The sequence below is a fragment of the Bos javanicus genome, chromosome 17 (assembly GCF_032452875.1).
Source record: "Bos javanicus breed banteng chromosome 17, ARS-OSU_banteng_1.0, whole genome shotgun sequence".
Classification (NCBI taxonomy): domain Eukaryota; kingdom Metazoa; phylum Chordata; class Mammalia; order Artiodactyla; family Bovidae; genus Bos; species Bos javanicus.
In genome coordinates, this window is record NC_083884.1 from 72,374,405 (window position 1) to 72,480,967 (window position 106,563).

A 106,563-nucleotide genomic window follows, 5' to 3' on the forward strand; every position below is an offset into this window, starting at 1 on the left:
GGCAGAATCCTGCTGCTGCTAAGTCGCTTTAGTCGTGTCCAACTCTGTGCGACCCCATAGACGGCAGCCCACCAGGTTCCCCCGTCCCTGGGATTCTCCAGGCAAGAACACTGGAGTGGGTTGCCATTTCCTTCTCCAATGCATGAAAGTGAAAAGTGAAAGGGAAGTCGCTCAGTCGTGTCGGACTCTTTGCAACCCCATGGACTGCAGCCTGCCAGGCTCCTCCGTCCATGGGATTTTCCAGGCGATCCTACAAGGGAGCTAAAAGCCACCATGGGTTTAGACCAGTCCTGCTTTCCGTCTGGGGCAGGGGAAGGACAGCCTGGAACCCTGAAGAACAAGACCCTGGGAAAGGGGCTCAAGGATGGGCTTGTGCAGGCAAGAAGGAGCGGGAGGAGGAACTTTTTAGAGAAATGGTACTGTGGTTGACTTACAGTGTTGTTTCTCTCTGCTGTACAGCAAAGTGACTCTGTCACACATGTCTATACAATCTTTTTCATATTCTTTTCCATGATGGTGTATAAGGATAGTGAATATAGGTCCCTGTGCCATACGGTAGGACCTCGTTGTTCATCCATCCTGTAACAGCTTACCTCTGCTAACCTCAAACCCCCAATCCCTCCCTCCCCCACTCGTCGCCCTTGGCAACTACAGGTGTGTTCCGTGAAGGTGCTTCATGAGAGGTTCATTTGCGTCACTTCCTAGATTGCACCTGTGACAGCATATGGCATTTGTCTTTCTCTGGCTTTCCCAGGAGGGGATCACTGAGTCCAGAGACAGGAAACTTGTTTACGGAACCCATCTTTCCCACCAGAGGCTGCCCGGGCCACAGTGCCCCCGGCAGCGGGCGGGAACGTGCCGGCCTCACCCTCCGCTTCAGACGCGAGCATCCGGCGGTGCGCGCGGTTCCAAAGCGCTCCGCGCTCGGCCCATTGTGACGCGGGCCCGGCGGCGGCCGCGGGCAGAGCCAGGCCATGGCCGAGGCGCAGGAGCTGCTGCTGCAGCTGCAGAAGGACAACCGCGACGGGCGGCTGCGGAAGCAGGAGCTGGAGGAGCTGGTGCGCGGGCTGGAGGCCGAGAGCGAGAGCCTCACCGCGCGCCTGCTGGACCTGAGCGAGCGCGAGCGCGGGTGCGGGCAGCTCCTCCCCCCGCCCGGCGTGTGGGCACCGCGAGGGGGCGGGCGGCGTGTGTACGCGGCCTCGGCCGCGGAGCCTCAGTTTCCCCTCCGCAGCCTGCAGCGTCGGCGGAGCCAGGCGGCGCGGGCCCTGCGTGGGGAGGCGCGCGAGGCGGCGCGGGAGCGCGCGGAGCGGGCGCGCGGGCTGCTGGAGGCCGCGGAGCAGCGCCAGCGGGACTTGGTGGGGCGGGGCCCTGGCGGGGCGGGGCCCGCGAGGGGCGGGACCTCTAGATGGACGGGGCAGTGGAAAGGGAGGGGCCTGGGCGGGGTGGGGCCTTGGACGGGGCGGGGCCGCGAGAAGGCGGGACCTAGGCTAGGCGAGATCTCCGGGTGGGCGGGGCAGTGGAGGCGAGGGACACAGAATGGGGCGGAGCCCTGGTGGGGCGGGGCCTGTTGCGGGGCGGAGCCTGCGAGTGGGTAGGCGGTGGCGGGACCTCGGTGGGTGGGGGCAGTGGAGAGGGAGGGACCTGAGATGGGGCGGAGCCGGCAGCGGGGGCGGGGCCTGCGCTGGGGCGGGGACCTCGGAGAGGCCTGGATCTTCCCCTCGACCCCGTCCAGGAGCAGCAGAACCGACAGCTGCAGGAGCAGTGGGAGGAGCTGTCAAGCCAGGTACCTTCCGGAGACGGCCTCTGTCTCCCGCTTCCCCCGGGGCTGCCTCGCCCCAGTCCCCGCCCTCGCCCTACCCCGCCCCTCCCTGCCCCGCCTCCCAGGATAGTCCCCGCCCCTAGCATCCCCTCCCGCCCGGCCCTCACAAGCCCCACCCCCAGCTCTTCTACTACGGAGGAGAGCAACTGAGCCAGCAGCGGGCGGAGCAGCAGCTCGGGACCCAACTGGCCGCCCTGCAGGTGCTCGGGCGTGGGCGGGGCCTTGGGCGAGGGTGGGCGGGGCGGTAGGGCGGGGTCAAGCGCGGCGCGTTCGCGGAGCGCCTGGCGCCTGACTCCCTGGATTCTCTGGAAGAAACAACTGGAGCTGGTGGAGGCCAAGCACACCATGCAGGCGGAGGCCCTGCGGCAGGTGCGGTAGAGCCGGGGTCTCGGGAGGGCCGGTTTGGGGTGTGCGTGAGGCTGGGCAGGTGCAGGACGGTGGGGAGGGCCGAGTCCCCCCTACGCCGTCTAACCAGGGCTCCCCTCGTGTCAGAGCGCACGGCGGATGGAGGAGGCCTGGGCCAGCTTCCAGGAACAGAGCGGAGTCTTGCAGGTGCCGCCCCTCTCCGCCTCCGACCCCGCCGCGGCCTCCGCTCCGCTCTTCCCCGGAGCCGCGGCGGCCTGTCCCCGCCCTACCCAAGTCTTCCCGCGTGTGAGGCCTCACTCCCACCACCCGCTCCAGGAGTTGCAGGGGAAGGTGATGGAGGCGGCGGCTGCACTCGACAGCTCGCGGGGCGGCCCGGAGCCGTAAGGGGGTTAAGACTGTCGGGTGTCGGGAGTTGGGGGGAGCGCGACTGCGGGCCAGGCGAAGGGCCCATCCTCCTGCCTTTCCCGGCAGGTGCGACTCACAGCCCCGCCGGGGGCAGGACTGCGCGGGCTCGCTCATGGAAGAGGTGGCCAAGGCGGACTGTGTGAGCCCTGGCGGGGGCGGGCTGGAGTCGAGACCTGCCCCGCGGGGCCGCCCCCCGCACACGGGGGGCCACCCCATCAGGGACCCCCTGACCCCACCAGGGACCCACCTCGCCATACCAACCCCACTGGGGACCACAAGCATCATGGGGCTGCCCACTCAAGAACCGCGCCCGCGTGGGAGCCCACCCCGTGGTGCCACGCCCCCATGAGCCTCGCACCCCAGGGTCCCGCCCCGTCCGCGGCGTCCGGCAGGAAGGTGTTCTCTTGTCTCCGTAGGAGAAGCGGCTGTTCGGCGCGGGTGCGGCGGGCTTCAGGTGAGCGGGCGGCTGGAGCGGGCTCGGGGCTGGGGCCTGGGGCGCGCCCCGCGCCGCCAGCGCCCATCTGCCGGTGCGTGGTCGGTCCGCAGGCTGTGGGCGCTGGGCGCGCTGCAGACGCTGCTGCTGCTGCCGCTGGGCGTCATGGCGCTGCCGCTGCTCTACCTGGCACTGGTGAAGCCCTCGGCCCTGCGCCGCGGCCTTGCGCGCCCGGGCTCGGACGCCGCCCTGCGCCGCCTGCGCTACACGCTGGCCCCGCTGCTGCAGCTGCGTGCGCGCGGACTGCTGCCCGCCTAGCGCATCACGCCGGCCGCGGCCGCCCGCACCCGAGTTTCCGGAGTGGTTTCTGGGCGCCGGACTGGGGGGGTGTGGGGCGGGGGGAGACGGGAGGGTGATGGAAGAGGGAAAGGGGAGCGGAGGGGGCTTGGGGGTGGCGGCGAGAAACCCGGGGACGCGGGGCAGGGATGTCCTGTGTCCTCCCGCCAGGAGGCGCCGCCCCCCCCCCCCCCCGCCTCCGGGTGGACCTTGGTCCCTCCGCCCTGCCCTCGGTTCCGTCCGACCCCTCCGTTCCCCCAGCCCGTCCGCCCACTCCGGAGGGGTCGGAATCATGACTCAACCCGCTCTCGCCGCCGGCAAATCCAGCCTGCGGCGCTGGCCGGCGGGTCCCCGCGGAGCTCCGTGTCCCGCGTCCGCGCGCTGGTTACTCAGTCCCAAGGCGACCCTCGTCCCCGGTGGGTCCCTTGTTGGGGGCGCGGGCGTCCTCCCCCTGGTCCGCGGCCTCTCCGGCGTCCGGGCGGCGGAGGCCCGGAGCGTTCCTCACTGCGCTCTTGTTTAGCCTTGTCTATTTCTGTGAAATATCCTGCTTAATGGAGGGGGAACTCGAGTTTCACTTCGTCTGAGGCAAACACTTGCTCTGTTTTACTTTTTTTTGTAGTGAAACTTTTGTCCGTCCTGTGCACACATGCGTGTGTTTTTGCTCTGGTCTTCAAACAATCCTTTTCTCATTGATTGAATTGCACATGTAGTGTTCTGGGGATAAACTTGTGTTTGTACTTCTGTGCACAATTTAAGAATCGCGGGTTGAGTCCTAGAAGTTGCTCTCTCGTCTGGAGGCGGTGCTGTTCTAACTCCTCCTCCTTCTGTGACTGTTCGTGTACGGTCACCCCCAGATGGCCCTGTGTGCCGTCCCACCCTGGTTACAGCGAGTAATTCTGCAACGAGGGACTTCCTCAGCGGTGCCCGGTGGTTACGGCTCTTGGATTTCACTGCTGGGGCTGGCTTTCGCTTCTTTGCTTCTTTCGGGTATTTACCTAGGAGTGGACTTGCTGGGTCAAAGGGTGCTTGTTTAGTTGTTTGAGGAACTGCTGAACAGTGTCCCGGCAGCAGAGCAGGCGGGGGCTGGCTTCCCCACATCCTCTAGTTTCGTTTGCTGGGTTCTTTGCTTCTTTTTTAGGAACAGCCTTCCTAATGGGGGTGGTTTTTCTGCTTTGTTTTCAGGCATTGCATTCTCTACTTTCTGTAATTACAAAGTCACATCTGTAAGACAAGGGAACTCGAGCTTTTACCCCCGTGCCCTCCACCCTGTCTCCCCCACTTCTGTGGAAGACACTTGATTTTTAAGATGGACTCTTCTTCCCCGTAGTAAGTGGACTGCGTGGAACCCCTCCCCCTTCCTGGTGAGCGCAGCGGCCCCCAGGCCCTCTCTCTTCACTTACGCTGCAGCCACCATGGTGACGGGGGTGGGTCCCCACGTGTCCTCGGCGGGCAGCTTTCTGCAAACGTCTTTTGTATTTTGCCAGAGAATCTGTGAGATCAGTTCCTCAGAGTGGGGTTGTGAGCCAGGGGGTAACCACATGCCTGCTATTTTAAGACGCCCTGGCTCACTGGCGCCGGGGGTTGGGGGGTTGAATGGCTGTTAGAGGCCCCCCTCCACGGGGATAGGACCCCCTTGCGGCCTCGTGCACAGTGGGTCTGATGGGTGAGCAAGGGCACTTCAGGGTGGCTCTAATTTGCATTTACCTTATAATCAAGGCGGAGGGGGGCGTTTCCTGCAAACTACTCATGTCATTCGCTTCTTCTTTTTCTGGCTGTACCTCAGTGTTGGGGATGCAACTGTAAATGAAACTGCTCTGATTCCTTTTGTTGCTGTGAGCACATTCACAGTTGACTTTTGTGTATTAACCTGTGTCCTGAACCTCGGCTGTAGAATAGACCCAGGTTGTTTTGGATTTTTGTGTGCACAGGCCATTTCTGAGTCGCTTCTCTTTCCGATTCTTGCAGTTTCCTTCCCTGACTTGCCTGGCGAGGGCCCAGGGCCCAGCGCTGAGCAGAGGTGGTGACCACAGAGCGGTCCAGGAGGGCAGCTGTCAGTGCGACATCTTTGGGGACGACGGGTTTTTTTGCACTCGCGTCAGGCAAGTGCTGCTCTGAGCACACCCGTCCTGAGCGTGGAGCCCCTCCCTGAGGCGTGGGGCTCTCAGGTTGGTCTTTTGTTAACTGCGTTATTGGAAGAGGAACTTGATTGCCCTTAACACTTTAAATTTCATTTTCATTCTCTAAAGATATCTATTTGCTTGTCAGCTCTTTGGTTTAGACTTTCTACCCACCATTTTTAAAAGCATTTATTTCTGACTTTTAAAAATATACAGTTTGCCGTATTGCCACCATCTTGTTCATGGCATTCAGCTGACTTTCATTTTAAAGCCAATGTGACAGGCTTCCTTTCCACGTGATGTGGACATCGGTTCTGCAGCGAGTGAATCTGTTTTACGGAGTGTTCATCCTCTACCTCCTGTCTCCCCCTGTCCACCGCTCCCAGTCTCCCATTGGCTGCTTCTGGAAGTCACACCCTGTATTCTGGTTTGCTTCTTATTTGAACGGACTCCTCTCTACCCACCTCCCCAGACAGAGCCTGAAAGCCTCTGCCTCAGGTCATCTCAGCTTTTACATGTATTTTGTCTGGTGTACCAGCTCCACCGTCCAACTTATAAACGTGGAGGGCTCCTCCAGCTCTCTCGTTGCTTCCTCACCACTGCACAGAACCAGCCTGGGGTGGTGAGCGGGGCGTGCTGCCTGCTGCCAGGCGGGTGCGTGCCGCTGTCCTCTGCCCACTGGCTTTCTTGCCTGCCCGTTACTTGTGCAGAGAAGGGTGTTGCGAGTCTCCAGCTCTGTTAGTCTATTTCTCCCCTGAATTCTGTCAAGTTTTCCTTCAGAAGCACACGTGCGCGTGCTGATGGGGAATCTCTCCTCCCCTCCTTTCGCATCAGGTCTGTGACTATTTAAAGAGCATCTCTTGTCGATGTAATCGGGTCTCACGTTTCATCCACGTTTAGAACTCCTGCCTCCTAGTGGGCGGGCTCAGCCCGTGGACACGTGCCTGGTCCGTGTGGCTGCTCCGCCCGTGATGGCCTCCCTTCCTGGTTAGCCCCGCGCCTGGCAGAGCCCCTGCCTCCCCACCGGCTGCCTCTGTCTTCCTGCAGCTGAGCGCATCCTGTGCCAGCTCTGGGGTCCCAGCCCGCTCCCCGTTTCTTTATGCCTCTCCAGGTGCATGTCCTCTCCTCCACGCGCCTTCCCTTCACCTCTGTCTCACATGCTATGTACCAGCCTTTCGGGCGACTCATTTCTAGGTGTTTTATCGTTTCTTTAGTTTCAGGTCTTTGGAGGGTCGTGGGGGTGGGATGGGAGCCATGGGGGCAGGGGGTCAGTGTGGGAGGACAGTGTGGTTGCGGAGCAGAGCGACCCGAAGATGCTGGAGACGGACACGGCGGAGGCAAGGCCAGGAAGGGACAGCCGCTGGCCCCACGCCGGCAGGGAGAGCCCAGGTGCTTTGGCTCCGCGGGCGCCGTGCTGCCGTCTCTGTGCACTCACAGTCGGGATGCTGGGGGCGCCCTGAGCCCCTTGCTGCTCACCCCCAGCTAAACGTGCACTTAGGATCCAGAGTAAACCAGGTTCCAGCGCAGCGGTGCTTTTGTTTTTATTTTGCTCACGTTGGTTAAATACCACTGTTCTGATTTTTGTGCCTAAGAACATGCTCCCTGTACCTCTGAGACAGGACGGGGGGGGAAATGTGTCCAGTGCAGAAGAGCCCGTGCCCACACAGAGACCGGCTCTGATTGTCCTTCTGGCCACGCGGGCGGCACCCGGGACCGTGCGTCTCCGGCTTGGCAGGGGCACCTCCGGCCCATTTGTCCTCGGATGAAGCGGCGGCCTGCTCGCCTGCGGAGCTTGATTGCGGCCACCCCGCCCTCAGTAGGGGATGTCGTTCTGATAGTACTGGATCATGTCGTAGGTCCGGCTCCTGTGGGCACAGGGCAAGGGGTGCTGTGAGGGGCCGACCCCTCTGAGCTGCCCTGGAGGCTCAGGGCCCAACCGCGGACCTCTGCCCCACCAGCGCCTCGCCCGCTGGGACCCGTGCTCCCTCCCTGGCAGCTCTGGGCTCTCCCCCATCTCCTCGCTCGTGGGTGCCTAACGTGGGCTTGGGTAGACGCCTTTCCTCAGCTGGCTGCCTCCTGTCCTAGGAGCTGAGCCCAGGCTGGGGGTCTGTGCGCCCCCGCCCCGCACAGAGCAGAGCCATAACACCCCGTGCTGCCTGCCAGACCCCTCCCACTGGGCCGAGCGCTCCCTCTCTCTGCTCCCAGCCACCAGGAGCGCGTGGCGCCCCCAGGCCGCACGCCCTGAATCTTGGGGCACTAATGCCGGTTCTCCGACCCCCTTGGGCCACCCCGTCATTCAACCTGGAAACCTCCAGGCCACCTCCGACTGTCACCGCCCCGGGAACCTGTCCCCCAGAGTGTCACTGAGGCCGGGCCCCTCCGGTCGCAGCCCCCGAAGCTCCTCACCCACCCCGCCGGGCCGGGCGTCTCAGGGCAGTGCGTCCGGTCACCTGGCCCAGGCGTGGCCCTACTCAGCGCCCCCTGAACACCGGGTGGGGGACACGGGAGGCGAGGGCAGGGCCGGGGGCTTGCCTGTTGCTGAGGAAGCAGTTCTGAATGACCTTCAGGATGAAGTTCGCGGCCTCTCGCTCCGTCATGTTGGGGCTGAACCTGTGCCTGTGGGGGAAAGGCCACGTCAGGGCTGCCGCCCTCCTCGCGTGGATGTAGTCTGGCGTCCTGTGGGGCACGGTTCCCAGCTGGCCTCAAGGGTTTGGGCCCCCTTCCAGCAGCTCCCGACCATGGGACCGGCAGCTGGGGTAGGATGGGCAGGGGGTTTGGCCTCAATGTCCCCTAAGAAACAGGGGGTGGCAGGCACATCCCCTCCATGGCCGCAGAAACCAGGGCGCCTCGTACACAGGCGGTCTGGGCGTCCCAGGGCAGCACCTGGCCTGGGTGACAGGCCCTGTCTCAGGGGACAGCCACCCCAGTGTCTGCCCAGGACCTACTTGAGGAGCTTGATTGTCTGGCCACGGAAGCAGGGCAGGCCCGTGTCCAGCATGAGGGTGACCAGAGAGACCACAGCGTCCATGTAGGGCCTGGGGAGAGGCAGGGAGGGAGGTGAGCAGAGTCCAGCCTGGGCATGGGCCCTGCCCGGGTGTCACCACACTGCTCTGTGGCCTTAGCCACGTGGTGTCGGAAACCACGGGCTCTGGCTCAGGAAGAAAGGCAGGGAGGGCACTTGGACTGATTGGAGGCAAGGCTGAGCCTGGCAGGTGCAGACGTTGGGGCACCAACACCCAGAGTGAGGCGCTCCGGCAGAGGTGGCAGATGTGACTGGAGCCAGGCCTCACGGACCTCCTGCACAGGCCCCTCCAAACCCCAAACCCGACCCCCCACCCCCCAAGGTCTGAGATGACCTGAGGGGAGGGGAGCCTAGATGCGTGGGCCCAGCAGGGGACCCACCCTCCCTCATCTGGACCGCGAGGCTCACCGCACAGCCAGGTAGCCACGGACACACATCTCCATGAACCACTTGAAGGGCGTGGCCTCCATCTTGCCCCCCATGATCATCACCATCTCGTCCGTCAGCTTGATGTCCGGCTCCCAGCCGAGGTTGCCGCCCGGGGAGCTTTCGAACATGAAGCCGAAATCTGCAAAGCGCCGAAAAGTCACGGTGCTGGGGTCAGCTGCGGGCTGGGAGAGCCCCGCCCCCTGCCGCCCCGCCCTCCCGCGTGGAGGACGCGGAAGGACCGCCCCCGCGCCCGCCCCGCCCACCGATGTGGATGAGGTGGCCCTTCTTATCCAGCATGATGTTGCCGTTGTGCCGGTCCTTGATCTGCAGCAGGAACAGGAGGAGGCTGTAGGCGGCCATGCTGCGGATGAAGTTGTAGCGCGCCTGCGGAGGACAGCGGCTCAGGGCCCGCGCACCAGCTCGGGGGCGGGGCGGACCCCCACTCCAGAAGTCGGCCTTCTGGGGCCCACCCTGGGCTTTGCCGGTCCCAAGGAAGGTCATGGCCGCCCGGGCGGACCCAGACGGAGGACCCAGGACGCCGGGTGCCCACCTGCTGGAAGGCCAGTGTGGACTCGTCCCCGTACTGGCGCGTGAAGTAGTCGTACATGCCAAAGTCGGTCTGGCGGCCCAGCTGGTCCCGGGAGGTGCAGTCGGGGATGCACTCGATGACGCCGCACTAGGGAGGAAGGGCCAGGCTGCAGGCCGAGGGGCGGGCCGAGGGGCCGCCGGGCTTCTGCTCGGGACACTTACCCCGGGGGCGGTGGCCACCACCCGGTACGGGAAGACGAAGAGGTCCAGGCCGACCAGCTGGAAGATGTTTTTGAAGAGGTCGATGATCTGCAGGGCCAGCATGTCCTGTGAGGTGGAGACGAGGGTGGTGGTGGGCAGCCACGGGGAAGCAGAGGCGCGCGTTTCTGTGAGGCTGGGAGGCCCGGGAGCCGTGGAGGGGCCCGGCCAGCCCGCACCGCCCTCCTGCCCGGCGGGGCACTACCTGCCGGCAGTCGTCCCCCACTTTGAAGATGGCCGCCTGCCAGGAGATCTTCTGGCCGTCGGCCTCCTGCATGCTGCCCTCCTCCTCGGGGTCTGAGCGGCACCGCAGGCCTGTGGGGAGAGGCCCTGTGGGAGTCCAGGGGCAGCGGCCCTGTGGGGGTCTGGGGGCGCCCTGGTCACGTGCCTGAAGGAACCCCAAGAACCTTAGGGATCACGCCTGCAAAGCCCAAGGGGGGCTAATGGGGGCCTGGCAGACACCCGGGTCAGCGGGTGGGGCCACAGGGCCGTGTTTCTTCCTGAGAACAGCTGAAGACAGAGCCCCCTCTCGCCGGAGCGAGGACTGGGGGGCCCTGTCAGGGCTGGGCCCCGTAAGGGGGTGCCCAGCAGGAGCCGGGGCCACACCCTGGCTGGTGTCCTCTCAAGCCCACACCACTGGGACTGCAGAGTGTGACTACGCACACTTGGTGGAGTCAGCGTGGCCCTGACCAGTGGTCGTGCCTTCCCAGAGACGGAAGAGCAGGGACTCGGGCTGAGGCAGAGGCCGCACTGACAGTCCACGGCCGAGGACCAACCAGGCCCCGTGCTGGGAGGAGGCGCAGGACCCTGCCAGGAGGGAGCGGAGCCTCCCGACACTCCAGGCTCAGCATCAGGAGACGATCGACTCCTGCCATGGAAGCCGGCCTGCCTGTGGGCGCTCACACTGAGGCCAAGCAGACCCGCCCTCCCGGGCCCGTTACTGCATGTGTGCCCACTGACCCCGGCCGAGGGGCCACACTGATCCACCAGTGTTCACAGGGACCCCAGACTACAGGGGACAAGGCACTGACCTTCCTTCTCAAGCTCACTAACCCCGCAACGTTTCACCTTGAACTTCGCCAGATACGGGGCCTTGGCGGCACTAGAAGACAAGAGAGGGGGCGCAGGTGATGGGGGAGGGGACGCGGGTGACGGGGGAGGGGGCGTGAGGGACGGGGGAGGGGGCCTGCGAGGGGGCAGCTGGGGGTCGCACCTCTGCATGGGCGTCCCGGACTTGTAGTCGATGTCCAGCACGATGGCCTCGGGGTTGCTGGGCAGGTAGCAGCCTGCAAGGGACGGAGGGACGTCACGGGCGTGGGAGGGACGTCACGGGCGTGGGCGGGACGCAGGAGGACATGCCGCCGTCCAGCACGCAGGCCGGCCCCGGGCAGACAGGGTGGTGCTGGGGCCTGGAGGCCCGCCCTCCCTGGCTGCTATTTCTCTGGGCCACCCCCAGAGACACATCTCCAAGGGAACACCTGAACCCCAGCTTCCTGGCTGCCCCACTACAGGACACACGGGAGCCCCGGCCCCGCCCGCCTGGCCCCAGCTCAGCCTGTCTGCACAGGTCAAGACGAGAGCACACCCCAGCCTGGTCTGGGGCTGCAGTTCCAGAGCCCCCCAGGTGGGGTCCTGACGGAGGCGCTGGCCCCAGGACTACGTGGTCCCCTGCCTCCTCCCTCACCGGCCCAGCCTCGCTCACACAGCCCAGCTCTGCTCTGCCCTGCAGCCAGCTGGCTCCCCAGGGCCTCTGGGATGTGTCCCAGCAGCAGGAGTCCTCTCCGAGGCTGGGCGGGGCTCAGCGTGGGCGGGAGAGGCCCCCTGGGGCTGGAGCCCCCACCGTGGAGCAGGCCTGCGCACGCGGGCAGGGCCAGAGTGTGAAGAGAGAGCATGTGCGGCAGTGAAGAATGGAGAGCTGTGCGGCGACATCTGGGCTCCGTCCTGCCAACCAGCAGCACCAGGGCGGGGCACGGGCCCTTGTCCCATGGGCCCCAGCACACTGCGGACGCCCCTTCCCACGCCCACTACCTCTGCTACCTTGGAGCTTGGGAACCTTCTAGAACCACAGCTGCTGGGGACAGGGCTTGGCCTTCAGAAAACCACTGCAGCCAGCAGGCCCACAAGTGACCGCCGGCCGGGGCAGGTTCTGGAGGATGCCAGGCACCCAGGGCCCGCACACCCCCTACCCACTGGGCTCCACCCTGCTCACCAGGCTGCACCTTCACTTCAGACAAGGCCGACAGGCAGGCCTTCTTCCTCTCGTCGCCTTTGGGGTAGGGCCTGGGGACCAGGACACAGATGCTGACCTTCACACTTCTGGGGGCAGGCCCTGCTCTCTGAGGGCCGCTGCCCTGCGTGGCCTCCGGCGGCCTCCAGACCTCTATGCCCCAAGAGGAGGGGCTGACGTGGAACTGCGCCCTCACGTGCAGAGGGCGGCCCAGGGAGCCCACCCCGACAGCCAGGCGAGGACGGGGTGACTGGGCAGGAGCCGGAGCTCGGGGCAGAGGGGGCCAGGCTCCTCAACCCCAGGGCCCGTCCTGTACAAACGTGGGGCCAGAGCATCTGAGGTCGGCGTCTGCCCCGCGTGAAGGTGCGCCAGGGAGGTGATCGAGACAGGCCCCAGGGCGGCCGCGGGGTCTGGCTGCTTAACACTGCTGGGCCCCTCCGAGCCTCCAGAGCAGTGGCCTCAGGCCCAACGCCAAACACACACGTGCCTCCTGTGCACCTGCGGCCCCACGGGAGCCCGGGACGGGCAGGCAGACTCCCAGCTGGCTGCTCTGCAGCACTGGCCACGGGGCAGGGGATGGGGGCCGTGTGCACACCGCCTCCGGGGCAGCTCGCCCGCGTGCGGCCTGGAGGAGGTGTGCTTACTTGATGATGGCCGACACGTTGGTGATCTTGTTGAAAAAGTCGAACTCCCGCTGGTAGAAGTCCTTGGCCGGGCCGGAGAGGGAGCCTGTGATCTCCTCCACCAGCTGCTCCAGGAGGTCACCGATGTCGGCTGCAGAGACGCTGCGGCTGAGCCCAGGCCTGGGGCCGTCTCTGTGGACCCCACCCAGAGGACGTGCAGGGTGGCCACCCAGGGAGCTGTGGGACGGAGCCGCAGGGCCAGGGACCCAGGCGGAGCGGAGGGGATGAGCTGGGCGGGGGCCCTCGCGGGGCCAGCACTCACGGTCCTTCTGGTGGCCTTCTTCGTCCACGTAGATGTTGGTCTTCATGTTCCAGATGAACTGGTGTGCCAGTAGCTGGGACTGGGAGGCGGCCCACAGGATGTACTCCCGCACGTAGCCCATCTACAGGGCGAGGCTGCGGTCAGCCTGGCCCAGCCCCCTGCGAGGCCCCACGCTGGCTGTGAGCAGCTGTCCCAGGCCGCGGGGCCGGCATGTCAGCCTGCCGGCCAGCCACCACATCCCAACTCGTGCAGGCACGTGCAGCCTCACCCCCGCTTCCCCGGACTCTAGCCCAGCTTTGCTGCTGTCGAGCGTGAGGTGTGGGCAGGCGGGCTTCCACCGCCACCCTGCGAGCTGCCCAGGGGCGGCCAGTCCCAGAAAACCCTACAAGCTGGTCATTGCGCACCGTGGCCCCTGCCCACCCGTGACCTCTCCTCCCCCATCATGCCCAGCTCAGGGTGAGTCTCCAGTCTAGGTTACAAAGGCGCTGGCCTTTCTGGAAGACTCCTGGGGGGCAGCCTCTGTCCCCGCATCTGTCTCTGCCCCCATCTGGTGCCCCTCCCCCACGGTCTGGTAAAGCATTCCCTGGTCGGATGTCCTTGACTTAGTGGGTGGGCTTCCCAAAGAGGTCAAACCTCAAAAAACCCAATTCTAACTCAGCAAACAGATCGGAAGTTGAACCGTGAACACACGACCTCCAGTGCAGGGCTGGGGCTTGGCCGGGACGGGGTGGTCTGAGGGCCCTGGGCCGGGGCCAGAGGGCACTTGATGGTGCCCGCAGGCGCAGGCTTGGGGAGGCCCCGGGCACGGCAGGGGCAGTGGGGCTCCGGGCCGCGGTCACCCCGTGGGTGCCATCTGCCCAGGCCCCTCCAGGGCGTGCCCATGCTCGTGGCTGAACCGCCCTGTCCCTGTGCGCATGCTGAAGCCCTGTGCTTGCTGAAGGCCCTCACTGTTTGGAGGTGGCTGGAGATGGCCCTTTGAAGAGCTGTTAAAGTTATGTGAGATCAGTGGGGGCCTCATCCAAGCGGACTCATGTCCTCAGAAGAGATCGAGACACAGACATGGAAAGACACAGGGCAGTGACCCCATCTCATGGCAAGGAGAGGGGCCTTGGGGAGCCAGCCCGCCCCACTTGGACCCCAGACATCCAGCTTCCAGGCCTGTGGAGGTTCTGAGCCCGTGGACGCCAGGGTGGCCGCAGCTCACTGGCACACCCGGCCTCTCCTCCCAGGAGACGGAGAGCTGGGCATGGGAGTCAGGGCCTGCCGAGACCCCCTTCCAGAAGACAGGTCCTGGGCCAGGCTGCCCACCCTGCACAGCAGGCCTGGGCCTCAGGTGCTGGATGAGCATGCAGTGGGGTGAGAGTTCGGGCTCAGGTCCTAGCTCTGTGCCCCTGCCCGCCTGGCCCTCGGGGCTGGCGCAGACTTACCTTGTCATACCTGAGCGCCTGCACAATCTGGGGAATGTAGAACAGGATGGCGTCCTGTGGGGGGCGGGGTGCAGCTGTGACTCCAGGGCGGGGTTCCCAGGAGCCCAACTGCCTGGACCAGCCTCATCCTCTACCAGGCTGCCCCCATGGTGTGTCCCTGAGTGCCCCCCGCCCCACCGCAGTGGGGCAGCCCCGAGGCCCACCCGGCAGCGGGGCTCACCGGCGGAAAGGACCTCAGGACCTTGACCCCGTACTGCGCCGTGAGGGGGTGCGGCGGGTACATGCTGGAGAAGTAGGACAGGCCCGTGGGTGGGTCCGCGGGCGCCCAGCACAGCACGTGGCTGAGCTCGGGGGCGTCGGCGTCGATGGTGTGCCAGGTGACCAGGAACTGGAGGGAGGAGGGAGTCGAGGGGGGGTCCTGAGAAGCGTTCCTAACGATAGTTGACATGTTCTGTCCACCAGCACAACCTCAACCTGGGCGAAGCACCTCGGCCGTTTTCTACAGTAAACGCCTCGTCCGGAGGGCGGGAAGCGCGGGAAAGCGACACTCAGGCCCCACAGAGCTCAGGGCTTCGGCCACGCTCCTCCAGGTGCCCCGGAGGCGGTTCAGAGTCTGCGTTCCTGCCCTGGCCCACCGCCTGCCCCCTACCTTGATGGCTTCCGGGACGTCACTGACGGCTCCTGGGTCCAAGCGCACCAGACGCGTCACCTCGTTGCCGATAGTCTCCGTGTTCTTGAACCTACGGGTGCAGAGGGTGTGGGGCAGACGCTGAGGACAGGGCCGGGGAGCCCGGGGCTGAGGGACACGGCCCGCGCCTAGCAGCGTCTGAGTACCCTGGCTTCTGGCGGGTTCGGTGTGACCAGCGGTGACCCGGGACAGAGGGCCCTGGGGCAGGACGGGTCTGCCCGTCCCCTTTCAAGGATCGCACCTCCCTTGGCCAGGCCCCAAGCAGCCCGGGGGCCAGAGGGCACCACAGCAGGTGGGAGCACGCGGGTGAGCAGTCAGGCCGTGGTCCTGCCCCGCGTGGACATGGAGCCTGTGAGAGGAAGCACTGAGCAGGCAGCGTGGGCTCAGGGGAAGACAGGCACCCCGAACACAGGCACATGGGGCGGGGTCTGCAAGGACTCAGCCCCCTCCGCTCCCGCCGGCCAGAGCCACGGGGAGAGCTCACAACACAGACGCTGCTGCCCAAGGCCGCCCCTGGGAGTCACCGCAGCTGTTCCCTTTCCTGGTTGAACAAGACGGGCCTGGGGCTGTGGGGTGCTGGCCTCGGGCGGGTGCTGGAGCGCACCTGGCTGGCAGCTGCACGGCCAGGTGGGGCGAGATGCTCCAGGCGAGGTTCACGTTGTCCTTCCACTGCTTCTCGCTCAGGCTGATGTACTTCGACCTCCAGTTGGCCACGCTGCTCTCCCCTGCCTGGTCCAGCTCCAGCTCCGGGGCGGACAGCGGGTTGTACCAGGTGATGAGGCGCTCGATCTCGGTGGCCTGGGGGACGAACAAGGACAGGGCTGTGCCTCTGCACCCCCGCCGCCCACTCCTCTCGGGCCTGGCGGGGCCTCACCAGCAGCGGGACAGACGGGGACACGGCTGTGCCCCTGCGCCCCTGCGCCCACCCCACTCGGGCCCGCAGGGCCTCACCAGCAGTGACAGCAGCAGCGTCCGGCGCTTCATGTAATACTTGTGCAGCTGGGAGCCCCGGTTGGTCTTCTTGGACATGCCTGGGGCGGGGGGGACACAGGGCTCCCTCAGAGGCGCTCCACGACCCCGAGGACCCAAGGGACCCAGGGGAAAAGCCCCACCGACCCGATTTCTTGGAGATGGTGGACATGCCGCTGGACAGCGGGTACGTATTGATCCAGCCCTGCGTGGCCTGCTGGCGAGAGCCGACCGCGATGTCCAGGTTGCTCCGGGTGTCCTGGTTGTCTGCAGGCAGACACAGCATTCCAGAACAAGGCACCTGGACCTTCCGCATGGACGAGGCAGCCACGGGGGTGCAGACGGGGGAGACGGCTTCAGAGAGCCAGGCACCTGGGAACTCGGGTGGACGGCTGCAGCACACGCTTCCTACAGTGCGCGGTGCTCCCCGAGCCCAAAGCACAGCAGCGCGAGCTCCGCCCGCAGCAGCCATGGGGCACCTGCCCCCAGGTGTGCTCCCACACGGGGGCCCTGCTCTGAGAGGAGTCAGAAGCCACTGGGACACTCGCTGTGACTGCCGTCCCTGTCCTGTGGCAGGCCGCCTGCGTGGGTCTGCCTCGGAGACCCCGGGGCCCCAGCTGCTGCAGGCAAGGGCCTGACCCCGGGGTCGCTCCCACAATTGTGTTAGAGTCACTCCCAACAGGACTGCCCCGCCAGGCGACAATGGACCATGCCTTGAGCCTCGTGGCCCACCGGCCTCAGCCCAGGCTGGACTGATGGGTGTGCGGGGCGCCCATGGACAGCCTGGTGCTGGGAAGCTAGGCCAAAGGCATCCCCTTGGCCCGAGGGTCCTGCCCGCACTCTTGGCCCGGAGCGCAGCAGGGGAGGGGCGAGCAGGCCGGCGTACCTGGGGGAACGAGCTGGCTGGCGGTCAGGTACTTCTTGTCTGAGAACATTGCGGTCCAGAACTTGATCATCACGCTGATGTCCTCACGCAGCCTCTTCTCCCCCTGGGTCGGGAACCTCGGCGGGCAGCTGCAGATGGGTGGGGACCGGGGTGAGAGCAGGCGCAGGGCGGGGGGACCCAGCCCGGGGCGGGGGCGGAGGGCACCTGAAGTAGTCAAAGGCAGTGGAGTAGATCTTCTCGCGGAGCACATTGCGGATGGTGGCGTTGGGCAGCACGTCCGCGTGCAGCAGGGACAGGCCGAGGGTCAGCAGCCTACAACGGGGGCAGGTCAGTGCTCCGTCTCCCCTGCCCTAGCTCAGGGCCTGCCTGCGGGCCCCCCGGGAGCCCCGGCCCTCACTTGAAGCGGGGCCCGATGGCCGCCACATGCCGGTTCATGCTGCCCGCGGTGCCCCCGATGCTCAGGGACAGGGAGCGCTGCAGGAGGCTGCAGAAGATCTCCACCTGGTCGGAGCTGCAGTACTTGGCAATCTCAAACCGCTGTACCAGGAACTGGGCGGGGTGGGGGGGAACACGCTGCCTGTGGGGCCTGCTGGACGGCAGGTGGGGTCTGCGAGGCAGGGGGTGGGGGTCTGGGGGAGAGGGGGGCCAGCACCGCCCCCTCCCGGAGGGGCATCTTCAACCTGGAGCCCCGGGGTGGCCCCCAAGCCCGGGGAAGAGTGGGAGGAGCCTGGGGGGCACATACGTCGATCCAGATGTAGTGAGGGGTCACCTCGGGGGCACACGGTTTGGGCTGACTGGCTTCTGATGCGGCCAAGGGGTCTGCTTCCTTCATCTCCGCAGAAAACAGGCCGAACTTCTGCTCCACGGTCATCTGCCAGGCCCCCGCCATCTCCCGCATGAACTGCAAGAGCCCGGCCGTCAGCACCTCTGTGAGGCACAGTAAGGCGCCTGCTGTGTTTTCTTGTTGGTTTTTAATTATAAAAGGAGTATACGCTCGCTGGAAACTAAGAAAACTGAGGTAGTATGAAGAAAAATGAAACCACCACGGTCCCGTGATGACCCCACCTCGGGCCGCCTTTCACCACACGCCCCTCCAGGACCACAGGTGGACACCCACATGTGACCGCACCACCTGCTCAGGGCCTCCAGAACCCAGTGCCACCTCCACCCCACGGACCCACGACGACACCTTCATGCCCCAAACCAGACCTGGGAAGAGCTGTGGGGGCCAAGTGGAGCCTGAGTCCCCACCACCAAGGTGTGGTTTGGAGGGCAGCAACTCTTTCCAAATGCAAAGAGATAGAGAAAAATAATAGAATGGGAAAGACTAGAGATCTCTTCAGGAAAATCAGAGATACCAAGGGAACATTTCATGCAAAGATGGACAAAATAAAGGACAGAAATGCTATGGACCTAACAGAAGCAGAAGGTATTAAGAAGAGGTGGCAATACACAGACGAACTGTACAAAAAAGATCTTCACGACCAAGATAATCACGATGGTGTGATGACTCACCTAGAGCCAAACATCATAGAGTGTGAAGTCATGTGGGCCTTAGGAAGTAGCACTAGGAACAAAGCTAGCGGAGGTAAGGAATTCCAGTGGAGCGATTTCAAATCCTGAAAGACGATGCTGTGAAAGTGCTGCACTCAATATGCCAGCTAATTTGGAAAACTCAACAGTGGCCACAGGACTGGAAAAGGTCAGTTTTCATTCCAATCCTGAAGAAGGGCAATGCCAAAGAATGCTCAAACTACTGCACAATTGCACTCATCTCACACGCTAATAAAGTAATGCTCAAAATTCTCCAAGCCAGGCTTCAACAGCACATGAACTGAGAACTCCCAGATGTTCAAATTGGATTTAGAAAAGGCAGAGGAACCAGAGATCAAATCGCCAACATCCGCTGGATCATCGAGAAAGCAAGAGAATTCCAGAAAAACATCTGCTTCACTGACTATGCCAAAGCCTTTGTGTGGATCACAACGAACTGGAAAATTCTTAAAGAGATGGGAATACCAGACCATCTTACCTGCCTCCTGAGAAACCCGTATGCAGGTCAAGAAGCAACAGTTAGAACCGGACATGGAACAATGGAGTGGTTCCAAAATTGGTAAAGGAGTATGTCAAGGATGTATACTGGCATAGTTGACTTATATGCAGAGTACATCATATGAAATGCCAGGCTAGATGAAGCACAAGCTGGAATCAAGATTGCCGGGAGAAACATCAATAACCTCAGATATGCAGATGACACCACCCTTATGATAGAAATTGAAGAACTAAAGAGCCTCCTGATGAAAGTGAAAGAGGAGAGTGAAAAAGCTGGCTTAAAATTCAACATTCAAAAAACTAAGATCATGGCATCTGGTCCCATCACTTCATGGCAAATAGATGGGGAAACCATGGAAACAGTGACAGACATTCTTTGCTTGGGCTCCCAAATCACTGCAGATGGTGACTGCAGCCATGAAATTAAAAGACGCTTACTCCTTGGAAGAAAAGCTATGACCAATCTAGACAGTATATTCAAAAGCAGAGACGTTACTTTGCCAACAAAGGTCGCCTAGTCAAAGCGATGGTTCCCAGGGGTCACGTACGGACGCCAGAGTTGGACCATAAAGAAAGCTGAGTGCCGAAGAATCGATGCTTTTGAACTGCGGTGTTGGAGAAGACTCTAGAGAGTCCCTTGGACTGCAAGGAGATCCAACAAGTCCATCCTAAAGGAGATCAGTCCTAAAAATTCATTGGAAGAACTGATGCTGAAGCTGAAGCTCCAATACTTTGGCCACTGGATGCGAAGAGCTGACTCATGGGAAAAGACCCTGATGCTGGGAAAGACCAAGGGCAGGAGGAGAGGGGACGACAGGGGATGAGATGGCTGGATGGCATCACCAACCGGATGGACCCGAGTTCGAGCAAGCTCTGGGAGTTGTTGATGGACAGGGAAGCCTGGTGTGCTGCAGTCCATGGGGTCGCAAAGAGCTGGACGTGACGGAACGAGTGAACTGAACTGACTCCTTTCAGGGCAGGGAGGTGGTCAGATTCTGAAGATGCCTTAGAGGTAAAACGTCGACCTGACAGCATCTGCTAAGGCTTGCCGTGCAGTGAGGCTTCTTTCTGGGCATTTACAGCCAGGGGGCGGCGGGGCCAGGCTGGGCCCGTGCACTTGAACCAGGGGCCAGAATTCCCTCCCACCTCAGTGGCACTAAGGCCCAGATCCCTGTGCTGCACGAGGTCAACAAGGCTGCTCGCGTTTTATCTTCCCATGAACCCAAAAAAGACGGCAGGAAGCCGGCAGGGCTCGCCTCCGAGTTAGGGCTGCAGCTGATCTGTCTGCCCACCTTCATGCCCTCTGTAACAGCACACGCTGCCTGGTAACAGCAAAGTCCAGAAACTGAAAACACAGCAATACAGGGTGCGGCCCCTCTCTGCTGAGGCGTGGCCGGGTCCGGCCCTCAGCTCCCTGTGGAGGCGCGGCAGGTGACAGCCGGCCGGCAGCCCTGAGCCCGCAGCAAGGGCCAGAGGACAGGAACCAGCGTGGAACCGGGGGGCCGTCGAGGGCGGTGGGCAGAGAGCGTGCCAGGAGGGGCTCTCCACAGGTGGTATTTCCCTGGCACACCCGGGGCCAGCGTGAAGGCTGCCATAAGTGGCGGACGGTCCTACCAAGGCTGAGACCTCCAGCCAGCCTAGTGACCGGTGACGGCAGGAGGCAGGCTGGAGTCTCACAGACCCCAAATGAAAAGCAAAGCGCTGGGCAGAAAAACCCTTCCCTAAGCCCTCTCCTAGTTTTGGTGAAAAAATAAGAAAGTGAGGGCGAAAAGTGAGGGCGGGTGTAACCCAGGAAGCGCCACCCTTCTCTGCCAAGCCTCCGCCCTCAGGGCGTGGCCTTCACTGCAGCCACCAGACACCAGGCGGAGCCCCCGCCCCCCAGGCCCTGTGGGCGAGCGGGCCCACAGGCACCACCTTTAGCACAGATGGCCCTGATGCTAGTTAACCCTGCAGGCGAGAATCATCAAGTAATGGTTACAAATATATTCAAAGGTAGAAGAGGTGAACAGAGATTTGTCAGCAAAGAAATACAAAGCGTAAGAAAGAAACAGGAACCCTAGGTCTGAGAATGATAATACCTGAAATAAAACTTAATACTAAAAGTGGATTACCAACAGCACGCGTAAGGCAGGAGAGCGTCCGGGGACACCGCACGGATCCCCCTGAAGTGGGCCAGAGTGCGAGACGGGGAGAGCGGCTCACGGGAATGCCGGTGTCCGCGGGCACGGCCACTGTCTCGAGGTCCGAGACGAGCCCAAGTGAGAAGACGGGGAAAATGGGGTAAAAAATATACTCCATGAAACACTGGCCTGAAATTTTCCAAGTGTGATGAAAAGTCTGAAATCTCTAAATTTAGTAAGTTCAACAAGTCCCAACATAAAATACACAGGGAATCATACACAGGCACATAAGACTCAAGTTACTAAAAAATCAAAGATCCGAAACAACACAAGTGTCAATTCAGGACCGCAGATCTGGGAAAACCTGCCACTGTGCAGGATGAAGGTGCGTGTTCCCGCCGCCTGCAGCCCAGAGTGTGGAAGAGAACCGCAGACCTGGGCTCCCAGGAGCATGTGAGGAGCAGACATGGTTTGGACAGACCTGCCAGCTTAGGAAAAGCCCAACAACACACACAGCCCTACAAGGTGCGTGTCACGCACAGCAGCCACACAGATGCAGACGAGTCACGCACAAGCTCTGATGGGACGGCACGCAGCGTGACCACAGAGCCCCCTCCCCATAGAGGTAAGAGCCGCGTGAGGTGGCCAGGTGGGCACAGGGTGCAGGGCCCATGCCATCACCCTGGGCATGCGGTCAGAACCTGCCACGGGCCCTGAAGACAGCCCAGCCCCGGCCAACCTCCCTCTGTGTGGGCAGGGCCAGTGACCCCTCACCTCAGCCGCGAGTGTGCCCCTGCCTGGAACACCCCAGTTGCATCCTTGGAAGTTATCCAGCTAACCCCCTCAGGGGCAAGAACACAGAACCCACTTCTGACCATGCATCTCAGCTTAATAAAAGCAGGAAAAACTCGGCATGTCCATGTTACCATGGAAGTTAATGGGACTCTTGGACACACAGATCTGTTTTCAGGTGTTTCAGACGACCTTCCTCTCCTTGGCCTCCAGCAGGAAGTCCAGAAACATGGACAGGGGGCTGCCTCCTGGGCAGCTGGGACCTGGTTGCTGTGGCTGAGCACAGGCACCCTGGTGGCTCAGACGGTTGCGTCTGCCTGCAGTGTGGGAGACCCGGGTTAGGTCCCCGGGTCGGAAAAATCTCCTGGAGAAGGAAATGGCAACCCACTCCAGTACTCTTGCCTGGAGAATCCCATGGACAGAGGAGCCTGGCGGGCTACAGTCCAAGAGTTGGACACAACAGGGATGGAAACCACCAGCAGAGCAAGGGCTCCCCCTGCCGAGCGCTGGGGGAACAACAGTGTCAGGCAGCACCGGTCCCTGAACCCAAGAACCCTCTAACCTGGGAGACGTTCCTGGGGTCAGAGTTTCATAACACCGTCTTGCTGACATGTGAGGCCCCGGGAGGACAAGGGGGCTTGCCCGGGGTCTCCATGCTCCACAGCCAGGGGGCCAAGGCTGGTTCTCCACCCCTCGGGCCCCATGGCCAGCGTCTTACCGGCACTTCCACCCCGTTCTTGCCGGCCAGCAGCCACTCCCAGCAGGCCAGGGCGGTCTCCATGCCGTGCTCGTTGAACATCTGCAGGGGGCCCCAGCACAGGTGGTGGAGGAGCTGCGGGTCACAGTCTGCAACCAGGGGGTGCCGTTCAGAGGCCCCGACAGGCAGGCCCGCGGCCCCCACCCCCACGCACGGCTGGCCGCGGCCCCTGGGCCAGCACCTCTGCTGCTGATGAGCATGGCCGTCAGCTTGAACATGGCCTGCGTGTACTGCTGAGCGTCGCCGGCGCCCAGCGCAGCCTTCAGCTCCTGGACCATCATCTTGTTCAGGTCCGATGTGTGGCCTGTGGCGTCTGAGAACCGGATCATCCCGTACACCTGCAGGCAGCGGAGGTGCACGTAGCCCGGCCGCCCTGCCCAAGGCTCTGTGCCCGCGCCGAGTGCCAGGCTGTCCCCGCAGCCCACCCCTGCCCCCAGAGCTCCTCTCCAGAAGCACCTGCTGCTCCCAGCGTTCTGGATGGACCCCCAGGGCAGGGGGCTTCTTGAGTCAGATGTTTTTTTCTTTCACAAGACTTGAGAAGAGCTCCCACCCCTTTCAAAGACTGGACCTTCCACAGAGATGGACCTCCCGCCACCCCCAGGCGGGGAGGAGGCGGGCGGGCGGGCAGGGGAGGTACCTCGCCCGCATAGCGGTTGCGCAGGTTCAGGGAAGCCATGAAGTTGGAGTAGTCCTTCTTGACACAGGCTGGCCGTTCTGTGAGCTGTGTCGCCTGCAAACACACCTCAGTGGCCGTGCCGTCCAGCAGGACCCCATCTACTGCGTGGACCGGATCCCGCAGAGGACTGGCCGCCACTCTCCGTCAGAAGCACAGGCTGTAGCTCCTGAGCCTGGGGCCTGCCGCGAGCTCCCCAGGCGGGGGCCGGCCCCCAACACCCGCACACGTACCCCGAGGCTCGTGCTCTGCTTGTTGTAGCCGGCGTAGTGCAGGACGCTCTCGGTGGCCATGGCCAGCCCGGTGTGCTGCGACAGCCCCGATACCCAGTTCTGGTGCTTGCTCAGGTACTCCTGTCACGGGACCCGGTCACCTTGGAGGCGAGGCACGCCTCTGCGTGGCAGGGGGGCTCCAGCCGAGCCTCCAAGCTGGCACCACCCCGCCGGTGCCACACTCCCCGGTCAGCTGCCCTGAGCCCCTCCGCAGTCCCACTGCACGCCCCAGCCCGGACTGGCACATCTGCCCCAGGTGCCCCCATGTCCTTGGCCCGTCACACCAGAGCCGTGTGTGGTTTGAGCACACCATCTGGGTAAAGCTCCCGACAGGTGCAGGGAGCTCACCGAGGCCTCTCCCCGCTGACCTCACGGAAGTACCTGCAGGTGGGACTTGGTGACCGTGGGCGCCCACTTCATGGCCTCCTGAAGGATCATCCCGCAGCGCGCAGCGAAGTCTTTGACGATGCTCTGGCAGAGGGGGTGAGGGCAGGCAGCACTCAGCGCCCCAGGACTGGACTGTGGCCCCGGGCCCCGCCCGGCCCCACCCGCCTACCTCTCGGGCCTCGTAGGTGTCCGGGACGGTGATGCGGTAGGGCACGTCGGGAATGTCGTAGTATGGCTGGTCCTTGTGGATGTCCTGGAAGCACAGGGCCCGCCTCACACCACATCCCCACGGGCGCCTCCCTCCCTGCCCCTGCCCATCTGTGACGCGCGACCCCTGCCCCCCACTTGGGGCGTGAGGCAGGCTCGGCGGGGCGGGCGGGGCACTCACAGCGCTCAGCGACAGGGACAGGGTCTGCAGGATGTCCAGCATGGTCTTCAGCACCGTCCCGCTCCAGAGCAAGTGGGGGAACCTGCACCCAGAGCCCCCTGATCAAGGCCCAGAGCCCCCCGCCCGGAGCTGTGCTCCTGAGACCACCCAACCCCATTGTCCTGGCCGCCCTGCTCCCCACGGGGCCCTCTCTGTTTCCATCCACAGCCCCCTGCTCCCACACCGAACAGGGCAAGACAGGACCCTTGAACAACAGGGGCTGGGGCACTGCCTGCATACGCAGGAAGTCCAAGTGTAACTAGCAGCCGTGTGTGTGTGGCACCTTGGGGTACACAGGAGGAGCTGCCGGGAGCCAGGGGCTCACGGAGCAGGCTACAGGTGTGGAGGCCGGCTCAGACACGCCCTCCGGCCCCGCCTGGACGGCAACTGCTCCGGCGACCACGGAGGCCCGTTTGCTGTCTGAAGCCGTCACGGGGCCGTGGGGGCAGGCCCGGGCCGCCCTCAGCACCCTCCCGCGGCAGTCATTCCCACGAGGCTCCCGGCACGGCAGGGACAGCGTGGGGTGCAGGGGGCTCAGGGTGGGCCTGGTCCTCCTGTGGGCCAGGGGGACACCCGGGGCCTGGGGGGACCACGGCTGGGGGGCGGCACGCGGCGCAGCAGGGAGTGGAGCTCACTTGTCCACCAGCCCAGACAGGTACTTGTCGGCGACCCTGCGGATGCGCTTGTGGACGTGGTTGAAGCTGACCAGCAGGAACTGCGCGTGCCGCTCCAGCTCCTCCTCGTTCTCCTTGGTCTTGGCCTGGGTTTGGAGCACACACGCTGCAGGCCCTGCACGTGCATTCTGGCGGGCACGCAGGCGCCCCCCCGAGGCTTACTTTCTCCGCCATCATGTTCAGGAAGGCGTCGAACACCTTGTCGGCGACGGCGATCACACACTGCATCATCCCTGTGACACAGGGGCGTCAGCGGGGGCCGCCTGCCCCCCCGGCTGCTCCACCAGCCCCTTACAAGCACCCCTGTGACACAGGGGCGTCAGCGGGGCCGCCCGCGCCCCCGGCTGCACCGGGATGCTCCCCCAGCCCCTTACAGGCGCTCCAAGTCAGCACACGGCCCACGCAGCGACGCAGCAGCCTGCCTCTGCTCTCTCACTAACACTGGCAAATAGCGCCTAGGCCGTGCGTCTCTTCTCTCTGCTGCCTCAATTTCAGTATCTCTACGTGGTTTCACCCCTTTCCTTACGTTAGGTTCGCTTCACTAGGGCTTCGGTGACGGGCACGCTTTGACGGCACAGAGAGGTTCGAGTGTGGTCCTGCTGGGACGGTGAGCCTCGGTCTGTGCACAGCACCCGGGGGCCTGCGAGTCCTCATGTCTCACAGACTCATGTCCCGAAAGCTCCCCAGGAAAGGAGGACGCGGCCTTAAACCAGGCGTGGCCCGCAGGTCCTGCTGCTGAGGCCTGTGGGAGCCGCTGGTTCTGCTCAGGAGCAGCAGGCCTGCTGCGGCACGCAGGGTGCCGCAGGAGGAGCAGGTACCCCATGGCGAGCTGTCTGCTCTTGGCTGACCAGCCCCTCTAACCGCTGCTCGTGGGACATCTCTGCCCATCAGCTGCGGGGCACCCTTCCTACCTGGTCACTGACACCAGGGGTGGCCCTACACAGCTGCCCGACCTCTGCCTGGACCCCGTGGCTCTTTCCTGGTCTCCCTCTTTCCTGATCACATGAGAGGAACAACTACAGTCGCTAATTTACAAACACTTGGTGGAAGAAATGGGCTTCCCTGGGGGCTCAGTTGGTTAAGAATCTGCCTGCAATGCAGGAGACCTGGGTTTGATCCCTGGGTCGAGAAGATCCTCTAGAGAAGAAAATGGCACCCCACTCCAGTACTCTTGCCTGGAGAATCCCCATGGACAGAGGAGCCTGGCAGGCCGCAGTCCGTGGGGTCATAACTTAGTGACTTGTCACTGAACCATAACGACTTAGTGACTAAAGCACCAGCAGTGGAAGAAATAAAGTTAGACACTGCACACACACACACACGCACACAGGGACACGTGCACACCACCTCCCCAAGTCCTTCAAGATACACGTCCTAATGTATTTTCCCTTCTTTTAAGCAAAACAACAGAAACGGATCCACGTTTGGGTTCTGCACCCTGGCCTTGGTCCTCGCAGCAGCAGTGTCCAGGAGCAAGACTGCTCCTCAGCCATGAGCTGCCCAGAACAGCCCCGCTCCCAGGGGCCCGGGCAGGCGCTACACTCGTGTTTCTGAGGCGGCATGCGGCGCCGCGGAGCTGCCTTCTCCACGTACACAGGGAGCACTCTCCGCTTACACCGCTGAACCCCAGCGCACGTCAGAGGCCCCCGCTGCCACCTACCGGACTTGTCCTTCTGGATGGCCTTGTCCTCGAAGTAGCAGAACATCACCTGGAAGCGGGCGGGGTCGCTGGAGCGCAGGACCCTGCAGGGTGGCCTGGGTGAGCGCGCAGCTCGGGCCCGCAACGCTGCCCAGTGGGCGAGGCCTCGAGTGTGGCTGCCCCCTCCCAGGGCCCCCAGGGCCATGTGCAGGGCTGGCGGCTGCTCTGGTGACAGTTCAGCGGCCTGGCCCCAAGCGCAGGCGGCCGCAGCACTGGAGCCCGGGGGCATCGGGGGCTCAGGAAGGAGGTGCACACGGGAGAGTGGGAGCCCGGGCTGGCACTTCTAAGGACGCTGATGAGCCAGGAGGAGCGGCACAGCCCGAGCCGGGACAGTGCACACAGGGCCAACCCGCGCACCTCATGTGCTCCAGCCGGTAGACGGACAGCAGGTAGGTGGACATGGCGAAGTCCAGCTTGCCGATGAGGGCGGACACCTCGGGGGCCGGGTCCAGAAGGTTGACGATGGTGCTGCGCAGCTCACTCAGCTCGGCCTGTAGGTGGCGGGGCTGCGTGAGTGCAGGCGACCCCACCCCGAAACCGGCCCCATAGCCACGGACACGCAGGACCAGCCCTCTCATCCCCAGGAGCTTCCCCAAACCCCGCCTGGAGCGCCGTGCTTGGCAGGGAGGCATCCTTACAGGCGTAACCGTGTCGTTCTTCATGGCCGAGTTGTACTGGAGGACGGACCGCAGAGGCTCTTTGCTGGGAAAGGTGAGCAGCGGGGACTTGGTGGCGATCTCACAGACCCCCTCGTACCACTCCTCGGGCCAGAGTCCTGCGAGACAGGGAGGGCTGACGTGCCACCTGGCTCGGGAGGCGCCCCACTGGGGCCCTGCTGAGAGCACTCTAGCCATGGGCCCCGTGCCTGTCCCCAGGATGGGGACAGAAACAAGTCCGTTTCCTAAGTGGGGCAGGGTCCCGAAGGCACATGGTGTTCCCAGAACCCTAAACCACGTCCTCACGGTGGAGGCAGCAGCCACACTGGCCGTCCTGCACGTGCGCACACGCCCTGTCAGGACCCTGGGCCTCGCTCTGCACTGCCCCCGGGGGGGCCCCTACCTGAGCCCTCCACGGCGAACCCCATCAGCACTGAGTACAGCCAGAAGTCCCGGAAGAGCTTCTGCAGCCTCGGCTTCGGCTCCTTGATGGGTGGCAGCCGCCGGGTGAGCTGGTGGAGCAGAGGCAGAGAAGGGGGCTGTCTGCACACGGAACTGAGCCCTACGGACGCGAGCCCATGACCCGCCCTCCAGGCCTCCTCTCAGAGGAGCGGTCACCTGGCCTGGGAGGGAAGGCCGGACTAGCGGCCCCCAGCAGGCTCCCTGAAAACCCTCCCGCGCCCTCGAGTGCAGGTGGGCTTCGCGCTGGGAGGGACCAGCTCTGCTTCACTACCAGGAAGCAGGCGGCAGCTGCCCCAGGACCTCGGCCAGGTGTTTACAGGTGGGCAGGAGAAGGCAATGGCACCCCACTCCAGTACTCTTGCCCGGAAAATCCCAATGGAGAAGCCTGGTGGGCTGCAGTCCATGGGGTTGCTAAGAGTCGGACGCGACTGAGCGACTTCAGTTTCGCTTTTCACTTTCGTGCATTGGAGAAGGAAATGGCAACCCACTCCAGTGTTCTTGCCTGGAGGATCCCAGGGACGGGGGAGCCTGGTGGGCTGCTGTCTATGGGGTGGCACAGAGTCGGACACGACTGAAGCGACTTAGCAGCAGCAGCAGCATGCAGCCACCAGGCTGCAGGAGCACCAGGCCCGAGGCGGGGGAGCGGGGGGTGGGGGGCAGGGAGGCGCGGGGACCATGGGCAGAGCCCAGCGCGTGAAGCAGGTAACAAGTGAGCTGCTTGAGACTGGACTCCCTGCACCCCCAACCTGACAGTGTCCGCCTGCACGCGTGCGTGCATGCGTGTGCGTGCACGTCTGTGTGCATGTCTGTGTACGTGCGTGTGTGTGCATGCGCGTGCGTACATGCATGTCTGTGTGTAGTGCACGTCTGTGTACGTGCGTGTCTGCATGCGTGTGCATGTGTGCGTGCATGTGCGTGCTTGCGTGTGCGTGTGCATGTGTGCGTGCATGCATGTGCGTATGTGCATGTCTGTGTGCACGTGCGCGTCTGTGTGCGTGCATGTGTGTGCCTGCATGTGTGCGTGCATGTGTGTGCATGTGTGTGTGTGTGCATGGGTGTGTGGGGGGCTCAGGTATGGAGAATGGTGACAAGCGCCCACAGCTCCTGGCGGACGTGTGGATCCTCCAGAGCCTCTGGCAGAGGTCCAGCCCTCACACAGTGCTAACCACCACTGCAAGCGGGGCTCCTCGGTCCAAATGTGTACTACGATCTCTAAGCACCAAGTACGTGCCAGGTGGTGGCCAGGAACAGGGTGATGCCCACTGCTGTGGGGGGATGGCAAGATGGGCCCCTTCACCCACTGTGGGTAGGATGATAATCAATACGACACTTCTTGGAAAGTGAGTTCAAAACACGCATCATAAACGAGATACCCCGGGGCTTCCTAGCGGTCCATGGTTACTACTGGACTCGCACTGCCAGGGCCAGAGTTCAACCCCTGTCCGGGGACAGAGATCCTGCATGCTGTGCAGCACAACCCAAACAAACGGAACCCCACAAACTAAACACAGAGGCGACCAGGGCCAACGGCTCCTGCGAACGCCCTGAGAACCTCTGGAGATCCTGCATGCTGTGCAGCACGACCCAAACAAACAGAACCCCACCAACTAGACACAGCGGCGACCAGGCCCCGGAGCCTCGGCGTGGCCCTGCTTCCCCGTGACACGGGAGTGGGGCTGGGTGTCCTGCAGGGACCAGGCACGGCACGCAGGCCTGGGCCAGGGTCTCCTCGTGGCGCCCCCAGCCGAGAACTGAGGTCGGCATGCATGGTGGTGGAGGGCTACCCACGGCTGTCATGTCCAGGGTAGCATCCGAGCCACCCCCATGACACAACTCAGCCCTGGCCGCAGAGTCCTGACGGCTCGTCCACATGGAGATAGACGGGCCTGCACATGTGGAGTCGCGGCTGCTGGGCGGTGACCAGGCACACAGCGGGGCTTTGTGCTGACGAGGCTGGGGGGCGGTGTTCCATCTGCGACCTGTGTACTTTGGAAGACCGCGACTGCAGCCCAGCACCAAAGGTCACAGAAGAGCGCGGCCGACCTTGGCCGATTCCACCCCTGCAGAGCCACTTCGCACCAGCGGCACAGAGGTGAGTAGGTCTCCAACCCTTCTGCGGGGTGAGAGGGGGGTGACAGGCTTCTTTCTCTTTCTGGCGACACCTTCCAACAGTCCCTACCACTCTTTTCAGAAGGGGAAGGCCTTCTGTCCATTTTACCCGCCCATTAGGAGGGTCTGAGCGAGCTTAAGGACCTGAACTGGGCCCGGGGCTGGGGGTGGGCATCCTGGTTCCGGGGCGTCGCAACTGGTTCAGAAAAACGTGTCTGTGTGTGTGTCACATGTGTGCACACATGTGCAGACAGACCTGGTGAGCCTGGGGACAGGGGCCCTGGGGTGGCGAGCCTGGGGACAGGGCCTGGGGGTGTTCTGTGCTGAGTGAAGTCCCGTCCACTTTAAGAGCGTCCTCGGCTCCGTCAGCCGCGCTCGTCCTGGCCCGGGAGACAGCAGCCAGGAGGGGCAAGGATCACCAAGTCCGGGCCCTGCTCCGTGTAACCAGCTGAGGCGGTGCCACAGAACATGCCCAGAAAAGCAGGCTTTTGCATGATTTACCTTGAGAAAGCACTGCTTCTCTTCAAACATAGTACCCTGGACTTAAATACAACCGAGCGATAATTCTGAGGCATCTTAACTCCTGCAATGCTGAATGCCAAGACTACAGGGAAATGTACCTTCCAGGTCCCTAGCTTTAATCCACAGAAAGTGAGGTCTCAGAAGATACACCCTGCTCCCTCTGACGAGAGCGTAATGAACGTGACAGGCTTGTCAGCATGGAACACACAACAGGACACGAAACGCTCCCACGTGTGCTGCCTGAACACGGGCAGACACGGACGTCTTTGCCTCCGCCTCCCTGTCGGCTCTCACTTCCTCCTCCTGAACCCTTGATTACTCAAGCTGGGGCTGTCTAAGCCTTTTTTTTTTTTAACTTGAGAAGAATACTTTCAAGCACAGCCTCAACAGGAGACCTTCGGCAAACAGCTTCCTTTCTCCCCCTCCCTTTTTAAGTGTCCTGCCATCAGTATCCACATTCAGTTCTGCCCAGAACCCTGGCCCGATCCTGCTGGCACCGCGCACCTTAGACCTGTGTCCTGAGCGCAGGCGATGTAGGGGCAGCGTCTGCGACAGGCTGGCGGGAGGGGAGGGGCCGGGAAAGACAACAGAGGGGTCAAAGTCAGGAGCCACGCGCATGTCCCTCTCCAAACCGTGGTGCTCCAGGCGTGTGGCTGACCACACTCAAGGGGCTGAGGGCTGAGCCCTAGACACTGCGGAGGCGCCATGACCCTGGGTCCGGTAGAGCCTCCAGCCCAGCGCAGGCGGGACCCGCATGCTGACACCCAGGGCAAAGCTCCTGGCCTGGCCCCACGCACGGGCAGAGGCTCGGGCAGGACTCACTGAGCTCCAGGGGGCATCGTGCACTGAGCCCATCCTGAGGCCCAATCAGCCCAGCTTCACCTCACGGGAGCCCGCAGCGCTCTCCCTGCCTGGGTGGGAAACAGGTCCTGGTCCCCAGAGGCCCAGCAGGAGACGGCCGCACACACGCACACTGAACAAGACGCGGCCCCTGGGGAACTGAAGGGACGCTGGGTGCAAGAAGGCAGATGCGCAGGGGAGGGGCGGCAGGCAGACGCCCCCTGGGGCGCCCCGCTCACGAGGAGGAAGCCCCTCAGGCCTCTGGCGGTAGCTTCTAACAGCACCCCCCGACACCCTAACCCAGAGCGCTAACCCAAGAGTGCTCTTGGTGGAGATGGGGCCCTCCCTCCCACAGCAGTGGGCAGTGACTGGCAGATGGGAGAACGCGCACACCTCACCCCCCGGGCTGTGAGCAGCCCGGGTGACCCCTACACTGCAGACACGGCTCAGGTCATGCAGATTAGACCCCCACGGACTCCCAGGACAGGAGGTGGCCCCCCAGGCCCCTGCCAGCAGCGTCCTCGCGAGCCCTCCTCACTGCACGTGGGCCCCTGACCGACTGGGAGACACTGCTGTGCCTCCAGGGCCCTGGGTGTCACTCGGAAAACTGACCCAAAATTCAGTACCCGAGTGAAAAGGAAACTCCCTGGGTCTCCAGGCCCCACGGTTTTGCCCACTTTCCACCAGGGGTTCTGAGTGGCGCTCACAAGACCCCACAGAACGTCAGGCGTGTCTGTCTGTCACCAGATCCTAAAGCGTCTGGGGATGGGCGCCCGGGGCCCCACTGGTGTGTGTGGGGGGTCCCTAGGCCGTCCTCACATGTCTGCTCTCCCCCCGCTCCAGCTCCTCCAGGATGTGGTGCCCGCTGCGCCCGCTCCTGCTGGCCCTCCTTCTGGCATCTGCGTGCAGGACCCTCGGCCCGTGGGGGCAGCGTGATGATGGCGGGGGCGAGCCTGAGTCCATGGAGCCCCGGTGGGGGCGGCTGAAGGGCAGCAACGCGAGCGGGCCCCTGCCGCCCGCCGCCTTCCACGAGGAGAACACCGTCACCGGCGAGTGGGCCGCGGACGGGGAGGAGGAGGAGGACTACCTGGACCTGGAGAAGATCTTCGGGGAGGACGACAACTACAGCGACGTCGTGGACGCGGCCCCCCCCACGCGCCCCGGGGCGGGCGCCGGCAGCGTGCTCCCGCTCTTCCCCGGCAAGAGCCGCGTGCAGCGGCTCAACCTCGTCAACGCGCAGTTCGCCTTCGACCTGTACCGGGCGCTGGCGGCGCGGGGCGGCGCGGCCGACAACGTCCTCCTGGCGCCCGTGGGCGTGTCGGCGGCCATGGCCATGCTCTCCCTGGGCCTGGCGGGCGACACCCACCAGGAGGTGCACACGGCCCTGCGCTTTGCTGAGTTCGTCAACGCCAGCGCCGCCTACGAGCTGGGCACCGTCCACAACCTGTTCCGGAAGCTGACCCACCGCCTCTTCCGCAGGAACTTCGGGTACACGCTGCGCTCCGTCAGCGACCTCTACGTGCAGAAGCAGCTCCCGGTCCGGGACGACTTCCAGGCCCAGGTCCGAGAGTACTACTTCGCCGAGGTCCGGGCGGCCGACTTCTCCGACCCCGCCTTCCTCGCCCACACCAACCGGCACGTGGCCCGGCTCACCAAGGGCCTCATACGAGACGCGCTGCAGGACGTGGACCCCGCGACGCAGATGCTGCTCCTCAACTGCCTCTACTTCAAAGGTAGGAGGCGGCACGGCCCCGGGGCAGACACACGGGCAGGGCGGCGGGGCCTGCAGCCTCCACCCTCACTCCCCCTGCAGAGCCAGGCTTAGAGTGGCTCGCAGGGCCGGGGAAGGTCCCAGCGAGGAAGCCTGTGCTTTACGCCTCGCTGCAGCCGTGACGGGCCACTGCTGTCAGCGTCTCCGTCTCATGGACGCAGAACTGCACTGCTGCTCTAAGGAGCAGCGTTGCTCAGCGTCCCCTCCAGCCCATGTTACACCTGAGTTCGCGCCTTTCTCTGCAGCAGGCCCACCTGGACCTCAGCTTTTTTATTCTCTTTCGGGATGGACCAAAGGCTGGAGACAGGCTGGGCTTAAGGAGCTCACGTTCACACCCCCCTCCTTCCCAGACAGCCGGGGCGGGGAAATCAAGCCTGTATCTAGAGCTACTGCTCTGGGCCAGCAGCGATTTACCCCCAAACCCCACACCCGTGCACACAGGCTCCTGGGACCCCAGAGATAAGGCCGCGCGGGTCTGTAAAGCCTAGGCCCTGCTTGCAATGCCCTGTGGGCACCCCAGCCAGGAGACCTCAGCGCCCCCCACCGCCCAGGGAGCCGGCAGGCAGCCAGGAGCAGCAGGGTTGCGGTGCAGCCGTGTGCGCCTGCGGCCAGGTCAGCCTCTGAGCAGCGGTTCTCAGGTGTGGTCCCCGCACCAGCAGCGTCGGTGCCACCCGGGTCTGGCCCAAACCAGACGTGCGGGTCAGACCACGGGGTGGGCCTCGCAGCCCGTCTGAGCGATGACGCTGTCACAGAGGCCCTGCTCCGCTGACCTCACAGGGTCCTGGGTGAACAAATTCCCGGTGGAAATGACGCACAACCACAACTTCCGGCTGAACGAGCGGGAGGTGGTCAAGGTCCCCATGATGCAGACCAAGGGCGCGTTCCTGGCGGCCAGCGACCAGGAGCTGGACTGCGACGTGCTGCGGCTGGAGTACGTGGGGGGCATCAGCATGCTGGTGGTGGTCCCACACAAGCTGTCCGGGATGAAGACCCTGGAGAGCCAGCTGACACCCCAGGCGGTGGAGCGGTGGCAGAGGAGCATGACCAACAGGTGCCACGGGGGCGGGGGCGCCGGGCCACGGGCGCCTTAGGGGAAGGGGTGCGGTCCCCCAGGCTGCTGTGAACTCAGCCCAGAGCTCTTCTCGGCCAGAGGCGATCAGAGCGCAGCGGCGAGAAAAGGCGCGGGACAGGAGCGGCGCAGCTCTGCCACACGCCCGCCCCACCCCCAGGGTCCCTGTCAGGACAGGCTCTGTGGCTGGTCAGGGCGGGAGGGACGCATCCGTCACCTCTCCGTCTTCCTGGGCCCGTGTGAAGACGTGACCCTGGTCCGGGCCTCCCTGCAGGACCAGAGCACACAGACGGAACCGGAACTGGGGGAAAGGCAGGCCTGCCCAGGAGCCAGGCCGCGTCACGCCCCTTATGTTTGCTTTAAGGACCGTCCCTACTGGGCTTCCTTCCTAGTCTGACTGCCCGCCACCTCTGCCCTGAGCTGGTGATTGGGCCGGACCACTCTGCTGTCCCCTGCTCGGTCCATCTGGCACCAACCGCCAGTCAGCATCCCCGTAGCCCCTCAAACCTGTGGGCCCCACCTGCACGACGCAGGCCGGCCGCCTGGCCCGCCCACGGCCCTGCTCCTGCCCCAGCCAGAGGAGCCTGTCGCTGCCTCCAGCAGGCCCCGTTCAGGCCCCAGGTCTTGTCCCCACTCCTCTGGGATGGCCCGGCAGAGGACACGGCCTTGTCCCTCGGACGCTAACAGACTGCTGTGCGCTGTGGCGTCGCACGCGGGGTCCCAGCCCCAAGGGGGCAGCGGGTGCATGCCGCGCGCATGCCGTGGAGCACGGAGGGCGGCAGGCCAGGTGGAAAGGCAGGTGCTGTCCCTCGAGCGCGCTGAGCTGCACCTCAGCCCCTTACACGTTGAAGTGACAGGCGCCCACTGGCACACGTCGTCAGGTGCCTCTGGGCCCCGAGCCAGGAAGAGCTCTGCCATCAGGACAGGGACTCACAGGGCCGAGGGCCCCGGCGCACGGCAGCAAGCGCTTCTGAGGAATGGGGTTAGAGGGGTGGTCTCCCCATCCTCGCCGGGCAGGGCTGGACGTGCAGCACACAGGCCGCAGGCTTGCGTGGCTGTGACGTCTCAGGGAACGGGGCTCCTCTGAGACGCGCTGTGGGTAAAAACGCACTCTCTTCCCGACCAGGACGCGGGAAGTGCTCCTGCCGAAGTTCAAGCTGGAGAAGGACTACGACCTGGTGGGCGCCCTGCGGGCCCTGGGGGTCACGGCGCTCTTCGACAAGCACAGCAACACCACGGGGATCACGGGCCAGAGGATCGTCATTGACCTGGTAACACCCGCCCTCGCCCGTCCCGTCTGGGGAGGGCCCCCCGAGCCCCTGCCCCGCCTGTGGACCCTGGGCCTGCCCCACGGGCGCCCCGCGGACTCCCACGTGGCCGCGGTGCGCACCACAGAGGTGACACCGTTCACCCCCTTACACAACACGACCCCAGCTTAGCTGACGGGTGGGCACTGAGTCCCGAGAGCTGTCCCGACCCACTGAGCCTGGGCCTCCCTCACCACCCCGCCCCTTCCCGGGAGGACACACAGCTCTGCGCCCTGCCCCGAGTGTGACTACTGCCCCTGATGCGCCCTTGTGCCCGACGCAGTTCAAACACCAGGGCACCATCACGGTGAACGAGGAGGGCACACAGGCCGCAGCCGTGACCGCCGTGGGGTTCATGCCGCTGTCCACCCAGGTCCGCTTCAGCGTCGACCGGCCCTTCCTGTTCCTCATCTACGAGCACCGCACCAGCTGCCTGCTCTTCCTGGGCCGGGTCGCCAACCCCACCAGGCCTTAGTGGCGGGGCTGGGCGTCTCGAGTGCTTCGGGGCATCCGCAATTCCGTTTCCCTTCTGACAACCACCAAGAGCTGCTGGCGCCGGGACCACATGGCCCGGCCCCCTTTCAGGAGACGTGGGCGAGGAGGCAACGCGTGCGCCACCAGACTGGCAGGACGGCTGTCGCTGAAGGCGCTGGCGCAGACACCCGGCCCCTCCTCACAGTCACCCCAGGCCAGCAGCGCCCCTCTGCCACCCAAAGCTGCCCCCACTGTGGAGCACGAGGGAGCCCAAGGTGCCGACAGCCAGCCCCTCCTTGAGCAAGGCACGGCCGCTCAGAGCACAGCGTGGGGTTAATAAACGTGCCGCTTTTACCGGGCGTAGTCTCCTTTCATAAGATGAGTAACTGAGAGAAGCCGAGCTCACACTGCCCGATGCCCCAGAGCGCTGGAGGCTGAGAGCGACCTGAGGGCCCCGCAGGGACCCAGGGCAGGGCACGCCCTTGGGGCGGAAACGGCGGTGCAGATAGGACCGGGGGCCGCATGCCCAGCGTGGCCTTAGACCCACTCCCACACCGGCGCTCTGAGGTGAGCTCTGTGCTTCAGGCTCCCCGTCTGTGAAATGGGGGTGGCAGCCCCGCCTCGCAGGACTGCGGTGAGAATAAAGTGGGTCACGGCTTGAAGGCGTTCAGGTCAGTCCTGGGCCAACCACCCAGCCTGGGGGTCCTAACGGGGGCCTCGCTGGGCCCCTGCCCTCCTCCGCCTGAGGTGAAGTACAGACTCTCCTGTGGACAGATGCCACTCCCACGAGAACAGGCACAGTTTTCAAAGGGGCCCACGAGCTGAGAGTGTTAGTCCACAACCTCGTGTTACGACACCGGGAGAATAAGTAACCTGTCCAAGGCCCCGGAGCTGCAAGGGGCCGCCAGCCGAGCAGCCTGGGAGCACATTTTCCATGGCCTGTCACGTGGCCGCGCTCCAGCTGCAGGTTCCAGCTATGGAACCTGGGACATTCTGAGGAGCGTTCACAGAGTCGCAGGACACAGCCCACGACCCTCAGGCAGGAAGGAGCCTCGGAGGCCGGGGAACCGGCTCCCTGACCCCAGGCTCCAAGGTCACCCAGGAGGGAATGGCTGCCTTAGGGAAGGAACCCCCGCTTCCCGCCCAGACCCACTGGCTCGTGCCCTCGACAGAGTAACTCAGGACAGTGTGCCACAGAAAGAGTATAGAATGTCAGAGCAAACAAACATCGAAGGAAGTCAGTGTCTCCCTGCACGTCCGGGTTGACCCGGGAGCAGAGGCCGGAACCACGCTCTCCAGGCTCTGTGTTAAGCAACAGAACCAATATTTGTCCCCCCACCCCCAGCATAACCATTAACTTGCTGACTCCACAGAGCCCAGTCCGTTCATGTGACGGTCACAGCAGTGACACAGATGGCTTCAGGTGAGCGAGCACTGGCCTGTCACTGCTAACAAGTCTGCCCGCCCTGACCACCAGCCCCCGGACGGTCACCCCGCCTTTCGGAGCAGCTCTGCTGACAGAGTGTGCATTAGGGGGCTGGGACAACCACTAGGACCCCACATGTGGGGCCAGGACTCCAACCCCTGCCCCGGTGACCCTAAAACCTGTGTGCTAAATCACAGCTGCACACGTGTGCTGAGTCACTTCAGTCCTGTCCAACTCTCTGCGACCCCATGGACTGCAGCCCGCCAGGCTCCTCTGTCCATAGGATTCTCCAGGCAAGAAGACCGGAGTGGGTTGCCATGCCCTCCTCCAGGGGCTTCTCCTGACCTGGGGATCGAACCTGGGCCAGAGGCAGCATGCTCCCTCTACACAGCCCGTGACGCCTCACCAACAGAGCTGAGAACTACATATACGCTAGTTGGCTGTGGGCTCCTGTCCACCTCAGCCAGCAAACACCGCAGCCCCAGCAGCCCCCAGACTCAGATGACGAATGCCCCCAGAGCAGGCCCCGAGACCCCTTTCCTGAGACACGGATGGACTCTCCACCCACCCACCTGGCCTCCACTTCCAGGGTTGCCCTGCAGCTGGGGGTCAGCCCCTGCGGAGCCCCCGCTGTGGGGACACATGCGTTCATGCTCGAGATTCGAGCGACGAGGGAGCTGGAGGCGGAAGCAGGGGCTCCACCCCAGGGCGTGCTGAGGGGGCGCTCAGGAATCACCTGTGTAAACAGAGCCGGACGTGGGCCTGGCTCAGGACTGGCAGCTGTAATGCTGGCTGGGAACTGCCTGGTATAAGGGCCACTTGGGAAGAAGTAGGGCAACCCAAGACAGGACAAGCAGACATGAGCCCTCGGCACAGCAGCACACAGCAGGGACAGGCTCTCACTCCCGGGCAGGGCCCCGAGGGCTGCACCCCTGGCCCAGGGACCCTGAGGGCCCAGGCCCACCAGAGGGGAGCAGGCGGGCGGGGCATGGGGGCGGCGCGGGCCTGGCCGCGGCAGGGCACCAGGGAGGGCAGGACACAGGGAGGGCCCGGTCAGAACCCACACCCGGGGACACGCCGTCCGGTCTGCTCAGCTGGTCAGGGGGCACGGAGGAAGCGAGCCTGGCCACATGGCCACACACCCGAGGCAGCCCCTGCGGAAGCACCGCAGCCAAGCTGGAGACACGGACGGGCAGGTACTCACCACTGCGATCACAGGGATGAGCACGCCCAGGTTCCCCGCACTGCTGGAGGCCTGTTGGGGGACAGAGCCAGGTCACTGACCAGCACCACTTGTTTCATTAAACAGAAAGATAGAAGGGCCCCACACGCATCGTGAGAAATGAAACTCCTTCAAAACGAAATGATGAAAGACGTACAGGGAGACAGGTGAAGACGCTTAACCCGACAATCAAGAGGACACACTCAAAGCCACACAGGGCGGGACGTGTCCACCGTGGCGGCTCCGCACAAAGACCTCACACCGTCACAGGCGCGACGCCTGGAGAGCGCCTGGTCCCCCTGCAAGGTGCCCGCCTCAGACGCCGCCCCCCAGAGGGCGTGCGGCCACCTGCCACCCGCTTTGTTCCCACCACCTCTCCGTCCCACTCAGCCCGGAGGGTGGCCCCCACCAGCCCCCACTCCCACAGGGCCTGGCGGTGCCAACCTTGAGGGCGGGCCCCTTCTCGCTGGCCCGCTCACTGGCCCGCTTGCCCTCCAGCCCCAGCTGCACAAACAGCTCCAGCAGGTTCATGAGCAGCTCGTCCACGAGGTGCTCATCCTGGATGTTGGCCGCGATGTTGGCCAGGGCGTTGATCACCGCCAGCGAGCAGTGCCTGTGGGAGCCAAGGGACAGACGGATGGCAGGAGGTGAGCGAGCGCAGCCAGGCCAGCCCTGGGGTCCAGGGGCCAGGCTCCCGAGGAGGTGGCAGCGAGCCCGCGGACGAGCAGCCCCAGAGCCAAGGGCTGTCGTGAGGACACACGCGGCGCCACGCACACACACGGCTGGTGAGCGAGCTGAGGTCACGGCCACCCAGCTGCCCGCTCCCCCGGGGGGGCAGGAGGAGCGAGGAGGACCTCCGCCCCTCCCTGTGCCCTGCCTGGGCCTGGCCAAGCCGAAGGAGGTCCTGTAAACACAGCAGGAGTGTCTGTCCTCGGGCGTTGCATCCGAGGCTGCAGTGCCCGCACTCAGGACCCCAAGGATGGCATGGGAGCCCTCGCCGGTGCGCCGCCCTGACCACAGAGGGGCGTGAGAGCTCCCTGACGTGCAGGCTCGGGCTGGCCAGACTGCGGCGCCGCTGCCCAATGGGCAGGCTGACCACGGGCAGGCCAGGCAGGGTGCCATGCCCACCGGGCATCGGGCAGGCTGGGTGTGAGCAAGGAGGTGCTTGCTGACGGCAGCGAGGGGCAGGCCATCCCCCCCGGGACGCATGGATCTCTAGCACACGGTGCTTTTGTGAGAAGCAGCACTGATTCACGGGACAAGGCCCGGGCGGCCCGCTTTCCCAGGACGGACGGCGACAGGGAGGCAGGAAGCTCACCTGTAGCCGTGGTCCTTGTAGTCCTTGGTGGCCGAGTACACGACCGAGCTGGCCTTCACGCTGATCTGCTGAAAGAGGTTCCATACCTCCTGGTAAATATATTGCTGGAAAAGGAGGAGGGACCTGTGACCACATCTTGCCAGGAGCGCCCTCCACGGACACCCAGAGGGAACACGCCATGGGCCAGGGCCGTGGGGCCTGCAACTGCGCCAGGCCGCCCCCTGCAGCTTTACGCAAACCTCCACGCACACAGCTTCCACTTCCACTCCAGTCTAGTCACGTCAGCAAGAACTCAGTTCAAGCCGCTTTACCTGGCCATCTAGGAACCACTACTCTGAGCTCCCTTACTTGGGAAAAGCCTTGGCACCCGGTGTTCAGGAAGTTGGGAGCACGTGACCCTGGGAGAGCGAGTCTAGTCTGCACTCTCATGCTCCTGCGAGTCAGCGGAGCTTCCCACGTGGGCCTGTGGCTCCCTTACGTTTCCGGTGATGACCAGGCAGCCCAGCTGGTCGATGATGAGCACGTCAAGCGGGGAGGGGGGCTGGCAGAATTTCTGCTGCAGGATCTGCAGAATGGGCTCCATGACCTTTGGGGTGTCCCTCAGGGCCACCGCGATGTGTCCCAAGGCTCGGATGGTGTGGTCAGGAATCAGGTGTGCATCCCTACAGAAGGAAGGACACGTGACCTGGGAACGGAGCTCCAACACAGGGTGGGAGATGGAGCCGGGGGCCTGGAGCCCAGGGTCGTCAGCCTCTCAGAGGAAGCGCACATCTGACAGTGATTGCCTGGGCCCTGCCAACGCCAGCACCAGGCAGGAAGACAGGGCTGTCTAGCCCAAACAGCGTCCGGGGGGACACTCCAAGGTGGACCTCAGCGGACACAGTGGGACAGACCCAGCACCCGATTCCGTGCTGGACTAGAAAGAAGCAGAGGCGCGTGAGCAACAGCCAGCCCGAGCCTCGGGGTCCGCGTGCTCCAGGGACGGGGCGTACTTATCGCTCTCCTGGGAGATGTACAGCCGGTTGGAGAGGCTGGCCAGGAAGGCCTCCACGATCACTGGGTCCACGGTCAGGCCCGCCTTCAGGCACCTGAGCAGGGTGAGGCAGCACAAGAATCAGGTGAGTGCTTGCGTCTGGTTTGGGTTTAGATTTTCTGTCTCGGGTTTGTAGGGTTTAAAGAACAGCCCTGGATGCACTTCCCCCAGAAATCTGAATGAACACCGAGACACAATGAATTCAAACAACAGCTTAATGTCACACCACTGATAAACGTCTCAGTCGGAGATGATAACTTCACTGTTTTGCCCCAAATTGCTTCCTTCAAAATGCCATACTCATCCCAACTCCAATCAAACTCCCTGAGGACTTCCTGGGTCCACTGGCCTGCCAGCCAATGCAGGGGCTGCAGGTTCGATCCCTGGTCCGGGAAGATCCCACAGGCCGTGGGGCAAGTAAGCCCATGAACCCCAGCTACTGAAGCCGTGTTCCGCAGGAAGAGAAGCCACCGCAGTGAGGAGCCCGTGCACCCCAAAGACAGAGCAGCCTGCTCGCTGCCACCAGAGAGAGTGCAGCAACAAAGAACCAGCACAGCCAAAAACAAATAATAAACAAATAAAGGTGAACAAACAGACCTCCCTGTTTCTTAACAAAAGTCACAGTAAGCAGGTGGTTCAGAGAATGTTACAGCTACATGTCGGGCTTTGAACTGCATGGAGAAATGCTGTTCTAGAAGGAACTCTCGCAGCCCCAGGAGCGTGGGGCCTTCAGGCATCTCTTGCTCCCCACGTCTGGGTCCCGGGCCATGGGGTCTGAGGTGAGTCTGACAGAGTGGCCAGGCTCTCCGCCGCCCACCTGCAGACATTGTCGATGGCAATGTCCCGAAGCTGCTCATACATGGACGGCTGGCTCTTCTTCCCTGATGCCACATTTAGGGTCGACTCGGCATGCTCATTGGTTACGCTGATTTTTATGTCATTGCCGGCAACTGAAATTGAAAATTCAAATGTGTGTCTGGTTGAGCCCGTCACGTTTCATGCTTTTGTCTGAAACTCAAAGCTGAAACTATATGTGGATTGCTTTTAATCATAAAAGTAATCACTCTAAAAGATTTCTCCTAGCATTTCAGAACCCAGTGTCAGACAACAGAAAGGATGATGGGAATGTTTACAACGATGGACACTATAAGTTACAAGGTGATGAATATGTACAACAGTCACATCTTAAGTAAGGAATGAGGCAGGGCCATGTGCCCTCTCGCGGCCAGGGATCACAGGCAAGAAGCCGGGAAGGTGGTGAGGGTGAGAGCAAGGCCCTCAGTCTCTGACTGAAGGGAGAGGACACGCCCACCGAGCGGCACTTAATTAACCTCACTCACTGCAGGTCAGATGTGGTCTGGGCCCACATTCTCAGGGCACTCACTCTGCAGGTTGCCTGGAGAGCAGGTGCCAGAGAGAGATGGTCTGAAGGGAGGGGCCTTGGAGGGCGGGGCCTGGAGGGACATGCATAGGAGGGCGGGGCCTGGGGGTGGGCAGGGCCTGAAGGGGGATGTCTGGGAGGGCGGGGCCTTGGGGGAGATGTCTGGGAGGGAGGGGCCTAGACAGAGATGCCTGGGAGGGAGGGGCCGGGGGGGAGGAGCCCTGGAGGGCGGGGCCTGGAGGGAGATGCCTGGGAGGGCGGGGCCTGGTGGGAGGAGCCCAGGAGGGAGGGGCCTGGAGAGAGATGTCTGGGAGGGACAGGCCTGGAGAGAGGGGCCTGGGGGGAGATGCCTGGGAGGGCGGGGCCTGGAGGGAGATTTCCGGTAGGGAGGACCCTGCAGAGAAGCTGGGCACCTCCCCCCACGCAGGTGGGGCCCTTACCTGTGTGGTACTGGCTGTGGCACTTGTACAGCTTCACCAGCACGGGGGATGGGACCACCAGGAAGTCCCGCAGGGAGGGTGTCACCGAGTGCACCACCACCGGGAACCGCTCGCACAGGCGGCCCAGGCCCTGCAACGCACAGGGACTGTCAGGGGCCACAGGGGAGGCGCTCACCACCTCAGACACCACATGACCGGAGTCGTCCCACGTCCACGTGCCACCAGGCATAATGACAGGACAGGGTGGTGGGGACTCCACCCAAAGGTGAGATTCACTGGTAACCTGTCCTTCACCTCCAAAAGCTACTTAGGGGAGATGGGGCTCACTGGGAACGTTACTTCTACACAGGCAGATGGGAATCATGGGGACTGGGATGGGTCAGAGCCTCGACAGGGTAGGTTCACGTCTGCCGCCTTGGAAATGCCCAGCACAAGCTGGGAAGCCTCTGCAACGTGGGACCTGGCTGCGCCTGGACCCTGCTCACACAAAGCCTGCTAGCCGTTAGCAGCGGCCTTCCAGCAGTGACCCTGTCCGTGGCAGGCTCGAGCTCAAGTTCCCAGACACAGAAGCTCAGACCCGGCTGCTGTGCTGGCCTCGGTCTGCACACTGTGAGGTCTTGCAGACGGGAGTCCACCCCTCCCCGGGGCCAGCGACGGACCTGCAGACAGCAGATGAGCAGCGGCAGGTGCGCGATGATGACCTTGCTGGACGTCTTGGACTGCAGCTTCTCAGATAGCTTGACGCACAGATTCTCTGCACCTGAGTTTATGACACAGGCGAGTGTGGACCCTCAGCAGATGCCACCGGCCACAGGAGCCTTCACCAAGGGCCGCACCCAGGCCGTGACAGAACCCGAACCCAGGACTCTGGGCGGCTCCACCTCAGGGTCTGGGCGGCTCCCTGCTCCTGTCCTGCCTCCGGGGCCACTTCATCCCACGTGCCCACTCTGCCCCCTGACTCAGGCCCGGCCACACCTCCTGGGCCAGGCCCCGCCCAACTCAGGCCCCACCCTCCAGGGGTTAGACCCCACCCCCTGACTCAGGCCACGCCCCCTCCATCCTCGTGGAAGGGAGGCAGCGGTGGGGGAACCCACCCTGCTCGTCCTTCACTGCCCAGACCATGAGGTCCACGCAGGCGGCACTGGCCTGGCAGCGCAGCTTGAGGGGGCTCAGCTCGCTGTGGGCCCGGTCGGCATCGTGCAGGATCTTCTGGAGCTCCCCCTGGCTGCTGTTGAACTGCTCCAGCACGAAGTCGTGCACCTCCTTCACAAAGGAGGTGGGCAGGTCTGCGGGCGGAGGGTGCACACAGTCAGGCCCGCCCCTCAGACAGTCACCTGGTTAAGAGCGCTGCTGCGGGCCCCCTGCTTCTAGGGAGGCCCAATGAGCGAACCTGGACGGGCACGCGCGCCCGCCTTTCACGCGGGCCACCCGACACTCAGGAAACAGTCGCTCCCAGAGGAGAGCGCCATGCTGGGTCCCAAGCAGTCAACATAGGCGATGCTGAACACACGGGACACAAACGGGCCCGCCATCTCCAGAACCGGCTCATTAACAGGAAGTACTCCAGTGATACAAGTTAGCTTATATGCAGAGTACATCATGAGAAACGCTGGGCTGGAGGAAGCACAAGCTGGAATCAAGATTGCCAGAAGAAATATCAATAACCTGAAATATGCAGATGACACCACCTTTATGGCAGAAAGAAAGTGAGAAAGAATTAAAGAGCCTCCTGATGAAAGTGAAAGAGGAGAGTGAAAAAGTTCGCCGAAAGTGCAACATTCAAAAGACTAAGATCACAGCATCCAGTCCCATCACTTCATGGCAAATAGACTGGGAAACAGTGGAAACAGTGGCTGACTTTATTTTGGGGGGCTCGAAAATCACTGCAGATGGTGACTGCAGCCATGAAATTCAAAGACGCTTACTCCTTGGAAGGAAAGTTATGACCAACCTAGACAGCACACTGAAAACCAGAGACATTACTTTGCCAAAAAAGTCCATCTAGTCAAGGCTATGGTTTTTCCCGTGGTCATGTATGGATGTGAGAGTCAGACTATAAAGAAAGCTGAGCACCAAAGAATTGATGCTTTCGAACTGTGGTGTTAGAGAAGACTCTTGAGAGTCCCTCGGACTGCAAGGAGATCCAACCAGTCCATCCTAAAAGAGATAAGTCCTGGGTGTTCATTGGAAGGACTGATGTTGAAGCCAAAACTCCAATACTTTGGCCACCTGATGCTGGGAAAGATTGAGGGTGGGAGAAGGGGACGACAGAGGATGAAACAGTCAGATAGCATCAGTGACTCAATGGACATGGGTTTAGGTGAACTCTGGGAGCTGGTGATGGACAAGGAGGCCTGGAGTGCTGTGGTTCACGGGGTCACAAAGAGTTGGACACGACTGAGCAACTGAACTGAACTGAACTCCAGTGATACTTCCTGAAAAGGAGTCCTTTATCATATGTAGGAACGTCCCTGGTGGCTCAGACAGTAAAATGTCTGTCTACAATGCGGGAGACCCAGGTTTGAGCCCTGGGTTTGGAAGATCCCCTGGAGAAGGAAATGGCAATCCACTCCAGTACTATTGCCTGGAAAATCCCATGGACAGAGGAGCCTGGTAGGCTACGGTCTATGGGGTCGCAAAGAGTCGGACACGACTGAGCGACTTCACTTCCTTTTATCATATGTGGGAACCTGGACGCGGCTGAGGAAGGACCCTTGCACAGCAGGCACCTGGAGCCCGCGGCCTGACCCAGCGCACGTCCTCGGGGCCTGGACAGCAAGGAGGCCCCAGAGGCAGCACAGACACGAGCAGACCGGCCATGGCGGTCGGCAGCAGCCTGGGTGGGGAGGCCGCGGGCTCCGGGTCAGCCCAGCTGCCAGTGCCCGTTGCCCTCCACAGCCTAAGCCTTGCTGTGGCCCCGACGAGGCTCGGCTCCCAGGAGCGCTGGGGGTCAGATGGGGAAATGGCTAAGGAGAGCAGAGACGCCCGCTGGACACCACATGGTCGTCAAGACTGTTGTCACGGAGCGCATTCAGCACTGAGAAGACCCGAGGAGGCCGTGTTTGAAGCAAGGCCGGCGAGGCCGTGCTCCCAGCGGCCGCCCTGGGGCGGGGCGCGCGACACGGCCCTCACCTCTCATGTAGTACAGGGTGTCCCGCAGCATCCTGAGCACAGCCACGTACAGGGGGTCGCTGAAGGCGCCGTAGCAGAGGTCGGCACTGGGGCTGGCCTGCAGGCAGGGGCACGGGTGTGACCCACACAGCCTGTCGCTGGGGTCACCTTCTGCTCCTTCCTTCCCTGACGCCGCCCAGAGATGCAAGAGTGGACTGGCCCAGCACTGCCAGAGCTCTTGGCAGTGGCACTTCCTGACTGTGCAAGCTCGCCGTGGTCCCGCCCAGGCTAAGATGGAGGGGGCCGGGCACACCACACGCTCACAAGCGAGGCCTCAGTGCCTGCACCCATGAGGGGTGTGCCCCAGTGTGGGCGGCGGCCCAGCAAGCACCTGGGCCAAGGACCACACGAGCAGTCGAGCCCAGGCCGGAACTCAGCTCCCACCCGACCGTCAGTCCCCCCGAGCCTGTCCCGCACCCGCGCGGCAGGCACACTGACCACCGCTCAGCAGTCAGGACAGGCACTGCCAGGGGACCTGGGCAGGAGGCCCTCAGAACACGCACCTCGATCACACCCGTGACCACTGCGTCCAGAGACTTGAGAACAGGCTCCTCCACGATCTTCTTCACCTGCAAGGGAAATGAGGCCTGGTGAGCCCCGGCAGACACAGTGGGAGATGGAGGGGCAGAGCCTGCCAACGACGAAGCCATGTCACCACCTCCCGCTGAAAAACGGGGCAGAGACGTGAGGCCAGCAGCGCCCCCTCCCCCAACAAATGCCCTGAGCCCTGCCAGCACCGGGGCCTCTCCTGCCCTGGACGGGGCAGAGAGCAGACAGAGAAGGAGCCGGCTCCCTCAGAACCAGGGACGCGAGGCTTCCATGCCCAGAGGTGAAAGCGCCCAGGCTCCAGCCCAGACTGACCTTCGCCTAAAGCCCCCTCTCGTGTGGGGGCTCGTGGCCGTCTCCCCATATGGCTGCTGCAGGGGTGAGACGGGAACGTGGCACACGGACCCTGAGGACATGCGCCTGTGGCCCCTACAGCCTCCCTGGTGTCTGCCCGCGGGCTGCCCGCCCCTCGCTCCGCTCACCAGGTTTAAGAGTTCCCGGAGCATCTCGAGGGGAATGCTGAACTCTTTGTAGGTGACGCCATTGAAGAGAGGAGAGACGGAGAAGCTGGAGCTGACGGCAGAGAAGTAGTAGTCGGATTCCGAGGTGCTCCCATTGGGTGAGTAAGAGGCTGACGGGGCAGAAGCAACAGTGGGTCTCGGAGCACGCGGCCCGGACACGCTCGCAACACGCACCAAAGGCATCGGCTGTGCTTACGCTGACACTCCAATTCCACCCTTCCCTTAAGAAACACAGGCTGACACGATCCAGCGATCTCACTCCTGGGCGTACATCTGAATTATGAACTGAAATGATGCGCGCGCCCCTGGGTCCACAGGAGCACTGTTCGCAACAGCCAGGACACAGAGCAACCTAAGTGTGCGACGGCACACAGAGAAGGATGTGCCGCAAGCGCTCAGGGGAGCGCTGCTCAGCCGCCCAAAGCACGGAATAGCGCCCCTCGCAGCGACGGGCATGGGCCCAGGGATTCTCAGATGAAGTGAACTCACTCAAAGACGCACTCATACGCGGAAGTTTACAAAGGTGAAGATGCGGGAGCAGAGGGTGGCAGCTCCACGGGCTGCGTGCGGGGGCCCCGCGGCGCTCCGTGCTGCAGAGGCGCTGAGGGGGCTCTGTGCTCCCGCATGCAGAGACCCCCAGCTCACAGCTCGACCAGGGCCGTGGCCTCAGCACGCTCACAGGCGGCAGATACCAGGTCCTCCCTTGAAGGACACCAGCTCACTGTGAAAACTAGTGCCAGCCACCTGTGACCAGAGGGCGCCCCCCGGACACGCGGCACAACGCGAGGGTGAAGCCCCGCGCGGCAGAGGCAGCGAGCGGGCAGACACGGAAACAGGAGGCGGGAGCTCCAGGCACCAAGGGGCTAGGATGCGACATGCATGCGGTGAGGTCACTGAACGCTCTTTAGCAGTAAGAGAAATGATCAGACGTGTGCTTTTAAGAAATACTTCTTAAAGATAACTTCTTGTGGTGCCGGGACTGTCAGTGAGCGGGGAGCGTGTGAGCAAGGGCAGGAGTGGCGCTCTCGCTCGGGCCTGGCGCCAGCCGCGATGCGGATGGCCCTGCACTCAGGCTCCCAGGCCGAGGGCCTCAGGGGTGTGTGACGTCGGGGGCGGGGGCGGGTAGGCTGTGGACGGGGCTCCCTCCAGCGGGATTACGCGCGGTGAGCCTGGCCTTCAGGTGTGCACACGCGTCCACACAGCGCAGAGGCAGTGCGCCCGCGCTGTCCACACTTCTCTGCGTTCAGTCACGCCTCTGCCTTTCTAAAGACGCTCCCCAGGCGTCTCAGATGCCCTTGAGAAAGGCTCTCGGGCGAGTGCCACCTGGCAGAGGAGCGCGGGGCTCCAGGGCGTGCGCCCCCGCGGCCCACCCGACCCTGTCTCAGGCCCCGGAGGTGACGCCGCAGGCTGCCTAACACAGGTCTGATGGTGCAGGTTGGCAGACGACCACATTCGGTAAATGCCCCGAGGGTCCTCTGTGGACAGCAAGCTCCACAGAAAGCGTCACTAGAGGTAAGCTTCCACTCAGTCTCCTTACTACGTGCCTTAATGTCACCCTGGTCCTTAACGCCGTTAAATGAAAAGAAACGAGAAGGACCAGCCGCTATCACCGCCACCTGAAAACCGGCACTTCCACAGGCTAACACACTGAACTCAGACGGCCGGCACCCGGGGTCCTGCGTGTCCCTTCCGACACCTGGCTCCAAGTCTGAAATACTTTCAGATTCAAGTGTAGGAAGTTTAATTGGGAACAGAAAACAGGTGCCCTGTCAGCCTGGCACTGAGCTGCATGCCACCCACACACCGCAGGGGGCCTGGACCCTGCCCTGGCTTGGCCAGTGCTCTGAACAAGGGCGAAGCCCACCTTCGAGGCAGTGAAAGGCAGATCCTCCAGGGGGGCTGGGAGGGGGTGCCCCACGCTCAGGGCTGACCTGAAACACAGACCAGAAAGGCAGTCAGACCTCGGGCAGACGAGCTTCCGACTGCCGCCTCGCTCATCCCCCTCCTCCCTGAAGGCCCCGCAGCTACGGCTCTCTGCTGCGATTCTGCAAGCGCTGGGTCTTGCCACATACTCTGTGCCAACTGACTGAGCCAGGTTCCTGTTATTCCCTGGCTTTCTCCACGCGCCAGTCACATGTTTCCTAGGGGCGCCATCTCCTGCTCAGAACAGAGCTGTATACCCAACGGCTAGGAAACAAGAGCTTTGCGCCCGGAGATGACTCACATGTAGATCTCAGAAAGGATGTGGCAGCCTCGGCCCTCCAGAGAACTCCAGCGAGAGCCTCTGAGTCCCCTAAAACCACAGCAGGACCCTCGAAAGTCCCGGGCCCCGGCTGTCCGGGAGCACGGCCCACCTGCGCGACGCTGGACGCGCTGCTGGCCTTCCTCTTCAGGCTGCCCTCCTGGCACACAGTGAGCAGGCTGCTGGGGAGGATGGAGCGGAAGTCGTTGAAGGACCGTCTGCGCACACCTTCCAGCTCCTCGGGGACGCGAGGGGAGTGCGCAGGAGCTCTGGGGAACAGCCTGGACAGGAGCGAGTCCTCCGAGCTGCTGTGCCGCCCAAAGGCGCGCACGATTCCCAGCAGGCACGGGACCACGTGCTTGCAGAGGTACTCTGGAAGACAAGGGAGACCGTGGTGGCACCCCAGGGGACCCGGGCCCCCGCCTCACCACCCCTTGACCGCAAGTTCAGGGGCCCGAACAGCCTGGCAGCAGCGCCCAGCCCGGCGCTGACCTTTTCAACCCGCCCACAGCCCAGCGGCAGGCGTGGCCCACGGCAGGGTGTCTGAGCACCCTCAGCTCTCGTCAGCCCTCAGCCACGCCACCCACGGGCTTTCACCCAGGCCTGCGCCAGTGCAGCCAGTTCTGCTGGGAGCAGGTAGACAGCTTCCCACCACAGGGAAAAGGACCTCCAAATAGGCTACAGGGGAGGAAACTGAGCCCCCGGAGGCTGAGGGAGGGGCCCGGCACTCAGGCAGGACAGCTGTGCTCACGACCCGCCCCCAGTGCCCCCCAAGCAACCGAGGTCATGTCCACAGGCACACTGGTCTCAAAGAAGAGGAACTCTGAAGACTGGGAAATGCCAGGGGAAGGATAATCGCAACACCATTAAAGAAAGAAACGTACCTTTCTCTTGAATCTCCAGGGCCTGGCACATCCCCAGGAGCACGTGCAAGACCTGCAGCAGCGCCTCTAGGATCTGGAAGAGCCGAGGACACGGGGCACACAAGCTCACCCAGAGTCGGGGCAGTGCCACACAGCTAACTCGGGCCTAGAGGCAGCCTGGGGCGGCCCCGCGTCCCACCTCGCACACGACCGAGCCCGCCCCCCCACAGTAGCTCTGCCGAGGCGGGCAGCGCCTCTGGGAACACGGCCCGCTTCTCGGCCAGTCCGGAGGCCCCGCGGCTCCCCTCACGGCTCAGCACCCTTGGTTCCTTCAGTGCATTCCTACGATTCACGGCCTTCCGGATGGCCAGCCTGACCTCACTGGAGTCCAGAGCATCGGCAATGGCCTCCCGCTGCCACGCCGGGGAGCCGGGACTGCCCCGGGTTATCGCCAGGCTCAGCCGGGCTCCAGATGTCTGGGGACGGGACGCTGGCTCTCCAGTCCCTTCATGCTGCTGGCCAGACAGGCTCACAGAGGTGAACTCTGTCAGCCTCTCCCATACCTGCTGCCCTAGGCTGTGTCCCTCCCCCGAGGGGTCAGTCTTTTCGGCCTGTCACGGAGCCCCACAAAAGTCCAGGCCGTAGGTTCAGCCCGTCGGGCGGGTGCTCAGTCCCCAGCTGGGCACTGCCTACATCGTGTGGCCCAGGTCTCCACCCTGCTGGTCCTCAAGCCCTGCCCTCGGCCACACTGCTGACCCAGGGTGTCAGCAGCGGTCAGTCCAGGCTCTGAAACGAGCACCAGACGGAGCCCCTCATCTCCCTCACTACCCGTCGCTGCAGGGAATCCAGACAGAGGATGAAGCTGGTCTGAGGTGACTGGGTTGTAGCTCCCGTTTCGTCAAATGACACGGAAACCGTGAGGATGCGAAAAGCAGTGCTTTGTCCATTTCATGTATTAAAGTTACATCACCATCTTCTGTGGTGGCTTCGCTATTTCAGTGGGTGTTACTGACAGAAAAGCCCTGTTAGCATGTTAAATAACAACATTGACGATACTCTATTTCATTACCTGTTCAGCCAATCCACCATAAAGAACCTCAACTAAGAAAGAACGGTGGAGACCAACGTAGCAGCAGAAATAGGGACTAACGAAGTCACAGTGCAACAGTACGGAAAGAGATTTTAAAAATTAAAAGACACAGAGACACAGGGACTGAAGAGCAGCAGCCAGCTGGGAACACGGCACACGCGAAACTGGTTCCCCCGGCAGGGACTGAGGCCAGCCGCTCGGGGAGACCGACTCTGCGACTAACAGATCTGGTTAAGACAAGCCTGTCACCATCCTGTTCCTCTTTACAAGGAGAGAGTATGGAATACACTGAAGCAGCATTTCCACCAAAATAAACTAAAAGGAGAAAAACTGGGGCACTTAAAGGAACCAACGGCTCCCACTCCTACAAGGAAGTGCTTCTCTTGGATGAGCCCCTTTGGCCCCCAGCGTGGAGGCAGCGGGACACAGGACCTCTCACTGCACAGGGCAGGCGGGAGAGCAGGCCGAACCGGACCCGGGGGTCAGCAGGGACAGCCCTGCAAGCAGAACTTCATGTTTCTCAGCCGTGTTGTCAATCACATGCCGTAAGTCAGCATGAGCAGCCCAATGACCTCGCTTCCCGTCCCGTCATCACACAGGGCTCCGCGCACACGGAAGCACCAGGTCGCTGCGCACTCACCTCACCCCTCAGGGAAGGGTCCCTGTAAGCCACGTCAGACAGCAGAGTAACCAAGCAGAAGCTGAAGCTCTCGGCCACCGGGAGGGTACCTGCAGGCAGAGACAGGAGTTGGACCATCACCCTGCCCGGCTGCTCCCCTCACACGCTGTCAAGGACCCACTCCCTGCGGAGGCTGCTCTCAACGGGGTATGGGCCCAGCATGTTTCCTGAGAAACACCCCACCTTCCTCGTAACAAAATGATTCAGTTCAAGAAACTTAGATGCTTCCTGAGCCCATTTATAGTCTGAGATCACAGTGCCTTTTACCACAACAGCCTCCATGCTTTACTTCCAACCTACATGCAACTGGGAACTCAGTCTTCAGTGTGTGGGAGATATCTCATGGAGGCTGAATTTCAAACACCAATCACTATCACCTGAAACTGAGTTAACGTTTATTTCTCTCTTCTTCTGACGGATGGAGAAAGTCTAAGATGCTAAGAGGAGCTACCAGAGACACGCTCTGCAGGGAGCTTCTCAGGAGCAGGGCCTCAGGCCAGAAAGGGAGCTCTGCACCCAGAGGCTCGAAAGAGAAGCAGCGGTTCTGTCAAGGGCACTGAGGGAAGGCCAGGCCTGCCGCCGGGGAGGCCGGGTCCCTACTGAACACGTAACCCGTCCTGGACGCTGAGCACCGAGTCAAGGGCACACACACACACAGAGGGCAGCCACCCGCCACGTGTCTACTTCTCCACATGTGATCCAGAGACACAACTCTAGGTCCTTCTCAAGCATGAGTGTGGCCAGAACCCCCGGGGGGGCTTGTTGAAGCAGTCTGTCTGCTCCCTGGCCCGAGTCCTAACTCGGCAGCTCCAACGCAGGGCCTGAGACTCTGCCTTCTGAGAAGCCCCCGGAGCTGAAGCTGCTGCTCTGGATGCATCAGAGCTGAGCGACACTGCCAGAACAGAAACTGAGAGGCTGAGGTGTCACCCAGCAATCGGGTACTTATACAACTCCAACGATCTTTCAGTGATGCTCAAAACTTCGTGAGAGCGAGTCCATGTGTACAGAAGTGGTACTTGTTTTGAAATAAACTAGGATCAATGTTTTCTAGGACTCTGCTTCTCCCCAGATCAGACAGCAACGGTGCACACAGGTGTCTCACTTTTTACAGTGCTCTATTTCACCTGTCGTCTTCCCGATTCCAGGGTATCTGCGTAACCTAGAGTCTGTCAGCTCTACGCTGACACCAGCCACCAGCGATGGTGAAGATCCAGAGGGCAGGAGGAGCCCGGGCAGACACACACAGGTACAGCACGGGCTCCTGCAGATGAGCCCACCTAACAAATGCAGGCCATGCCACCGAGAGGGAGGACGGGGCCTTTTTGCAGGCATCAAGCCCCAGTGAGATCTGAAGGTGGGGGCCTCAGGCCTCAGAGACAGATTACAAGGAAACTTCAGTCTGAAGGGTCATGAACTCTGAAATGCTGGAGATCTTCCAAGCTGACTTTAGAGTCTTAGAAAATCTGTTCATAAGACCATGGGCGTTATAAGCATTTAGCACAATGCCTGGCATGTCGTGGGCCTATGTAAATATTTCAGGAAGGACAGGAGGAAGGAGGCAAGCAGGGAGGAAGGGAGGGGAGTGCAGTGGAAGGAAGAGGGGAGGTTATCTCACTTTCTCTTTGTCTTTGAAAAAATTTCAAAATCAAATACCAGCTAGACAGAAACACATGAATTTAGTCCGTTTCTAATGATGGAAAAGTCAATGGAAATGCAGCAATATCGATGAAGTGATGAGACTACCAAGAGAGGACCCTGCGGCCCAGCCCTTTTTTCTGAGCAGCCGCCAGGCCTCTGGAAAACGGATCTGACTGCAGGGTGACAAACCAGCTCGGGGACAGCCGAGGACCCACTGCTGGATGGGGGACGTGACCAGAGGTTCCTGAGGGTCCCGTGGTCCCACTCAGCCCGCCCTGTGTGGGGCTCTGCGTGGGGCTGCAGGCGGGCCGCTGTCCCCCAGCGGGAGCAGAACTGGCTGCAGGCACCACGCTGCCGCGCCAGGGACTGCACCCTGGATCTCAGACGGGAGCACACGGACGCCTCCTGTACTCCGGGCAACGCTGAGCCAAGTTACCTCTGCCCTTCCGAGCTGTGCTCTCTTCTACCCAACACACTTTCGGAAGACCTTTAAGAAGTCGAAGAAGGTAAGGAACCACAGAGTCTTTGTGCTTGAAGAAAAAAACAAAGAAGATTACATTTAATTAAACACATGGCTTTTGAGTACACACTGAGCCCAGATCCAAGCACGCCCACACCCTCTTCATCTCAGAGCAGGGCGTGTGCACGGCAGCCCACAGGCGGGCCGACGCCTGCCCCCTGCTGCCCTGGGTCCAGCTGGCTCTGGTGCCTGGCAGAAGGCTCGTGTGCACTCGCCTGGAGCGGCTCCCTGACGGGTGCTCAGAGCCCCCAGCCCCACAGCCAGGCCTCAGGACCAGACCCTCCGGGAGAGAGAGGCTTCCGGACGCGGGGCTGCCACAGCTGCTCTTGGCCTCCCTCCTCCCCTAAACGTGCTCCCGCACGCTTCCTTCTGCTCCTCTCCAACGGGGCATGAGACTTGACAGCCAGCAGTAGCCAGCGGAAAAATCACTTGCAGGGAGTCAGATCATAACCTCCCCCTACGGGCTCGCTCGGTGGTCTGCTGCTGAAGGACCAGACAAGCATAATTCCCAAGAAGGGGACACCATCAGACGTCCTGAGATGCTGAGAAAACGGTAATTTCGAAAACATGCAAATTCTGCCACAGGTTTTTATTTTTTTATTTTTTAAATGTCAGATTATACTTTTAATGCTATGTCAGTCAAAACATACCTGTGAAGCAAAGCAGTCTACAGGCTACCACTTCGTGACCTTGGCCACCACTCATTGTCATCATCTATTGCTTTTACTATCAAGTGTGAAACTTAAAAGTGGGTACCTCATTAAACTTGCCGGGGAACTGTGTATATTGGGTTAAGTATCTGGTGTTCCTTTGTGAGGTTTCTTTAAATGAACAACCAGAGGCGCCATTAGGTTATACCTCTTTTTCTTTGTAAGAGGAAAAGCATAAAGCAATATATGCTGTTTTTTAAAATATATATGATTTTGTTTTCAGCCTAATGTCCAGCAGCTTCACAGCTAAAGCCTTAAAGATGGGCATATCAAATTGGTCTGATCTGTTGGCCCAGCCACTCGGCAGAAGCTGCAGAGGAAATGGAACAAGAGTTAAGTGGCCATCTGTAGTTAGTTAATATGGCTTTGCGGTCTGCACAGTCCCCTTTGCCCAGGTCAGCTTCGTTGACTTTTTTCCAGTATCTTAAACTAACAGTTTGAATAATGCTCTCAGGACAGTAATCTTATTAGTATTTCAGATCTTTTGTGCTCACTTCATTCTACCTGAACTGATATTTCCCCCATTAGACACTGCCTTATCACTTCTCCTGTTTGACAAGTCTGAAAGTGAAGTCATTCAGTCGTGTTCGACTCTTTTCGAACCCATGGACTGTAGTCTACCAGGCTCCTCCGTCCTTGGGATTTTCCAGGCAAGAATACTGGAGTGGGTTGCCATTTCCTTCTCCATGCCACAGGTTTTTAAATCACCTTTAAAAGGCACATTAGCACATGCTGTAAAACTTAATTCACATCCATCATAGTTTTGAAAAAGACACCATGATTATCTCAAAGAGTGTTGTCCTTTGGAAAGGGAAAATACTGGCTCCTCTGCGTCTGACTCGGCAGCGTTCGGCTGAGGCGAAACCCAAGCCCCCTCCCAGAGCACCAGCACAACCCAGTGGGACCACAGCACACCTCCCCAAGGACGCGGCCCTCAGGGGTCACGTGCACCCGTCCAGCTACCCCACCCTCCGGCTCGGATCTAGGTGGATGCAGCAGATACAAACTTCAACCCCAACTGCACCGTCTCCTGCACTCAGAAACACTTCACTTCGCAAAGGCTTACCTGTAGGTCAGATTCAATGAGAAAGATGCCCAATGCGATCACTGCGTCTCTCCGCCTCTCATCCAGCTGGAAGATCCCATGGAAATCTACTGGGCACATACAAAGCAGCTTTTGGACCTAGAAAATGAGACAAAAAACCACGGATTAAAAATATATAAGCCCACATTCAGAATGGACCAGTACGAAAAAGCCCAGTGAGTCTATACAACCAACAGGCTGTTTCCCCAGTCTAAAGATGATAGCAAGCACACCTCCAGCCTCTGAAGTGACGCTACACACGCCCTTTGAGGATCCTGGCCGAGAGCTGAGCGGCCGTGCCTGCAGCAGTAACGCACAATGGCTGAGGTCTGCTCCTCAGTGTTGGGGCAGCCTGGGTCCCTGCTGCCCAGCAGCGCCCGTGAGCAGGTGACCAAAGCCGCAGGCATCCCACCTCCACTTACGGCTCTTTACACTCCAAGCGTGTGTACAGCACTTGGGACGGGGTGGGGCACTCAGCAGGTATGCAGTAAACAGTGTCCACTGCTACTGGACGTGCCCTGGTGGCAAGTGGAGGGCGGTGGGTGGACAGTCAGCAATTAACGGGACAGATGAAAACACTGGATGACGGTCAGAACAAACCAACAGGAAAGGCCACCAAAGAACCAAAAATCGGGATTCAGTATGGAAAGGAAAACAGGGGATGCCAATCCTGAAAATCTCTGCAGAGGAAGCTCTGAAGGCGCACCAGGAGGCGCTAACGCTGCAACCCATGGATGTGATGAGCAGCTCTTACCGATGCTCACAGGTCTGGTGGGACGTTTTACAGGCAAAGTAAACTGAATCCAATGCTTGGCATTTGCCCTGAAGATCCATCAGTCAGTTACCACTGAGGACTTTTTATAGAAAGTAATTCTGTTGCTCCCTTAAGATTTTAGAACAGAAAATACACGGGGACAAACTGAAACTGGCAAGTTCAGTTCAGTCGCTCAGTCGTGTCCAACTCTCTGCAACCCTGTGAACTGCAGCACAACAGGCCTCCCTGTCCATCATCAACTCCCGGAGTCCACCCAAACCCATGTCCATTGAGTCACCGATGCCATCCGACCATCTCATCCTCTGTCGTCCCCTTCTCCTCCCGCCCTCAATCTTTCCCAGCATCAGGGTCTTTTCCAATGACTCAGTTCTTTGCATGGGGTGGCCAAAGTATTGGAGTTTCAGCTTCAGCATCAGTCCTTCCAATGAATATTCAGGACTGATTGCCTTTAGGATGGTCTGGTTGGATCTCCTTGCAGTCCAAGGGACTCTCAAGAGTCTTCTCCAATACCACAGTTCAAAAGCATCCGTTCTTCGGCGCTCAGCCTTCTTTATAGAAACTGACAAAAGTTACATAAAATGCTTTCGCCCCAGTGCTGCGTTTACTAACTGACGATCTGAAACGATCTAAAGCGCTGCAGGAGTAATCGTGGTCAACCATTTGATCAAATATTAGGTTAAACCCTATGAAACTGCTGATATGCAAACATTTTTGATCTATAAAAACAATGCTTTTATAAAGTTTAACCTAATGGCACAGACATTAACAATGGCATTTTTCATGGCACAGAACAATGCTCTAAACATTCTAGAAGCCGACAGAAGACAAGGTCTGAATTACATACAGAATAAGTGTGGGGAGAAAACGTATCAGGGGATTCCTTGGCAGTCCACTAGTTAGAACTCTGTGCTTTCATTGCTAGGGCCGGGGTTCAATCCCTGGTCCGGGAACTAAGATTCTGAAAGCTGCACGCTGGGGTCAAAAAAAAAAAAAATCAGTGTCAATGCTTCCAAGAGACAGGCTGACCGGAGGTGTTACGTTTCTTCTTCATGTTTCTTTATATTTGCCATAATATGTTCTAAAGGCAAACAGTCCTTGTGTCATCAGGAAGCACGTCCCGTAGGTTAACATTAAAGTACACACACAAGAGGGGAATCCGTGCCGTGTGAGTAAATGCTCAGGCGGAAGAGAACCCCCGTGACAGGCAACAAGGGAGGGAGCCACGGAGGCCCAGAGCTGACGGAGCAGCGTGCTGACCCCGGCCCTGCCCCACCCAGCACAGCCAGGGGGACCCTGGGGGGCTGCAGGGCAGAGCGAGACTCAGAAACGCGGTGCCACTGGCCAAGCCTCCAGACCAAACACGGAGAGGACCACTGGTCAACACTCGCAGGCGCCAACACTGCCGAGCCTGAGCTTCTCAACAGCGTGCTCCCGTCCTGTCCTCTGTCCCTGCAGGCTTCTTGGGTGGCAGGGTAAGGATCTCGGAAGTGAGACGCACGTGGACTTTGGAGTTAGACCCAGAGTCACCCGGCGACGCGCAGAGCCTCAGCCTCCTGTCCACGCGGCATCCCGGCAGGGCCAGGCACCAAGGCACAGTCCTAGCGGGCTCAGCACATGCCCCGTGAGGGTGGGTGGGGGCAGCGCACCTCTGACCCACTGCCCCTCTGCTCACTGGCACCACCAACAGGAGGCGCCGCGACGCAGCGAACCCTGGACCCAGCCCTGCCCTCACTCCAGGCAGGCGAGAAACCAGGTGATGGAGGTCGTGCAGGAGGCTGGCTCTCCCTGCGGGGAGTCGGCGGAGAGCCTCTCCTCTCCTCCTCCTCTGAGAACTCACGCTGGAGGACGCCACTGTCAGGGTTTCCTTTTTTGTGGAAAGGCACATACACTCTTTAGAAGGCTAGACTGGCGCCGTGCAAGCTTTATGACCCAGGGATCTTTCCGAGGGTCTGGGAGCCGTCCTCTGGAATGGACACATCGAGGGGGGTGGCACCCTGCCTTCCCAGCCACCCCCGTCCCTGGAGGTGGGCAGGAGCCTCACTGCCACGAGCTCCTTGTGCCATGAGGTGAAGCTACTGCCAGAGTGAGGAAACGCCCAAGCACGTTACCCAGAACTAGACAGGACGCCTAGGCCGAGCGCCGCAGGGCAAGTCAGCGTGAGAGCGGGTGGACGTCGGGTATGTAGGTCACAGCAGAGCTGCAGTTGCAGCCTTCATTACACGCTGGCCAACGGAACTGTTCTCAAAGTACACAACTTGTGTCATCTGAAACCTCTGGGCATAGTCTCCTGGGGGAACAAAATTCCCTGAGAACTGAACATTAAGCTGTAAGTATTAGTGGTGTTTTCTGTTGTTAAATCTGCTTTTTTTGTCACTCTATGTCCTGCCCCCTTGGAGAACACGGAACATAAGTCAGCATTTTCTAAGAGATTCAGCGCTGCCTTGGTAGACAACGGTGCCTGTGACAATTTTGGCAGGTTGGCAAAGCAGCTCCCTCAAGCCTCAGCTTCCTCAGGTATGAAAGAACCAGCTGACAGACTCCTGCAGTGAAATCCTGTGGACAGGGAACTCCCACCTGCAGCCCCGAGGCCACAGCGGGATGTGGACACAGCTTCCTGCCATAAAGCAGAAAAAAGGGCAGACACGTGAAAGCACACTTCACACACGTGACAGCCCGCTTCGCACACGTGAAAGCGCGCTTCACACACGTGACAGCCCGCTTCGCACACGTGAAAGCGCGCTTCGCACACTGCGCTGAGGGCCGGGGAGGGGGCGCCGAGCTGAGCCCTGCGACTGCCCGGGACTCCTGCCAGAAGAGGCACCCCGGGCCGCAGAGCGGGTCCCGCTGCTCTCACAAAGCCGCGGAGACAGGGACGGGGAAAGCGGCTGGAGAGCCAGGAGAAGAGGGCGCCAACTGGAAGAAGCTCCGCAAATCCGAGTCGTTGGTGCATACGCTAAGACAGACCAGGATAGGGTCATACCCCGAGAAGTGGGGTAAAAATCAAGCAAGGAGCTGGAAGCCGAAGGTTCCCAGGCCCTCGGAGAGCTGGGAGGAGCCTGGGCTCCTTCCAGCCAGAGCGACAAGCCCGCAAAGCTTCCGTGGAGAACCTGCAGGGCCACGCCTCGGCAGGGGAGTCGAGTGTTCTGTGGCAAAAGCTGGTTCAGACCCGCCCTAACCAAGTTTAAACCAGCTCTGCCACAGCTGCAAGGAAAGCACCTGAGAAATGCAGCAGCCTTCCAGACAAAACCCCTCCACAAACCAGGAAGGTGTGGGAGCGTCCCCAGCCTGACGAGAGCCCGCAGCTGGGGCTCCCCGCTGGTTCCGGGGCGAAGAGTCCGCCTCGCGGAGCAGGCCACGCGGCTGCTGTCCCCGGTGAGGCTGCGGGGCCCGAGGGCTCTAGAGCCGCTGCTCTGCCAGGAGAGTCTGCTCCCGGCGCCCGTGCATCAGTCACACCATCCACACCGCGGACTTCTCCTTCACGGCGCCTGTTAGCGTTCCCCGTGTTTACTTCCAGCTTTTGTCTAATGCCGCTTTGTCTCTCTCCACGGTAAGCCCCATGACAGCAAGACTGTGCCCACTTCTCTGCCCCTCTAGGGCCTGGCCCTCCACAGGCCCTCCCAGACTGTGTGGGAATGAACGCCAGCGTCTTTTGCTTTCACCATGGTGAACCCTCAGCCGGCCTGAATCCCAGCTTCCGGACGAGCTCTAAACAGAGATGCTCAGAAGAGAGTGGCTCAGCAGAGAGAGTCTCTCAGACTCATTGAATACAGGCAAGTGAGCCTGGAGTCACTTTGCTGCAAACCTGCATTCATGCGGCAGGGTTTCATGCAACTGAAAGCTGTGCTCTGGCTGGTGTGGTCATATGCACAAGAGGCCAAGCTTTTTTTCATGAGAGAAACAGATAACAAGAATAAATATGTGAATAAGAAACCAGGAGAACAAGAGCACAGAAACATTTCAGGAACTAAACTCGACGATGGGAACAGCCACTGGAGGAAGGCACTGAGGCGCCGTTTCCAGCGAGTGCAAATGGCAAACGGCAGACGAGAGTCAGAAACGAAACATTTCTGCCCTCTGGGGGAGCGGGCGGCGGTGGCGCACACGCTCCTGAGAGAACCCAGGGCGGCCGTAAGCGCTTCCCCGCGCAGACGCAGGCCCTCCCCGGCTCCCCAGGCAGACGTGGCCTCTGGGTTTGGCCCCCCCACCCCCAGAGCTTGTCTGTCTCCACTCTGCTCTTCCAGCAAATCCTGTTCCCAACGCTGGTTCTCCGCCTCCGCCACCTGAAATGCCTCGCCTCAGCAGCCAGAGCGTGTAGCACGTGCAAAGCCCACGGCCGTTCCCATGAAAAACCTCGGCTGAGGGTGACCTCCCAGCAAGGCCCGCAGCACTTTCACTGCCTCAGGGCTCGGTTCACTTTACTACCTTCTATCACATTCTTCACAAACCTACCAAGAGCCACAAGGAAAGAGTTTAGGCCCACATTAGAAGTGATCTGCTCCTCCCTCTCCCCGCCCCCACCCCAGCAAAATACCAAACAGCCAAGTATCTTCCCAGAGGCTTTAATTCCAAAGCCACAGGGTTCACCACAGACTCCTCTCTGGACAGACACCGGCCAGCCCGGCTCCTCGGACTGCTGCAGAGTCGCTAAGTTACCTGAGACCAGGACCCCGCGCGCAGCTGGGACCCGGAGCGGCCCCGGCCCGGAGTCAGGACTCAAGCAGCAGCCCTGCAGCCTGGAGAGAACACAGAATCCAAGCTCCCACAGCACAAAGGGCGAGAGCATGGCGGCGCCACGCCATCTGAGCACAGAAGGTGAGGGCACGGCAGCGCCCCGCAATCCCAGCGCTTCCGCCCTGCGGGCTGTCTGCTTACCTCACAGTATAACAGAGCCAACCGCACCCAAACATTATCCTGGGCTCAGAAGGATAAGGTACCCTCTTATGCTTTCTGAGTTGGCAGGGAAACATACGACAAAATCCAGCCCTGTGAAGCTATAGATAAACCAGTACAAGGTGTCTTACCAACGCTATCACAACACGCAGAACCTTCCGGAAGCAGGTGGGCAGTTCACATCAAGACTCGTCTGCGATGTAACACAAGGACGTAATTCAGAAGAAGACAGTGCCAGGTGTACAAACACGCTGCTTCACAAGGAAAGACCAGAAAGTCTAAACAGAGAAATGCCTAAGTACGCTTCACCAATGCAAAAAAAACCATGTCCCACCATGAAAACAATAACTATCAGCTACTTTTGCAAAATACAGTGAACATAGCTATACGTGGTTAAAGGCTAAAAAGAGCTTTAGGAAATGACTGTGCTGATGGCTTCATGGGATGGGCTGGGCCGGGCCTCTCACCAAATTCATACACTGACATCCTAATGCCCAGGTACCTAAGCATGAGACTGCATTTGGACACAGGTCATGGAAGGGGTGATTAAGTTAAAATCAGGTGATTAGGGAGGGCCGGTCCTACCAACAGGACTGGCTTCCTTCTAAGCAGGGGGGGTTAGGACACAGAACAGAGGGAGACCACTGAGGACACAGGAGAAGACGGTGGTCTACACGCCAGAGAGAGAGGCTTCCGGAGAGACCAGCCCGGCCCACACCTTCATTCTGGCCTTCCAGCCTCCAAACTGTGAGAAAAGTCACTTCTGGCGTTTAAGCCACGGTAGGTGGCACTTGGTTATGGCAGCCCCAGCAAACCAATATAGTTAAATGTGGCTTGATTCCAGGTAAAGATCTTCTTCTTCTTCCAAGTACTTCCTAAAATGTTTCAGAGTTGACTTAACAACACTGGCTCCAGCGGCATGAACACCCTCTGCTGAAGCCTGGTCTCTCCTCTCACTCAGTGGTTCCCTTTTAACGCGGCTTGACAAAGGAAAGGGAGCAGGAGGGGACACCTTTAGCTTCGTGATGCTGAAGAAAGGCCAATTGCAGGACTTTCCCTCCACAGCCTGGACCACCGTGAACTGCAGAGCCCACCGGCTCAGCTCCTGGCCACCCCTCTGCACGCCGCCCGGCGCACACCTGCCTGCAGGGAGGGTCTGGTCCGACTGCACGCTGCAGGCCGGGCCCTTCAAACGCCGGGGCAGCCAGCTGAACGCCCCGATATTCTGGCGCTCTGAGGAAGAGCCACAGGGGAGGATCTAAACACAGCTCCGGAGGGCGGGAAGAGGGGCAGGAGGGCACGGGAAGCTGCCTGCTGTGCAGGTCTGCTCGTGGCTCTGCTTGCCCGGGCGTGGGGTCTGCTGGTTCAGCACAGGCCAGGGGAGAGGAGGCAGGAGCGGGCCCCCTGATGTCCAGGGCACAGAGACGTGTGGCACAGGGTACAGGTGGTGGCGGCGGTGGCCTTCTCAAGACAGGCAGGAGCCGGAACATAGAGCAAAAAGATGGGCGGGACGTGGGAACCAGAGACGGACACGCTGTAGACAGGACTCGCTCTCTTCTCCGTTGCTCTCCTCTCCTCTCTCTCCCAGAGGCAGGGGCTGCGGCCTGGGTGGGCCTCACAGGGGCCCTTGGAGGTGGGCTGCAACCCTCAGGCTGGGACCGCAGTCCTAGAAGCAGCCCAGCAGGAAAAGGCTGAAGCTCAGACAAGAATCTGAGAATAGAGGCCAGGAGCCCTTGAGCCTGGTCACCAGACCCGGGACACAAAAGCACCCAGCGGACACAGAGCAGAGCTGACTTGCAGCTGGTCACCCGAGCAACCAAGTTAGGGGTTTCCCATTTGCCTGACCTCACGATCAATGCGCGTTTTCTGGAAGAGAGAGCAAACTAAGGAATTAAGGACAAGCGGCACGCTCTGCCCTGTGACAGGCCTGGCCTCACAGCCTGGGTGAGGGGGGTGAATGGAGTGCGTCACCCCCTCCCCCCGTGGCACGCCGAGGGACAAAGACAGGACACGTTGACGTTGTGTCCCTAACGTGTCCCAGGGCCGCGAAAAGCACGCCGGCTGTCTGGGCGCCCATGTCTGAGCCAGGACGGCAGGCCCAGCTCAGAAAACAGCCTTCCTTGGGCCGACCCTATCTGTACCAGGTCCCACTCAGGCCTCTGCCCTCTTTGGAAAAAAGAAGAAGAGAGAAGTGAAGACAAAGAAATGGGAGGGGAGAGTTTCAACACTCACCTCTCCCTATAAGTCTCCACTTTCTTACCGCAGGTGGGTACTCAGAAACTCCCCTACTCTTAAGAACCTCGAGAATCCTTCCCTCAGGAATGCAAAGGGCTTCTCGTCCACTGTTTTAAGTAGGGGAGTGGAGCGAGCAGACACACTGTATAGGGCTGAACAGGAACAGTGATCCGGGGTGTAACCGAGCCTCAGGAAGGTAGAAGCGGACAGGAGAAATTCACACATATCCAGTGGAGTCAGCCACAGGACCCTCCTCCCGAGAAAGAAGAAGGGCCGCACGCACACAGGTGTCCTCTCGGTTAAATGTCACCCAGCGCAAGGGTCTCACCGAGGAAGAGGACAGCTGGAGTCTGGAGAAAGCCGTGCGGGGGCTTCCACAGGGCCCTGCCTCGTCTGAAGGTGCACCCCAAGCACGCTCCCCTCACAGCAGCGAGCTTCGTGCCAAGGTTTTTGCTGGGGGCTGGGCACTTAGGCACTGCCTGCCTAGAAAGTGGGTGCTCAACAGAAACCATGCTGCTCGTGCGGAGTCAGACACAGTGAAGCGCCCTTATCAGGGGTGCTAGGGGACGGAGGGACAGTTCAAGCGCAAAACTCCCCACACCAGCCAACGGCCAACTTCCTGAGCAGACCCGTCTGAAGACAGCAGCCCTGGGGGCTTGCTGTTAACTCTTTCCTGCAGTGGTTTGTAAATGAGGCAGAGACACTGAAGGCAGAGTAAGAGATGGTTAGAGAGCCTGCCAACCTGAAAGCTACGTTACTTAACTGTCACACATTCTGTAATCTTGACAACAGCAACCTTACGGTAAGAGACAAAGCTACCGACAACACAGCTGCAGTTACAGGAGCTCTGTGTGGTGGGCAAAGAAGGCTGAAGCAGGAGCGCTGAGCTGAAAGTGCATCCTTCAGTGAGTGAGTGGGGAAACGTGCTCCCCTTGCCAGAGCCCCAGGACACCCTCCTGCAAGATCATCCAATTCGCTGCACCCCCTTCTCCGAGTCCAGTGAGCAAATTCTGACAGCAGTCTTGGTCCTCCTCCTGGGAAGAGAACGCCAGCTGCAGATCTGACTTCATGAACCAGATCTGTGGTCCACCATCAGGCTCACGAAATGACAACAGGGGTCGTTCATTAGGCACCTAAGTCTACACGAGGCATTCTGTGGATCCTCCCACCTCTCTCATCAAGTATTTTGTATTTTTCAGGAAAAAACAGAGCACTAGACTGGTGAACTGAGCTGCCCAGAGTCACACTACTGGAAGTGAATGATATAGGATTAAAATTCAGGTGGTCTTATCTCTACAACCCATATTTTTTCCGTTCGATTACACTCCTTCTCTGACTGAAAAGGAGGCTGGCATCAGTTTCCCAAGACCTGCTCCCTCTGTGAGTCTGCGAATCTACAGGAGTCGAGGAAGACCCAGGTCACTCTGCCCAAGTGCTGCCTGCGACAGCCTTTTAGCTTCTCCCGTCCCCAGAGCCACAAAACCACCCCCAACCGCTCTTCTGCTGTTGGACAAGGTTCTCGCCACCCTCCAGGAAGCCGGGGAAGAGTCGTGTCGCCCCGTCATCCTCACACCAGGTGGCGAAGGAAAGCGGTCCTTCCCTGCGCATCTACGTGGTCCAAGCACCTTCTCCTCGAGCTCATCTAACGCTCAAGAACTTCGTGTCACAGATGAGGACACCAGAGGCTCCGAGTTTTGAGGTCACCTGATCACCCCACAGTGACGGTGCAAGGACCCTCCATTCGGAAGGCTGCGTCTCCGCCACTGTCGCAGGCGCCCTCGGGGCTTCGCTTCACCGTCCTCCCAAGATAAGGAGCCCCCGGGCTGAGCTCTGCGGTCCAACGCCCTCTGCTCAGCCGGTCTAACGCCTCCTCTTGCCTCAGAGAAAAACAACGCGCAGCGGGTCCGCGTCTCAGTGACGCTGCTGCGCCCGCCCTTCACCGCCGAGGGCAGCGCGCCGAGAAGCGCCCCTGCCCCGCGGGCGGCATCGCCCCAAGGTCAGGCAGCGTCGCGGCGAGGCAGGGAGCCGCCCGCCGGGGTCCCCAGGCAGCTCCGCGCCTCAGCCCGCCCGGGTGTCCGGGCCCCGCCCGCCACACGGGCCTCGCGGTCCCCGACCCCGCCAGCCGATGCCCCGGCCCTCGGCCCCTCGCCGCGCCGGCGTCTCCGGCCGCCGGGACCCCCGCGGCCTCCCTCAGCCCTCCGCCCCGCCTCCCGCGCCGCGGGCCCCTCCTCCTGTCAGCCCGCGCCCCGCAGCCAAGCTACCTTCTCCAGAGATGCCGGTCTCTGCACAGCCAGGGAGCGGGCCAGCGATAAGACGGTGTTGAAGTAGAAACCCCGGGAGGCGCCACCGCCGGCGCCCGAGCCGAAGCTGCCGCCGCCGCCGCCGCCGCCGCCGCCGCCGCCCCGGGCCGCGGCCGCCGCCATCATCGCGAAGCGGCGCCGCCCGCCGGCTTCCCGCACTCGGCCCGCGAGCGCCGGGGCGCACGGCGCAGGCGCGGCCGCATCCGGCTGCCCCGCCACGTGACCTCTCGGTGGCCGACGCCGCGGGGCGTGGCCTCGGGCGGACCCACCGCCGCGGGGGGAGCCAGGAGCCGCGCGGCCGGCTGCTGCGCGGCGCGCGATGGGCGCGAACCCCCCCGCCGCGGGGCACGATGGTCGGTTCCGGGGGCGGGGCCTCCGCGCGCCGCAGGCGGAAGCAGCTCGCGCGGCGCCTGAGGCTGGCTGACGGGCGCTGCTTCAGGCCTTCGGCGCGGCGGCGGCGGCGGCGGCGGCGGCGGCAGCTTCGTCCCCGCGACCCGAGCACTCACCTCGCCTCGACCGCACCAGACTCCTCCCGCCCGTCCCGGGCCGAGCGCCGGCGCCATGTCAGCCTACCCCCGGAGCTACAACCCGTTCGACGAGGACGCGGAGGACGAGGACGCCCGGCCGGCGCCGTGGTCGGACAGCCGCGACCTCGCGGACGGGCCCGGCGCGCCCGCCGACCGGCAGCAGGCCCTGCGGCAGGAGGTGCTGCGCCGGGCGGAGGCCACGGCCGCCAGCACCGGCAGGTCCCTGTCGCTCATGTACGAGTCCGAGAGGATCGGAGTCGTCTCCGCCGAGGTGAGTGCGCGGTCGCCGGGATCCGGGCGGGGGCGGGGCTCGCCCGACCAGCCAGGACGGGTCGTGAGGTCTTGGGGACTGGACGGTCGGTAACTGTCGGTCAGCGACCGTAAGAAACGCCGTCTTCACGCCCGAAGGGGCAGTTGCTCCCGGCGATCTCCGGAGTTCAGTCCGCCGGAGTGGTGGTGTTTTTTTCTACTTGTCGTCGAGAGGCCTGTCCACTCTGTCCGGCTCGGGTAAGTAGAGACTCTGGACAGCAGAGCCCGGGTTAGGGACGTGGAGGATCTGTTCCTTTTACACGTTTCTTGGGCAGAAGCCGGGGCCCGGGGGCTTCAGCCCTTCCGCCTGTGCCTGTGGTGTCAAGCATCCGAGGAGATGGGCCTTTGGGTTCTTTCTGGTACTGAGTGCTCCGAAAGGGGAGCAGAGGGGCCTTGTCTGCCTGGACGCTGCTGAGTGCCCCAGAGTCCCAGTCGGGTCGAGTTTCCAGGCCCTTAGGTTTCCTTGCCCGTCCCAGCCAACATGTCCTAGCCGTACGGGTGCGGTCTGTGACTCTGCCGCACCAGCTCACCGGTCCTCCTCCTCCGCATCCATAGGTGGTTTCAAAGGTGTTAGGACCTTGGGTAAGAGCTGTTGTTTCTTAGCCACCACAGTTCTCACCCCAGCCCACTAATGAAACACTGAGATTGGGCTTTATTTTTAAATGTTAAGAATGTAATAAAATTATTGCTATGTCAGCTAAGAAATAATTAGCCTTAAGCATTTGTAGTTCATTGTCTTCCTCATCACGTTTCTTCATCATTTTCTCTTTTGGCACACTTCCCTCAAGCTGGTCACTTGCAGTCTCTGAGGATTTTGAGGTCCATCCTAGCATTCTCCCACTGCCACTTCCTGTCGCCGTATCCTTCATTGGCCCATCCTGCCTGCCTTTAGCCTCACTAAAGGAATTTATCTAGGGTCTGCTGGATTTCTATGTTGGAATCTAAATAGAAGGTGTTGACTTACATCTGGGAGGATTCCCTGGGGTCTTAGGGCCCAAGTGGAAGGGTCACTTGGTTAAAGGGCCCAGGCCCAAGGATGTCAACAGAGAACTGTTTAAAAAGGCATCTGTGACAACTGAGAACAGGTGAAGTAGGAAGCCAGAGGGACAAGAAGAAGAATACCTGAAGCAGAGGAGACCTTGCAGTCTGGTTTCTATGGCTAAGGTGTAGATAGGAGGAGGAGGAGGAGGAGGAGGAGGAGGAGGAGGAGGAGGAGGAGGGACGTTCCCCAGGAAGAGAGGAGCCAAGCTGCACCCGGCCAGGCCCTGCAGCCACGGCTCCTGAACAGGAAGTGCTGCCTGGGGAGCTTCCAGGAAGGGCCCGGAGGAGGGGCTTGGGACCTGGCACAGTCAGAGGGAAGGTCAGGAGCGCCAGAAACACAGACTGTGGGGACAAGCCCCAGTGCTGCCCCCAGGGTCCTTCTCTCCAACGATGGGGACCATGAGAACGAGAGCGCAGCTCCGCAGGCCGTGAGGCTTGACCTGGCCAAGCCAGGCGTTGCCCAAGAGGCGCCGCAGGATGGCGCCTGGGTGGGTGACAGGCTCTGTCACCTGTTATCACACGCTGACCCTGCCCAGGGCTGAATCAGTCCTCAGTCATCTGCTCTCGGAAGCAGGAATGGTCAGCACCCCCGCGCCCCCCACCCCACCCCATGCTCTCCAAGTGTTCTCAATCTCTCTCATCACTCTTTTATTTTCCTGGGGGGTGAGGTGAGCTCTGTCCCAGCAGATCTAAGTCACCTGACCCACTAACCTCCCGACTCAGATGGGAACCCAGCACGTACCCAGCACTGAGACATGTCACAACAGAACACAATTTTTAAAGGGTTGGGACTTGACTTTTTTAGGTCGGGAAGGTCGTAATTCAGGCCCAGTGTGGCAGCAGCGGGAAAGTCACTCAGGTCGCCTCTCCCAAGGGAGAGCTGCCCTTCTCGTGAGAAACCTGCAGTGGCAGGCGATCGCTGCGGGTCCTGACCCCAGAGGACCGAGGCAAGGTGGGCCGGCCTGAGGAGCACAGTCCAAAACCACAGAGGCGTGTGGGCCACCCGACTCTCTTCTTCACGGGCATGAGTTGTCTCTTCTCTTTTCCTGAGTTTTAGTTTCTGTGACAATAATGCAGTCACAGCCTTCAGAGCAGAGGACACGCGGAAGGCTGTGCAGGCTCCTCCCACCCCAGCTCCCCCGCCCCTAGCCACTTCTGTCCCTTCTCTGTCCCTGTGGAGGGAGTCTGTGTGTGAAGATACACTTACCATCGTTTTCCTTTTTTTTTTTTAATTTTAACTTGAGCAGAAGTATTCTGTATGTTCTAGATGGCTCATTGCTTAGCAGGGTGGAGGGCATTTTCCTAGCAACATGAGACGTTCTGCTTTTCCCACCCTGCCGCTGTGTGAGAAACCCAGACCCGGCAGCGAAGCACGGACGGGGTGCTAACGGCCGAATCGCCAGGGAGTTTCCGAGCGCTCTGTTCTCTGGGCTGCGTCGTGGTCCCCCTGGTGGATGACATCTGCCTCTGCAGCCAGTCCCTTGATGCCGGGCCTTTGCCTGTTTGTGTCCCGTGTAGACAGTCTCTGTGACCCCTTTCACCACCCTGGCCAGGGAGACTGCCTGCCCTGTTCTGGCCACTGACGATTGTGGGGCCCGGGGTCTCATTTCAGGGAGTCCATCAACAAGCTTTGGACCAGGGCCTGGGTGGCCAGCATGGTAGCATCGGAGCTGGGCCGCTGAGAGCATCCCGGCCCAGCCAGCACACCTGCACGCAGCCTCCTGTGGGCCCCTCCCCGACGGTGTCTCTCCACACTCCACAGTCACCAAAGCTCGACTCGGAGAGGTGGGCCCAGGAGGACACCTCTCCAGTCTGGGAACAGAGGCCATCTCGGCCATCTGTCCTGGGGGCTCCATGACTTAAAGGACTCCCTCATCCTCTGGGCAGACCCTCCTGCTCTCCAGGCGAGGGCGATCCTAAGCAGAGGCTCCCCTCCAAGGCAGCCTGGGCTGGTTGTGATGCGGCCAGAGTTCTTCGCACAGGCCTGTCCTAAAGCAGAAGCTGATGGAGAGTGGCAGACAGCTGCTCAGGGTGATTCCCAGCTGGTTTCTGACTGTGGAGGAGGAGCTGTGTCTTGCTCAGATTCTGCTCCCACACTTTGCCGGCACAGTGGCCTTCCATGTAATAGGTACTTCCCAAATAGCTGGCAGGTGAGCAGGTGACCCGGCCAGGGGAGGAGAGATGCAGGAAAAAGGATGACCTGAGCTGTGTGGCTCTGGAGGAAGTAGGTCTCTTCTGGATTTATTACTCTCTTGACTTTTTTTTTTTAAATACACTATTGATGGTCTAGTTGAAAAGTTTTAGGATTTGGAAGGGACTTCCCTGGCAGTCCAGTGGTTAAGACTCCTCACTTCCACTGCAGGGGGCACGGGCTTGATCCTTGGTGAGGGAAATAAGATCCCGTGTGCAGCATGCTGCGGCTGAAAGAAAGAAAAGTTCCGGGGTCAAGCTTGCTGGCTCCCTAGCCGTAGGAGGCCCCTTGTGCGGCCAGGTCGTCATTGTCCCGGCAGGTCATACATCACACACCAGCACTGTAGCAGCTGGCCATGTCTGCTCCTCTTCCCTGGAATGTCCACTTGTGGCCACCATGGCGTCCAGGGGGACCTTGCTTTGCTGGGCAGGTGATGCACTGGGGAAGCCGAGGGGCTGTCTGCTCTCCAGAGGCCACGTTGGGGGTCCTGAAGACCACTCTCAGGTTTAACGTTCCCCTGGAAGGACTCACAGAACCCGTGGAGGTGTTATCCTTGCCGCTGTGGTTTGTTACAGTGGAAGGGTGCGGGTCAGCATCACACAGGGGACAGGCTGGTGGGCAGAGTCCCGGAGAGCCAGCACAGGCTCCCCTGGTGCTCTCCCCGAGGAGCTGAGCCCGGCCAGCACTTCCTCGGGGCAACGTGCATCCTCCCCACGGCTCAGCTGCCCACCTAGCCTCTCCAGAGGTTGCACCGTGTGGCTCAAGGCCCCACCGTAACCACGTTGCCTGCACAAACTGTCGGGCTGGCCTGAGGACTCAGGGAGGTCAAGTCACTCTTCAGGGTGGCCCAGGGCACAGGGCCAGACAAGGCCTTCCTGGGGAACACGCGGTGTAGACAGCCAGGCCTGCTGAGCTAGCCACCCGCTGCCCCCCCCATCAGCCCCAGCACCCTGCACACAGCAGGGGGCAGCAGTGTGCTGCCTTTGCCCCGCTGGTTCTCGGCCACCTGACCCCTGCTTCTGCTGGGACAGAGCCCTGAGTCTGTGTGTTCCCTGGTATGCTGGCTGAGGGTTTAGGGAGGGCCTGCCTCTACAGGTGATGGGAGTTGCAGGAGGTGCAACGCCAGGCCTTCTTTTCCTCCCCAGGAGCTCGTGCGCCAGCGCGGGGCCTTGGAGCGCACAGAGAAGATGGTGGACAAGATGGAGCAGGACCTGAAGACCAGCCAGAAGCACATCAACTCCATCAAGAGTGTGTTCGGGGGGCTCGTCAATTACTTCAGGTCCAAACCTGCCGAGACCCCGTCTGCGCAGAATGGCACACTCACCCCCCAGCCCAGTGGCAGGTGAGCAGGTGCCCGGCCGGCTGGTGAGAAGCAACAGAAGGGGGTTTGGTGCAGGTTCAACTGACAGGCGTTGAGACCACTTCTCGTGCCTTTAACGGCCCCGGGGACCCTGAAAATCACTCACCGGGAGGCGTTTGTCCTGAGACACCTTGAAACAAGTGTTCTGCGCTACTCCTGAGAGTGCAGACACGACCGCCGTCCAGTCTGCCTACTGTGCGTGAATTGGGTCCCTGTAAACTCCTGCTCCAGTACTCTTGCCTGGCAAATCCCATGGACGGAGGAGCCTGATGGGCTGCAGTCCACGGGGTCGCTAAGAGTCAGGCACAACTGAGCGACTTCCCTTTCACTTTTCACTTTCCTGCATTGGAGAAGGAAATGGCAACCCACTCCAGTGTTCTTGCCTGGAGAATCCCAGGGACGGGGGAGCCTGGTGGGCTGCTGTCTATGGGGTCGCACAGAGTCGGACACGACTAAAGTGACTTAGCAGCAGCAGCAGCAGCAAACTGCTGCTCCCCATGGTTTGAAAGAGAATGGTCACTCTAACCAGTGCTGAGGTGACTCGCTTCCCAGAATTGTTGCTTTAAAAAGCCTTCACGTCAAATTTTCCCATGCCTGATCCAAGTTGCCTGTTGATTATCACCTTAAAATCACAGATTATCTGCTTCAGGCGTTGGCCAGAGATGTGATATAATTGTGTGTGGGGTTGGCAGACGTATAAGTGTCAGAGCTCAAACACAGAAGAACTGCGTTTCTGCTAAAACCGGTGCTCCGTCCCTCCTGCGTCAGATCATTGGCTCTTATCGTAAGAACAGTCTCGCCATGGTACGGAAAACCCGCACCCTGCCTACTGACCCAGAGCATTTAGGCTGCTGCGCTTACTCTGTCTTCTTAGTTGCCATCAGGACACCCAGGCCACCCTCGTGGCTCAGTGGTAGGTAATCTGCCTGCCAGTGCAGGTGATGCCAGAGACGCAGGTTCGGTCCCCGAGTTGGGAAGATCCTCTGGAGGAGCAAATGGCAGCCCACTCCAGCATTCTTGGCGGGAGAATCCCATGGACAGAGGAACCTGGCAGGCTGCAGTCCACAGGGTCGCAAAGAGTCGGACACAGCTGAGCGACTAGACACCAACAATCAGACCGTTCGTCTGTGGCTTGGTCAGAGGAGGCATTTGCCTTTCTCCCACGGCCGCTGCTGGGAAAACTGCCTCCACCACCACAGGTGGTTCTCCTTTCCTCTGAAAGTTTTCTTTTTCTCTTAACTTTTATCCACAGATTGAAAGACGCCATCAACTCCAGTAAAGAGCAGGAGGCACAGTACCAGGCCAGCCACCCGAACCTCAGGAAGCTCCAGGACTCAGGTTTTCGGGGACTCCTTGGGCTGGGGTGGGGCAGCAGGGCCCAGTGGTTCTCTCGGGGAGCTGGGAGTGGGCATCACTGCGGAGTTGGGCCCCTTCCCCCATGGAGGGAGGGATAAGGAAGTGGGAGCCTGGCCCGAGTAGCTCCCAGCTTTTCCGGCAGGGAAGCGCCTTTGCTGAGTAGGCTGTGACCCCCAGGATGCCCTTGGCCTAATCTCTAGGCCCCTGGAATATTCTGGGCCACGTGGCAAAGGGGACAGTGTGGTCGCCAAGTGGCTGGCCTCTTTGAGGGGGGGAGTTGTCCTGGTTTTCCGACTGGACCCAGTGAAATCATAGAGGCTGTCTGCTCATGGGAAGGGGGCAGAGGAGAGAGTGGCGGCTCTCAGGACTGGCTTCCTGGGGCTGGATGGGGCTAGGAGTCGCCTCCCTTCAAGAGGCTGCAGGAGCCCTGCCCCGCCGATACCTGGGTCTGAGCCCAGGGGGGCCTGGCTTGGACATCCACCATCCAGAACCAAGGATGGCTTGTGGGAGTTTGTTGGGGCGGCTAACGCAGCCCATGAGGCCCAGCCACTGGACGAGCAGTACAGGACGGAAGGTGTTTTGTGTCAGATTGCCCCATTAATATCAAATGACGGGCCCAGAAACGTCCCTTGTCTCAAGAGGAACAGGCCTCCTAGGGGCTTCTATGCACCCCAGAGAGCCAGGCATGTCAGACATAACCAACCTGCAGGGTCTGGCAGAGAAGGGACCAGAGGACGTCTAGGAGGTGAGAGCCTTGGAGGAAGCGGGTGAACACTGCCCCTGAGCAAAGAGACCCCGAGTCTAGTGAGAGCTGGTTGCAGGAGACGGAACCTGAGGGCCAGGGCTTTTCTGCGTGTGCTGGGAAACAGGTTTAGAGAAGGCTTCCTGGGGTCAGACGTGTGTTATTACCGTTTCTCCTCCTGTAGCCTGCACGGGTTTGCACGGTGGCCCTCCACTGTACATCGTTACCTGTACTAAAGCTATTTGCTGAGCTCGAGGGCCAGGGTCTGGCCAGACCACCGTTACCTGGGGGTCTGTGATCTCGGAAGGGCTGCCCCGAGGAAGCATCGCCTTCCCCCACCTTCCACACCCCCACCTGTCTGTCTCAGTGGCCTGGGACCTCACCGCCTTAGGCCTCCCACCGGTTGTCCAGGTTGAGTTTTATGAGGCGACTCTTCAGGGCTGTCCATTAACTGTCCTCCCATGCCTCTTTGTCAACTCAGACTCCATCCCTGGAGGGGCCGGTTCAGCTGTGAGCTCTGAGGCTTACCCGCGGAACCCGCACCTTCGCGCCTGTCACCAGAGGATCGACAGCAACCTCGGTGAGCCCAGGGTGCCGCTGCCTCCACGCTCACCCACCCCGGGCCCTGGGGCCTGCCCCCACCCCACCCCACCCCACCCCACGCCTGCACAGCTCCCAGCCCCTCACCCCCTCCAGGGTCTGCCCGCCTGCCTCCATCCTCACCTCTCGTCTGGGTGGTGACGGCAGCAGGGACAGGGTCTGGGGGCACACCGTGCGGCCTGGGCTCTGCCAGCCACCCCCCCCACCCGGCCCCATGCCAGCCTTCTTCAGTCGCCCCTCTGTCTCTAACTTAGTGACAAGGCTTACGGAGCACCCCACTTCTGTTCCCCTGCTCTTACCTGGTAAAAGAGCGGAGAGCAGCTCTGGGCGTGTCCCCCACTCCTGTATGCGGGCAAACACTTGTACTCCTGTAGGCACACAAACGCACACACCCGCGCACACATGCACACACACACACACACAGTCACAAAACCCAACGAAGGAGCCAGTTGGGTCAGGACTCCGCTCCGCGGTCGGCACAGCGATGTCTGGGGACCCCGGGGCCCTCGTGGCCCCTCCCCGCTCACAGCCAGTGTCTCTGTCCCTCTGCTGACAAAGCCCTTTGTGTACTTGAGGCCGACTGTGACCTTATGGAGGCCTTTCCTCTTAAAGACAAATTGAGATTGCTTTTCTTCACTTTGTGTGACAGAAAGGAAAAGTCTATTACAAAGAGGAGTGAAGCCTGAGGTACGTCTCAGATGTGCCTCCCCACGGCGGACCTCCTGTCTGCAGCTCTGCATCTGTGCTTGACCCAGCGTCAGGTTTAAAGGCAGCTGGAAGTTGTGTGGGCCTGTGTGAATTTCTAGAAGAAATGCCATGTCCGTGTACAGACAGTGGGGGTCGGGAGGAGGGGCTTTTCCATCGACCACTTATTGCTTCTTCACTGCAGCTGTGTGTCTTGGAACCTGTAACTGTTGCCCTGGAACCTGACCATCTCCCAGGAGGAGGGGCTGGTGACCACAGGGGGCATCTGGGGTGCAGGTCCCAACGCCCTGACTTGGCTCAAGCCCACGCATACCCTCCTGTCCTGCAGATGAGCTGTCCGTGGGCCTGGGCCGGCTGAAGGACATTGCGCTGGGAATACAGACGGAGATTGACGAGCAGGACGACATCCTTGACCGCCTCACGAGCAAGGTGGACAAGCTAGACGTCAGCATCACCAGCACCGAGAGGAAGGTGCGGCAGCTCTGAGGCGGAGGCGGACTTCCTGCCCACCGCGGCGAAGAGATTTCAAAGGTCTTCTTTTAAACTGACAAACTTCACTTACTACTTCAAAATGTGATTTAACATGTGTTTGCAGATGTTGTAACAGTGGGTCTCGCGAGATTTTGTTTAAAGGATGTGGGGCCCCCCTCCCCTCAGGACCCTGACCGCAGAGCTATGGGCCGGGCAGCGGGCAGGCCGGCCAGTGTCTCCATGTGCTGTGTGTCCCCCAGGCCGCCCACAGCAGAGCGCCAAGGGCCGCGAGACCCCAGTTTGCAGCGCTCCCCACCATGAGCCCATCGTGGCCCTCTGAGCCCCAGGAGAGGCCAGCGGCAGGTTTGGGGTGGAGGGGGTGGGCGTCCTCACTGTTGCATGGACAGACACCACCTCCTCTCCTCCCAGCCCCCAAACTCAGTAGGCATTTGATTTCAGGAGGAGGAGGGGCTTCAGACCCGCCCCGCTCACTGTGATGCCTGGAAACACACAGGGGGCAGGCGAGCCTGGGAGCAGGCTCAGGAGCAGGTGCGACCCTGGCCCCAGGCTGCGTGGCCGGCCGGGCCCCGGGGCGCACACGGGAGCTCCCCAGGGAGGTGCTCTGCCCTCGGGTCACCCGGACCGGGCCCCCACGCAGCAGTGCTCACCTGGCGCCTGGGGTCCCCGGCCCGTCCAGGATGCCCACCCTCTCTCCTTGGCTGCCGGCCACACACCTTGGCTCGTCGTTTGGTTGTCTGTCCCCAGTTTTGGGACTGGGATCCGCACGTGACAGACCGTGCCTGGAAGCGTTTGGCTTTTTAAAAGCCCAGAGGTCACTCTAACCGCCCCAGCGTGCTCTCACTTCTCATTTTCTTAAAGAAGAAGAAGAAGAATCATTTTAAAGCACTAATTAAAATTGATTTCTGAACTTAAATGATTTTGTGTTGGTACCTCCAACAAAATAATTGAAGGCAGAAGGTCTTTTTAAACACAAATTGTTTAAAATGTTTTGAAGACAGTGGAAGGGACTGATTTTGATGAGACAGTGCAGGTCAGAAGCTTTAAAATCACTGTGCCGTCACCTGGCCCGACACGGCGACATCACCGCTTAGGCTCAGTCGCAGGCTAATTTCAAAGCCCCTTAAAGCACAAAGACAGACCTGGAGGTCTGCCAGGCCGCAGTGTGGCCTCAGCACTTACGCAGCAGTTCCAGTATAAAAGTTCCACCCCTGATGCCCGACCTTCCTAAAAACACTGACCACTTCTGCAGGTGACCACCTCTGCGGGCAGACACAGCTTTCTGTCATGCTGCAGCCGCCTCGTGAGGCTGACCCCTGTCACTGCACCGCTGGGAATGTCCAGGACGCGCGGTGGAAGGCGACCCGATCCACGTCTGCTAACCTCCAGCCCGTCGTGGTCTTTCTCCTGGTAACTGGAAAAAGGAAAAATGTTAAATGTCTGCTTAGCCCACACTGAACCCGTTCAGGGCACCTCCAGCAAAAAGGCTGCTCGGAAGCGTGACTGCAGCACCCGGCACCAGCCCTGGGTCTTCCTCCCCGACGCCTTCCCCCGCGGGTATCGGGGTAACTTCCTGCTCATCGCGCTCAGGTGTGGGCCCTTGGAGGCGAGTCAGCGCACCTGGACCCAAGCTTCTGCGATGGCTCAGTAAACACGCAGAGGCCACTGCCTGCCTCTCGCATCACGGGGTTCCTGACTGTACGGACTCGAGGCAACGCGGCACCTTTGTGAGGCTGCTCTCCCACGCCCCCGCCTCTCACCCCAAGCTGTGGAGGGGAGGTTGGCCTCACTCTTCTGGAAATGTCCCCCCCACCACACACACACACCCCACACGCGCACACACACACACGGCCCATGTGTTTGGTTCTGTTCTCGTTCGAATCCCTTATTCTAAGGCCTGAGCCTTGTGTCTGGCAGGCAGCTGCTCCCACACCCACTGAGGGCCAGTGGCTGCTGCTCCACCAGCCGGCAGAGCCGCTCACACTCCTGGAGTGCAAAGGAGGACCGACCTGAGGGGCCTCCAGAATCCGCACGTGTCGGGACACACGGTGACTAAGGAGAAGAGCCTGCCTCTGGCTGGGCCGGGACCACCGCCTGGCCACGAGGGGTCCGAAAGACAGACCTGGATTTCCACGGTCCATCTGGAAACACGCCGTGCCTTCCCAAGAGCAGCTTTCCTGACTCGAGGCTGGCTCCACGTCACATGTGCTCCGGACTTAGAGGCAAGAGTCCCTCCCGGGGCAGTGTTCTGACCCCGGGTGGGCTGTAGTGGCCTCTGGGCTCTTTTCTGTGTCCTGTGGCCTAGGAGACCCCACTTAGCGTGGACACCACGAGGGAAGTGTGTCTTCACCTCGCGCTCTCTAACTTCTCTGTGAATAACGATTCTAAGCGTGCACGACACTAGCTTAGTGGAAGTCTTAAAGTTCGCCTCCGTGAGCCTTTGCGGAATCATTGACGTTACCGGTGCTGTTACGCGTTTCCCGCTCTGATGAATACAAATGACGAGCGAGGCATTCAAAGCGCACCCGAGCGGGACTCCTGCCCACAGTCAGTGGCAGAGCAGCTCCCGCGCGTCATGCCTTCAATGCAACAAATGACCATAGTCCTTGAAATAAAATGTGATGTTTTTAATCACACTCTGCCTCCTGTGGTGGGGACGGGGTCGGGGGGGGGGTTTCCTGGTGGTCCAGTGGTTAAGAATCTGCCTTCCGGTGCAGGGGACGCAGGTTCCATCCCTGTCGGGGAGCTAAGATCCATACCATGTGGCCAAACATAAAGGGAAAAAGAAAAGTTGCTGAGAGTGTAATCTTAAAAGTTTTCATCAGAAGAAAGAAATGGAGGGTGGAGAGGGGGATAAATTGAGAGAAGGGATTAGAAAAAAGAAAAAAATCGAGGAACTTCCCTAGTGGTCTGGTAGCTAAGACTCTGCTCCCAATGGAGGGGTCCTGGGATCAAATGATCCCTCGTCAGAGATCCCACATGCCGCAAATAAAGATCTCACCTGCTGCAGCGAAGACCAGGTGCAGCCAAATAAGTAAATAAAAAACGAAACTGGATGAAGTGATGGATGTTAACCAGATTTATCATGGTGATTATTTTACAATATATGCATATATCTAAACGTGCTGTCGGAGAAGGCAGTGGCACCCACTCCAGGACTCTTGCCTGGAAAATCCCATGGACGGAGGAGCCTGATGGGCCGCAGTCCATGGGGTCGCTGGGAGTCAGACACAACTGAGCGACTTCACTTTCTCTTTTCACTTTCATGCATTGGAGAAGGAAATGGCAACCCACTCCAGTGTTCTTGCCTGGAGAATCCCAGGGACGGGGGAGCCTGGTGGGCTGACGTCTATGGGGTCGCACAGAGTCGGACACGACTGAGTGACTTAGCGTAGCATAGCGTAGCAAACATGCTGTATACCGGAAACGAGGTTATACGTCAACTATACCTCGGTTTGAAAGCATCAGTTGTTCAGCACTCAGTCTTCTTTATGGTCCAGCTTTTGAACTGTGGTATTGGACAAGAGAGTCCCTTGGACAGCAGGGAGATGGAACCCATCAATCCTGAAGGAAATCAACCCATAGTATCCATCCAATACTCTGGCCATCTGGTGTGAAGAGCCGACTCATTGGAAAAGACCCCGATGCTGAAAAGATTGAAGGCAGGAGAAGGCAGCAGAGGGTGAGCTGGTTGGAAGGCATCACCGACTCAATGGACATGAATCTGAACGAACTCTAGAAGACAGTGAAGGAAGGGGATTCCTGGCATCCTGCAGTCCTGGGGTCACACACAGTAGGAAGTGACTGAGCAACTGAACAACAATACCTTGGTCAAACTCGGGCAGGGGGAGGAAAATCCTCCCACCGCTGAAAGCCCATGCTCTCCCTGCAGGCAGGAAGGCTACTGGAGAAACCAGGTTAAAATCAGAAGCTTCTGTTTCAGAAGCTTTGTTGTCCTCTAGACTGAGCACTGCCAGGCAGGGCTGTGTGTGTTCACCTTTGACCCCGTGACTAGGGTTGCTGTGGCCAGGTAGCCGTCAGCCATAGGATGAAGTCAAAAGCTGAAGGTATCTCAGCCAAGAAAATCAAAGAAGCAAACCCAGTGTCTGGACACCCTGACACCGGGTCTTAGTTGCGGCATGTGAGATCTAGTTCCCAGACCAGGGATCGAACCTGGGCCCTCTGCATCAGGAGCAGGAGTCTTAGCCAGTGGACCACCAGCGAAGTCCCCATCCTGGCTCTTGAGCTGCCTGACTACAGACCTCCTGTCTTGGGGAATGACAGGTACCCTTACTGCTTCCACTATTTTGAATCAGGGTTTCTAATCCTCGAGGCAGAAAGCTGGCCTAGGAAAGATGGTTATACTGTGAGTCCGTGGTGAGTAAACTCTCCTAAGATCACTGAGTCACTCTAGTGCTGCAGGAATGGGCGGATCCGATTGCCTGATCTCAGGAGGGCTGGACCCCAAGCTGAATCATCACTGCAGTTAATGGATTTTGCTCTAAGAGTGGAGAGGATCTTGGGTGATTCCTGAGTTTAAACAAAAACAGTCTTCCACCTTCCCCGGTGGCTCAGTGGTAAAGAGTCCTCCTGCCAATGCAGGCGGAGAAGGCAATGGCACCCCACTCCAGTACTCTTGCCTGGGAAATCCCATGGACGGAGGAGCCTGGTGGGCTGCAGTCCATGGGGTCACTAAGAGTCGGACACGACTGAGCGACTTCACTTTCACTTTTCACTTTAATGCACTGGAGAAGGAAATGGCAGCCCACTCCAGTGTTCTTGCCTGGAGAATCCCAGGAACAGGGGAGCTTGGTGGGCTACTGTCTATGGGGTCGCACAGAGTTGGACATGACTGAAGCGACTTAACAGCAGCAGCAGCAACCAATGCAGGAGACGGGTTCGATCCCTGATATGAGAAGATCCCACAAGTCATGGAGCAGCTAAGCACCACAAATACTGAGCCCGTGCCCTAGAGGCCCTGAGCCAAATGGGCCCATGGGCCCTAGAGCAACCACCACCAAGCCATTTTCTGGCTTCTCAAGAGAAGCCACCTCAATGAGAAGCCCGAGCACTGCAGCTAGAGAAAAAGCCTGCACAGCTACAAAGACCCAGTACAGCCAAAAATGCATTACATTGTTTTAAAGTCTTCATTTTCAGAAGCATGATGTCCGTGTGAGTGCTAAGTCACTCATGTCCAGCTCTCTGCGACCCCATGGGGAACTGCTATTATGATGTGGAGGAACCTGAAATGTGTACAGAGGGTCCTGAGGAGGAAGTGTTGGTGCTTTCCGACTGGCTTTTGAGGTTTTCATTTTGTGTGAGGAAAGGGGAACTCAGGACTGCAATTTTCTGTCTAGCAGTGACATTAAAATGATGTTCCCTGAGGCCTCCTGGCCCTTGCCCTGCCGAGGGCCTGGGTCCGGTCCCCGGTCAGGGAACGAAGAGCCCTATAAGTTGTGTAGCTCGGCTGGTAAAATAGAATGAAATGACAGGGCCAGCAGTGCTTGTGTGTGGGATGTATACTTCGGCAAAGGCATTCTGACAAGAACTAATACTGTTTCGCATCAAAAGGAATGTTAAGCTGCTTTATACACTTCCTGTGCTGTCCAGTTAGAACAAGAAGCAAGATCTCATTCCCACACAGATTTGCATCAGATGTATTTTCTGAGCTGTAACTACAGTTCCAGCAGAATTTTTCAGACCTTGATGCCAAGCGCAATGGAAACTTCCATATTTCAAAATCTAATTGGGCAATTCAGGAGTTCCCATCCAAACTTCAGTTGAAGATGATTAATCTGCAGTGTATTCATAACAAGCTAAAAGGCAAATTTTCAGAGAAGAATCTCGGAGGATTCTACACACACCGTCCCACAGTCTGGCTTCCCCGGTGCCTCCACACGGCAAAGGATCTGCCTGCAGCGCAGGAGACCTGGGTTCAATCCCTGGGTCAGGAAGATTCCCCGGAGAAGGGAATGGGTACTCACTCCAGTGTTCTGGCCTGGAGAACCCCATGGCCAGAGGAGCCTGATGGGCTGCAGTCCACGGGGTCTCGCTGAGCTGGAGCAGACTGAGCGACTCACTCTTTCGCTTTCATCCCACAGTAAATATGCGCCGTTGAAATCGTGCAGGTCGGCAGCACCATCTGGGTTTGAGACATTGTCAAAGACGAAACAGAGCCTAATTACATCTCGCTCGGCACTGGCAGGTCGACATTTCAATGTTGGGGGACACCGATCCCAAATGAATTCCATTATTCTCACTAGTATACTTGGATGATGAAACAGTTATACTCAACTATTATGATATTTTGAACTTCCTTTTAAAATATCGCAGAAAAATTTTCTCATTAGGTGAGAGAATGTTCCAGATTGATAAAAACAGGGGGTGCAGATCCCCTGAGGTGTTAAGATGCTCCCATTTTCCACGATTTTCTACTGGAGCCAGGGAGGAAGAGCAGGAGGCTGGAGCAAGATTACATATTTCTTGATTTTCCTCTTTGTCCTGCAAAGCCTTAAATATTTACTATCTGGAACTTTAGAGGAAAATTTGGGGACGCCCGGTCTAAAGGGTTGCACAGCACTGACCAAGAAGGAACGAGAGGGAATCAGTGTGCCTCTAGGGAACTTCACTGGAGAAGGCAATGGCACCCCACTCCAGCACTCTTGCCTGGACAATCCCATGGATGGAGGAGCCTGGTGGGCTGCAGTCCATGGGGTCGCTAAGAGTCAGACACGACTGAGCGACTTCACTTTCACTTTTCACCTTCATGCATTGGAGAAGGAAATGGCAACCCACTCCAGTGTTCTTGCCTGGAGAATCCCAGGGACAGAGGAGCCTGGTGGGCTATGGGTCTATGGGGTCACACAGAGTCAGACATGACTGAAGTGACTTAGCAGCAGCAGGGAATTTCACTAAAGGCACTCCAGAATGCTCTGAAATCAGGAGAAACAAGACAAGCTGCCTTTCAGCTCAAGTGACAAAAAAGTGGACTTCTAAAAAAATAATTTATTTACCTACGTGGCTGTGTCGAGTCTAAGTTGGCAGCACACGGGATCTGCAGTCTGGTATGCGAACCCTTAGTTGCGGTCCATGGAATCTTAGTTCCCTGACCAGGGATCGATCCTGGGCCCCCTGCATTGGGAGCAAAGAGTCTTAGCCACTGGACCGCCAGGGAAGTCCAAGAAAATGGATATTTTATGAAAGAGGTGGCAGGGCAATTAAAACCAGGTTAGAAAATGCCAGGGGGAAGTATGACCAGACTTTAAGACACTGAAGTGAAGTTGGCCAGTGTTTTCTAGAGGGGTCCACAGAGCTTCCAAATACAGCAGCCAAGCCTCGTGCAGAGATGTCCCCCTGGGAAAGAAGAGATTAGCACGTTGATATTTTAAATAGTGTGTCATGGGAAATTATAATGGGGACGTGGACATTCTTTTGTTAGTATTGAAGTAGCAAACTAACAGGAAGGGGAAAAAGAAGACAACCAATAAGCTCCTCTTTTGTTTTAGGGAGAAAAATTTGGAAATATATGTGAAGCATGGGGGAGTAGTGGTGGAGAACTGCAGGGTGAGAGGGAGAGGAGGGTCTCCAAGGACGAGTCTAACCCAGGCAGTGGCCAAGCAGTGCTCGTGGAGGCCACGCCTGAGGACCAGCGGCCTGATCAAGTCGGCGCGGTGAGCACACCTGCTGCGTCTCCTACACAGTCAGGCCCCTTCTACCTTAGTATCTCTGCCAGCAAAGAATCTAGGGCAGGGAGAAGGGACAGGCACTGCTCTTCCGGGTCCTCAGTAAGACAGCAACCTGGGAAGACCGTCTGGCTGTAGCCATCACTTGCAGGGCTGGACCAGACGGGAGAATCAGAAGTCAGTGGGGTGGGGTGGGGCTTCCCTGGTGACTCAGTGGGTAAAGAATCTGCCTATCAGTGAAGGAGACATGGGTTTGATCCCTGATCTGGTAAGATCCCACAAGCCATGGAGCGGCTGGGCCCGAGCGGCACGACCATTGTGCCCTGCACTCTGGAGCCCTTCCCTGCAACAGGAGGCACCGTGGAGAAGCCTGCACGCCACAACTAGAGAGGAGCCCTGCTTGCCACAACTGTAGAAAACCGTGCAGCCACGAAGACTCCGTACAGAAAAGTAAAACAAATAATTAAAAAAAAAATTCTCTGGAAAAAAAAAATTAAAGAAAATTCTCTGGTGGGGGACTTCACTGGTGGTCCAGCGGCTAAGACTCTGTGCTTCCAGTGCAGGGGGTGCAGGTGTGACTCTCGGTCAGGGAACTAAGACCCTGCATGCTGCCTGGCGAGGCCAAAAAAGAGTTGGCGGTGAGTCCTCAGTACAGAGGCAGCCTCAGGGACAGGAACCCTGGCAAGTTGCTCGAAAAGCCTTGTCAATGCTTTGAGTCTAAGCTGTAATTATCTTAGAAGAGGAGAGTAAGTACACTGCTATCTGGAAACCTGGGGAAGAGCAAGCCAAAGCAGAACCACAGACCTTACGTGGCGGCCCCTTTTAAAGCTTCTTGTCGTTTGTCCGTTGTTTTCCATTTCATTACCTCTTAGTATCTAGGCTGTTTTCTGGGGGAAAAAAATTAAGCTTGTTTCAGCTGTGCTAAGGAAAAATAAGAAATTACTTAATTATTTTTATTGTAAAGAAATCCAAACATACACAAAAGTAGAATAATATAATTAATAGCTCCCCCCGCCACACACATACAAACACTTCACATCTCCAGCTTCAACAATTATCAACAAGGCCATTCTTGGGACTTCCCTGGCAGTCCAGCAGTTAAGACTCCATGCTTCCATCCCTGGTCAGGGAATTCAAATCCCACATGCCCCAGGCTGCAGCTGAAAAAAAAAAGACCATGCTTGTTTCACCATTATCCAGTCCAGACAGTATTCCCCACTGGAGTATTTTGAAGCAACAGAAGAGGTATTTTGATTCATCTTTAAGAGGAATTTTTAAAGATGCGAGCATGGCACTTTTGCAGCAGAATAGTGATGGTATCTGAAATCCAAACTGGGGGACAGATCCACCCTATTCCAAGATCGGCATTCCTTTCCGGTGCTAGAATCTACCTCGGAGGGCCTCAGTTTTCCTATCAGCAAAGCAAGCAAAATGGACTAACTTACAGGCAATAATTGTGTAACACTGAAATGAGCCCTGGACTTCAAAAGACCTCCCTGAGTGCTTCTTGCAAAGTATACAACTTAGGATAACTTCTCTGAGATATAATTTTGTATCTTTGAGATGCTCACTAAACATTTTTTTTGTATTTAATTTTGTATCTATATGTAAACTTATTGTGATAATCAGTTTATGATGTAAGCAAGTCAAACCATTATGCTGTACACCTTAAGCTTATACAGTGCTGTATGTCAATTATATCTCTATAAAACTGAAAGAAAAATAAATATTAGAAAATGAAAAAAATACGACAAGGAATGATACAGTCAACTGGTAAGTCAGGTTAGGATTGGAACCCAAGCCTTCCTCTTCAAACTCTGAGCTATTCAAATTGTGCCTGAAAGTAACACGACTCGAAAGCATTTGGAAGGAAGCTGAAAACCTGCTTTGCTGAGTCACAAAAGGCACTAGACCGTGACAATTCCCCTTGAGTTTACCCCAGAAGGAACATCACCCATCACCCTGCAACAGTGGTCCCCAGCATTCTGGGCGCCAGGGACCCTTCCGTGGAAGACAGTTTTTCCTTGGGGCAGGGGGAGATGGTTTCGGATGATTCAAGCGTGTTCCTTTTACGGCGCACTTTATTTCTGTTATTATTACATCAGCTCCGCCTCGGATCATCAGGCATTCGGTACCGTGTTGGGGACCCCTGCCCTACCTACAATGCAGAACAGGCTCAACCCAGCAATGAGAGTCGGCTGACCAGCAGTCTAGACAAGGGCTCCAATGCCTTTCTGGACAGGCGCTCTCTCCTCTACCGGGTTGCGGGATGGGGGTGGGGGGTTCCTCAACAGGCATTCATTCCACCCAGATCTGAGATCCGCTTAGGGTGGGACGAAGAAGCGCCTGGCCCAGAGCTGAACAAGGCGCACCAAACCCCGCTCCCATTAAACGGACGGTCCAGTGCGGATGGGGGTGCGGCCAGGGGCCGGGGGTTCTGGGGTGGGGTCCTGGGGGGCCAAGGTGGCAGGGCTCCGAAAGGACCCGGGAGCTTCGCCAGACACCAGCTGAGCACCAGCGACGGTCGGCTCCGCCACCCCCTTAACCTGGCCGGCCCGGCAGCGGTCAGCCCGGAGCCGCGCCCGGGGGCGGGACCTGGCCTGCACTCCCCGCTTTGTTCCCAGAGCGGGTTCTAGAAGCACCGCCTCCCCGCAGCGCCCCCCGGCGGACCCAAGAGGGAGCGCGGGGGCGCGCACGAGCGGCGCACGCCCGCTCTCGCGATTGGCCGCGCCGCGTGACGTCACGGGCCGGCCCCGGCGGCCGCCGGGAGCGGGCGCCCGCGCGTGCGCAGTCGCAGGGCGCTGAGGGGCGGGGGGAGGTGGCCGGCCGCTTCTCTCGCGTCCGCCATTTTGTTGCTGTGGCTCTCGGGAGCGGGGTTGGGCACGGCGGCCCCGGCGGCGCGGCGCTCCCGGGGGTTCTGGGGCTTGGCGCGGCCGCGGAGCTCGGTGCGGAGCGGCGGGGACGCGGGGCCGGCGCGCGCCGGGCCAGGACTGACCGGAGGCTCCGCGAGCGGCCCTCGCCGCGCTCGGCTGGGCCCGCGCCCGGAGCCGGCTCGGCCCGTGAGGCGGCCCCGAAGCAGGCCGGCGGCCCGGAGGATGTTGCGGGCCCGCGGCCGCGAGGAAGACGCGGGCGCGGCCCTGTAGGCGCGCGGTGAGCCGCAGGCCCGCTCGGCCCGCAGCCGCCCCGGGCGGAGCGTCTCCAGCGCAGGCGAGAGCAGCCAGCCGCGGCCCGCCCGGCCCCAGCGCCCGGCCCGCCATGTCCTCCGCCAGGTTCGACTCCTCGGACCGCTCGGCCTGGTACATGGGGCCCGTGTCTCGCCAGGAGGCGCAGACCCGGCTCCAGGGCCAGCGCCACGGCGTGTTCCTCGTCCGCGACTCCTCCACCTGCCCCGGGGACTACGTGCTGTCCGTGTCCGAGAACTCGCGCGTGTCCCACTACATCATCAACTCGCTGCCCAACCGCCGCTTCAAGATCGGGGACCAGGAGTTCGACCACCTGCCGGCCCTGCTGGAGTTCTACAAGATCCACTACCTGGACACCACCACGCTCATCGAGCCGGCGCCCAGGTGCGCGGGGGCGCGGGCGGCGGGCCGGGAGCTCTGCGCGCGGTGTCGCGGCCTTGGGTCGCCGTGGATGAGGCCGGTGCGTCTGACCCGGCAGGTTGAGCTGCGGGTGCCCAGTTAGAAGAGGGACGCTTTTTGCCTTTCGTCACGTCCTCGGTGTAAATTACCTGCAGAAGCAGGGTTCTGTTACCGGTCTTGAAGCCGGTTTTGGACCACGGATTGAGAATCTGAAGCTAGTCTTGGGCTCCCCGCCCCGCGGGTCCCTCCCTGCCCCCCCCCCCCCCGAGTTTGCACACCTTTCAAGGTCTCTGAACTCCACCGTTGGATCTCCTGGACTGCAGCCTTTGGAAACTCGAGAGATGAAAATGCCTTCGCAGTTAGAAACAAAATACCTTTAACTGTGAAATATCAGGGCCATATATTGATACCCTGGTGCCAGGGTTGAAATAAGCCAGGTGTCTGTTTTATAATACATTAACTGAAAATAGTGTAAAAGAGGTCGGCTTGAACGAGGAATTTCTTTCTTTTTTTTTAAATAGTTTTCCCCCAAGCTGGGCCCTTAATGAACTGGAAATCCATTTGGTTAAATTCCAAGGTGGAATGAGTCTAGACTAAGAGGAAATTTTGAATGACACTCAAGATTCTACCCTAGTTGAATTTCAGATGTACTTTTTGTATTGAGTTGAATGACTTAGTATCTATTTTAAAATAACCCAGGTTGACACTGAGCATTAAGCATCCCTTTTTCATTTGCTTATTTGCCTTAATATTTTGCTCGAGGCTTCTTTTGTGTAAATTATGCAAAACTTGAGCTAAAGAGGTGGCCTAGGATTTTAAAAATAAAAGGTATTTGTTTTTTTAAGTGTCTGCTTAAAAAGGACAGGGTGCTAATACACATTTTTTTCAGGGTGAGATGTTTCTGACTTTAGAGATTTGCTGACCAGATAGTAGTCTCAGCTCTGAACATTAGAAGCTGTCATACTAAAGGAGTACGCCCTGGATGCTTCTGTGGACTAGAGGTAGAGAGGAAATAAAGCCCTCATGCTGTAATGACTAGGAGATTAACTGCTGAACTAAATGGACTTTAAAAGCTGGGAGAAAGGGATTGTAAATCAGATACTGTATAACAAAGACCCAGACACCACGAATCTGATTGGCGAAGCCTCCAGGTCCCCGAAGAGCCTGGTAGCTAGAGTCAGCTTTCAGCACGACGTGATTCCAGTGTAAGAGGCCGGAGGGGCTCTCAGCACCCGCAGCATCGAGACTTCAAATGCATTCGCCTCTCCCAGCGCTCCTCTCAGGCACTGGCTGAGCCTCGCCGCGCCGGGCACCTCAGTGCAGCTGTGAGGGAGCGACTCGAGCCCCTTCTTGGTGGAGAGAAAGGGGTGCGGCCTTGGCTTCCCAGTACCCACAGACGCGACCCCCAGCTTCCCCTTCGTGCTCCTTCCCAGATGCTTGTCCTCACCCCCTCTCGCTGCTTCCGGGGAGCCCGCCCTACACACCCACTCACACCCCTGGACCTTTGCTCGGGCCCCACCCGCCCCTCACCTGGGCAGCGCCTCCCTGCCGTTCGAGGCCTTTCCCTGACACTGCCCCCGCCTCGGGTCGGCTTTGCTTGTTTCTCCTCCCCTGTGCCCTCTGCCCTGGGCGTCCTGCTGCCGTTGAGTTTTTCCTTTTCCCTGGTGTCTCCGAGGGCTGTCACTGCGCCGGTTGAATTAGATCCTGGCAGGATTTACCTTGTTACACTGAATCTGGGTTGCCTCTCCCTGAGCCAGAAATCCACGGATTTGGGTGATGTATTTATTACTCACCTAGTATAGAAGACAAGGCTGGGCCAGCTTTGGCCAAATGCAGAAATCAGGCCATGTGCTTTCACGCCCCAGGCAGGGTGGATGAAGTGGTTAGGCTCTTTAGGCCTCAGAGCTGAGCTCCTGAAGCCAGAGCTGCTTGCGCTTTGGCTGGTAGTTCTTTTTTGGGGTCCATTTTGCTCAGTCAAAAGTGACAACTTTATGGCTTTCTCAGAATTTAAGAATTGATCTTCTCTTTTTTTATTGGGGGAATAACTTTTTTATGTTTTGGCTGTGCGGCATGTGGGAACCTAATTCCCTGACCAGGGATCAAACCCGAGCCCCTGGCAGTGGAAGCTTGGAGCCTTAACCACTGGACCACAGGGAAGTCCCCCCAGACATCACAGGAGAGTTACATCCCAGTGATGCGTACTGGGAAAGAGGGACGACAGACCCGCTTTCTTCATCACGGACCTTGGATGGCAGTGAGACAGGCTGGGAAGGAGAAATTTAAATAGAGTACAGCGTTCGTGGGTGTTGTGGAGAGAGTCCACGCAGGCCGAGGGTCTGGTAGGAGGGGCTGACCTGAGGCCGTAGGGTCAGAGCAAGGGGGAGACCGAAAGGGCAGCCCGGGTGGGGCCGGCAGTGTCAGGGGCAGTGTCAGGGGCGTGGCTCTGCAGAGGCAGCTCACATTGGATGGTCAGAGGAAGGAAGCGGGGTGCCAGGGAAGGAGTTTGCAGTCAGGAAGTGACCTGGGCCGTTACCGCAATCCAGGTCACGATGATGACGGCTGATGAGTTGTCCGTCCGTCCGTGTGTCCATCTGTTGTAGAGACGTGACGTAGACTGACTGACACAGACTGAGGGACAGCTGTGGTTTGGAGATAAGTTGCTGCTGGGAGGGGGTAACGGGGAAGAGAAAGGAAGAGACAGGGTGACTTGGTGTATTTGTAGCTGTCTGTCCTCTGGATTATCTTGTACTTTTGTCTTTTGAGTTGTACTATTCGTTTCTGTCTTGGATCTTACGTTTAAACACAAAAGGTGTGTCAGTGGCTTTTGACTTTTCAATGACAGATTTTAAAGGGTTCTTTTTCCACACAGGGTGCAACTTTCACATTAAAAACTGTGATAAACAGAATCTTCTCACCTCTGTCTTCCTTGAGTGTAAACGTTTCTAAGACCCTGTTATATTCAGTGTCAGGTAAGCGCTGCTGGGCTTTTGTCTGTTTTAATAGAGGCTGTTTCCAGTTTAACAGCAGAGGTTCAGGCTTCTGACTGGATTCAGTTTAGACACAAAGTACATTTTCCCACGGTTTAGAAAATTGAAAGTGTGCTTTGCATAGGTCGCTTCACTTATAAAATTTTCCAATTGTAGCTTATGTAGCTATATGATGACTGGGAGGAAAACCATGAGAAGCAAAGATGGAAAAAACTGAGGCAACTGACTCACAGAGGAACCTCCCCCACTCCCCACCCCACCCCCTTTTTTTTAACTCAATAGATATTGCTCACAGCACGCTCTGGTAGTACAGATCTGACATTGACTCAGCACTCCCCGTCAGGCTCTTCAGAGCTTCCTGGTTGCTGACTTTAAAGACCAGGTCCTCTGATACAGTCAGCAGCTGTGAGGGCAGAAAGGATGCCCAGCCTCACCTGAGCGCCTGCCCGGAGGGGACACTCAGGCCTGCCTGGCAGAGGCCACGCCTTCTCCCACTGCCGCAAGCTGGGTGTTTAAGGGAGCATTTGGACTTTTGTAATTAGGAGGAGCAGGTAGGAGAGGAGCATTAACTGATTTCAACTAACATAGAATTCAGCACTATGGATAACCTTTGAGTTTCTCCTTACCGGTAGCTTAAATCCCCTAAGTTCAGTTTAGATGGGAACAGAACCATCGTGACGCCGGATGGAACCTCAGCCAGGCCGGAATTCTGTCCCCTCGGCGCCTAGAGTGCTGACAGCCGTCTGACCTGTGATCTTTCTCTCGTTTGAGACTCAGATTCAGAGAACGTTTTATCTAAGAATGATTCTCTTGATCTGAACAGTTGGACTGGATTATTTCTGAGGTTCACTCAGGCAAAAGCGTTTTCCTTCGGATAAGTAAAAGGGGGCAGTGCTTTGTTGGTGGGAATTAAGATTATCCTAGAGTCAGAGCCGAGGTCCTGACCAGCGAGGTGGGGCCGCTAGTCTGGGATGATGGCCGTGCTGAGGCAAAAGGGCCCGGCGGCAAGCTGGGTGGCGCACGGGGCTTCCTTGTCTGGAACAGATTCACCGGGGCCTGGGGGAGAGGCTTCTCTCTGTCTGTGGCATCGTAGTTCTAGCAGGAATTTCAGTGTGTTGAGGCCTACACCGTCCCAGAGCCCAGCACTGGACTCCAGTCTCGTCATAGAAGTAAACTGTGGCCTTGCTGACAGGCTCGGCTCCCTGAGAGTGCCGTGGATGGCCAGCCGGGGGTCAGGCAGGGCTGGAGGAGAAGGTGCTCTGTGGAGTGGCCATCGAAGGGTGAGGGCTGGTGTGAGAGGTGCAAGGGCTGCTGTGGCTGCTGCGAATGAGGCACCGCAGGCTTGAAGGAAGGATGCTCAGTTGCGACAGGCCTCCGGCACTTGGTACCTGCCTTCAGCAGTGGGAGCGCTCCAGAGGCTTTAAGGAGAGAGTTGTCGTGGTCAGCTTTTACTTTTGGAGCCTGCTCCGGGGTGGGTCAAGGTGGGGAGAGTCTGGAGTGTGGCATGAATTAAGGGCTGTCACGGGAGAAGGGACCGTGAGAAGCTGGACTGAGGTCTCCTGTGGGGAATCCAGGAGGAAGCCGCTGGGGCCCCCTGATCTGGGCAGTTTCCTGGAGGTGAGGCAAGAGGTGTGGCCTCAGGCTGATTGGACGGCGCCTCAGGTGAGCGATGAAAGGCAGGGCTAGGGGAGGGATGCGGGTTTGCAGCAGGGAGCCAGGCAGGGCTCGGCTTCTGGGGGCTTGTTAGGGCTAAATAGCCAGATTTGGGTCTGAGCCCAGGTGGAAGCGGCAGGACCCGCAGAGGAGCTGTGGGCGCAGAGTGAGAGCCCGGGGTGCGGGAGCGGGTGCGGAGGCCTGCCCAGGCCCTCTGACTGGACAGCCGTATCGCCGGCCTTCCTGGGGTGGGCTCTTGTACCATTGTCCTGCTTTCCGCCTTTTTGCTGTGAGCTCTTGGATACAGCCGCAGGAGTGAGTCTTCCATATCTGTCACCCTGGGGCCTTCGAAAATCTGTCCGGCCAGTTGATTGCTTTGCTGTGTTAGACACTGTTAAAGCTGAAGATGCTTGACCTATGGTTTATGCGTGCAGGCGGCCGGCCCGCGGGCTTTTGAGGCGCGTCCTCTGGCTTTTGCAGGGAGCGCGCTCTGCGCCTGGGACCATGTGTGTGCTGGGTGCCGCTTACAGCCCTGGTCACGGGACGGATGCGGGAGGACGGGGCACAGGGGCTGGCTCCGCTGCTGTGTCCTGCTTCTCTGGGCAGCGGGTCTGTGGTGGTTGCTGTGTCTGAGCCCGCACTGCCCTGCGTCATCTCTGCGGGGGGCTGGGGTGAAAACGTGAGTTGGAGAGAATGGGGTGGAGGGGCGAGTTGGTGTCGGGGTGTGGCTGGGAGCTTGGTCTCCTGTCAGGTGTGGCGATGTCTGCACACGCACTGAGCTAGAAGAAGCCGCCGCGTCGCGCCGGAGAAGCTGTGAGCAGTGCCCCCTCCTCAGGGAAGGGCCTGCTGGTCAGCTTTGTGGGCCCTGAAGCCGTCACGCACCCCCCCCCCCCCCGCTCGGACCGGCTGTGGGCCGTGGGCCTGCACGCTGTGGTTTGCGGAGCCCTCTGCCAGACTCTGCTGGATTTTCTGTAGTGGAGCTAAGAACCTTGGTGTGCTTGTTTAAGGGTTCTGTGGAAAGCTCTGGCAAGTCCACAGGAAGCTGGTGGACCACGGGGCGCCGGCCCTTTGCAGCAGTGCAGGGAGGGCCTGGCTGGCTGTGGGCAGCCCGCAGGGGGCGCCTCTGGACCCTTGGTGTCCAGCCTCTTTCTGGTTGAGAACCAGCACCTTCGTAAGCCCATCTTCCACGAGGTCTTTCGCGCTCAGCCATGTCTGACTCTCTGCAACCCCATAGACTGCAGCCCGCCAGGCTTCTCTGCCCGTGGCATTCTTCAGGCAAGAATACTGGAGTGGGCTGCCATTTCCTTCTCCAGGGGATCTTCCTGACCCAGGAATCCAACACACATCTGATGCATCTCCTGCGACGCAGACGGGCTCTTTACCGTTGCGCCACCTGGGGAGCTAGTGTTTGGCTTTTTGTGCAGCACCGCTTGGTTGTCCCCTGACCCTTAGCGAAACTTGACCCCATCAGCTTGTTGTGACACATGGATGCCGTGTGCACTCCTTTGCCTTCCAGTCTGCCAGGATGACGTCTGCAGTCTTGGGAGCAGGAGCTTGGTTTCAATTCATCGTCTGTCCCCTGAGCTCTTAGTAGAACCTGCAGGTCCCTGGGTAGATGGACGTCGTTAGTGTTAACCTCGCTGAAGCTGCTCTGGCGTCCTCAGGCCCTGTGCTGTGGGACTCCCTGCTTCTCACTTTGAACAGTGTAGACAGTAAAAACCCTCAGCGGGTCTGCTGTGCAGCTGAGTGCTCTTGGTAGTCTCTGAGGTTTGGGGAAATTTTTCACAGAACCTCTGTGGCCCTTGAGACAGGAGCAGGAGTGTACGTCGGGGGGTTGGGAGTGAGGAGCTAGCCGGGGCTCGGGCCGGTCAGGAGCTGCTGTGGGCTTGTCACAGCGTTCATGCGGCCTGCAGGCCTCCTGGCCGGAGTGAGGGCTCTGGGGCCACGTGCCGAGCGCACTCCCCTGGGACGCTGTGAGGAAGCCTCAGACCACGCCGACAGCCGTGGGCGTCAGCGCTTTCTCACCGAGGCCACTCCTGCTGCTTTCTCGGATACGTTGGTGCTAAGCAGTTTCCCTCAGTTGTCAGGGTCTTCAAGTAATGAGGCCTTGGAGGTGTTGCATCAGGCTGCTCGCCACCGAGGTGTCCTGACTGCTGTGCAGCACGTCATTGACATCAGAAAGATCTGCGTTTTGCCAAATGACTGTGCTTTGGAGGGTGGTGTGGCAGAGTGTCCTGAGGCCTGTGAGAATGTTGGTGTGTTTAATGCGGGGACCGCAGCTTTACCAGGAACACAGTCCAGGGAGATGACGTGCAGGAGTATGTGATGGCGTCGTAGACGGTGACAGGCAGGGCCGTCCAGGCACGGGGGGCTCGCTCGCAGCAGGCTCCCAAGGGCAGGCGCGTGGAGGGGCCACGCTGCAGGAAAACCGCCCCAGCAGGCGCGGGCGGGGGGCAACCAGACACCTTAGGGCAGGGGCTGGAGACTTTTTCTCTTTTGTTTTCCGTTTTTTTTTTTTTTTTTTTTGCTATTGTAACATGTTGACGCTTTTTTTTTTTTAAGGAGACCTTTCTATAAACTAGAATGGTTCGGTGTAGGAGGCCATGTTGTGATGTTCTGTGAAACAGCTGTTCAGGTCATTGACTGGGGAGAAGGGGAAGGCCGCCCCCTCCGGGGACACACGGCTGCAGTCGGTGGGTCAGCAGCATGTCCTGCCTTAGCCTCGCCTCGCCCCGCTCCGAGACGGCATGCACAGCCTCACCCCCAGGAGGCGGGGACGCTCACTCGGGGAAGTTACTCAAGTAGCTTGGGCTTCAGAAAAGCTAAGAGCGGGGAATTGCTCACGGCAAAATTGTTTTTCCACAAACATCACGTATTTGCAACTTTCCAGACGCTCTTTAGGTGGAGGGAGACCTCCACGGTATTCCTGAGGAAGGGGCGTTCCAGGAGGGGGCGGAAGGAGGGGGTTGCTTTTCTGACTCACCCCAGGGGCTTCCCGCCTGCGGGGGCTGGCTCCCGGGAGCCCTGAGCAGGCCAGGGCCGTGGTGCTCAGCGCAGGGCACGCGCCTCTGAGCTTGTCTGAAAACGTGGGGCTCAGATGGTGATTCCCATACGAGATGCAGTGTGGTGGTTTTTCTTTTTTTTTCCTTTTTTCGTAACGCAAGTGCACACTCCCTTGCCAGTTTTTGTATTTTGAGGGCCCTGAGGGGTCTGTCATCTGGGTGCCTGGGGAAGTGTGCAGGACGCCAGCCCCAGGTGAGGGCCAGGAGGAAGAGCGTGTGGTGGTCGTGACGGGCCTCAGGAAGGCGCAGCTGAACTTAGTGGGGATTGTAAAAAGGCCAGGCGTCTGCGTGTGTAAACGAGAGGGGCCGGTGAGACGCGAGCAGAGGCGCCGAGGTCAGGATAGTCGGGAACTCCTGCTGAGCTCGACTCGAGAAAGTCAGTCAGGCACGGGGCCTTCTTGGTGACGACGCGGAGAGGGAGGCAAGTCGTTCCTCACTCAAAAAGCTTGGCAGATGCTGGTACCGAGTGAGTCTCCACCCAGAGTGTTTTTTTCTCTCCTTGCAGGTACCCCAGCCCGCCGGTGGGCTCCGTGTCCGCACCCAGCCTGCCCGCCGCGGAGGAGACCCTGGAGTACGTGCGGACTCTGTACGACTTCCCTGGGAATGACGCCGAGGACCTGCCCTTCAAGAAGGGTGAGATCCTGGTGATCGTCGAGAAGCCGGAGGAGCAGTGGTGGAGCGCCCGGAACAAGGACGGCCGGGTGGGGATGATCCCCGTGCCCTACGTGGAGAAGCTCGTGCGGGCCTCGGCCCAGGGCAAGCCTGGGAACAGGAATTCCAGCAGCTACGGGGTCCCCGAGCCCGCCCACGCATACGCACAGCCGCAGACCACGGCGCCCCCGCCGGCCGCCGGCGCCCCCGGGGCCGCGGTCAGCCCCCTGCCGTCCACACAGAACGGACCTGTCTTTGCGAAAGCAATTCAGAAACGCGTGCCCTGTGCTTACGACAAGACGGCCCTGGCCTTAGAGGTAAAGGCTGCCCGGCTGGGTCTTTGGGGCTTTGACACTTGGGTTTTCTGGGGTTTGGCCATGGCCCTCGGGGATGTTAGCTCCCCAACCGGGGATCGAACCCAGGCCCTCAGCAATGACAGCGCGGAGTCCAGACCGCCAGGAAATTTTCCTCAGGTTTTGTCTGTAATCTTGTTTCTGTAAGGCCAGGACTGCTCATTTAAGGTTAAACTGACGGGGATGAGAGCTGGGTGGTCGTGAAGACCACCGTGAGGATCCCACGCGGCCCCGTGTCCTTTGCCATCCCCGCTTCCCCCACGGTAGCTGCCTTGCTCTGTGCTGCTTCCAGGGCCTCAGGTGTGGTCTCAGAACAGTTGGTTTTCTTTGCAGTAAGGAAGTGAAGTCGCTCAGTCGTGTCTGACTCTCTCTGACCCTGTGGACTGTAGCCTGTCAGGCTCCTCTGCCCATGGGATTTTCCAGGCAAGAGTACCGGAGTGGGTTGCCATTTCCTTCTCCAGGCAGTAAGGGAAGACAGTGGTTAAGAAAGACCCATGCCCTAGAGATGAAATCAACACACAGCTGGACACACAGCCTCACGCTCCTAACATTGTGAGCAGTTGAGAACCAGGAATACAGGTGGGGCTCCTCTTGAGCTGGGCAGGGGAAGGACGTTTCAGCGCCTCAGGCTTCACTCACTTGAGATTTTGTAAATTATAACAGCGAGAAAGAGAACTTTAGTGTTTCAATCACCGAGTCATGTCCCTCTAACTAACTGTGAGTTGCCTTGTAAGAGGACAAAGGCTCTTGCAAGGCGTAGTGTATGACTGTGGCTTGTCAGGATACAAAGAGGTGTGTGTTGGGGGGATAAACTGCAGAAGATAGGAGTTTGGTGAGACGTTGGTGCGCCCAGGGAACCCTGTGTGAACACAGACGCCATGGCGGCCTGCGGACAGAGGGTCTGGAAGGGAGTTTGTTGCTCCCCGAGCACGGATCGAACCTGTGCCTAAGGTGAGGCAGGCCCTGCAGACCCTTGTCCTAGAATTGGGGTTTGGTGCCTGGGCTCCTCGCGCCTTCGTTTGCTGGTAACTCGTGAGCCGCTGCAGCGCGAGGGTCATCATATGGTCGCGTGCACGTGTGGAGGCCCTGAGACACGGCTCCTGCGGAACCGTGCGCTCACCCCGAGGCCACCGTGGGGCAGGCGCCCTCCGGCTTCCTCGCAGCCCGCTGCAGGTTCGCTGGGAGCCCTGGTTTTCCTGCCTTTTCTCACTGGTTATCTTCAGATGTTTTGGACCAAGAGTTACCCAGTGAACTTCACCTGGAGGCTTGATTCGGAGCCCGAGGTGACTTCTCTGTCTCATGCTCGTCCGAAGGGAAGAGCCCCGCGGCAGGGGAGCCCCGGGCCCTGTGACGCTTCCCGGGAGGGGCCGACAGGAGGCAGGGAGCCCCCCACTGTCTGGGCCGGGCCAACAGGCTGCTGGCTTCTGTGAGGGTTCAGGCTCTGGGAGCACCCCCACAGCCCCCACGGGAGCCGGGAGCTAGGCTCAGGGTTGTGCTGTGTAGCGGGCCGTCAGCACACAGGGGTGAGCGGGAGTCCGGGCTCCCAGTCAGAATGTCAGGCCCCTAAAGGAAGTCAGGAGCTGCGTTCTTACTTGAGCCAGCGCTTAAAGCCACACTCCCTTGAGGACGCCTGCCTGTTGACCGCTGACTGGAAGGTGTGCGGTGTAGAAACCCCATCCCCTCTGTTTGTTGGAGTGTGCAGTGGGGTGGGGGATTGTAGGGGGTGCCGCTCGCAGCTGGGGGAGTGGATGTGTAGGCGGGCCCTGGGGAGACCAGGGTAGGGAGAAGGAAGCTCGTTGTGAGACCACCTGTGTTTGCAGCCACGACGCCGCTCCTCCAGCCTCGGGCCCCTGGTGACGCGCCCACCCGGTCGGCCGCCTTCGCTGATCCACCCAGAGGGCATCGTGGACCAGGAAGGGGCCTCCGCCAGATCCCGCTGCACAGTGGGGTCTGCTCTGTGTGTTTACAGGGGCCCTGGGCCGGGCCGTAAAGAAGCGTTTTGTGAGTTACCTTATCTTCTAAAACTGGTGCCTGTCCTGAGCCCTCTTGGGACACGTACAATCAGGCCACCAGGAAAAGTGGTAAAATTAAACTAGAAGGGAGACAAGTAGGACAGGACCAGGAAAAGTGGTAAAATTAAACTAGAAGGGGGACAAGTAGGACAGCACGTGCCGCAGTGGAGGCGGCGCTGTTCGCTCTGAGCCGCTGTGGCGGAGGGCGCTGCGGGCGAGCTTTACTGCCCGAGGTAGTTCACGTTTTTTCTATGAAACTTGACTTTTGAGAGAACATTCATGCCCGTAAAGCACTGTCTTAAGAGAGAGCTTTGATCAGACACTTGGTTCTGTTGCTCCTTGGGATTCAGTCTGAAGAGGGACCTCCCATGCCTGGCGGAGCAGGGCTGGAGGGGCTTCAGGGCAGCAGGGTTGGCCTTTCCGAAGAGGGATCCTTGGCGGAAGAGAGTGTTTGGAACAAGGGCCCCGGGGCCGCTACAAGCTCACCTGCAGCCGAGCTGTGTCCTCTGGCCCAGCACCTGCCCTCGGGGTGGTCTCGGACACGCTTCTTACACCTCTAAGCCAGAACAGTACACGGTGGTTCCTTACTCATCCGGTCACACGTCCAAGCTCTGAGGGGTGCCTTGTGGTGTAGGTCCTGCCACCAAGGAGCTTGCCCCTGTTGGAAGCTTGGAGGCAGGAGCCAGCTGTGGGTGAGTGAGCTGATGGTATGGAGTTGGTCCAGGAGATGGAGGGAGCAGCTGGGAAGGTGGGGGGTGTGGTCTGGGACGACTTCCTACAGGAGGTGACCCTCGAACTGAGTCTTGAAGCTGACTGGGTGAAGCGGGACGAGGCGCTCCTGGCAGAGCAGGGGCGCGCGGGAACAGGGCACACCTGTGTGGCTGCAGCCGGGGGCGGTGCTGGGCCAGAGGCCGGCGCTTGGACGCGGTGCTCCTGTGTCACGGGCCAGGGGGCGGGACGGGACGGAGAGGCCTGCCGCCGGGCCGCTTACCTTCCTACTGATCGATTTTAAGTACTTGGGGCGGACGCGCGAGTCTCCGTGTAAAGATACCAGTCTCACATACTCGTATTCCAGCCTTCCTGACCTGAAACTAAAGGGAAGAAGAGCTGTGCTTGGCTCGGGCGCACTCAGCGTGTCTGGGGTCTGAATGGGCCTCGGAGTGGTGGCGGGAGGGGTAGGGGCTGCGCTCCGCGGGGGCCCCTGGACGGAGCGGGGCCTCGGCGCTGATGGGCCCCCAGGAGGGCTTGGCGCGTGCCCGTCTGCCTGGGGCTGCGGTCCCCATGGCGGCCCTTGGCCTCGCCGTGGACTCCTCCGGACCTCCATCCATCAGCAGGGGCTCACTGGGTGCTCGGGGCACAGGGGCCGGTCCTCGAGGAGCCTGGGACAGTCTGGCGGCACCGGCTCTGCCTGTGTGGACGGTCCGGAGGTACCCACCTGGGAGAGTAGCTCACTCTGTTGCTGCCTCGCCAGGGGTGCGGGCCTCGGTATGTCCCCTCCAGCTGTCCCTCTTGAGGGTTCTGGTCTCAAGTCGCGGTGACGACGTGCGGCTTCGTGTTAACTGCAGGTGTCACAGACGTGTGACCCACAGCCGCCTCTGCGCCCCTCCTGATGAGGCCCCGTCTCTAGGGAAGGACAGTGAGCTTGGTCTGGTGCAACTTGTCCCTGACTGAGCCCATGCAGCCTTCCAGAACCATCTCCCCCTAAATCCTCATAAACCCTCTGTTTGCTACCCGTGTCCAGGTGTGGTCTCAAGCTCACTGTGTATGTTTTATAGAATTCGCCATCGTCCCTGTTGGAGCAGAAACCAAGAGAGTTGACGCTTGGTCAGGATGCCAGCGTCCCGCGATGGGATTCTCTGCGGCAGGTGGCCCACACGGGCCTGTCAGCCCGTGGCCGCCCGTCCTTGTCGGCAAGAGGACACCCTTCGTCAGGCGCTCTCCGCGAGCTCACTGGCGTGCCCAGGATGCCCGCTCCCGCCCCCTCGGGTCCTCTCCGGTTGCCATGTTGGCATCTCTCGGGTTGTCTGTCCCCCATTTGAAAACCCCTCGACGCTGGACTGCATCTGGTCTCAGAACCTTCTGAGTTGGCCTTTCTGTCTCTGAGGCCCGTGGTGCCCCTTCCTTTGCCGATGGCCTAGGATCCCCAGGTTTCCGCTTCCTCCGATTGCTTTTGCTCCATTGGTCAGAATTGCGCTCATGTCAGCAGTTTCTTGGTGGCTGCCTCTGTCACCGGGTGGGACCTGTCCACAGGGCGAGTCTGGGTTTCCCCCGCGTGGGCGGTGCTTCTGCGCTCCGGGACCACTGCGCCTCCCTGGGCCGCTCCTGTGTGCCCAGTGACACGGGTCTGCAGTGGGAGCCAGCCCGGCGGGGTGCCCCCGGGTGCCGCCTGCACCCTCACTGCCGTTGTTGAGTCGTGGTCCTTCCCAGCGTCCGGCTTTAGGAACCCGTCCCTGAGGTAGCTGTCTCTTCTGGCATACCATTTTCTCACTGGGCTGCGAGTCGGGGAACATTGTTCCTCTTCATTCATATGTAAATTGGGTGAGAGGACCGTGAAATTGGGGCCCTGCTGCGGTTCAGACAGACTGGTCATCACGCTGGCCTCGGTCTTCCGTATGTGGCCGTAGCTGTTGTGCAGGGAGGTGCGCCAGCCAGGGGCTTCACGGGGCACGTATGGTAATGCTCGCAGCTGCAGTGCTTCGTGCACTCGAGCTTGGTCTCGTGGTGGGCACGGGGCGGAGCCAGGGCTCAGCCCGCGGCGTTTCTCTCAGCAGCTTTATTGAGGTAGGACTCACACGTGGCACAGTTTACGCACGGAACGTGCACAGCCCGGTGGGCTTGGCATGTTACATCGCTCATCTTTTCCTGAATGGCAAAGCTGCCCTGGAGAAGGAGATGGCAGCCCACTCCCATATTCTTGCCTGGAAAAACCCCACCGACAGAGGAGTCTGGTGGGCTACCCAGACGTCTGTGGGGGTCACGAGAGTCGGCACGACTGAACACACACACGCTGTGCGTGACGAGCTGCCGGGGTTCAGCACGCGCTTCGGCAGCATTAACCGTGCAGTGCCGAGCAGCCCTCACCACCGTCTGTTCCCGACACCTTTCATCGCCCTGGACAGAAACTCGGTGACCGTTAGGCAGGAACGCCCCGCGTGTCCTTTGCCCCAGCAGCCTCTGGCCCACCTTCTGTTCTGTGAATCTGCCAGTCCTGGGTGCCTCGTGCCGTGGGACATCTGTGTGCGTCTGGCTCGTCTCACCGAGGCCTGTGTTGCAGTGAGTGTCTTCACTCTGCTTGTGGCCCAGCAGCAGCCTCTGTGCAGGTGGGGCCCGCTTTGTGTGCCGTTCACTAGGTCGCGGCCTTGAGCGTCGGCCCTGCCTCCTTTTGCTGAGGACAGCGTGATGAACGTGTCCATGCAGGGTTTTGTGTGTGAATACCTGTTTCCAGTTCTCCAGTGAAAGTCGTTCAGTCATGTCCAACTCTGCGACCCCGTGGACTGTAGCCCTCCAGGCTCCTCTGTCCATGGGATTCTCCAGGCAAGAATACTGGGTTGGGTTGCTATTCCCTCTTCCAGGGGATCTTCCCGACCCAGGGATCAAACCTGGGTGTTTGGCATTGCAGGCGGATTCTTTACCATCTGAGCCAGCAGGGAAGGCCTGGCAGTTCTCCAGGGTATCTGCCAAACAGGAATTGCTGGGTTGCTCTGTTCACCTTCTGAGATCAGCCAAACTGTTTCCCACAGCGGCCGCACCAGCCTACAGTCCCACAAGCAGTTGGCCGGGGTTACAGTCCGCAGCCTCAGCAGCACCTGCCGCTTGCCTTCTTTTTAGAGTTACCACAGCCGCCCTGAGGGCTGTGAGGTGGCAGCTCGTGGCTGTGACTTCTCTGGTTTCAGTCACTTGAAGGGTCTTTTCCTCTGCCTCTTGGCCATTTTTGTATCTTGTCTGGGAAAATGAAGGTCAGGACCTTTGCTCATTTTCAGGTCGCCTTGTTTGCTTGTTGGGTTTTAGGAGCTCTTCATACATTCAGAGAGCGTGCAGTTAGGGTCTCTGTGCAGCGCGCTTTTCCTCGTCTGAGACGCCTGGTGTTGGTTTAAACACGATTGCTGCATTTTGAGCCCTGGGTGTGCAGTAACGCAGATGACTGTTTCAGAGGCGTCCTCCCTTCTGTGCATCCACCTCAGAAAACACGCCGCCTTTCTCAGGGCCCAGCACCTGCCCACCTGGGGCCCTGTGCTCGGGCGCCGTGGTGCGGGGGCTCCTTACCCCACCTGGCAGCTCTGGGCCCTTGGTCACTTGAGGCCAGCAGCCAGCTGGCTCGCACAGTAGCTTTAGCAGGAGGTGCCTTTTCCCAAATGAAATAATACAAGGTTGTTTCATAAAAAGCTGGGAACTACCGGAATGAAGAAGGCAGTCGAGGGGGGTGCCTGTTACAGGGGCAGAAAACGTTGGAAACGCCACGAGCAATAGATGGAGCCTCGTGCGCACCCCACCACCAGCTCGTTTCGGCGTGTCCTTGGGACGAGTGGTGAGTGCTGTGTTTCGCCCTTGGCCCTGTTCTTTCGGGGCCTTCCGTCAGACACGGGGCAGATGGAGGGACCCGGTGAGCAGCCAGCCAAGCAGGAACACCCCCACCTGCCTCAGACAGCTTCGTAAACAGCATCCCCGCGCCTCCTTGGAGCCTGGAGGCCTGTGGCTGACGTTGGGGGGGGGGGGGCCCACCAGCACAGCTGCCCCCTAGCGGCAGAGCAGCCCCGTGGCCTCTGACCTCTGGCCGAGGGGCTTCCTGCTGGCGGCCGCGCCCTCCCCTGGAGCGGGCTGCCAGAGGGCTTTGGCTTTCCTCGTACGCTTCCTGTGTGGGCTGAGCTGTGCTGAGAGCCGGGTGGTGGCTGTCCCCTGGGGGCGGCAGCCAGTCCGGGCAGGGGCCACGTCAGAGCACATCCTGGGGCCGTGCACGCTCACAGTCCCCGTCGTAGCGCCCGGGAGACGAGCGAGTCCTGGGAACCGAGTCGGTCCCTTCAGCGGCACCATCTGTGGGAGTGGTTTTCGGAGGAAGTACTGACTCTGTCCCCCTTCTCCCCGGCAGGTGGGTGACATCGTGAAGGTCACGAGGATGAACATCAACGGCCAGTGGGAGGGCGAGGTGAACGGGCGCAAAGGGCTCTTCCCCTTCACGCACGTCAAGATCATCGACCCCCAGAACCCGGACGAGAGCGAGTGACCGCTGCCGCCCCGCACCTGCTGTTCGTCCTGCCCGTCTGTCTCCTCCCGCTGGGGAAGCCCCCTCTGGCCGGGCCCCGCGCTGCCCGCCTCGGCTTTGCAGCGGCGGCCCCGCCCGGGCGTGCTTGGGGCTGCCCGCATTGTATCATAGTCGTGTTGTCACAGAGTAGCTGATCGTAGAGTCGTTGGATCATAAACTGGAAACACTGGTGGAGGCGCATGGGGGCGAGAAGGTGCCCCCTGGCCCGGACGCGCGGCGGCGGGGCTGTGCCCGGGGACAAGCGGAGCGCAGACTCTTCAGGAGAGGGCCGCTGCCCTGCACTCTCCACGTCTGGCTTTTGGTTTTTCTTTCTTTCCCCCCGTTTGGTTTTGGAAGGCTTCGTTAATTAGGCCTGTTTGTTCTGAAGAGGTGTTTAAGTAGCAGGTTAGGTTCCGTGATGAGATCAGGGATGAGTCGCTGTCACCATGGGAGCAGGCGGGACGGAGCCCTGAGGCAGCGGTCGTCCTGTCTGGAGTTGACCGAGCAGCCCCCCAGTGGTCCTGCGTTTCCCCGCTGTGCACACAGCCTCCCGGACGACATGGCCAAAGGCGTCAGAGCTGGGGGCTCACCCTGTCTGTCAGCAGAGGAGGAGTGGCCTTTCCGTGAAGGCACCCCTGGGAAGTACGGGCCCCGGTTTTCTCAGCAGTTGAATTCACTCCGGAGTCTTGCCCGCTCACCGACCCCGGCTCTGCCTGGCCTTACGCTCGCCCAGCTGCCTGAGGGCGCGGGTGCCGATGCCGACTGCCCCCCAGCACGACCGCGTGCGGGCCCCGGGCCCGGGAGGTGAACCAGCGCCCACCCTGCGCTCGGTGTCCCCGTCGGATGCTCGAGGTCTGTTCACACGATCCCACAGCACACGGCCAGCTGGGTGGAACCTCCACGCAGGCCCTGTGCCCGTCCTGTGGGCCCCGGTGAAGACAGGCCTCTGCTAGAATGTGCCCCGCAGCCCCAGCTGGGGTCGCAGCCTAAGTCCTGTCCCCCCAGTCTTCTGTGCCTGGGGCGCGACCCCGGGCTCAGGGGTCATGAGGGTGGGAGCAGTTTCTCTGCGGTCGGAACCAGCAGGCCCCCGCTCTTGGGCTCTGTCTCAGCTCTGCAGTCAGGGGTGGCTGTCGCTGCCTGGTCTCGCGTGCTCACGTGGCCCTGTCCCTCTGTGGCTTCCTGAGAGGCTGTGCTGGGCTCCTCTTCATCCCTGGGCACCGTGGTCACCTCCGCTCCAGGCTGCCCATCGCCGCCGCCTCCTGTTGTGAGTCCAGCCGCTGCTCACCTGTGGCCAGTGGCGTGGCCGTGCCAGGACCTCTGCCTGGGGCTGGCGTGTGCTGCGTCCTTACCCCGGTGCCCGTCTCCGTGGCTGCCCTGAGATTCGGAGCCCAGAGTGGACTGAGCCTTGAGCTCTGCGCTCTGGACGTGTGCCAAAGCAGAGCCTGTGACTCCGAACCTTGTCAGCTTTTAAATCAGGGAAATGTCTCTCTACACTCAGTATACGGGAAACGGCTGCCCGCCTCGCCCTGGGCCCGGGTCCTGGGGGTCTGAGAAGACTGTACCGGGAAGAGACCAGAGGAGTCCTCAGAGGCGCCGGCCCCCAGGGCCTGCTCTGCGTGGCCACTTGCTCTGCCCTGCGTGTGCCCCTCAGCAGCTCAGCTGGACGAGGCCCTGGCAGTGTGGCCCTGAGCTCACCCTGGGGCGGGCTCTCCATGACCCCTGCCCGCCTGCTCCGCCCGGAGACGCAGCCCAGGAGGGGGCCCCGCGCTCATGAGGGCGTGAACATCTCACTTGGAAAAGGGATGCTGCCGAGCCAGGGGTTTATAATTTAATCCTTTAATGTTGTGTTCATTAACCTCTTAAAACGAGTGAGTCCTGAGTGCTCTTACACAGAGCCCGAGACACCCCCAAGCTCCCCCGGCCTCCAGCGCTGGGGTGCAGGCCCACATCCCTGGGGCTGGGCGCGCCCGCGGCTGAGGGGCGTCCCCCGAGCCAGGCCTGGTCTCTGCAGGAGGAGTGGTGGCCTTGGCTCTCTACGGCCTTCACGTGTGTTTTAAAGTGACAGCCACACAACACAAACTCTTCAACCTGTAACTTAAAGATCATAAACTTCAGGCAATAATATTTTCTGTGTAAGCTTTTAAAATTATTTTTGGGGATCATAGCTTGTTTTATTTTGTGCTATAAAATTAACAGTATTAAATGACTTATATTCTTAGAACACACGGAGTGTCTTTTCTTACCAGATCAGTGCCTTTTTATTTTTGCACTCCGTTTTGCGTTGCTGGCCCCAGCCTCGGCCCCGTGTCTCCGTGGCCTGTCTGTACATTGTCTCAATAAACGTGCGCCGCCGGTGGTGGCCGTGGCTCTGTGTGCGTGTCTGCTCAGCGCTGCCTGGAGGCGCGCCTGCCCCAGCGGCGACAGCCGTGCAGCAGTGGCCGCCTGCTGCTTGCGCTCGGCACCCAGCCCTGCAGCCCCGGACCCGGTGGGGGGAGACGGGGGCAGCAGTCCAGGCCTGGCACCCCCAGGGACCCTGGGCTGAGAGCGTCAGAGCAGGTCTGACGTTCAACCTGGCCTCGGAGCGTCCCAGGGCAGGGCAGGGCAGGGACCCGGCTGCCTTTCTTGACTCCCGCGCCTCCCTGTCTGGCCTCCAGCTGGGGTGGGGGGGCCCGCCTCCTGATGGCCCTGCAGCCTGCAGCCTGTGCCATCCCTGCCCCTACTTGTGTGTCAAGAAGGTCTCCAGAAGCGGGGGTACCTGGCCATCTCACGCTCTGCCTCAAGGACCGCGGCTCTGGTCCCGGAAGGCGGCAGGTCTTGGAGATGCCTGTGAAGAGTCCTTGAAGCGTGAGAGGCCACAAACTCGGCAGCGCAGGGCTGGGTTTCCCCGTGGCGGGAGCCCTTGGCAAATGGAGCCACCTCCCCGCAGGGTGGGCAGGTGTCAGGGCCTGGGTCCTGGCACCCCACGGCGGCTCTAAATCCTGGCCCCGCTTGAGGCTCCCCAGCAGGAGGGTGAGGCCTATGTCCAAATGGGGGCTGCAGAGATCGGGGGCATCCTCATCCACGCCTGTTGCCCTGGGGACACTCGGACCAGCGCCCCAGGCTCCCAGGCTCGGAGCTCAAAGCAGCCTGTGCCCCTGACTCCTGGCGCAGAAACAGCAGGAGACCCACTGTTGAAGCTCAGGTCCAAAAGAGGGGTGGGCACCCAGAGCTCCCAGCGCCCGAGGCCAGGGTGTGAGGGGGTGCTCTGCCCAGGAGGAGCTGGCGGAGCTGGGCTTTGGCATTGAGGTCAGCAGGGGGGCCCCCGCCCCGGTGACTGCACACGCCATCTCCCTGTTGCCTGTTTATTACGGATCTCTCTGGAGTTTCACAATATACAGGCAAACTTTTCCCATGTTTTCCCTACAGAGAGACAGCGTGGGTCACTGACTTCTATCAGACGTTGTGCGTCGAGCGCACCTCTCTCCTGTCGCTGTGTCGCGGCCCACGAGGTGGGCGTGCTGGCACTGGGGTGGCCACTGCCACGGGTGGACATGCAGGGCCTTTCCAGCCTCCAGCTGTCAGACAGTGAAGGGGGTTGCTCTGAGCAGAGTATAAGGATTGCCTCAATTTACACCTTCTCCAGCAATCTGTGCGAAAATACATTTTACAGATCTTCTGTAGACACTGGGCTTATCGTTGAACAATAAATATACATTCAGAAAACTAAGATCATGGCATCTGGTCCCATCACTTCATGGCAAATAGATGGGGAAACAGTGACAGTTTATTTTGGGGGCTCCAAACCACTGCAGATGGTGACTGCAGCCATGAAATTAAAAGACGGTTGCTCCTTGGAAGAAAAGTTATGACCAGCCTAGACAGCACGGTAAAAAGCAGAGACATTACTTTGCCAACAGAGGTCCGTCTAGTCAAGGCTATGGTTTTTCCTGTGGTCATGTATGGATATGAGAGTTGGACTGTGAAGAAAGCTGAGCACCAAAGGATTGATGCTTTTGAACTGTGGTGTTGGAGAAGACTCTTGAGA

At 60.0% G+C, this 106,563-nt stretch overlaps 5 protein-coding genes and 1 long non-coding RNA gene across 18 annotated transcripts; 4 read left to right on the top strand and 2 right to left on the bottom strand.

Moving 5' to 3' along the window:
* Positions 1-277: 277 nt before the first annotated feature.
* Positions 278-14,916, top strand: TMEM191C (transmembrane protein 191C). Of its 11 annotated transcripts, none has more exons than XR_009730501.1 (11): positions 617-1,129; positions 1,232-1,355; positions 1,733-1,783; positions 1,930-2,019; positions 2,132-2,188; positions 2,312-2,371; positions 2,501-2,565; positions 2,657-2,729; positions 3,007-3,044; positions 3,137-4,346; positions 4,542-5,710. XR_009730501.1 is itself a non-coding variant. In XM_061385603.1 (10 exons), exons 1-10 carry the CDS (start codon positions 975-977, stop codon positions 3,339-3,341), a joined length of 918 nt encoding a protein of 305 aa, XP_061241587.1. In that variant the 5' UTR covers positions 617-974; the 3' UTR covers positions 3,342-5,710. The 11 variants fall into 11 exon arrangements, 8 of the variants coding, with proteins under 8 accessions (XP_061241586.1, XP_061241585.1, XP_061241584.1 ...); XR_009730502.1 differs by having other exon boundaries at positions 3,137-3,775; positions 4,214-5,710; XM_061385603.1 differs by having other exon boundaries at positions 3,137-5,710.
* PI4KA (phosphatidylinositol 4-kinase alpha) lies at positions 6,988-66,140 on the bottom strand. The gene is made up of 55 exons (XM_061385598.1): positions 65,964-66,140; positions 55,785-55,901; positions 53,925-54,018; positions 51,812-51,900; positions 50,103-50,175; positions 49,331-49,590; positions 48,841-48,907; positions 46,938-47,086; positions 46,413-46,478; positions 45,871-45,967; positions 43,833-44,024; positions 43,398-43,498; positions 42,739-42,868; positions 41,735-41,867; positions 40,877-40,972; positions 40,363-40,546; positions 39,885-39,988; positions 39,011-39,179; positions 38,549-38,599; positions 27,768-27,876; positions 27,347-27,483; positions 27,066-27,199; positions 26,670-26,752; positions 25,172-25,242; positions 24,971-25,095; positions 24,297-24,378; positions 24,078-24,161; positions 23,903-23,992; positions 23,483-23,602; positions 23,214-23,306; positions 22,758-22,914; positions 22,538-22,665; positions 17,598-17,756; positions 17,253-17,404; positions 17,060-17,167; positions 16,856-16,983; positions 16,117-16,236; positions 15,952-16,031; positions 15,605-15,798; positions 14,962-15,052; positions 14,533-14,700; positions 14,313-14,366; positions 12,886-13,006; positions 12,585-12,714; positions 11,923-11,993; positions 10,927-10,999; positions 10,745-10,815; positions 9,919-10,028; positions 9,678-9,782; positions 9,478-9,603; positions 9,191-9,311; positions 8,907-9,066; positions 8,422-8,511; positions 8,009-8,092; positions 6,988-7,341 (listed from the first exon to the last, which is right to left on the bottom strand). Exons 1-55 carry the CDS (start codon positions 66,126-66,128, stop codon positions 7,290-7,292), a joined length of 6,318 nt encoding a protein of 2,105 aa, XP_061241582.1. The 5' UTR covers positions 66,129-66,140; the 3' UTR covers positions 6,988-7,289.
* SERPIND1 (serpin family D member 1) lies at positions 29,432-36,272 on the top strand. The gene is made up of 5 exons (XM_061385599.1): positions 29,432-29,918; positions 32,141-33,030; positions 33,846-34,119; positions 35,264-35,408; positions 35,728-36,272. Exons 1-5 carry the CDS (start codon positions 29,719-29,721, stop codon positions 35,917-35,919), a joined length of 1,701 nt encoding a protein of 566 aa, XP_061241583.1. The 5' UTR covers positions 29,432-29,718; the 3' UTR covers positions 35,920-36,272.
* Positions 66,141-66,380: 240 nt separating the features above from the next.
* SNAP29 (synaptosome associated protein 29) lies at positions 66,381-77,956 on the top strand. 2 transcript variants are annotated; one of them, XM_061385611.1, is made up of 6 exons: positions 66,381-66,800; positions 71,216-71,412; positions 72,683-72,768; positions 74,010-74,108; positions 75,162-75,364; positions 76,575-77,956. In XM_061385611.1, exons 1-5 carry the CDS (start codon positions 66,564-66,566, stop codon positions 75,317-75,319), a joined length of 777 nt encoding a protein of 258 aa, XP_061241595.1. In that variant the 5' UTR covers positions 66,381-66,563; the 3' UTR covers positions 75,320-75,364; positions 76,575-77,956. The 2 variants fall into 2 exon arrangements, with proteins under 2 accessions (XP_061241595.1, XP_061241594.1); XM_061385610.1 differs by having other exon boundaries at positions 75,162-77,956.
* A 26-nt stretch (positions 77,957-77,982) lies between these two features.
* LOC133229192 (uncharacterized) lies at positions 77,983-83,501 on the bottom strand. 2 transcript variants are annotated; one of them, XR_009730505.1, is made up of 4 exons: positions 82,336-83,501; positions 81,307-81,464; positions 78,772-78,969; positions 77,983-78,068 (listed from the first exon to the last, which is right to left on the bottom strand). It is a non-coding gene; the product is annotated as an uncharacterized LOC133229192 (long non-coding RNA). The 2 variants fall into 2 exon arrangements; XR_009730504.1 differs by lacking the exon at positions 82,336-83,501 and having other exon boundaries at positions 81,307-81,749.
* A 2,306-nt stretch (positions 83,502-85,807) lies between these two features.
* Positions 85,808-104,904, top strand: CRKL (CRK like proto-oncogene, adaptor protein). The gene is made up of 3 exons (XM_061385609.1): positions 85,808-86,570; positions 94,793-95,255; positions 102,387-104,904. The coding sequence occupies exons 1-3, from the start codon at positions 86,260-86,262 to the stop codon at positions 102,519-102,521; spliced, it is 909 nt and encodes a 302-aa protein (XP_061241593.1). The 5' UTR covers positions 85,808-86,259; the 3' UTR covers positions 102,522-104,904.
* The last annotated feature ends 1,659 nt before the right edge of the window (positions 104,905-106,563 follow it).

Bases quoted from the DNA above. Each gene is read 5' to 3' on its own strand.
- TMEM191C (XM_061385600.1), top strand. From the start codon at position 975: ATGGCCGAGGCGCAGGAGCTGCTGCTGCAGCTGCAGAAGGACAACCGC. The intron at 2,020-2,131 runs GTGCTCGGGCGT...ATTCTCTGGAAG, and splicing joins CCCAACTGGCCGCCCTGCAG to AAACAACTGGAGCTGGTGGA. The intron at 2,372-2,656 runs GTGCCGCCCCTC...CTTTCCCGGCAG, and splicing joins AACAGAGCGGAGTCTTGCAG to GTGCGACTCACAGCCCCGCC.
- SERPIND1 (XM_061385599.1), top strand. From the start codon at position 29,719: ATGTGGAGTCGCGGCTGCTGGGCGGTGACCAGGCACACAGCGGGGCTT. The intron at 34,120-35,263 runs GTGCCACGGGGG...CTTCCCGACCAG, and splicing joins CAGAGGAGCATGACCAACAG to GACGCGGGAAGTGCTCCTGC. The intron at 35,409-35,727 runs GTAACACCCGCC...TGCCCGACGCAG, and splicing joins AGAGGATCGTCATTGACCTG to TTCAAACACCAGGGCACCAT.
- SNAP29 (XM_061385610.1), top strand. From the start codon at position 66,564: ATGTCAGCCTACCCCCGGAGCTACAACCCGTTCGACGAGGACGCGGAG. The intron at 66,801-71,215 runs GTGAGTGCGCGG...TTTCCTCCCCAG, and splicing joins TCGGAGTCGTCTCCGCCGAG to GAGCTCGTGCGCCAGCGCGG. The intron at 71,413-72,682 runs GTGAGCAGGTGC...TTTTATCCACAG, and splicing joins ACCCCCCAGCCCAGTGGCAG to ATTGAAAGACGCCATCAACT.
- PI4KA (XM_061385598.1), bottom strand. From the start codon at position 66,128: ATGATGGCGGCGGCCGCGGCCCGGGGCGGCGGCGGCGGCGGCGGCGGC. The intron at 47,087-48,840 runs GTGGGCTTCGCC...CTGCCCCGTCAG, and splicing joins TGCCTTTCACTGCCTCGAAG to CCTCTTACTCACCCAATGGG. The intron at 9,604-9,677 runs GTAAGTGTCCCG...CTTCCTCCCTAG, and splicing joins TGGTGGCCACCGCCCCCGGG to TGCGGCGTCATCGAGTGCAT.
- CRKL (XM_061385609.1), top strand. From the start codon at position 86,260: ATGTCCTCCGCCAGGTTCGACTCCTCGGACCGCTCGGCCTGGTACATG. The intron at 86,571-94,792 runs GTGCGCGGGGGC...CTCTCCTTGCAG, and splicing joins CTCATCGAGCCGGCGCCCAG to GTACCCCAGCCCGCCGGTGG. The intron at 95,256-102,386 runs GTAAAGGCTGCC...TCTCCCCGGCAG, and splicing joins AGACGGCCCTGGCCTTAGAG to GTGGGTGACATCGTGAAGGT.